The sequence below is a fragment of the Erythrolamprus reginae genome, chromosome 2 (genome assembly GCF_031021105.1).
Source record: "Erythrolamprus reginae isolate rEryReg1 chromosome 2, rEryReg1.hap1, whole genome shotgun sequence".
In the NCBI taxonomy this organism is placed as follows: Eukaryota; Metazoa; Chordata; class Lepidosauria; order Squamata; family Dipsadidae; genus Erythrolamprus; species Erythrolamprus reginae.
In genome coordinates this window covers 125,870,530-125,994,136 of record NC_091951.1, presented here as the reverse complement: position 1 = coordinate 125,994,136, position 123,607 = coordinate 125,870,530, and the positions used below count along the sequence as shown (strand labels likewise).

Sequence of the window (123,607 nt, the reverse complement as noted above, 5' to 3'; positions counted from 1 at the left end):
CATAGAAACCTTATTAAATCAGATAAGGTTAAATAAAAATGTTAAAGGATTAACCCTGCTGTTCTGTTCGGGTCGTATGTGACCCGAAACCAAGTTTGAGTCCCTGTAAAACATTTTCCCTGCATATCTGAAACTTGAAATTCCATGAGTTTTCATCATTTCAGGGGTTCTCTCTATGAGAATTTTTTTTTGGGGGGGTGGGGGGTTTCTTTCTTGCTGAAAAAAAAACCTCCCTAATGTTATGTTCCCAGGTCTATTTGACCCGGACTGCAAATTGATCATTTTAGGTACTTATATTTGGTCTTTTTGAAAGCTTTTTTCACCTGGAAACAGGTTTGAACATTTCTGCACACAATGATATGAAAATTGAAATGAAAAAAGTAAATCTTATTGGTTTATTTCGTGGATATAATGCATGCCCCCCCCGTTTTTGTGAATTTTTGTCAATTTTTCCAGTTCAATTTTTTCAATTTTTCCAGTTCAATTTTCATATCATTATGTTCAGAAATGTTCAAGCTACCAATCCCACACCAACTTTAGTAAAATAGAATGGATTTTGCTAGCAAAACTATCCATAAAGTGAAGACTATTTCAAAAAAACGGAGGGGCATGCATTTCATCAACAAAATAAACCAATATGCATCAATTTTTCCAGTTCAATTTTCATATCATTATGTTCAGAAATGTTCAAGCTACCAATCCCACACCAACTTTAATAAAATAGAATGGATTTTGCAAGCGAAACTATCCATAAATTGAAAAAATTCACAAAAATGGGGGGGGCATGCAATATATCCGCAAAATAAACCAATAAGATTTACTTTTTTCATTTCAATTTTCATATCATTGTGTGCAGAAATGTTCAGACTACTTTCCAAGTGAAAAAAGTTTTCAAATTGACCAAACATAAGCACTTCAAATGAAGAGTTTTTGGTCCGGGTCGTATGTGACCCGAACATAACATTAGGAAGTTTTTTCGAACAGAACAGCAGGGTTAAATTTGAAAGGACAAGAATACAAAATTCAGGCATTTGCCGATGATCTAGTATTCAATATAGAAGATCCAATTGAATCAGGGGAAGTTTTATTAAAGGAGATTACTGAATTCGGAAAAGTAGCAGGACTGAAAATTAATAAACAAAAAACCAAAATACTGACAAAAAATTTAACAAATACAGAGAAGAAAATATTAGAAGACAGATTAGGCTTACAAATAGTAAAAACAGTTAAGTATTTGGGAATAAAATTAACAGCAAAAGCGATCACAATAAAGGAAGATAATTACACGGTTTTGATGAAAGAAATAAAAAAGAAATTAGAAAAATGGAACAAATTGCCTATTTCGCTCATAGGTAGAATCTCAACAATAAAAATGTCTATCTTACCCAAGATTCTATATCTATTTAGGACGATTCCAATTATATTAGGAAAAGACTTTTTTCAAAAACTAAATAGAATGATTACAAAATTCGTCTGGGCCGGAAAAAAACCTAGAATTAGAATACAATATCTACAAGATAATATCAAACAAGGAGGATTTGCACTACCAGATTTCGAATTATATTATACTGCAGCAATTATGGATTGGTTGAAAGACTGGTTTAAATTGGAAAATAAGAGACTTCTAATACTGGAAGGACACGATATGAGAATAGGGTGGCATGCTATCCTGTGGGAAAATAAAGAACAAACACATAGTTACTTCAAACAACATATAATAAGAAACTCGTTATACACAACTTGGAAAAAAATCAAAAAAATGTACTATCACCAAACTCCCAAATGGTACTCAAGCTTAGAGGCGACGATATATCCAAACTCAAGAGAACTAAACAAAATGTTAAATTATTATCAAACATTAGAAAAAAATGGGGAATTAAAAACTAGGGAACAATTAGAAGAAATTGGAATCAAAATCGACTGGTGGGCGTATAACGTAATTAAATCAAAATATCAAGAAGGGAAAAGGAAGGAAATACAAATAAAAGAGATAGAATTAGATAAGATAATTTTAGGCCAAGAAAAAAAAATGATTTCCAAAATATATAAATACATGCTACACTATAAAATGGAGGAACATATCGTTAAAAATAGTATACATAGTTGGGGCAAAAATTTTGGTTATAGCATAAATTTAGATAAGTGGGAATCAATTTGGACCAAGAACTATAAATTAACAAAATCTACAGCTTATAAGGAAAACATAGACAAAATGTATTATAGGTGGCACCTTCCACCCGCAACATTAGCCAAAATGTACAAAGGAACAAGCCCAAAATGTTGGAGGTGCAAAAAAATGGGGACATATTACCACATTTGGTGGACCTGCTCAAAAATAAAAAAATTCTGGAACAAAATGCAGAATTGGATAGAAGAGATCTTACAAATGAAGATAAATAAAAAACCTGAAGCCTTTCTCCTGGGAATTATAGATCAAAAAATTGAAAAAAACAAACACTACTTATTAATTCATATATTAACAGCAATTAGAATAACGATAGCTCAAAATTGGAAGCAACCCGAACCACCTGAAGACGATTTGATAATTAAAAAAATATTAGATTGTGCTGAATTTGACGCACTAACAATTAAATTAAAAAACAAAGAGGATTCCGAACACGATAAAACCTGGATACATCTTTATAACTGGTTTAAGAAAAGAAATAAAATTCAAAAGAAAAAATCAAATTAACAATACTTTATATCCTTTTCATTACATAGAAAAAAAATATATACAAAAGACATATATACAAAAAACCTTTTTATAAAAAAAGATCTGTATGACATTAAAGAAATTGAATATGAATAAAAGAAGGCGGATAAGAAAGAATTAAATGATTTAAAAAACAGTGACAACCTACAAGAGAAAATGGTATACGCTGAGGACACAACATGCTTCACCAGAAAATAATTTAAAATCAAAAATCATTCAAAACTGACCTCCTGAAGGGAATACAAGTACAAATATTATAAAATATGCTAAGTGAATAGTTATTGTTATTAATGTACTTAAATAAGCAATTAGATCTTTTTTTAAAGAATATTTTTTTTGTTTGTTTGTCATGTTTGTATGTTCGTGTATTTGTTACGCGTTGATTTAGCCTTGTATTAATATAAAACATATATTGTATGTAAATGTGTATATATTTGTAATAAAAATTTAATAAAAAATAAAAAAAAAAAAAAATGAAATGACAGAACTGAAATGAGTGAGCATTTGTTTTGTTCTCTTTTTTACAGATATCACGTAGAGATGAAGGTAGAGAACAAATAAAACATTAGAACAGCCTTGCTTCTGAAATCTAGACAGGGAGCAGTAATATGTTTTCTTTTCCCGCAAAAGTATTGTATATACTATATATAAGTTTACATATCCTGGCAGAATTTATGATTTCCTGGCCATGTTTCAGAGAATATGAATGATAACACGAAAACCTTCCTTTCACTAACTCATGATTAGTGTTTGGCTGAAGCCATTTTATTATCAATCAACTGTGTCACTTGTTTTCAATTGTAATGACAACAGAAACTACAGAAACAAGTCCATGAAATAATAACTCAATTCTGAGTAAACAGATGGTTGTCAAAATGCCTAAAAGTAATTTGCAGGAAAAATGCCAAGAGAGAGAACGAGAGCCAATCAGACATTTCTGGGGTTAAAACATGAAGGAATATGAATGATGTTGCTTCCTGCAAATTCGCTTCTTCGTCATCCCTTAAATAGGCTAGGGGAGTGGACAATTAGTCTAAGGTGATCAGACGTCCCGATTTTGGCAGGACAGTTCTGATTTTAAGCTATTTGTCCCACGTCCTGCGGCGTTCTAAAAAAGAAATGCCAGTCGGTAGTTTGAACACCAGCTGGAGATTACATTGGACCCAGAAGGACTGGCTCTTCCTCCTTTGATGCCGGGCAATCATGTGGCTTGAAGGAATCGCCCAGCAGGCAACTCTACGGAGAGGGGCGGCATACAAATCTAATAAACAAACAAACAAACAAATAAACAAATAAATAAAAAAAATAAATAATAAATAAACAAACAAACAAACAAACAAACTCAGCTTCTGCACTGCCTAAAATCGGCCGATGCGGAGCTGAATTCCTTCGTGGCTTCCAGGTTTTTCCCCTGGTAGATTCTAGTCACCAGTGCCAGGGCAAATACTTGGAAGCTGCAAAGAAGGGCAAACCGAGCTGCAGCACATGAAGCAAAATTTCATTCAGCCCGGGCAGCAATGTGAGGAGGGGGAGGGGGGAAAACAGAGTTGCAAATAGCTGCAGAGCACAACGGGATCTGATGGAAATGCTGACGTAAATGTCTGTAGAGATTTTTCAGTCATCCGTCCACCACCACCACCCAATCAATGGTGTCCCACTTTACCGAAGTAAAAATCTGATCACGTTAAATTGGCCCCAAGCCTTGCTACGAGGAGACATCCTCCTTCTGCTGCATGAATCCCAGCGACAAGTTAGGTCCTACAGAGTGGGCCTTCTCCGGGTCCCGTCAACTAAACAATCTCGTTTGGCGGGACCCACGAGAAGAGCCTTCTCTGTGGTGGCCCCGGCCCTTTGGAACCAACTCCCCCCAGGGATTAGAATTGCCCCCACCCTCCTTGCCTTTCGTAAGCTTCTTAAAACCCACCTCTGTCGTGAGGCATGGGGGAACTGAGATATTCTTCCCCCCTAGGCCTTACAATTTACATATGGTATGTTTGTATGTATGTTTGGTTTTATAATAAGGGTTTCTTTTAGTTGTTTAGTATTGGATTGTTACATGCTGTTTTTTATCACTGTTGTTAGCCGCCCCGAGTCTGCGGAGAGGGGCGGCATACAAGTCCAATAAATAATAATAATAATAATAATAATAATAATAATAATAATAATAATAATAGCCATTCCTGCCTTTTGGCAGCTCTGTGTTCCCGTGCATTGAGAATAGTTTCCTCTTCTACTTCCTCATCACTGATGGGAGCTTCTGGAGGTTCTGAAGGCGCTGGCTGAATCTCCGTCTCTGGCATTGAGTCCTCTCCAACATCCTCACTGTTCAACTTGGGTGCCAGCTGCACAGGCCACTGGTGCATCACCACATCAGCCTCTTGGCTGTCAGAATCAGCTATCAGCTGCATGGGCTGCTGGTGGGCCACAACAGGAGCGTGCATAAGCACACCAGCATGCCTACTATCCCCATTTATTTGTACTTACATCTGTTATTCGTGCATGCTTGACAAATAAAATAAAAATAAATAAAAGTAGGAACTTAATTTGTCACAACAGCCAAATATGATCAGCTGTTGTGTAGAATTCTTTTATCAGCATAAAAATGAGGATGTTTCTTGGATTTTTTCCCCCCTCCAATTTCCAACTGTCAGGTCTCTGCATCTTTTAAACTTTATTCTGTTTTTCAGACAGTCCCTGTTCTGTTAAATATTGAGATCAGAAAGTGTCTCGTGTTGACTTCTCTTTATTATATTTCCTGGTGCGCAGACACAGTGATTTTGTTTGTCCCAAGTTTGCAGGGAATAAAAAGATTTGGCGTAAGTAACTGCTGCCATCTACTGACTGTAGAAACATTGGGGATTTTTTAAAATTTCACCCATCTCCTTTGTACATATGGTTTTGTGCCAGCCAAGAAGAAGGAAGGCAAAAATAAATAATAACTTTTACTAAGTCAAGATTATATTACAGTAGCTTACTGAATGTCTTACTTTTAATACCACTATCACTCATTTTGTACAATTTTGCATGCCAGTTTTTCTCTCTGAAAGCTGGGTTTACATCCATGGATTTGATCATTCACATGATCACTCCTGATTTTATGGGCACTGATTTTCCAGTGGAAGGGAAACAATAACAATTATGAATGAAGTGTTAGCCATACAACTTAAGATTACCATGGAAATAAACTGTTTATTATTCATTTCAGCTGCCGCATGATACAAATAGATGTTCTGTGTCACTAAAGACCTTGAATGTGTTCTGTCGGGCTCTCTGGTAGAATCCTCCCAAAATTTCACAGGTACAAATTTCAGACAAACGCATGTTTGAAAATTCAAAACAATGTTCTTTATAAGGAAAATTCACTTAAACTAAGCCCTCTTTTGGTATAGCAAAGAGCACTCGTCTCCAAGCAAACTGGTAATTTATACAAGTCCCTTATCAGTTCTGTGATACTTAGCTTGTAGCTGTGAGGCAATTCACAGTCCTTCTTTCACAAAGTGAAAGACACTTTGCTCTGGTTTAGTTTCAAAGCGGGGAAAAATCAGCACACAAAAAGTCAAAGTCAGTAAAGCAGTCACGAAACACAACGATCAGATAATCCTCCACAATGGCCAAACTCACAGGCTGCTATTTATAGCAGCCTCACTAATTACCACAGCCCCACCCAACCACAGGTGGCCTCATTTTCTTTGATAATAATCTCTCAGTTGTTGTTGCCTATGCATCGCTCTCCGCATGCGTGGCTGTATCAGTAACTCTTGTTCTGAATCCAAGGAGGAGCTAGATAAATGATCTCCTTCTGAGCTGTCTGCCACACTCTCCTCCTCCCTGTCACTCCTGTCTTCTTGGACAGAGGAGCCTTCATCAGCAGATTCCACCGGGGGGTGGGGGCAAAACAGGCCTCCAGCATGTGGATGTCTCCCCCACATCCACAGTCCTTTGGGCAGGAGCTGGGCCAGAGTTAACCACAACAGAATGTATGTTTCTAAATCAAGTGATTTAGCCAGTGTCCTTCTTGCTCTAAAATCTGGCCTCACTGTTTGTTTGTTTGTTTGTTTGTTTGTTTGTTTGTTTGTTTGTTCGTTTATTTATTTATTTATTTGTCATACAAATATAGTACAGTATTGTATTGTAGTAAGTTTAACATAACATAAGTATAAGGTAGAGATGGAAAAGATAAAAAGACATTAAGACAGGAACGGTAGGCATGAAGGTGCACTTATGCACACCCCTTACAGACCTCTTAGAAAAGGGGAGAGGTCTATTGTAGATAATATAAGGTTGAAGATTTTGGGATTGGGGGAAGAAACAACAGAGTCCGGTAGTGAATTCCAGGCATTGACCACTCTATTGCTGAAATCGTATTTTCTGCAGTCTAGTTTGGAGCGATTGACAGTCGCAGTCTAGTTTGGAGCGATTGACCGTGTGACAATCTTGTATTTTAGATGATAGATATCAAATGGTGCTGTAGAACTTTAGCCCAGGTTTGTATCTTGAAATAACAAGCTTTGGGACATAGGCTGATATTTTTGTAGCAAACTAAATTGCCAGGAATTCAGGCAACACATCTGTGATAGTTTTTCAATCAGAACATTTCAAGATAAAAAGTTTCTTCCCAACTTCCACATTATTTATTGCATGTTTATAGTCATGATCCTTGTTGTCTTTGTTCTAAAGGAAATGATGTGCTGAAGGCAAGGCTGCACTGAACTTCCTGTCACTCAGAAAAGAAGAAGCAAGGCAAATAATAATTGCTTTATTAGCACTCTCCCCACAACCGTTTGCAGAGAACTTTGACTATTTAAAAAAAAAATTTGTAAACCTTTTCAAATGATTGTAACAATAATTTCATCGAACTATATCTTAGAAATGGCAGCTGAGAACACCAAATGTTCTTTGAAATGCCTTGTTCGTTCTTTGCCAAAAATTGAGAAGTGAAATTGAAAGTGTTTTTCTCTTCTTGCTCATTTGCTGGGCAAAGAAGAAAACAACAAGTGGCCAAGGATCTTTAGCTTGTGCTTCTCTAAGTTTCCCAGAGCTGCCCCCACTTCCAAGTTGTGTTATCTCGCCTATTGTGTTACAATGGGCCTTTTGAGTGCTTGCCAACAGGTCTCAGAAAGGAGACTGCAATGACAGATTATTAAGTGATTTTAATGAGCTCTGCTTTATCAGAATTCCTGTTGAGGTTTCTGAAGGGAGGAGTTGCCAGTATCTAGATAAAAAATTTGTAAACCAATTGGTTTCCTGAATTTAATAGACATTTACAATCTGCTTATTTTATTTTTCTTTTAGTGCTGAGAAGAATTAGGGGTTTTTTTCTCTACATTGTAAGCACCAGGATGCAGTATACTGAGTAGATCCTCAATAGTTTAGGCTATTTTTTCCAATGTATGAGAGATAACTTTTTCCAATACATGAGAGATAACTTTTAAACTTGAAAGCAATAAAGAACTCTTGAAAAACTCAATTAGTTGTACGGACAGATAAACCTCCTATTGGATATAAATGCAAGGCACCGCTTCAAGTAAGTAAAAGAAGACTACCTTTAAGAATATATCTTTTCAAACATTAATGCGCATTTGATATAATTCCCTTTATTCTTTATGTTATTGCACTTTTATGTTGTTATTATTCCCTTTTTCTTACTTTATGTTAGCGATAATGTTAAAGCTAGATGCTGTGTCTTAGCTGTTTCCAAGACTAATTGAAAGAGACAAGAATATGGGAGTTTAAGATTTTTCTTCATAAACAGAAGTTCTTCAGATATTAAAATAACTAAAGGTAGCTCTTATATGTAGATCTCAAAAAATGAGAATCTAGATTTTGTTAAGCAATATGTTTCTCAAATTATGAAAAATTTAAGACATAAATGCCTATTGATTTTATTCAAACTTTTGTTTTGTTTCCCACTTTGATTTTTACAGATGTTAGATGGAACTAACATCTTAGAAGCATGCTGTTTAAGTAAATGGGTTTTTTTTCCTAGAGGGTCTCTTTTGCCTTCTTTGCAATCTCTGCCATAACCTACCTAAGCTTGTAAACCCAGAGTCTGTATACTTTTTCATGTAAAGGACATACTTCAGCTTTGAACAGATTAGGATAAAAATTAAATCTGTTTCATTTAATTCATATTTAAATGTAATCAATTGTTGTTGCTAGCAGAACTGTAGTCTGAAACTGCAAAAGTTAGGGATATGGCTTATGCAGCAGAGGGGTACAAATGAAAGCTTGCCACTTCTCGGATCTTTATTCTCCCATTCTTCTGCCCTAGTTACAGTGTAACCATTCCACAATATAAAAGTATGTATGCATGTGTGTGTATGTGTGTGTGTGTGTGTATTTAGTTAGTTAGTTAGTTAGTTAGTTGGTTGGTTGGTTGGTTGGTTGGTTGGTTGGTTGGTTAGTTATACTTCTATGCCTCCCAATCCCAAGAGACTCATATTATGAAGTTCTTCAGATATGGGCATCTCTTCTCAAAATTTTCTTAAGATGTCTCTTTCCCAGAACAAAGCATTTAAATTAATCTCCCATTTTCTCTCTCCATAGAATATAAACAAGTCTGGAGTAACAGGGACTAAAGAATTTGAAAAAATACAAGAAAGTAAATACTTGTAGAATAAGATAGCTGTAGAGAACCAATTTGGTGTAGGCTAGAAACTGGGAGCCTGTGAATTCTAATCCCATCTAAGATACAAAGCCAGCCAATGACATGGGCCAGTCACTTTCTCTCAACCCTAAAAGCAGGCAATAGCAAACTACTTCTCAAAAAACTTGCAGGCAGTCACCAGGAGTCGAAACTGAATTGAAGGCATAAATGTATGTGTGCATGCACACATACTGCTGAATTATCTTAAAGGAAGCCTAGAACCATGATGGCTAATCTATGGCAGGCGTTCCACAGGTGGCACATGGAGCCATATCTGCTGGCACATGAGTTGTTCCCCTAGTCAGCTCCAGCACCAGCCAGATGATTTTCGGCTCACACAGAGGCTCTGGGAGGTATTTTTGGCCTCGAAATGGGCAAGGGAGGGCATTTTCACTCTCCCCAGGTTCCAAGAAAGCCTCAGGAGTCTGGGGAAGGTGAAAAAAAGGCCTACCAGGCCCATTGGAAGTCAGGAAATGGGCATTTCCGGCCTCCAGAGGGCCTCCGGAGAGTGGGAGATGTTCGCCCTCCCCAGACTCCAGGGAATCCTCTGGAGCCTGGCAAGGGCAAAAAATTATGGGTGTGGGCATCTGTGTGTGTACACAATAGATGGCGTGTGCACACTTTCAGCAGCCGAGGAGAAAAAGTTTCACCATCCCTGGACTAGACCTTCATAATACAGTATATGGTACATATTAATTGAGGTTACATCAAAGTTCTGTTTTGGACCAGTGCTTTTCAACATCCTCCTAAATGATCTAGATTCATGAAATTCATGTCAGGTTTGGGGGAGTTGATAACACTTTGGAGGCCAGGTTCAAGATACAGAAGGATTTTGATAGAGTTGAGCATTGAGCTCTAGCTAACAAGAAGCATCTCAGTGATGTCAAAATTAAGATCCTGCACCTGGGCAGAAAAAATAAATACACAAGTATAGAATAGGCAGAATGTAGCTCAACAGTAGTAACTGTGAACGGGAAGTCTGATAATTATTTTCATCTCAAGCAAGAATGTGTTGTAGAGGTCATCAGTAGAGTTGCAGTTAAGAAAAGCCTGTGACATCTTCCTATGCAGGTTGATGCTTGCACTCTACCTGCATTCAACGGCCATTGATTATCCTGCATTATTTATGGACTTCAAGATACAGTACTTAGCACTATCGAAGATGCAAGATAGCAGATATTTCTAGCAAGGCTTAAGAGCAAAACAAAATAGCCCAAGAGTGAAAATAAGCAACTACAAGGTGAAGAACAAATGAAGGTGAACCCAACTGACCACCACTGGGTAGATGCCATCTGAGCAAGGAGAAATCAACCTGTCAGAAACAGTTTCTTGTCTTCCAGGTGCCCTTTCTTGAACACCTGGTTCTTATCTAGAAAAGTTTGTAAATACTGTAGAGGCGTTTGTAGGTAGAGGTACCACTGTACATCTTTTTTGATTGGGGGAAAAAAGTAAGTTCAAGTAACAGAAACATGCAGGAAGATGATGCCACCTTGAACACCATAATATTCCATGAATATGGCAGGGCAATTCAAAAAGACAAACTTTGCTTGGAAGCATTCTGCCCACTTAATAGAGAAGGACCAGTAGTAATTCTGTTGGTTCTACCATGAGTTGAAGGATCCAGGGCAAAAGGTCCTTCAAAGAGTCCAGAGTGGCTCTTCCTAATGCTCCTCCTGCTCTTTATTTCTCTCTCCCTTATTTTCTCTCTCTGACAACTCTCTTTCTCTCTCCTGACCCTTACCCTCTCTCTGCCAGAATTATGACCAACTTTCTCTCTCTACCTCCTTCCCTCCCTCCCCCTCTCTCTCCTTTACATCTCTAATGAGTCTTTGGAGAAAGAACAGATAATAGGAGAGGCAGAAACACTGCTTATGCAGGATTGTATTTATGGGGCCCTTCAGTTGCAAAGCACCAGTAGGCTAATCTTTGCTGAGCCTCTTTTAGTCTGTTTCCCCAGGGGATTTGACAATATTTAAGTTTGCATGTATATTTTAATATAATTTTATTTAAAGATTTAAAAGGAAAAGAGCAGAATCAATCCTACTCTTAAGGACAAATTGGGAAGACGAGGGTGGCAAATATAATTGTCTAATTTTGTATGCATGCTCCTGGAAGAAAGGGTAGGATTATGTGTGCTTGCACTTAACAGCAGCTTCACAAGCAAACATAATTCTCTCTCTCTCTGCACACACACACAAACACACACACAAACACAGACCAGTATTGTAATAGTCAATGAAGCAAATTGTGCGCAGGTCAAATAAGTTGGGATATGGATTTACACAATGTATGCATGAAGGCTTTAAGTATCCCAGCAATCTTAACCAAGTTCAGCAAGATGCCTTCTCCTCAAAAACACCACACTTTCTTGTGTCCTGGCTTCCTAAGGAAATCCCTTTCCTCTTTTAAACAATCAAGGAATAATTTTCCTATTTCCTCTCCCCGCCCTCTCCCCGGGTCACTTTTCTGAACAGCCAAAATACCAAGTTACTGACAGCTACTGGACAGGCCCACCGATGCCTTTGCTGCTGCATTCTTTGCATTCCGCTTGTAAGTGTTATCTGCCAAAGGTCAAAATAGTAGGTGAGCCATAGACAAACACCTAGGGCTTGCTGCAGTTCTACTGCCATTATATTATTGTACAGACTTTCTGGAAAGTAGAAAACTGCTCTGGGCTGCCCATATTGCTTAACACCTGAAGATTTCTAATGGTGGGACTATTTCACTTATAAAGTAAGTATTGCTTCTAACCCTGTATATATAAGATGTAAAGGAGAGACAAATAGGACAGGGGATGGAAGGCATGCTGGTGCACTTATGCCTGGCCCTTACTGACCTCTAAGAAATCTGGAGAGGTCAACCATGGATAGTCTCAGGGTAAAATGCTGTGGGTTAGGGGATGACACTACAGAGTCAGGTAATGAGTTCCACGCTTCGACAACTCGATTACTAAAGTCATATTTTTTACAGTCAAGTTTGGAGCGGTTAATATTAAGTTTGAATCTGTTGTGTGCTCTTGTGTTGTTGTGGTTGAAGCTGAAGTAATCGTTGACTGGGAGAACGTTGCAACGTATGATCTTGTGGGCGATGCTTAGATCATGTTTGAGGCGTCATAGTTCTAAGCTTTCAAGATTCAGGGTTGTAAGTCTAGTTTCGTAGGGTATTCTGTTTCTAGTGGTGGAGTGAAGGGCTCTTCTTGTGAAGTATCTTTGGACATTTTTGAGGGGGTTGATGTCCGAGATGTGGTATGGGTTCCAAACAGATGAGCTGTATTCGAGGATGGGTCTAGCGAAAGTTATGTAAACTCTGGTAAGAAGTGTGAGATTATCGGAGCAGAAGCTACGTAGGATTAGGTTAATATTTGAAAGGAATTTGGATGCTCTGCAATTATAACAATTAGATTCACAGTATTCATAAAAGAGGTTTTAGAGTAAAAGAAGAGGGGACCAAATCAGAGGGAATCATGTTGTTTAAGATGATATTGTCTTATCCCAGAAGATAAGATGAGTCAAATCTATTTAACGCTTGGGCTGGAACTCTACAGGAAATTCCATACCTGGAAAGTTGGGGTGAGGAATGTAGATTTTTTTAAAAAATCCTATCAGAGTGGCGCAGTGATTAGAGTGCAGCACTGCATGCTACTTCAGCTAACTGCTAGCTGTAGTTCAGCAGTTCAAATCTCACCACCCATTCAAGGTTGACTCAGCTTTCCATCATTCCGAGGTGGGTAAAATGAGGACCCAGATGGTTGGGCACTGATTCTGTATTCTGATTCTGTAAACTGCTTAGAGAGGGTTATAAAAGCAGAAAATAAGTCTAAATGCTATTGCTATTGCTGTTACCATTTTGGCAAATTTGTCATGGAGGAGAACATATCTAATACGTCTTCCTCCTATTTTGTTCCCACAACAACCATGAGTCACCCAGATGGCTATTATGCCTAGGGCAAGGCTAGAACTTATTATTTATTTATTTAGTTCAATTTGTATACTGCCCAACTCACTAAGGACTCTCTCACAGACTTCTGGTTTTTTAGTCTGGTGTTTTAACCACTATACCAAAGCTGCTGAAAAATAAATGCCCCTAAAGAAACGGTGTACCATACCTGCCACTCTTTGAGCCTGACAAGGCTATTGTGAAGGCCAAAAAAAGAAATAGCAGTAAAGGTTTTTGTAAAGCAGTAAATATCGTTTCAAAATGCCCAATATGTATCTCTTTGTCTAAGTGTAGTTTATACCAAGGCTCTCCAACCTTGGCAACTTTAAGACTTGTGGACTCTGTTCACTCTTGGTCAACTGTGATTGGACACACAAGGAATTTGTCTTGGTGCATATGCTCTCAGTGTACATAAAGGAAAAGATACATTTGTCAAGAATCATGAGGCACAACACTTAATTATTGTTATAGGGGTCAAATAAGCAATGAAGAAACAATGTTAATAAAAATCTTAAGGATATAAGCAATAAGTGACATAAGATGGGAGGAAATGGGCGATAGGAATGATGAGAAAAAAACTAGTAGTAATAGTAATGCAGAGTTAGTAAATAGTTTGACATTGTTGAAGGAATTTGTTTAGCAGAGTGATGGCGTTTGGAGAAAAAAATGTGTCTAGTTGTCTTGTTGTGCAGTACTCTATAGCAACGTTTTGAGGGTAGGAGTTGAAACAGTTTATGTCCAGGATGCGAGGGGTCAGTAAATATTTTCACAGCTCTCTTTTTGACTCGTGCAATATACAGGTCCTCAATGGAAGGCAGGTTGGCAGCAATTGTTTTTTTCTGCATTTCTGATTATACCTGTACTCTGAAGTCCTATGAAAGCTTTGCTTTGTTGGTTGAGGAATTTTGTGAGTTACAGTCCACAAGTCTTAAAGTTGCCAAGGTTGGAGACCCCTGGTTTACAGCATCAATGTCACTACATTTAGCAAGTGAGGAGGCAATTTCAAAAATGCTTGTATATGCAAAGGCCTATTCTTTAAGCTGCAACACTGTTTTAAACTCTCGACTCTCTGTGTATGCATCTCTATCTGTCTGTATCAAGGTTAACTCATCCTTCCATCCTTCCCAGGTGCGCAAAATGTGGACCCAGATTGTTAGGGGTGATGTGCTGATTCTGTAAACTGCTTAGAGAGGGCTGTGAAGCGGTAGATAATTCGAAATGCTATTGCTAATGCTCTCTCTCTCTCTCTCTCACAAACACACACACATACACACCCAAAAGACAGGTCCTCCCCCCCTTTCTTCCTAACTCAATGCCAGCTCTGCCGTTTCGGTTGATGTTTAACTAGGGGCGAAACTTTTCGCTTTCAAGGGCAGAGAAGGATACTGGAAAAGGTCGGCTGGCGCAGGTGGCCAGACCAGAAGAGCTAGTTTTAGCAAAAGCCAGCCGGCCCCGCTCTTGATCCAGCCGCTGGCAGCCCGACGGGTAAACAAACCGAGGGCCCTTTTCTCCGGCGGCCTCTTGCCAAGCTTCCCCCTGGCATCCCACCGCAGGGGAGCGGAACCGCGCGGCAGAGAGGGCGCGAGGCGCGCCGGCTGCGCCAAAGCTCCGGTTGGAAGCGAGCTTCGCCTCCGGGAGACGTTTACCGTTTGGCTCCCGGAGAAACTCTGACCTCAGCACGCAAAGGTGCTGCTGGGAAACGGAGCTCCTTGACCAGATAAGCCCCGGAGAGGGACAGTCAGTCCGCTTTTTGCGGCCGAGCCAGCCAAGGTAGGCAGGGAAAGGAAGGAGGAGCGGAGAAAGGTGCGCCCGCCTCTTTTTTCCCCTTTTCGCCGCCGCCGCTGCTGTTTTGCGCGGGGAAGGTTGTCCGGGAATCTCTGAAAGTTTTTTGAGTTCCTCCTTCTTCTCCGGAATCCCTTTGAACCCTCGCGACTCAGGCGTCGGAGGAAGAGGCGAAGAGGTCGCGGAGGGTCGGAGTCCGAAGTGAATGTCTCCAGATGAAAGGCCAGGTCAGTGAAATCTGGTTCTCCCGGCTGTTTGGCGAGTCCCTTCCTGATCTTGGGGCTGTCGATCCAAGTCCGCCTTCTGAGGCAGCCTTCTCTGCCATCGTAGCGGCGGTAATTCCGGGCTCAGTCCCTTCTTACGTCCCGGCCTCAACTAACCCCGATAGAGCTCCCAACCCCTAGACGTGGGCGCCGGACTTCCAGTTGCACACATCCAGTTGCGTTTGTTTTATTTATTTGTTAGACTTCTATGCCGCCCTTCTCCTGAGACTCGTTGCAAAGGCTCCGCAACTGGGCTGGGCTGGCAGAAGTTGGGGTGGAAGTCCACAGGGGCAGGGATGTCAGATTCAGGAGGTCTGCTGAGAGCACCCAGTACTGTTTCTACTGAATCCCAGGAAAGGAAGGAAGGAAGGAAGGAGGGAGGGAGGAAGGAAGGAAGGAAGGAAGGAAGGAAGGAAGGAAGGAAGGAAGGAAGGAAGGAAGGAAGGGAAAGCTGTGAATGACTTCTCATTGGAAAGTTTTCATAAGATGACTATAAAGCTGTAAATACAAAGCTGTAAATAGCATTTAGCAATAGCATTTAGGCTTATATACCACTTCACAGTGCTTTTACAGCCTTCTCTAAGCCGTTTACAGAATCAGCATATCTGGGTCCTCATTTTACCCACCTCTGAAGAATGGAGTGCTGAGTCAACCTTGATCAGGTGGTGAGATTTGAACTGCTGAACTACAGCTAGCACTTAGCTGAAGTAGCCTGCAGTGCTGCACTCTAACCACTGAGCCACCCTGGCCTTTGGATATACAGGTATAATCTCGAGTCTATCCAGTCTATCCAATACAGTGTAATTTTACAGCTTTGTAGTCATTTTGTTTTCAATCTGAAATGATGGAAGAAGCCATGAAAAGAGATGTTGGGCATCTGTATACTTGCTGTACAATGAAAAAAAAACTTATCTGGAAGAACTTCTGTTAGTGGCACAGGCTGCTGGAATGTTGCATTTTTTAAAAACTTGCAATGTTCTACATTGGGCAGCTACAGTATTTCCAAGCTCCTTTGGGAAATGCTCCTTTGAACCTGTACAAATCCTCACCAAATGCTATTTCTTTTTGCCTGAACTCATTGCATAACCAATTATTAACAATGAATTAATTGAATTACTGAGCTAGATTTACTTACTGATTTATATTTAAATTAATAATTTATTTGTTGACCTATATACATATATGCTGATGTGTTTATCTATTAATACAAATACCATAACTTGCTAAACAACTGTAATTAACTATTATAACTATTAACTATTATATATTAATTGAAAGTTACTTTTCATCACTTATTACTTGCTTAATTATTCTATCCTTAACTTATTCCAACTTACTTGAATATTTGAATACTCATATCTAGAACATTAATAATAATAATGAAATATTGATATAGAATTGTATATTGACATTTTTGACTCTTAAGAATTGGATTATATAGTTTATTATAAGTTATCTTACTAAGATTAATATAAATCAACAACATTGAACATTTTTGAGTACAAGCTAAAACTAATATTTCCGTATCTTTTACTATACTCTATCTGACTTTCCCATAAAATATTCAAAATGTCATCTACTAATACAAACACAATTACTAAAGCCTGGAGGAAGGCAACACCTCAACCCTGACCATTCAGCGTAACTTAGAAAACCCTTCTACTGGCAAAACATCAGTTGTACAACCAGACCAAGCTGCACCTATCACCTCAGCCTCCTTACAAGAGATAATGATTAATATGCAGAAATCAATGGATCGGAATTATGAATTAATAATGGGAAATATGGGGGCTTTTTTTTTCTTTTCAAACAACCACCCAAAGCAGGCAGGTGAGAGAAAGAGGGATTACTAAATTATCTTTAAGGCCACCCACCTGGCGTTTTGTAGTTAGTCAGTCTCTCCAATCCTTGCCTAGCCCTTCAGATTATTCAACACATTGGCCTTAGTAGCTAAACAGAGAAATCAGAGCCAGCCTGGAGCTGTTAATTACCAACAGGCCTATCAATGGAGAGCCTTTGCAAAGCAGTGTAGAAGAGACATCTCAGGAAAACTGGTATGGCTCAATTCTGCATGTCTGTTCAGAAGTTACGAGGGTTTTTATCCAGAAAGTAAGGTTACAAGATACTTAGCCCTCAAGGGGGAATGTTCGCGGGGGAAGTTGGTATTACTATTGTGTAGCAGGAAGCCAGTGGAAGCAAACAAGCAGTGCCAGTGGTCAGTAGATCATCGACTTGCATTGTGGTGAATGTTAGAGATGAGCATCTCATTCTGCTTCCCTCCAAATATGAAGTGCATGCTGTAATACCTGAATGCTAAAGAGCCGGGTTGGCACAGCAGGTAGAGTGCTGTACTGCAGGCCACTGAAGCTGACTGTAGATCTGTAGGTCAGCGGTTCAAATCGGCTCAAGGTTGACTCAGCCTTCCATCGTTCCGAGGTGGGTAAAATGAGGACCCGGATTATGGTTTCTGCATCCACTGTAGTGTCATGCGTAGTCCGATTCTAAGGCAATCTTACAGATTCTGCTCTCTGTGGCACTTCTAAAGAGTTTTCGGAGAGGGGCGGCATATAAATCCAATTAATAATAATAATAATAATAATAATAAAGACATCCCTCTGTTCTCTTTGATCCCATCCATTACCTTTTTCTATTTTCCTCCATCAGCCTGCAGCTTTGAATAAATACCTTAGCTATGGTTACTGCCACACTTGACTTAATCTCTAGGGCAAATACGTACAGAATGATTATTTTTCACTCTCCTTTGTCAAATAGCTTAGTTGTGGTTTCCCCTATCTTGAGTAGGTCAACAAGCAAATATTTTTATTTCAATTTTTGATAACAAATGGGTTCTCAATTCATTGTCCTAGTTATGAGGTTCTCTCTTTTTTTGATCAAGGTTACATCGCTACCCCCTGCCCCTCTGAGTAAGATCTTCAAATCACAGTTGCAGTGATGATAGAAACATAGAAACATAGAAGTCTGACGGCAGAAAAAGACTTCCTGGTCCATCTAGTCTGCCCTTATACTATTTTCTGTATTTTATCTTAGGATGGATATATGTTTATCCCAGGCATGTTTAAATTCAGTTACTGTGGATTTATCTACCACGTCTGCTGGAAGTTTGTTCCAAGGATCTACTACTCTTTCAGTAAAATAATATTTTCTCATGTTGCTTTTGATCTTTCCCCCAACTAACTTCAGATTGTGTCCCCTTGTTCTTGTGTTCACTTTCCTTTTAAAAACACTTCCCTCCTGGACCTTATTTAACCCTTTAATATATTTAAATGTTTCGATCATGTCCCCCCTTTTCCTTCTGTCCTCCAGACTATACAGATTGAGTTCATTAAGTCTTTCCTGATACGTTTTATGCCTACGACCTTCCACCATTCTTGTAGCCCGTCTTTGGACCCGTTCAATTTTGTCAATATCTTTTTGTAGGTGAGGTCTCCAGAACTGAACACAGTATTCCAAATGTGGTCTCACCAGCATTCTATATAGCGGGATCATAATCTCCCTCTTCCTGCTTGTTATACCTCTAGCTATGCAGCCAAGCATCCTACTTGCTTTCCCTACCGCCTGACTGCACTGTTCACCCATTTTGAGACTGTCAGAAATCACTACCCCTAAATCCTTTTCTTCTGTAATATTTGCTAACACAGAACTGCCAATACAATACTCAGATTGAGGATTCCTTTTCCCCAAGTGCATTATTTTACATCTGGAAACATTAAACTGCAGTTTCCATTGCTTTGACCATTTAGCTAGTAAAGCTAAATCATTTACCATATTACCGACGCCTCCAGGAATATCAACCCTATTGCACACTTTAGAGTCATCGGCAAATAGGCAAACCTTCCCTACCAAACCTTCCCCTATGTCACTCACAAACATCTTAAAAAGAATAGGACCCAGAACAGACCCTTGTGGCACACCGCTTGTAACCTGACTCTGCTCAGAATACTCGCCGTTAACAATAACTCTCTGATGTCTACGCTTCAGCCAGCTGCAAATCCATTGAACTATCCAGGGATTGAGTCCAATCTTCATTAATTTATCTATCAGCTCTTTATGTGGATCAGAATCATATTTTGATGGTTAGTGAAGAGCAGTAGGTTACATTCTATGAATGGGGTGCGTTCATAAATCTGAATGTACGTTGCCCAATTTCAGACATGTACAAAGCACCTAAAATAAATCTAACCTGGTAGGAGGTTAGGTTTATCCCGATCTTTGGAATTATAAGATCGTTAATCTAGCCAGCAGGGTGCTGCGTGGTGGCTTACATTAAGTTGCTCTGCTTTTAGAAGACAGAATATAAAAAGCTTTCCTGGCACAGCATAAAAGAGAAGAATATCTCTTTAATTATGAAAAAAACTAGACATTGCGCTGTATCTTTTCATTGTTTCCAATTAAACAGCCAGAAGTTGGCACCGGACCAGATTATCTCAGGGACTGCCTTCTGCTGCACAAATCCCAGCGACCAGTTAAGTCCCACAGAGTGGGTCTTCTCCGGGTCCTGTCAACTAAACAATGTTGTTTGGCGGGGCCCGGGGAAGAGCCTTCTCTGTGGCAGCCCTGGCCCTCTGGAACCAACTCCCCCCGGAGATTAGAATTGCCCCCACCCTCCTCACCTTTCGTAAGCTCCTTAAAACCCACCTCTGCCATCAGGCATTGGGGAACTGAGATACTCATTCCCCCTAGGCCTTTGCAATTTATGCATGGTATGTTTGTTTGTATGTACGATTAGTTTTACAATAAGGGTTTTTTAGTTGTTTTAGTATTGGATTTACATGTTGTTTTTGTTATTGTTCTTAGCTGCCCCAAGTCTACGGAGAGGGGCAGCATACATACATTCATACATACAAACAAACAAACAAACAAACAAACAAACAAATAAATAAATAAGCAAACCGTTAGAGAGCTGGTTGCGAAGGAAGCACAAGGCTCCACCCACTCTCCCGGATGCCCACCCACCTGGCACATGTACAGAGGGTAAAAGAACCCAAAAGGCGGTTTATGGGCAGGTGGGCGGAACCTCATGCTTCACACTCCATGACCAGCCCTCCGACGACTGTCAGGCATGAGTGAACCACCAGGAGCATTTCCACCAGAATGAGTGAACCACCAGGAGCCGAGGTGGCGCAGTGGGTAGAGTACAGTACTGCAGGCCACTAAGGCTGACTGCTAGATCTGCAGGTCAGTGGTTCAAATCTTACCACCGGCTCAAGGTTGACTCAGCCTTCCATCCTTCCGAGGTGGGTAAAATGAGGACCCGGATTGTGGGGGTAATATGCTGGCTCTGTTAAGAAGTGCTATTGCTAACATGTTGTAAGTCGCCCTGAGTCTAAGGAGAAGGGCAGCATTAAAAAAAAATTGAATAAATAAAAAAAGAAATAAATTTCACCCCTGATTTGCATAAACAGCAGTTCTCATTTCCCCGATTTGCAATGTACGCTAACTCAAAAGTTAGGAGATTTCCAAAGGGGGAATCCAAAAAGCTTTTGAGTTTTTCACCACCACCCACCAAAGCTGAGAATGCTGAGAATGTGTTGCCTGGCATTTGAAACACAATCAGAAAAGACGTGTGTGTGTGTTTGTTTGCAGTACTGGGAGGAATGAACCACTGAAGTGAACCAGTTACTCTGAGCTTTCCCTGCCTATTGGCAGCCTGGCCCAGCCATGCCTCCCACCTTGCAATGGCCATCAACAGATGCATTGTGTTCTGAGAGGCTGATTTGCCATAGCTAACTGAGCCCGCTGAAAGAGCTGAGACTGAGCTCTGCCTGGGTCTTGTTTTGGATCTGTTAGAGGGGAGACGACGGATTTGTGGGGGGCCAGATGGGCTGGTGCACACATGGGCTGCTGCTTTGGTTTCCCTTTACAGAGGAAATGTTCAATGTGGTCAACAGGTGAGCTGCCTACAACCCCACTCTTAGCAGAGCATTGTGACTTTCTGCCTCTTCTGTTTGCTTTTAAGCCTATTTGGTGACAGCTCTTCATGAATAGCTGGCAATGCTGCACAAAAATCTAACCCGCTCTCTGTTCTCCATTGTTTCCTGCCTTGCTATCAGCAATTAATGGTTGAGGGGCCCCAAAACACACCATTAAACAGGAAATGCAATTTTGTAATTCAGGACTGTGAAGCCAGAGGCTTATGGCTTCCCCCATGGAAAATACATAGCATTTCTCACTTCTGTCTTTCCTGCTTTCAGGCTTCAAAGGGGGTTCTTGATAATTTTACAGTAGGTATATTTAAAACCTATGTGACTAAGGAATGGCAAGTGGAAGAACCTGGATTTATTGAAATGTATCAAAGAAGTGCCCCATAGCCAATGTATATGCAATTGCTTTTCTCTCTTTTTATGACTCTTTGGTAAATCTCTTACTATTGCTTCCCTTTTCATTCATGCTCAATATGCTTTTCTCTTGGTTTTCTATATTTCCTCTCTAGTTTTATAGTATCTCTTTCAAAATTAGACATTCCAGCTTCACACAGAATGTCGGGGTCTCACATTATGGATTCATACAATAGCAGCTAATTTCTCTATGTTTATAGCTGCAGCACAATAACACTGCTGTTTTTCTGCTGACAGAGTAAACCCCAAATCCCTTTACATCATTTCTTTTCAACTTTCTGCAGAACTGGCTAGAGTAAAATGTTACAACAATAGTGATGCATTGGACTTTCTCTGTCAGCAGAGTAACTTTTCAAAATCAGAATAAAATAGGGCCAAATTTGATGAGGGAGAGGGAGGGAGGGAGGGAGGAAGGAAGGAGGGAGGGAGGGAGGGAAGATAATTGGGGAAGAACATGTCCCCAATGCCCATCAATAAAAAAAGCAATTAATGACCCTGAATGTTACTAATTAGTTAATGCTAAGTCTCTTCCCTACTCACTCCCAGTCATGTTATCCAATGTGAAGCTGTTACAAGGGTTTGGAAAGACTTCAAGAAGTTTTATTCTTCAAGTTCCCCTCCCTTGTTTTCCCCCGTAAAGCCAGTCTTGATAGCCTGAGAAAATCTTGAGTGGTGATTTTTACTCTAGCTTTAATAGTAATTGTAGTAGTAAGAATATTTTTTAAAAAAATAAAAGTTATTCATTAACCATTCATATGAAATTATAATAAAACATTTGGCTTTGGTAAGCTTATCTAATCATTTCTACATTGAGAGGACCATGAAACGTGAAATAAGAGATATTAATCTGTGAGTTTAAATAAGTACAATTATGTTACTTCTTTCTTTTATTTTATTCAAGGCAATGGAAAAGGATTGGATTATGTAAATATGGAAAGCTCACGAATGCATGGTCATTATTAATAATGCTGCCTTTTCATTGTGTGGTCTAGTCTGCAGCAGTTTGATTGCAACATCTGAATTTCTGAGAAATGTAGCTAAATACTCTGACAGTGTTCTTTGCCATGCTTGCAACGCTGTAGTTTTCAGCAGTGGTTTGAAATTAAGCTACTATCTGACCAATGCAGTCAGGAGCCACAAACTGTAGCTTCTGAACTTAAAAGGATGTTTTGTTCAGAGGTGGGTTTCAGCATGTACTGACCAGTTCTGGAGTAGTGGAAATTTTGAATAGTTCGGAGAACCGGTTAATGCCACTGGTAAATACACTCCACCCTATCTATTCTCTGCCTCCCAAATCCCAGCTGATCGGGAGGAAATGAAGATTTTACAGTATCCTTCTCCTCCCATGCCCAGCAAGCCATGCCATGTCCACTAAATTATGCCCACAGAGTCGGTAGTACAAAAAAAAAAAAGAATCTCACCACTGTTTTTGTCAGGCATACAAAGTGATTTGTACCTAACAAGACCAATTTTTTCAAACACACATAAATTCTGTATTACTTTGAATGCTATTCCCCTTCATGATACATTAGATCATGGATTGTCTATTCTGTTATTTTCCTAATCTTTTGGGGTGCAATTTTTATAAACTGCAGACAATGTGACCAGAGATGAATGATTAATGGAATACAATTGGCAGCATCTAACTGACTTTCATGATTGCATAAATGAAGTGGACAAAAATGTCCACTACAAAAAGGGTGGAAGGTCTTAAAGCATAAAACTTATCAGGAAAGACTTAATGAACTCAATCTGTATAGTCTGGAGGACAGAAGGAAAAGGGGGGACATGATCGAAACATTTAAATATGTTAAAGGGTTAAATAATGTTCAGGAGGGAAGTGTTTTTAATAGGAAAGTGAACACAAGAACAAGGGGGCACAATCTGAGGTTAGTTGGGGGAAAGATCAGAAGCAACGTGAGAAATATTATTTTACTGAAAGAGTAGTAGATGCTTGGAATCAACATGCCTGGGATAAATATATATCCATCCTAAGATAAAATACAGGAAATAGTATAAGGGCAGACTAGATGGACCATGGGGTCTTTTTCTGCTGTCAGTCTTCTATGTTTCTAAGTAAAGTTAGTACTTAGATTAGGGATTACCTGGATAGTCCAGAGATATTGACTGGCTGAAATAGCTGCATTCTCAGAAATAGCTGGAAGAAGGCAGTAGGAAATTAGTTTTATCATGTTAAGGGGAAAAACTGCTTCGGTATAATTATAAGTATCAAGCTTAATACATGGACATTTGTGCCAAAGGTGAAATGCTACTGATTTGGCCCGGATCGGCTACAACAGTAGTGGCAGGTGGTGGTGGTGGTTTGGAGAACTGGTAGCGATGGCAGTGTGAGGTTCTGCCCACCCACTTGGACATCATCATTGTCCTCTTTCTAACCCTCTACACATGCAAATGGAAAAGCATACACTTCCGAACTGGTAGGATAAGTAAGTAGATTTCACCACTGATCTGTACATACAATGGAAATAATCTGGAGGGTCAGTTTGACCACTTACACCTATTTCTGATTTACTCCAGATCAAGTGTAAAGTAACCCAGTATGTGAGAAATGAGAACCATCCATTAGGCTGATATCAGTGCAAAAATGTAGCATGCCCTGTTTGCTCCCCAAATTTCTGTCACTGTATTGATGTTCAAAGAGTAAGTCAGGCTGTCCCATAATCCTGATCTAATGGAAATATCATAAAACCAGGGGTGGGCTGCAGCCTGGATGGGTGGGGGGAAGCAGTGGGGTAGCAAAAATGGAGCTCCACCCCAGAGCATCCAATTTGCACTGACAGATGTTGAAAGAAAATGCAGGGTGTCCTGTATAAGCCACGCCCACAGTGTGGCAGTAAAAATTTTGGTAGCCCTTCACTGCATAAGACGCTGTTATTTTAAAAGAAGATGCCAAAACATTAACATAATTTATGCAAACAGGGGAGCTAGTTTCAGTTCACTTATTTAAACATTTAGTTCCCCATTTCTAGACAGTTTGAACGAAAGTAAATAAGTAACTATAGTTGACAGAGATGTATTTCTCTGAGCATAATTGCCAAAGAGGCAAATCAGATTCATTGTAAAAAAGACCTGATGTCTTTGTTTCTGGACTAGCGAAATACACCAGTTAGCATTAACAATATTGGTTTAATTTGTTTCTCATTTGCTCCATGCATTTTCAAGGTGCAGAGTCAAAATCATCTTCTATCCAATCTGTGCTCCTGTCCACTTGGTCAAGTCTGCAGCATTGTCAAGCTGAAACCCCAGAAAGATGCTTCCCAGAGAAGAAGATGGCATCAGGTGCATTTTTTAATTTTTTTAAAAAATCCACAATCTTATTTTCAGTTTTGAAACTGTGGGAATGGCTGTGTGGGTGACTATGATGGACTATCAAGTACAGCTTGACCTGTAAAGCTGAGCCTTATAGGGAGAGCTTGCACTGTAAAATGAACTTCAGGCTTTATTTCAAAGATAATCGAGTATTGAAAGAAAAGACAGCCTTTAGAAAAGATCAAAGTATTTATTTACATACTGGTAGTCCTCAATTTACAACCATAATTGAGTTTGTAATCATAGTTGTCATTTGTATCACTTGTTAAGTGGGCTATGACATACCCAATTTTACAGCATTTTATGTGGCAGTTATTAATCAATCATGGAGATAGCAAAGCAAACACGTTAAGCAAACTCATTGTTCAGCAAAAACACTGTAAATTGTGGGTCATGTGATCACAGGATGCTGCAAACAGCTGTAAATAAGGGCTGGTTGCTGAATGTCCAAAATGCAGACATGTGATTAGAGCGGGATGTGGCTGTGAGAAGTTCAAATCTGGATGAGTAACTTTTTCAGAGTTCATTGTAATTTCAAACCATCGCTAAGGGGTGGTCATAAGTTGAGGACGACCTGTACACATTAGCCCTCAATCTAAGTAGTTTATCTGTTTTAATTATTTGTATGGAAAAGAGGCAAGAACCCCCAAGATTCTTAATTTTTTCTCTCAGAGAATAGGTAGAAGGGAGAAACATTTTTTTCTCTCTCAGAGCAACCCATTGAAGGTGCCACGTGGAGGTTTTTCAGGCCTTTAATTTCTCCTCAGGGAGAAGGAGAGATAAATGCAACTGCCTCTAAAGGTGCTTGAAATGCTTTGAAGAGACGGTTCCTGAAGGAGCAGGTCCTTTTTCATAGCAGGGGTAAGGAGAGAACTGTCTGGTGGTATATACCATATTTTTGGAGTATAAGATGCATCCTTTTCCTCCCTAAATGAGTCTGAAAATTCAGGTCCGTCTTATACTCTGAATGTAGCTTTTTAAAAGCTTTTTCGCCCAGCCTTAACTAGATGCTAATGATCTTCCCAGCTCTTACCTTGCAGGTTCTTTCATTGTTATCCTTTGCAAAGAATGTTTTCCAAGCCCTAAGTCTGCAGGGTTTTTGTCATTGCTCTAACTTGCTCCAAACTTTCTTTCTTTCTTTCTTTCTTTCTTTCTTTCTTTCTTTCTTTCTTTCTTTCTTTATTTTTATTTATTTATTTATTTATTATTTATTTATTCATTCATTCATTCATTTATTTATTTATTAGATTTGTATGCTGCCCCTCTCCGCAGACTCGGGGCGGCTCACAACAACAATAAAACAATGTACAACAAATCCAATAATTTAAAAATCACTAAAAAAACCCTTATCAAAAGCAAACATACACACAAACATACCATGCATAAACTGTATAGGCCCGGGGGAGATGTCTCAATTCCCCCATGCCTGATGGCAGAGATGGATTTTAAAGAGTTTACGAAAGGCAAGAAGGGTGGGGGCAGTTCTAATCTCCGGGGGGAGCTGGTTCCAGAGGGTCAGGGCCGCCACAGAGAAGGCTCTTCCCCTGGGTCCCGCCAAACGACATTGTTTAGTCAACGGGACCCGGAGAAGGCCAACTCTGTGGGACCTAACCGGTCGCTGGGATTTGTGTGGCAGAAGGCGGTCCTGGAGATAACCAGGTATTAATGATTTTCCCAGCTATTACTGGCTTTCATTGTTACTCTCTCTGAATAAGGTTTTTTAAAGCCCTAACCAGGGGATAAAATAAGGTGCTGAAGCTGACCAGACTAAGGATGCTAGCCAGATGAATATCTAGTAAGCAGATTCTTTCCCTTATTTTCCTCCCACAAAACTAAGGTGCATCTTATACCCTGGTGCGTCTTATACTCCGAAAAATATAGTAATATGAATGGGGCAGGTATAGATGTATGTAAGAGGAAAGGTTATACCAGTAGACTTTGAATCTTGAACCAGGTCATTTTTACCATAAGCTCACAATGTACTCCTAGGCGTTCCTAGCTCTGATGGCAAAGAAAGATTCCATTATCCCTGAGTTAAGCAAAGTTCAATGGCAATATTTACATTCTAGCAACCATCATTTCTCACAGTCCTTTAGTGCAGCATGGCTTCAGTTAGCAAAGTGCTTGCACCTATCATAAGGATGAGATCAGTGTGATAAATGCTAGGGTTATTTGGACTTACAGTAACTCTGAAAAATTATGGTTACCATATAAAATCTGGCTTGTCACTTCCCTTTCTCAGAGAAAAAAAATTCTTTCATTATAACAAATAAAAGTAAAGGGCATGGCTATGGCATCCCTGTTGCAAGATCTGCCTTTGTGTTACTTGAAGTGCTTGTTGGTGTCTTAAAATTCAACGCTACATAGAGAAACTACAAGAAAAAGCAAAATGCAGTAGGAGACTTCTTTTTGTTAAAAAAACCCCCAACAACAACATGCTTAATAACTTCAAAGAAACCATTATTTTTCACTTGGAACTCCATTAGAGTTTATACTTCAGTGTAAATCAAATCACATCTTATGTTTATAGATGGATTAGCAAAGCTGACAATAAAGAGGGGAAAATTTAATTGAACCCACCATTGTTTACAACCCTTATACTGTATCTTGGCAGTTTTGAAGCCTTTGTCGGTTATTGATGTGTTCCAGACTTTTAAAACTTATTAGACTGCTAGAAGAGGTGGTTTAAAAGGAGGGAGGGGAGGATAACTCTTCAATAATATAATTACTGCTTACATTTTCTCATTCTAGGAACTTTATGACTATGTTTGATATATAAACCTGACTGGGTTTTTCAGTTTATTGCCATTACAGTTTATCTCAGCCTCCCTGCAAAATTAAGCATACAATTGTGTATAAAATAGTAGCTTTCCTTCAAGAACAGCAGCATTCTCATACTCCTTTTCTCCAAGGTGGCTTCTGTATACACTAATTGAGAGGCTCCAAAATGATTAGTGTTATTCTAGAGCAGTGGTGTGACACTTAAGGCCTGGGAGGCAGATCCTACCCATGTGGGCTTAGATCTGGCCCGCAGAGCTGTCCTGGAAAAAGAAAAGGACTAGCCTGCAGTGCCTTTGCCAGCAAAAAGGGAGCTTGGGAGGGCTATTCACAGCCCTCTCAAGCTCCGTTTTCTCTGGCAGTGGTTGCAGGAAGCCGTTTCAGGAAGGCATTTGGTGGCAGAATGCTTGGGACACCATGGAGCCCCTGACACGAGTATCATCAAGCTGGCTATCCCCCCTGAGGTCAAACACAACCCTGATGCAGCCCTCAATGAAATTGAATTTGACACCCCGGTTCTAAAGACTTTTTAGTGGTACCTGTTATTATATAGTGAAATTATCTCAAGGATCTCTCATTCAATCAGGGCTTTTTTAAAAGTAACGTGCTCTACTTTTCGTTTTATCAATAACATTTTTAGTTCGCTTCCAAGATTAGAGGCAGGTTAGAATAAAACTGTCATAAAACATCAAAAAAACTTCTGCTACTTCATACCTTTACTATAAATTTTATTGCAAAATTGATTGATACATTTATCAAGGAATGAATGTCCCAGATGTTTTATCTAGGAAAAAATATCCTGGGCACTATATAACTCCTTCAATTGAACTGGCAAGGGGCAAAGGATATGTAAATGTGTTTAGAGTTACATTTCTTCCATAAGTTTTTACCCACATTCTAGTTTGCAATAAATCTGGGGATAATCTCAAAATGTATACTTAAGCATGAGTTTTCATCTGCACTAAATAATACACAAATATATAACTATTCCCAGACTCTCTATCACCATATATATTTTGATTTATGTAATCTTTCAGGAGCAATATATAACCAGATAAATGGGAAATTGACATCTCAGATAAAATGGTGTAGTGGTGAAGGTGCTGGCTTAAAAACCAGGAGGCTGTGAGTTCTAGTCCCTCCTTAAAAAACAGCTGAGTGACTTTGGGTCACTTTCTCTTTCTCAGTCCAGCTCTTTAAAGATTAACCAATTTTATTACTCATAAAATTTCATGGATCTCATCCACTTCATGAGATAAAATACTCATGAATGAGGTATTTTTAGTTGGGAGGGAAGCAGGTAAAAATTAGTCATGAAAATAGGTAACATTGTTTTAGAGCTCTGAAAAGATAGAATCAACATTCCTTAGACCAGTGTTTCCCAACCTTGGCAACTTGAAGATATCTGGACTTCAACTCCCAGAATTCCCCAGCCAGCATTCGCATTCGCTGGCTGGGGAATTCTGGGAGTTGAAGTCCAAATATCTTCAAGTTGCCAAGGTTGGGAGACACTGCCTTAGATCATGATAATAAACAAAGTGGTGATATTACACTAACATTTTGTCTTTAAATCCTTAAAACAATCCTGAAGCAATCCATTCTCACAATTCCATTATCTCTTGCACCTCATTTTCTGTATTTGTTCTATTCATCTGATGAAATGTATAGAGTACCAAAGAGAATTGTCAAAATAATAAATGTAGACAAATATAAAATATGGGAATTGATGAGGAAAGCAAAGTTAAAAGTGGCCATCTGGGACATGGGGTGAGAGTTGGAATACTTGTAGTTTCTCTGCTTCGGTAGAGGTCATACCAATGCTATCCCAAGAGTATAATAGATTTATTTTGGGAATATAAGGTTCAATGTTCAGCCCTAGCTTAGAATGTAAATCTGGAAAAGATTTCTGAGTCACCAGGGAGCTTCGTTAATCAGTCAACATCCTTGGACTTGATTGTTCATTCATTTGTCAGTGTTTAGAAGCTCCCTTTATACTCTTGTGTCCCCTTCAATACCGTACTTTACTTCCTCTAAAAAAGTTGACAGTAGTCCTTCTGCCTGCATGGTGACTTATCAGGTAACCCCAAAGAACTGGATCCAGGAAGTCATCCTGCACAGATAGGAGAGGGCACTCTGGAAACTGAGTCCGTGTCACTGGCAGTAGGGGAAGGGTTCCCAAATGGTAAGTTTTTGTCTAATTGCTATTTTATGTTGGGAAAAAAGGAAGGAAGGAAGGAAGGGAAGGAAGGAAGGAAGGAAGGGAAGGAAGGAAGGGAAGGAAGGAAGGAAGGAAGGAAGGAAGGGTCATTGAATTTCATTTCTTCAAAATTAGCACTAGTGTTTTTTACATCATATTGCTATTAGCAGCGTCAAAGATTAAGCTATGAAAATGGAAGGAGTGAAGAAGAATAAAATTTATGACAGCTAATCTGTAATTCCAGGTGTCAGTGCAAAAGGCATCAAGATTGATCAAATGATGTGCCAATTTCTTATATCAGCTGACACCTTGCCAGCGGTTAAACAGTATTCAAAGAGTTTGCATGTTTGTGTGTAGAACCTATTCAGATTTAATTACAAGTATAGGGTTTATAACCAAAACGAATGAGCTCCCGTACTGAAACATTCTCAGATAACTACTGATTTCCCTGCAATAATTTGTTATTAAGTCAGCCATAGAGAAAAGATACAGGCTAAAATAAATCCGCGATGATGGAAAAATTTGGGTGAAATGAAGTGCTCTGACTTAAATCTTGAGGATGAAACAATTGATTTTAGAATTATATTAATCCCCTTTAATAGATTGCAGTAACAGTAAATGGTGGAGAAAACAAGAAGTCTGGATGGAAAAGGGATTACTGAGTTTATTTGGGAAGATTTAGCAAAAGACTTTGCTATATAAGGCAGAACTTGGCAAGCATATTATTTTATAAGTTCCTCTTAGACTTGCTAGGCTTTTCAACAATGCCACCTTCCGCCTGTTGAGACCTTTTATGCAATATTTTCTTTTTGTATGTGAATCTTCTCAAAAATGGAAGACCAACAGAAAGAGATGTAACCCAGACATTCTTAGCATCCCTTCCCAGAGCCATCATGAAGCCCAGTTGCTATTTCATCTGCTGTGCCTCAGTTGCTGATTACAGATGTTTACTGCTTTCCAACTGTAATTATGAAATCTAGTGCAAGGATAGCAATGTGATAGCTTCCAAATGTCTTAAATGGTAACTTTCATAATCTTCAGAAATGGTCTTTTAGCTGGATGCCAACCAAACCTTTTCTTGTTAAGCATCTCTAGAGTAGGATAGTTCACCTGCTTCTGTTCTCTTGCATCATTTAAAACTAATGTGGTGGAGTTTATTGTTATACAGCTATAGCTAGTTATAGTTTTTAAGTGAGGGAAGTAAGAAAAGTTTAAATGTATCATTTTCTCCCATATAATTTCCTCCCTTTCTCTTTTTCTTGAAGCAATTTCCCTCTCGTTTTCTGTCAAGAGTCGCTCTGCACAGGATCTCAATCCACAGCTACAAGAGGTAGCAAGAAAGAAATTATGGGCCCTGGAAAATGATGATAAAGATGTTTGTGCTGTTTTCAAGGTAAAGTGGTTATTACTACTGTGTTTTCCCGAAAATAAGACACTGTCTTATATTAATTTTTGCTCCAAAAGTTGTGCTACATCTTATTTTCAGGGGGTGCCTTATATTTCTCAAATAAGACAAATTCACAGGGAGAAAAACTGACACCCCCAAAGAAAGTGTACCGTGCGGTACACTGATTACGGTACGGTACCTGCCAGTATGGCACCCCCACACACAAATGACGGCACTTATATGGTATAACAGGAAAGTCCCGCTATTGCAGCTTCCGGCCACCAGAGGAACTAGTCTATGCACTGTAGTGGAGACTGTAATGGCGGTGAGACAGCAGCAGACTCTGTCTGCTGTACTGCTCGGTACAAAGCGATGGAAGTGGCCAACAGGGGACGCTACATTATTACGGTACCGCTGTGAACAGCTTTGAATGGCACCATATGTTTTTCCACTGTACCGTATGTAAACTTGACTATGCCTTATTTTCGGGGGGTGCCTTATATTGGCAAATTCTGCAAAACCTCTGACATGCCTTACTTTCGGGGTATGTCTTATTTTCGGGGAAACAGGGTATTGTTTTCAAAGGAAACTATTTATTTTTGAAAAACAAAACAAAACAAAACTGTGAATCAGACCTCGGGTCATCTTGCCAGTAATGAAATAACAGTTCCTCAGAATCTTAAGTGCAATCTTTTGTTGATATACTACCTAGAATACCTTTAATTGGAAATACTGAAGATTGAACTACATGCAAAGCATATGTTGTTGTACAGCTGTGTGGCATCTGCTCATATTGCTTCGCATGGCTGCATAACCCCACCAGAGGCTGGAATATTACCATCTCCATTTATTATTTATTGCTAAGTGGCATTGTGAGTGCGGTAAAATGTGGAAATCAAACTATCAACAAGCCTCTGACCTATAAAATCAAATGCTATGTGTAAACACACATGTGCGCATGTGGGTGCATTTGCATGTACGCATCCCTACACACACATACACATCCTTTTTTCTCCCTGCCTCAAAATAATTTAAACATGCTGTGTGACAGCTAGGCAAAAACTGCATTAGGCCCAAATTATAGAGGTGTATTTTATGCCCATGCAAATTTTAATTTAGATATTTGGGCACAATTTAAATCCTGAAAAAATATTTTAGGGTGATTTTATCAACATGCATTAACATCTTAAGTATGCTTAGCCCACTCATTCCTATAGTACTGATCTGTAATTGTAGTATGCCGCCCCGAGTCTACGGAGAGGGGCGGCATACAAATCTAATAAATAAAATAAATAAATAAATAAATAAAATCCCTTGGAAGACACTCAGGGTTTTGAATGCAGGAGAGAACTAAAGAAAATATAAACTGCTTGAGTAAAAAACCAACCAAGGGTTCATACTCAATGGACTGATTACAAAATGCTATGTTTTGGGAACAGAGATGATGGACAAATAGAAGAATAGAATGCCATATTTTGAAGAAGAAGCTGATTAGCACATGGATTGATCAAGTTTCACTATGTACCTTATTTTATACCCCATATTTAAGAATGAATCCTTAATTCTTCATTAAATTTCATTCACATTGTTCAGGGTAACTCACACTTTGTTTAAACTTCCAGGTTCCAAATGTCATGCCTGTAATTTGCAAAAACATATGATAAGATACATGCTAATCTTTTATGATAGTTAAATCTTCTCGTTTTCTGTCTTTTTGCAGGAGCTATCAGCCAGGCTGGCATGTATCCAGGCACAGGAGAATCGCTTTCTGCTTTCCTTCAGAACTGTTGAAGAAATCTGGAAGTTTTCCACTTATTTGGCACTTGGTAAATCACATTCCATTGATAAATGACTGGCATTCCATCCGAAGGGCAGTTGTAGGAACATAAAATATATTGGCCCTAGTGCTAAGACGGAACTACAGTGAAAAACATGAACCACTTCTAATTTTCTTTTCAAAAAGCAGTTTAATTTTAATTTTTATTTATTTATTTTATTTATTTGTTTTGTTAATTACGTATTGGTGGTATACAAAAATATAATAATTATATGCATGATACTAGTAAAAGAGAAACATTAGGACAGAGGACAGAAGACACTCTGGTGCCCCTTACTGACCTCTTAGGAATCGTGAGAGATCAAGGGTGGGCTACTGCCCAGACGGGGGGGGGACGCAGTGGGGTAGCGAAAATGGAGCTCCACCCCAGAGCACCCAATTTGCACTGAAAGATGTTGAAAGAAAATGCTGGGTGTCCTGCATAAGCCACGCCAACAGTGTAGTAGTAAATATTTTGGTAGCCCTTCACTGGGAGAGATCAAGAGTGGATAGTCTAAGGGTAAAGTTTTGGGGGTTGGGTGATGATACTACAGAGTCTGGTAGTGAGTTCCAAGCATCAACTACTCAGTTACTAAAGTCGTATTTCCTGCAGTCAAGTTTAGAGCGGTTTACTTTAAGTTTGCATCTGTTGTGTGCTCGTTTTTTGTTGTGGTTGAAGCTGAAGTAGTCGTTGACAGCATATAATTTTATGGGCTATGCTTAGGTCATGTTTAAGGTGACGTATTTCTAATATGCTGTGAATGTCTCTGTAATTCAGGCATTGGAAAAACATGCTCTGTTGTTAATGTGACTCTATAGAATAGCTGACAATTTGAGTTAAACGTTGGTCTGTAATAATAAATAAATACTGCTTTGATCTTTGGAGAACGCTCATTGCAAGTTTTCATTCTTCCTTTGGTATGATGAAAATAGGATATGTGGGTTGCTGCCTGGAACACCTTCTCTTCACTCCTGAGTACTGGTTGAACTGTGCTCAAGTAGATGACACTGAGATCACTGTCACTGTGGATGAGGACTGCATGACCACCATGTATCTGGGTCTTCTCCTGCAGGAAGGTAAGAACCCTGAGTCAGAATCCCCAAACCCACCTATGGTGTTTCACTCTAAAGTAAGTCTCCTTTATGATGAGGAAGAAGGATGTGGGAGAAAGATAGGCCAGAAAATATTGGATTGGAGCAGGGGTGGGTTCCACTTTGCCTGGCATTGTGATATTTTGCACGCCTGTGCACTCTCCATACACACACACATACACAAACACACACATGTTCCCTCGTGTCTTCCATACATGCTCAGTAGCTGGAATCGGCCCAAAACACAGCTGAAGAGCTGATCAACTGTGCTTCAGGCAAAGGAATAAAGGTCAGTTTAAACCTAGGGGCGGGCAAGAGGGACCTTTTATAAGCAGCAGTGGAGGAAACAAAATCAAAATAGTAAAAAAAAAAAAAAAGTGAAAAATTTCTCCCAAAAAGATGGCAGCTCCCACAGACAGGCGTCGATCGAACCAGGTCCATGATGCCATCCTGATGCCACCAGTGGATCACTAGCAGTTCAGGCGATCTGGTCCAAACTGTGGGGAACCCACTTCTGGATTGGAGGATAAATCTATGCACGTTCAAATATCTCTAAAACATTTTCTGGTAACAGATAGTATCTACACATTTACTTCAGGGAACTATCATGGGACTCTACCAGCAGCAGAGAACTGTCTAGTACTAATCCTGAGCTATGGCTAGACAAAGGGTGGAGGAATTAATTTTCTTCATCTGAAACAAAGTGATTCTGATCCTTCCTCACTGCAGATATCTTCTGTATGTAATTTTCTTTTCTACCTCTTTTTTCCCTTTCTTTCTTTGTTTGCATGTAAAATAGCATAAACTATTGGGAAACATTGAACTGTCTCCATGTTAAACTACAATGAGAAAAAATAATTTGAACCATTCAATAATTGTGTTTAAAATGGCATTGAACTATATGAGATATTCTTGCAAAGAAGAAAACCTCTGAAATCTTTTTGAAGGGAATCTTATGCTAGCAGATAGTTTCATGGTGGCAGCACCATTACAGAAAAAAATTGTTTCTGTTAGACTGTCAGCATAATCCTGGTATTACATGGAAATTGAAATTATCTGGAATAGAACTTTTAGAGATCTAAAAATGTGCAAGTGTTCTAGGAATGTAGATACTGCCACACTATTTGCAGAAGTTATGTTGTTTCTTTCTCTTCTCCTTCTGTCCATAGGCAATTTTTTTGCCAGAGCAACACTCACCATCCCTGCAGAGGAGGAAGAAGAAGAAGATTTAAAGCTCCTCAAGAATGAGTTAGTCCATGTGAAAGACATTGGACATGAAACTAAGTGGGAAGGGACATCATTGTCAACGGATCAGAGGGGAATGATACATGTCACAACTATAGAGCCATTGCCCCATCCCTTTTACCAGTAAGTAGTTTGTCTGTTGCCATGTTTACATCCAGTTGTTGTTCTGTGAGCAGAGAATAAAGGGCCAGCGGAGCTTTGAAAATGTAGTTAGTAAAACAGTTCTTCCCTAGCTTTTCCCTGACTATATCTGTAGTTAAGCAAATAGTTGTTTTACTCTGGCAAGTTTCTGTCTGTAGATGAAGAACAATGAAGGAAATTGCTCTTAAGTAATTCCATGTGTCATTCTTGGCGAAAGCCCTCCATGGCATAGAGCTGGGTTATTTGAAGGACCACTTCTTTCTGATTTCATCTCCCCTTCCCACCAGATCCAACAAAATGGGCATGTTCTTGTGCTGTGAATATGCTGACTTCACTTGTACTACTTCAAGCAAAATATCATTTTCTGACTTTGAGATTAAAATCGGCTGCTGTTTGTCATTTGTACTTAAAATCTTATTTCCAACTTCTAATTCACTTATAACTTTTGCAATCATGTTCTCATTAGAACGGTTTGCAAATTTGATTTGTATACAAAGATGTATTCTTGTTTAATGGGAACTTTTTTTCGCTCTTCAGTTACACATTGTCATATTGGCCAAATGGGGATGTAGTGTGCCAGATTTAAGAGTGCTGACAAGCTTTTTTTAAAAAAATCATGTCTGTCAAAATGTATGTGCAAGCTACTGTATATTGAAAGGTCAAATCAATATTCTTTCTATAGAACATTACCTTATGCACCGACAATCTTCTCTAGATTTGCTTTGGCTTCTCTGTCTGACAATATCTCTGACAATTATTGCTGCCTGCCTTTTTTAAAGTGCAGGATTTGGAGATGTAATTTTGTCTGAAAAGCATTTACCCTAGTACCAATCTGAACATCAAGATCAACCGTCTCCATCTCCAATAGCATCCGATATTTTCAAAACACTCATGAGTAATCCCGATATTTGGGTCTATAGCTCCAGAATCTTGATTTGTGTTATATTTGTGTAATACTCTTTTAAGACAGGGATCTAGGTTATTGCTATCACTATCATCATATCTTTGGGCCAGGGATTCCATGAATGAATTATAAAAGAGAAGGCATACAAAGAATCTGATGTCATAGAGCAGATCTAGTAACTAATTGGTCTTACCTTGGACACCAGCTATATATTTCCCTCAGTGAAGCAGTTTGTTCATAGCTGTTTGCATTTGCAGGTGGTTTTTGAAGAACTATCCAATCAGTTGTGGCATATCCAAAGAAATCAATGGGGCTGGCTCTTCGCAGATTGGTGAGTGTAATAAAACTCAAGATCAGTTTACTTAAAAATCATCAATTGATCACCTCCCTTTTTATTTCTCTTGCGGTTTGTGTACCATATTCATAGGACTTTCAAGCAGCCATTTGTCCTCAGTGTGCATGCTTGTATGTGTGTGTGTGTGTGTGTGTACTGTATGTTTCTAAGGTTACAACATCATATTATTATTTCCATAGTTATCTTTTTCTAATCATTAAAGCTATAAATCACAAGTTCATTTTTTCTTCTTTTCTCAGCCAAAAGTCCATAAGGGATTACAATATAATCGTTGTCCTTTGTCTAATCAAACAAGTTAATTTTGCTATCTCTGCCAATTCTGTTATCTTCACCAGCCATTCTTCCCTTAAGGGTATTTCATAACCTTTTTGTGTATATAATAATAATAATAATAATAATAATAATAATAATAATAATAATAATAATAATAATATTCAAGCAGTCACCACACATAAAAGTAATAGTTCACAATTATTTTCTAATTGTCTGTCTATTAGTCCCCCCAGAATAGTTTCTCTTTTCAATTATTAATCATTAAAATTGATTGTATCATTGTGTGTATTTGAACCTCAATTTTTTTGGCTTCCATTTGTTCTTTGTAGGAGTGCTGCTTTTAAACAGAATGAAAAAGTGATTATAACCCTGCAGGCAGGCAAGGTAAACAAAGAAAGCAAGAGAAAGAAAGAAAGAAAGCGAGAGAGAGAGAGAGAAAGAAAGAAAGAAAGAAAGAGAATGAAAGAGAAAGAAAAAGAGAAAGAAGAAAAAGAAAAATAGATGAGAGACAAGAGAGAAAGAGAGAGGGGAGAGAGAAAGAAATAGAGAAAGAGAGAGAATGGTGTGCTTATAAAGAAATAGTTGGTAGTGGATTCAGAGGAAGCCTATCTCACTGCATGTACAATCTCTGTTCCTAACTTATCTAACCCAGCATGATTATGGTGGTTAGCTATTTTTTGTGTAGTTTGATTCATAAAAAGGCAGAAAAAAAAATACTGCCAAGCATGACATTTGTCTTATTTTAACTAACAAATGAAATCATTGGAATTTTCCTTTCTATTTAGTTATCTTTAGAACATGTTAGTTCGGAGTCTTAAAATGTTGAGAATAATTCCCCTCCATTTTCAAAGATTAGATTTTCAGAGGATATCTGTGTTGATTTGGATTTTTAGAATGACCATCCCTAGTGCTTCTATTATTTTTATAGCTTGCTGAGACAGTGGGGAATTTCATGAATACTCGGCCAACATTTAAAGTACTTTATTTCTTTTAAGGGATTATTCCAGCAATCTGAAAAAGGGGTTTATTTGTTCAGGATGTCACCTTGAATAGTCTTTACTTGCCTTCCTGTTTGTGAAGAAACATCTGTGTGACTAATTTTGATTGAGTTGCTCTCAGTGTTAATTAATTTGCCTTCAGTTGCATCTGGAAAAAGTCACTACCCGTATTAGACCAAGATACCATCCCAAGAGGATATGCTGTGATGGAATTCGTATTTGTATAAAGCAGAGAGGAAATAAAGGCAGTAGATGAACTGAAAAAGTAGCAAAAAATTGCATGATGCAGGGCAAATATTTTTCTATCAATGGCTGTTCCTCCTCTTATTCACAACCCCCCCCCCCCTGTAACAAATTGAAATGTCTTCAGAGCTTCTTATATGTCTGTGGAATAAATAACTGCCTGATGTTACGTAGCTTCTGCTCTGGCAATCTCACACTACTTACCAGAGCTTACAAAACTTTTGCCAGACCCATCCTCGAATACAGCTCATCTGTTTGGAACCCATATCGCATCTCAGACATTAACACCCTTGAAAATGTCCAAAGATACTTCACCAGAAGAGCCCTTCACTCATCCACTCGAAATAGAATACCCTATGAGACTAGACTTTCAATTCTGGGCCTAGAAAGTTTAGAACTAAGACGCCTTAAACAAGATCTAAGTATTGCCCACAAGATCATATGCTGCAATGTCCTGCCTGTCGATGACTACTTCAGCTTCAACCACAACAACACAAGAGCACACAACAGATTTAAACTTAATATTAACCGCTCCAAACTTGACTGTAAAAAATATGACTTCAGTAACCGAGTTGTCGAAGCATGGAACTCATTACCGGACTCCATAGTGTCATCCCCAAACCCCCAACACTTTACCCTTAGATTATCTACGGTTGACCTATCCAGATTCCTAAGAGGTCAGTAAGCGGCGAGTACAAGTGCACTAGAGTGCCTTTCGTTCCCTGTCCTATTGCTCTTCTATATCTCCCATACCTTTCTTCTATTCCTATATCTCTTCTTCTATTCTTTCATTGATATGTTCTATTACTATACCTTATTTACTATTATTTCTTAGATATATTTTACTCTGAGTATCTCCTCTATAACCTTCATCATGTATTTTACTATGTGTATATAGATATATACCCACTAAAATCCTTATTGTGTATTGGACAAAATAAATAAATAAACAAACAAACAAACAAATAAATAAATAAATAAATGTGTGTGTGTGTGTTTATGTGTTTGTGTGTTTAAAAAGCCATAATAGGCTTGTCTGTGAAGTCTAAGCTACTGAAGAAAACAAAAATGTCATGGAACATAAAGAGTTTTTGTTACCACAAAGCTTTGTTTGCATGCACACTCTCCACTGCCTCTAGCCGTGGTGCTGTTGTGAGAGAATGATACCATTGTTCAGCCTTCTGATGTGAGAATGGTTTTGTTCTCTTTTTCAGGCCAAGGGAGGTGCACAGCCGTTGAAGATCACAGAGGAAAAAGCTGGGATGAATTGAGTTACTGCAAAGGGGATAGCCTAGAAGTGATTGGTTTTCTCATTCCGGGTCTCCATTGGTTTATAGGGAAATCCACAACTAGCGGGATAATTGGCTTTGTTCAAACCAAATCAGTGCAGCTTGAGAGTTATGAATCAATGTAAGTATGATGTACACATGAGTGTTTATATAAAAATAAAAAAAGTCTGCGGAGAGGGGCGGCATACAAATCCAATAAATAATAATAATAATAATAATAATAATAATAATAATAGTAGTAGTAGTAGTAGTAGTAGTAGTAGTAGTAGTAGTAGTAGTAGTAAAAAACATAAGGAGAAACCAAGGAAAAACTCAATGATCTTCAAATCATCTAGTTGAATCAGGAACATGCATGGAATTCCTGGTAAAAAAATAAATATTTACTTGTTCAAACCATGATAAGATTTTTTTTTTAAAAAAAAATTACCCTAAGCAGGGGGGTGGGGTGGACTAGAAGACCTCCAAGGTCCCTTCCAACACTGTTGTTGTTGTTGTTGTTGTTGTTGTTGTTGTATAATGGAGAAGCTTTCATCTGCCCTCCATTTTTTCTTGACTATTTGTGGCCTAAGTAATCAGAGGAACACTGAGTTCTCTTTCTCTGTGGATTGTAAGTTTTCTCTGTTCCCAAAGTGGTATGGTACCAAGCAATCAGGATTTTTCATTATTAGAGTTTTTGTGGGCTTTTTTATTTTTACTGTATCTATTTATTGACTTGAAATTGACTCCAACCTTCCAAGGTTGGTAAAATGAGGACTCAGATTTTGGGGAGCAATATGCTGACTCTGTAAAACACTTAGAGGGCCTGTAAAGCTCTATGGAGTGGGATCTTAAACATTATAGCCATTTCCACCAAACATTAAACTCTCCTTTAGAATATTCAGCATTTTATTAAAACATATGCCCTTTTTCTCCCAGTTGTTCTTACATCAGCTACAAATAAGCTTGTCTGAGGTTGTGATAAATGTTACCTGTGATATAATAAGCATAAACATTCTGGTAAACCTTATCACAATATTAGAAGAGGTTTCAGTTTTCACATACAGGAAATGCACACTATGTTTATTTTATCATTCTTTGTTGAAGAAGTCCCAGGTGGCTGGATTTATATCTTGAGATATTATCCAAACACTGTTTTACAGACAAATATAGCTAAGTGAACATGTGCTAAGCCAGAATTAACAATGTGTAAATCCAACAGAATCTTTATTTTAGGAAGCCTCAAGTAATAGATTTAAAAAACCCATCTAGTATGCAAAAAATGTGCCATTTAATTGCAATAGCCTCTGAGCATGACTTACATAAACTGATAAACCTGAAGATTCACCAGGAAAAACTGACAAAGCAATGTTGTACATTAGAATAGCTTAAGAGTGGAAACCAACTCTTAGGTAATAATAAATACTGTAGCACTTATCTGTATATGTTGCTCAATAGTACTTTAGAGCCCTCTCTAAGCAGTTTACAGAGTCAACATATTGCTCCCAGCAATCTGGATCCTCATTTTACTGACCTTGGAAGGATGGAAGGCTGAGTCAACCTTGAGCTGGTCAGAATCGAAATGCTTCCTACAATGAAGTTTGTTCCATTAATTTTGAGTAGTTTGTCTTTTGCCCAAAGGTTTATAACTTTTTAATAGCTTTTTAATTTTCAGAATGTTGGTATAGATTTCTTTTGGCAGAGCTTTCCATGGAGCTCTGACAGAGATAAATAGTTACTGGTCAAGCCAAGATAGATCAAGGAGTAATTTGGATATTTGGATACAAGATGTAGAATATAGAAATCATTGCATGGAGACTGAAAGAAGTCTGTTGTAGGATGGTGGTTCCAGAGGTGGGTTTCAGCAGGTTCTGCCCAGTTCTGGAGGACTGGGAGCAGAAATTTTGAGTAGTTCATAGAACTGGCCCCACCCCCATCTATTCTCTGCCTCCTGAGTCCCAGCTCATCGGGAAGGAATGGGGATTTTGCAGTAACCATCCCCTGGAGTGGGGAGGGAATGGGGAATTTTGCAGGTTTTGTTTTGTTTTGGTTTGTTTTGGTTTGTTTTGGTTTGGTTTTGTATTTATTTTATTTTATTTTATTTTATTTATTTTATTTTATTTTATTTTATTTTATTTTATTTTATTTTATTTTATTTTATTTTATTTTATTTTATATTTTATTTTATTTTATTTTATTTTATTTTATTTTATTTTATTTTATTTTATTTTATTTTATTTTATTATTTATTTTTTTGACTTCTATGCCACCCAATTCTGAAGGACTCAGGGCAGCTTACAAAAAGATACAAGCAATAATAAGAAGGGGAAGTTTATTAACTAGCTAGGTTAGTAAGTTTACCCTGGAGTGGGGTTTTATTCAGTGGAGTTTATTTCCAGGATGTTGCCTGACCATATATGACATCCCCTTTAAAAACATATTTTTTATTGTTGTGTAAAATTCTAAATAGAATTTAATTTGACCGCAATGGGACACAAAATAAAACTGGCAAGCAAAAGTAAAATACTGTGGATTTTAATAATATAGAGCTCAACTATTAATGACTTCATTAATAGTTCAATACCTCAAAACATTTTATTTAACAATAAATACAAAACTATTTTCCATTGTCTTCTTTAAGTTTCTTTCTTATTTCTTTGTTTACTACTCCAGTTTAGATTACAACCATGGTATTCTGTGGTTGAGCCAGAACTAGAAACTGGAAGTCCATGAGATATAGTCCCCCCTTTAGATGTGAAGCCAGCTTGTTAACCTTGAGTTAGTCATTCTCTCACAGCTTTAGGAAGGCAGCAAAGGCAAACCACTTTAAAAAAAACTTATCAAGAAAACTGCAGGGATTAGTCCAGACAGTCAATAAATAGGAGTCAATAAAGACAGCAAGGCAAAAATAAAATAAATAAACAAAATATTCTACGGAGAGGGGCGGCATATAAATCTAATCTAATAAATGAATGAATGAATGAATGAATAAATAAATAAATTCTGTCTAATTCAAATGCTAAGTCTGCTGTACTTGATTTCAGTTCAGTTTCAGTTGATCATGTTTCCACTAAATAGTTATACTTCCCTATCTTCTGTAAAATTTCAAATATAGTTCTTTGTCCAGGCAATGGAAAACAAGCAAATGGGGGAGAGATTGGATACTTTCATCTAAAGTAACGTAAGGACTCATAAAAAATTCAGAATGCAAACCAGTACTGACGCTAAGCTAAAGAAAGCTGTTCCTCAGTTATTATGCATCAATGTAAAAATAATTTAGATAAATGCAGTTAAATTATTTGCTGTATGGCTCAATTTTACCTGAATTGAGAGGATGTGTCTTTCATGTGACTGTTGTAGAATTCCTGGAGCGTTACCCATAGGGAGTACACACCAAGAATCTTAAGAGATATTTATGAGTAGAATTTGACCACAAGAGCCCTCTTTGTTATAGTATAGGTTTCTCAAATTACACCCTTTCATTTAATAAACTGGGTCTGCTTCCACTTTTGCTCTAACTTATGCAGAGCGCTGGGATATTATGATGTCCACAAGGTGTCGGTATTGTCTTCTATAAGATCGTAACTTTGCTAATGATCTGAGAGTAATCTTACTTTGTGTTACTTCTTTGCCAGTTTTTATGGATTGTAAATGCCCAGATTTATTTATTTTTTTAAATTGTTTTATTTATTGTATTTAATACATAAAGAAAAACATATATTTACAGATCATTTCCCTTTTTTTAGTACAGTTGTAATTTGTCTTTGCTTCAATAAAGATGAACAAAAAAAGAGAAAACAAATGATAAACTTACTTCATTACAAAACAGAAAGGTGTTGCCTGAAAAAAGTTATAAACGTATATTTGTAAATGCCCAGATTTATATATCTTCCAATAGATTTACTTCCAGATACGTAGCCATCGAATTGCATGCTAAATGATTGAAAGCAGAAACTTATATTTTACATAAAATATCTAGGTATAATCAGTGAAGCCTGTCAACAATATTTGAAGAAATATATCCAACATCTTATTTAAAAATTTTCAGTGTTGTAGCATTCACAACCTCTGGAGGCAAGTTGTCCCACTGATTAATTGTTCTAAATGCCAGGAAATTTCTCCTTAGTTCTAAGTTGCTTCTCTCCTTCATTAGTTTCTACCCTTTGTTCTTGTTCTACCCTCGGGTGCTTTGGAGAATACCTCAACTCCCGCTTCTTTGTGGCAACCCCTTGAGATATTGTAACACTGCTATCCTGTCTCTCCTAGTCCTTCTTTTCTTTACATTCATTTTAGTGTCTCATCCAAAAGGAAAATAGTTCTGATAAAAGGTATGATAAAAATGGTTTATTTAGTTGTACGCTCTTTAGATAATTTTTGTGCTGCAATAATACATAAAAGGAGAGTGAACAGACATGACACGATTGTACAAAGGCTACTACTCGGGATTTGGGTCACATCACCTGATACAAGTATATAAACTGTGTCATGGTTGCCACCTCCAAACATTTGGAGAATTGTATGAAATGGCACCTAATTGTATGAAATTGACACCTGTATGTGTTGATAGAATTGTATGAAATTGGCACCTATTATATCAGTAATATCAATCATCAATTATTCAGCCCTATTGGTTGAAGACATGAAGAATTCACCAATCAGTGTTCCATAAAATTCCATGATCCCTTTATTAGTTTATTGTTTGTATTGTCCTGGTATATACATTAATATAATATAAGAAATGAATTCAATTACTGTTGTTATTGCAGAAATCTGGAAAACTAAAAAAAAAATGTTAAAAACCCTAGAATGTGATTTTATAGGTTCTGTGGTTTTTAAAAACACAAAAAAATCTCTGAAAAAGTGACACAACAGCAAACATCTTGGCATTCGGAACAGCTAAGTTGAATAATATGGTAGATACAATATTTGTCTCTCTCCCTGTATATTTCCAATATATCTTTCTTTGGTTGCTTTTGTTAAAACTTCATTGCAAGCAGCCCTACCAGAGAAGGTTTTGAATGATTTTAGTGTGTGTGTGTTTATATCCATCCTATACTTAACTGTTAACTGCACACCAAGACAACTAGACACAAGAACAGGTTTTTTCCTGAAAGCCATCATTCTACTAAATAAATAATTCGCTCAACTCTGTCAAACTTTTTACTAAGTCTGCACTTCTATTTCTACTAGTTTTTTCTCATCATTCCTATTACCCATTTCCTCCCACTTAAGACTGTATGACTGTAACTTGTTGCTTGTATCCTTATGGTTTTTATTGATATTGATTGTTTCTTCATTGTTTATTTGACCCCTATGACAATCATTAAGTGTTATACCACATAATTCTTGACAGTTGGTATCTTATTCTTTTATATATACTGAGAGCATATGCACCAAAGATAAATTCCTTGTGTGTCCAATCACACTTGGCCAATAAAGAATTCTATTCTATTCTATTCTATTCTATTCTATTCTATTCTATTCTATTTGACATCTCCTTGCCATAAAGTTAAAGGTAAAGATTCTCCTTGCACAAATATGCTAGGTTGGTGGGAGTGTGGGGGAGGGTCTTCTCTGTGGCTGCCCCGGCTCTATGGAACCAATTCCCCCTCCCAATGTCCATACTGTTCCCACCCTACTGGCCTTCCGAAAGGCTGCAAAGACTTGGCTTTGCTGGCAGGCCTGGGATATTATCATCTGTCATGGCTAAAATATGTTGATTGGTATGGGTGTCATTTGATAGGATAATATGATGGGTTTTATAATGGTGTTTTATAATGGTTTTGTAATGAGGTTTTTATAATTTGATATTTATTTGACTTTTTACTATTGTTATTGTATTGTATTTTATTTTGTTATAAGCCACCCCGAGTACCATGTTATTGATGCCTTTGAGTCCTCGGAGAGGGGCAGCATATAAATCCAATAAATAAATAAGTAATTAATTAATTAATATTGGGGTGCATAGAAGTCTAATTAAACAAAGTAAATAAATAAGAGAAACCACCCCTGGTTGAAATGTTCAGAAACCAACCCACAAGCTCGGAGAACGAACCTCTACCCTCATCCTCCACCCAAGCTACAAATCTTTGCCACCATTGCAAAAGTGAAGTGGGCTCTGGCAACGTAGAAGAAATTCAGGGCTGACTGACCATTCTCTGTCTTTTCATTACCAACACAGGCAAAAGAGCCCAGTGTTTTTTAGTGAAGAAGAAATGTCTGACTTCCTCCAGGCTCCAAGTAATGGCAATGAGGTATATTACAGTAATCTTCTTAATGAATGGGCACAGACAGACATCACCTCTGTATATAGACTCGGTATGTCTCCATATCTCTGGATATTGTCTCTTTCTAATGTCTCTTTCTCGTTCCCAAATTTTCTGCTGCTGCCTATCTTTACACTACAGTATTCATCTTTTGATAGAATATTAATTTCAAAAAATATTCAGGAGATAGTTTGATGTCATAATATTTCAAATGTTTTCATTATTGTCACTTTAGCAAGAAAGTAAGTTTTTAATTAAGGTATGTACATTTTAGACCTAATGCTATTGCACACTTAATAGGCTACATATAGTGTAAAATGTAACTTTTATATTATGCAATGGGAAAGCAAAACAATTGCGTGATTATTGCAATATTGATTTTATTGATTTGATCTGGAACTGACCTTGAAGTATATCCAAAGTAGCTCTGTGCTTGGTCACATGACTTGAACAATAGGATTGAACAGAGTTTTATATTGTATTTAATGACATTTCCAATGTAGAAAATGAACACATTGATCTAATTCAGAATTTGCAGTATGCTCTCCCTTCATTGTAGTACAGTCATATAGCTTTATAATCCTTATATAGCTCATTGTTATTTTTCCCCAAACTAAAATTGGACTTTATTTTTTCTTGTGTATGATTTGAGTGAAGCAACTTAAGCTTTTTTTATTATTATAATGTCAAGTTTGACCTTTGACCTGAGTGGGTTCCTTTGCACATTTCTCTCATTTTTTTTAATTACACAGATGGCTTTGAACCTATTGCGATGTACCCACAAAGACAATCAGGTGAGTATGGTTGAAAGGGAAAATGCCCCCCCCTCCAATATATATAAAACATGTGATACATACATACATACATACATACATATATATATAGCTCACATGTTTTTGCTGAATTTTTAAAATTAAGGGAGACTAGGATAGCACTATTTCGGCCTTATTCTGGGGAAAAAATATAGAATATACATATATACAGTGATCCCTCGATTTTCGCGATCTCGATCTTCGTGAAACGCTATATCGCGATTTTTCCCACCCGATGACATCACTCTCTTCCTTCCTTTCTCATCTTTCTTTCTCTCTCTCTTTCTCTATCTTGCTTCTTCCTCTCTCACACTCTCTTCCTCCCTCTCTCATCTCTTTCTTTTCTTCTCTCTCTTTCTCTATCTCTCCCCCTCTTGCTGGCGGGCGGCGGGCGGGCGGGCGAGCGGGGGCATCAGCGAGGAGCCGGGGTTTCCCCTTTGCGTGGGCGGCGGGGAAACCCCGATCTTCGTCTGCTCGGTGCTGCTGCGCTGCCGAGCAGATAAGCTACTGGGCGGCCGCAGCAGCAGCGAGCAGACGAAGATCGGGGTTTCCCCGCCGTCCACGCAAACTCCACCATCTGCACATGCGCGGCCATGGAAAAAGGGCACGCATGCGCAGATGGTGTTTTTACTTCCGCAACCCTACATCGCGAAAAATCGATTATCGCGAGGGGTCTTGGAACGGAACCCTCGCGATAATCGAGGGATCACTGTATATATATATATACACACCCCAATATATATAAAACTTGTGATACATATATATATATAGCTGGAGGGATCAAGGTCTGGTGGCTCAACTGCTAACTCTCTGCCTTACAAGGCAAAGGCTGCCAGATCGAATCCCAGTAAGGAAGGGTGTGGCTAGCTGATGAGGCCAAAACAAGGCCGAAATGGTTCCATCCTAGTCTCCCTTAATTTTAAAATTTCAGCTAAAAATATTTGATACATACAGAATATAGTTGTCGGCTATGAATAAATTAACTGCCTTGAAATGGTCCTGGGTTGGGCCTAGAGGCAAAAAGGAACTGTGATGTTCCTTCAAGGGTGATCCGACATAAAAAAACATATAGCCCCTCCCTGGTACAGAGCTGGAGGGATCAAGGTCTGGTGGTTCAACTGCTAACTCTCTGCCTTACAAGGCAAAGGCTGCCAGATCGAATCCCAGTAAGGAAGGATGAGGCTAGCTGATGAGGCCAAAACAAGGCCGAAATGGTTCCATCCTAGTCTCCCTTAATTTTAAAATTTCAGCTAAAAAAATTTGATATACAGTGATCCCCCGGGTATCGCGATCCCGATCATTGCGAATGGGCTAAATCGCGATTTTTCAACCCGGAAGTAAAAACACCATCTGCGCATGCGCACCCTTTTTTTTATGGCAACGCATGCGTAGATGGCGCCGGGCAGATCAGCTGCTGGGCGGCTTCCCTGGGTCTTCCCCCTCTTGCTGGCGGGAGGGTGAGAAGCCCCCCCAGCACCCGCTCGCCCACCGTTCGCCGCTCGCCCGCCCTTTGCCCGGCCACCCACCGTTCGCTTGCTGCTCGCCCGGCCACCCGGGTTCGGGGGGGTGCTGGCAAGCCCCCCATGCCGGCGGCGACGTTTTAAAACAGCCGCACGGCTTCCCAACTGAGTCCCGAAGCCAAACGCGGAAGTTTGCTTCAGGACTCAGCTGGGAAGCGGCGCGAGCGAACGGCGTGGGCGGGCGAAGGGCGGGCGCGCGGGCAGGCAGGTGGCGGACAAGCGGCGGGCGGACAAGCAGCGGGCGCTGCAGCAGCGAGGAATTTGCGTGGGCGGCGGGGAAACCCCAATCTTCGGCTCCTCGTTGCTGCGGCGGAAGTAAAAACACCATCTGCGCATGCGCAGATGGTGTTTTTACTTCCGCACCGCTACTTCGCGAAAAACCGATCATTGCGAGGGGTCCTGGAACGGAACCCTCGCAATAATCGGGGGACCACTGTATATATACACACACACACACACACACACACACATCACCATGAAGGGAATCATATCTTTGTGCTTTATTGATCATTTTCAGATGCTGCTGCACATGGACATAAGAATGGTTGGATGTTTGAAAATTGGGGGAAGCAATCTTATAACAGTTTACTTACACATACTGATTCCGAGAAGTCAACTCCAGTTATTGAATCCTCACCTTCTATCCTTGAACACTTACTTCTGCCAGAACCAGATGATCTTGATGACCCCAAGTTTTTTATTGATCTAAATGCTGGGCATATGGAAGACTGTGATGTGTTTGATCCTATGCTGACTTTCCTCAATCAGGATAGCTACGTGCCTCATTTCCAAAGTCTGTATGATCTCTCTTTTTCCTTCCTCAGTTCTACCTTCTACGGTTTCACCAATGAAGAGGAGTTAGTCATATATCTGGAGACATCCAGGAACTGGGCTAAGAGAGGCCAGCTTGCTTGGGCTCACATCCGGATATGCTATCTTTTGGGCCGCCTCTGTGTCAGGAAGGCCAAGTTCTCCCAAGCACGAGTTTACTTCGAGGAAGCCATGAATGCTATGGACAAGGGGTTTGAAGATCTACCTCTGCTTTCATCATTGCATGCAAACCTTGCTGCCATTTATTTAAAGCAAAAGATGAAGCATAAGTTCTTGTCAGTGATTGGGAAAGGGATGACACTTCTGACCTGCTTGTCTGGACACTGCTTCAGTTCTGAGACTGAACTAGAGGTTGTGATGTATATCCTGAGAGAGGCCATTGCTGTAGGCAACACAACAATGGAGATTAGGTCCTGCTTCCTCATTGTCAGGCTCTTTTTGCAGCTTGGCAAATATGATGAGGTTCTTCCTTTTGCAGAACGCTTGCAGTTTCTGAATGCACAGCTCTCCAGCCAGGTTACCAGTGAAGATCCTTTAGTTACAATGCCTTTTCTTGCCTATCTGTATGAAAAAAAGTATGTGCCCCATGTAGCTTTGGCAGCTGCCAGGATGTTCTCCCCTAGCAATGTAAAAGGTGGCTTTACACCCATTTGGAGAGCTGGATTCATCCTTACAAACACCTCTAAACTCTTGAAAGTCCAAGAGAAAAGCCACAATGGTATTTCAGCATTGGCTTGCTTCTATCTGCATTGTGGGTTGTCCTTTTCCCACGAAACTGGGATTGTATCAACTGAAAAGGCCTTGTGTGCACTTTTATCCAAATTGTACCTCAAATATGGCATGTTAGGAAAGGCTGTGCATTACGCCAACCAAGCTGTTGCCCTGGGTAAAACGATGAGTGAAGAAGAAGCATTTGAAGCATCCCTTTCTTTAGGGTGGCTGTTTACTTTGAATAGTCAGCCAGACAAGACCTCGGAGATCATGCAATACCTCTTGTGTTCTCTGCGGCAGACGGACAGTGTCACACAAGACGGGGCAGTTCACAATCTTTTAGCCATTGCCCTTAAGAGACAAGGGTGGGTGCAAAAGGCAGCAGAGAACTACTTCTGGGCCTTGAAGAAAGCCCAGGAAAATGGAAATCAGCGGAACCAAGCCATTGCCTTAGCCAACTTTGGTTGCCTAATCACATATTTGGGGGCTTACTATTTAGGAGAATACTATTTTCTCCAAGCCATTCAGTTGTACTTTGAACTACAGGATGGTGATGATACACAAATGGAACTGGTGCACATTTTGTTATGGTTGGCTCAGTCCAAATTAGAGAGATATAAGACAGAAGAAGGCATCATCTTTTATGAGCTGGCCTTGGCCATTGCCTTGAAGAGTCAAAATGTGATAAGTGAGTACTTATTCTCTGGGGAAGTTTTATTTATTGATTTACTAGAGTTGGAAGGGACCTTGCAGGTCATCTAGCTTCCCCCCCCCCCCCACTCAAGCAGGAATTCTTACACCATTTGAGCGGGATGGCAGTCCAATTTCCCCTTGAAGGTCGCAACTGTTGAGGTTTCACAACCTTTGCTGACAAGCTGGTTGATCATTCTCACCATCAGGAAGTTTCTGCTCACTTCAAGGCTGAATCTTTCCTTGGTTAGCTTCCAAACTTGTTTGACTTTCTGGTGCCATAGAGAACAGCCTGACCCCCTCCTCTCCATGGCATCCCCTCAAGTATTGAAGCACTGCTATCATGTCCCCTCTGGTCCTTCTCTTCGCCAGACTGGCCAAACTCAGTTCCTGCAGCCGCTCTTCGTATGTTTTATTTTCCAGACCCTTTATCATCCTGGTTGCTCTCTTCTGCACTTTCTTTAGAGTCTCAATGTCTTTTTTGTAGTGGGGTACCAAAACTGGATGCAGTACTCTAGGTGTGGTCTGATGAAGGCTTTATAGAATGGTACTAGTACCACTCTGGTCCTTAATTCTATCCCTCTATTATGCAGCTCAGGACTGAGTTGGCCTTTTTGGCTGCTTCTGCTGTACACTGCTTGCTCATATTTAGTTGGTTGTCTACCAAGACTCCGAGGTCCCTCTCACAGTCACTGCTATTGAGTGTGGTTTTGACCAGTTTGTATGTGTATTTTTGATTCTTCTTACCTAGGTATAGGATTTTACTTTTCTCCATGTTGAATTTCATTTTATTGGTTTGGGCCTAGTGTTCGAGTCTGTCAAAGTCCCCCTGGATTCTGAGTCTGTCCACTGGGGTGTTTGCTACTCTCGTCAGCTTGGTATCATCTGCAAACAAATAGTTCTGCTATTCCCTCATCTAGGTCATTAATGAAGATATTAAAGAGTACTGGGCCTAAGGATGGAACCTTGTGGTACCCCACTGCTTACTTCTCTCCATGTGGACTTAGAGCCATTGAGGACTACTCGCTGGGCATGATTGGTTAGCCAGTTGTTAATCCATCTGGTTGTGTAGCTGTCTATCCCGCTTTTTTCTAGCTTATGAAGAAGTAGGTTGTGGTATACTTTGTCAAATGCTTTGCTGAAGTCCAGGTATATTATGTCCACTACATTTCACTGGTCTATTAATTTGATCACAATGTTGAAGAATGAAATGAGGTAGGTTTGGTGTGACTTGTTCTTAACAAATCTGTGTTGGCTGTTAGTTATTACTTGGTTTGTTTCTAGATGATGGGAGATCTGCTTTTTAATTATTTTTTCCAGTATTTTCCCAGGTATTGATGTTAGGCTGATTGGTCTGTAGTTTCCCATGTCTGTTTTTTAACCTTTCTTGTAGATGGGGACCACATCAGCTCTTTTCCAGTCCTCAGGTAGTTCCTCTGTGTTCCAGGATTGGTGGAAGATGTGATGCAGTGGTTCTGCAATGACATCTGCTAGCTCTTTTAGGACTCTGTGGTATAATCTATCTGGTCCTGTTGCTTTGAGTTGTTCAAATCAAGTTGTTCAAATCAAGTCAAGTTTGTTATTTATTTGGCAATTTTTAAAAAAACTCTATCTCATCTTATGCTATGTAGGTCAACTTCATGTCACTGAGTCCCTTTGCCATTTCTATAGTAAAGTGCATCCTGATACCAGAGCCTGCATTGTATACCATGAGCACCAAGTTCTCCTAGCTCGGCAACTTCAGGACAGAGAAAAAGAAGGACACCTTTTACAGGACCTCAGCCAACTCTACCAAAGTTTACATACACCCAGGTGAGTCAGCACTCAGGTCCCTATTAAATGTTGAAATAATGACTAGGACTCAAAGTGTCCTAGTCATTGGATTTTGTCATTAAGCAATTCCCTTTTAAAAAACAATAATATTTAAAACATGGAATTTTAAAATAGTGAAGTCTTTATGCCCAAGTAGCATGAATTCCACTGTTTATAATCAATTGGATGCTAGATCAATTCTAGAACCTTCTCAAAGAGATTCATCTGTTTTTTAATGTATTGATTTTAAGTCAGATTAGCTGGTGATGGTCCGTGATGGTCCTTGGACAGCACCATTTTTTTGGTAATTTTTTTTTGGGAGGGGATCAGCTAGCCACACCCTTGCTGGGATTTGATCCAGCAGCTTCTGACTTGTAAGGCAGAGAATTAACCTCTAGGCCACCAGACCTTATCCCTTCAGCTCTGTACCAGGGAGGGGCTATATGTTTTTTTTATGTCGTAAGGGTGTGGCTAGCTGATGAGGCCAGAACAAGGCCGAAATGGTGCCATCCTAGTCTCCCTTAATTTTAAAATTTCAGCAAAAAACATGTGATACATAGAGAATATAGTTGTCAGCTATGAATAAATTAACTGCCTTGAAATGACCCTAGGTTGGGCCTAGAGGTAAAAAGGAGCTGTCGGATACCAGGGTGATCCGACATTAAAAAAAAACCATATAGCCCCTCCCTGGTACAGAGCTGAAGGGATCAGGTGGCCTAGAGGTTAATTCTCTGCCTTACAAGGCAGAAGCTGCCGGATCAAATCCCAGTAAGTGTGTGACTAGCTGATGAGGCCAGAACAAGGCCAAAATGGTGCCATCCTAGTCTCCCTTAATTTTAAAATTTCAGCAGAAAACATGTGATACTGTTAATTCAATGTATAGACCTAGAATCCATATATTATCTTTTAAAAAGTTTAAATCTCTATAAGATGCTGAGATCAATATTGGTAACATTGCTATTTGTCATTGTTCTAAAAATAAATGAACATAATTATATAAAAGAAAGAAAAGAGAAAAGGGGAAAAGAGAAAAGAATCAAAAATATAAAAAGGAATAGAATTAAGTAAAAACAGTATTAAGTTCTAATCTCTCTCCCATTGGTTCTTGATTGGCAATTGCATCAATGTCCTTTATCAGCCCTCCAAGATAGACCAATCTTGGAAACCTGAGTTATATATACTAACATCACTTTTATTATAAATTTATAATAACAGATTCTTGTGAATCTGAATGCATTTTCCCTCTCCTTCAGTTTATCTTCCTGAAAATAATTCAGTCACAATACAGTTTCCTGTAAGGGAAGTTTTATAGAGTGGATTAAAATGGGGCAGCTGGTTTTCACTATGCATGAGTTTCACTGATTTCTTTGTAATAATGAAATACATGTAAATCCAACAGGTCTTTGAAACAGGCATTGGACTGTACCAAGCAAAGCCTCAGAATATTTATTGACCTGGAAGAAATTGTGAAAACATCCCAGGCCTGGTTACAGGCTGGTAAGCTCTATTATCAAATGCAAGAGAATGAACTTGTGGAAATGTATTTACAGGTACATAAAAAAGTTATTTTCTAAGTTGCTATCCTCCTGGCATGGGACTTGGCGTTTTGTTTAGTAGTTGTCACGTTTTACCCAAATTTTTTATAAAAGATTATTGCAAAAGTATGATTTAAATCATTGGATAACATAGATCTCTTATCAATCTTTATAAAATATGAGTTTTCATGTGTGGCACATGAAGATGCTGAGTCAGTGTCTAACAATACAAGGGAACACCAACTATGTCAGTAAATTTCCCTCTAGCTAATATATATAGGTATCATAAATATGTGTGTGGTTCATCCAAAATATAGGATCTTGGCTGTACTACAGATCTTCTGTATTGCACGTATGCATGTTTTGTCCTCAAAGCTTTTTATGAAATGTGCGATTACATATTGCACACTTATCTTAATATTGGGTCATATTAAATATTAATGTTTAATACTGGGTTATCTAATATTTAATACTGAAAATCTATGACTTTCATTTGTGGGTGGAAAATTTAGATTTATAAGCAACATTTGGATTTATAGTGCGGTGATTTCAGATTTGGTAGTAAAAGATAAGTGGGGGTTGAGTAGAAGAACATTAGAGGGATGAACATCAAACTAACAAGAGAGAGAGAGAGAGAGAGAGAGAGAGGCTAGCTGAATGTTAAGAAGTAAAAGAAGAAGGTACATATCACCGAGCCTACCTAATCTAACCTACCCAGGGTTCATGCTCTGGGGAGTCCAGAGCATGCTACCATGGTCTTTCGAGACTGAAGGATGCCAATGCAATGCATCACCGAGCAATGGAAATCTTTCCGCATGGAGAGATTTTTTTATCTTCTGCACCTAATTTCCACTTTTTTCTTTGGAGTTAGAAAGTGTCTGCCATTAAAATTAAAAAAAAATCATGAAGTGTTCTATTTTTTTTATGCATAAGAGCTTTAAAATGTATGCAGCTAAATTGAAGTGTCTTGTATTGTTTTGAGCAAAAAGTCTCCTTTTTTCCATGATGCAATAAGACTCAGCTGTTAACCTCACTGGTTCCCCTTTTCAGGCATCCATAGAGACAGCACTGAAACTCAAAGAGCTGCACCTGGCCATGGGATTATATGAAGAGGCAGGAGATGTCTTCTTCAATGGAATCAGGAACAGGCATCAGGCAGTGGAATATTACAGGGTACCAACTACAAGATATATTTGTTTTGACACCTCTTGAGGTTGCCACTATGGGTGTTACTAACAGTGATGGAAAGAAACTGTGCAGAAGTAGAAAGTGGAAAAATGAGATGTACATCAGACAGAAAATATTAACCCTGCTGTTCTGTTTAAGAAAGGTAACAAATCTTATGTTCCCGGGTCACCCTGACCCGGACCGAAAACTCTTCATTTGCAGTGCTTATGTTTGGTCTTTTTGAAAGCTTTTTTCACTTGGAAAGTAGTCTGAACATTTCTGCACACAATGATATGAAAATTGAAATGAAAAAAGTAAATCTTATTGGTTTATTTTGCGGATATAATGCACGCCCCCCCTGTTTTTGTGAATTTCTTTTCAATTTATGGATAGTTTTGCTTGCAAAATGCATTCTATTTTACTAAAGTTGGTATGGGATTGGTAGCTTGAACATTTCTGAACATAATGATATGAAAATTGAACTGGAAAAATTGATGCATATTGGTTTATTTTGTTGATGAAATGCACGCCCCCCATTTTTTTTAAATAGTCTTCACTTTATGGATAGTTTTGCTAGCAAAATACATTCTATTTTACTAAAGTTGGTGTGGGATTGGTAGCTTGAACATTTCTGAACATAATGATATGAAAATTGAACTGGAAAAATTGATGCATATTGGTTTATTTTGCACATAAAGTATGCCTCAATTATTTCAATTTATATAAAAATTATGCTGTTAATTTCAAACTTACATACTTTTTTTTAGTAAAATGGATTTGTTTCATAAAATTAGTTCTCTGGCTACAATGTGGTTGATTTTCAAAAGGATATTCCAAATATTTCTAGACAAATATGTATAAACAGTGACAATAATGGCACACAGCAAGGCCGAGGGGGGGTGGCCCTTTTGTGGCAAAAATAAACCAATAAGAACCATTTTTTTCAGTTCATTTATATTTTTCTTATATTCAGAAATGTTCAATTTAGTATATCAAACCTTTTGGGGGAAAATTCCTTAGGGATTTGTAGCCTTAAAAAATAGAAATTGACACGAAATTAAAAAAAGGATGGGGGGAGGGGCTTTTTGATCAAAATAAAAATATAAGTCTCAATTTTTCCAGTTCAATTTTCATATCATTATGTTCATAAATGTTCAAACTAGTTTTCCAGTTGAAAAAGTTTTCAAAAAGATCAAATTCAAGTACCTAAAAAAAATCATTTTGGTCCGGGTCTATATGACCCGAACAGACTAAACGTGACTTTTTTTTTTGCCCAGAAAAAAAAATTTCCCCCCACCCCCACAAATATTTTTTTGATGATCAGCATTGTTAAATTGAGTAAATGAATGCCTAAGATTTTAAAGAATATTTCGGATTTGGAGCATAAAAAAATAAAAAGTGAAAATGGTTGCAAGCAGCCAAGGGGGGGGGGAGGCCTTATTTCTGATGTTAAAAAACCAATAAGAATCATTTTTTTCAGTTCCTTTATATTTTTCTTATATTCAGAAATGTTCAAGCTACCAATCCCACACCAACTTTAGTAAAATAGAATGCATTTTTCAAGCAAAACTATCCATAAATTGAAATTTTTTTCACAAAAACGGGGGGGGCGTGCATTATATCCGCAAAATAAACCAATAAGATTTACTTTTTTCATTTCAATTTTCATATCATTGTGTGCAGAAATGTTCAGACTACTTTCCAAGTGAAAAAAGCTTTCAAAAAGACCAAACATAAGCACTGCAAATGAAGAGTTTTCGGTCCGGGTCAGGGTGACCCAGGAACATAAGATTTGTAACTTTTTTTGCCCAGCAAAAAGTAAGCCCCCCACCCCCCAAAAAAATTCTCATAGAGAGAACCCCTGAAATGATGAACCTACATGAAATTTCAAGTTTCAGATATGCAGGGAAAATTTTTTACAGGGACTCAAACTTGGCTTCGGGTCACATACGACCCGAACAGAACAGCAGGGGGGGGGGGAGCGGAGGAGAACCACCAATCTATTCCAGTGATTCCTTCTGTCCCTACGTGCCAATACAGTGTTCCCTCGATTTCCGCGGGGGATGCGTTCCGAGACTGCCCGCGAAAGTCGAATTTCCGCGAAGTAGAGATGCGGAAGTAAATACACTATTTTTGGCTATGAACAGTATCCCAAGCCTTCCCTTAACACTTTAAACCCCTAAATTACAATTTCCCATTCCCTTAGCAATCATTTAGATTATTACTCACCATGTTTATTTATTAAAGTTTATTAAAAAAATGTTTTTTAAAGGCAGACAAAAGTTTGGCAATGACATATGATGTCATCGGGTGGGAAAAACCGTGGTATAGGGGAAAAAACCACAAAGTATTTTTTTAATTAATATTTTTGAAAAACCGTGGTATAGACGTTCCACGAAGTTCGAACCCGCGAAAATCGAGGGAACACTGTATTGCCGACTGAAAATAAACATGCTAGAATCTGGGAGTCTAGTTAGGCATGGCAGTGAAGGTGACAGAACCACTGATTGTGTTGTGGCTATTAATTGTGGAAGTAAGATTGTGGTGAGGATTTTTTTTTTGTTCTTTGTGCATGTATCATCTTTTTATTTTATTCACCCCTTTATGATACAACACACGATTTGACTGCAAAAGGTCACCGGTTCAATCCCTGACACCTTTCAAAAGAAAAGCATTTTAAAAAAAGAAAAAAAAAAGAAACCTGTATTGCTGCTGCTGCTGCTTGCTAGGGTAAAAATGCAGACCAGTGCAACTCGCATTTGACAGTTTGATGGTGGTCCTTGCAAGAAGTATCTCTTCCGTCTGTACTGTACTAACGCACTCTAAAAACTTTATTTAAATATCTTTAACTATAAAATAAACAAGAGTTCTCTTTCTCTTTCTGTGTGTCTGTCCTTTCTCACTTTTTGCTAACGAAGCCTTACCTTCTCTTTTTAAGTGTTTGAAGCATTAATGAAGTTGTTCCCTTTTTAAAAAAAGGGAAAAGAAAAGAGAAAATGTACAGCCCTTTAAATCTTGAAAAATAAGGAATCAACATTTTTAAAAGAAAAAAATACTCACTTCCTGAAAGTCTATAATGGGCTGATTGATCCAACGGTAGCCTTTTCTTTCATATTAAACAATGTGTGCAAACTGTGTTAAATTTATAGTGACAGGCAGCTTTAATTTTGCTGAATTAAATAGACTTAAATCTGTTTCTAGTCCAAAGCCAAATGGGCAGCCACCCAGTGGCCCAAAACAAGGAAACAAAAAGCAAATGATCTCAGGTTCATCTAAAGTTCAAAAGAAGGTTAAATGAGAACCCCTGAAAGTTATGCTTGTGCTTGTTAACTATAAACCTGAAATCTGTGAGATATGTTCATTTCAATTATAAGAAAATGATGCTATGGAAAATGATTATCAGAGACTGAATGGTCAGGTCTTCTTTGCTTTGTGTGACCACTCTGAGAGGCTCTTGGTTGGTTGCAAATGAATAATAGAAACTTATGAAACCACCCTGACAAATTGTTTGATGTTTTTACCAGGGTGGAGCTATACCTTTGGCCAGGAAATTGAGAGACACACAAACGGAGTTGAGAGTGTTCAACAAGCTAGCTGAACTCCAAATTGGGCTCCACAATTATGAAAATGCTTTGGAATTTGCTACCTTGGCAGTCAGACTCAGCGTGGATGTAGGTAGGAAGGAATCAAGGTTTATAATGCAAGAATATTCAACTCATTTTCTGAAAATTGTCAATGATTTGTGAGTAGAAAATTAACAAACACACATCTCACCTAGGTCTCACCTAGGACGTTTAAAATGTGGAAATATTGCAATTTAATTTGGTAGCACCCAAGTCAATTTAAAATACTCAAGTTAGCTGCAGTAAATGTTTTAAAAGGCACAAAACCTGATTACAAATGTAAGTAGACATTTATTGTACTTAACTTCATTTAGAATTTTAAAAAAGGGTTCACCAGAGATTTTATGAATCCACAACCCCTAGGAAAACATTTCCAGATAAATTTATCCTTCCTTCTGATGTTCCAGTCAGAGATTACTCAATTGGCATTTACAAAACATTGCTTACTTTTGGATACAGTATTTAGTCGACAATGATATTGCAAGCAATAGCCTATAAATTCTTAACTGAAAGCAAATGGAATGTGTTTCTATCAAATAGACTATTTCATGTATCCTTATTTTCACTGTCTTCATTTTGTTGTATAACTGCTCAACATGGGACAACATATTTTTGCCCTAGAGTAGAATATTTCTCTATGAGTTTTTGAGGATGGCATACCCAATTTCATCACAGTGAAATTTAATAGTCTTACATCATTATATTTCAAGCAAGGAATCTGTCCTTCAATTTTTTTCAGTTCTGCTATGAATGATTGTGGCTATGAAAACATTATATGTACATTTTTCAAGATTGCAGCAATGGACTGTTTAATGCCTACCACATGAAATTGGCATTTCTTCCCTATCATTGATTTTTAAAAATATGACATTAGGAATGTGCATAAATAGCAATTGTTTGCATTGATTGTTATGGTAGTTTTTGTAAAACTTTTCAGCATGCGGGATTGGCACTGCACATTAACCAAAAGGTGGTGGCAAAGGAACATGTTGTAGTCTTCACAACTGCTGGGAAATGGGCAGGAAACAATTGAAATGTTGCTTCTCAGAGAGCATGGTCTTTTGGGGCTCTAGGAGGAAGGGAAGAGTTACAAATGCTTCAGTTTTTATAATCACCCAATACTCATTTATGCCATTTTGACACTTTTCTTCTTCCAGGAGATCATTTGCAAGAATTGGTTGCCTTTCATCGGCTGGCAACTGTGTATTACCTTCTGCAAATGTATGAGATGGCTGAAGACTGCTACCTGAGGACACTCTCTTTGCATTCACCAGAACTGCAAGGGGTTCAAGAAGCCATATATTACTCCAGGGTTTACTACCGGCTGGGAGATCTCACTCTCCACAAATTAAAGGTGAAAGATAGCACCTGTAATTTAATAATGACCTGTTGCATTTTAGTAAAGATGTTCTGGTTTGATTTACTTTGCATTTAAAAATGAAGGTATTCAGAATCTTGTGAAAATGTTGAATGCTACAATGTCAGCAGTTATTCCATTTTCTGGACCTCCAAGTCACTTTTGTTCAGTTAATACTTTTCTCCAGTTTACAAAAGGAATATACTATTTATTAAAGAGCCAGGGTGGCACAGTGGTTAGATTGCAGCCCTGCAGGCTACTTCAGCTAATTGCTAGCTGTAGTTCAGCAGTTCAAATCTCACCACCGGCTCAAGGTTGACTCAGCATTCCATCCTTCCAAGGTGGGTAAAATGAGGACCCAGATTGTTAGGGGCAATATGAGGATTCTTTTAGAGTGGGCAGTAAAAGCACTATGAAGCGTGCTATATAAGTCTAAATACTATTGCTATTGCTATTATTTCAGGCTAATGTCCAAACTTTGGCCTTTGAATGACAAATCATTCAAAGGGTTAATGCTTCAAAGCTAGGATAAAAGCTAAATTTTACTTTATTCCATTTCAGTTAAGTTGAGCCATTGTGATCTTTACTCATAAATTCAATAAGTCCTCATCTTCTTTCAAATTAAAATAGACATTTGGAGTATAGCAATCAGAGCCAAAATGTAACTATCTCCAAGAAATTACTAAATGTCAGTAAAAGCCTAGAACTCTCTGAATCTTTTCCTGCCCTTTATTATTCATCAGTTTTTTTTCAGTCCAGATATGATATGCTCTAATTTAGAAGAATTGTGGAAGCTTCACATGCTGCTTGGAAGAACTACATATGGCTTGCGTTGCAGGCTGTTAACTAAGATTTATAATATGCTATCCTGTTGTCTTCTACTTTCGATGCTCTCCTTATTTCCTTCTGCAGTTGCCATTCCCTTTCTAAATACCCTTGCTTCGGAGATGATTTTTAGTAGCTCCACCCTGTCCCTTCATACAGTACATATTATATTATTTCATAATTACTAGTTGTATTTAATATCTATGAAATTAATGAATTGTTATTCCAAGCAATCAAATCTACATTCATTTGCTCTGCATAGGTGGTAAACTGGGAGTGTTCTGCTTTATTATAATCCAAACTGGGGAAAAGGCTTGAAGTACAGGGTTATGCTAGTATTAAGGTTTCTCTGTTATAAATATGTTTTTTGAGAGTGGGTTGGAGCTTCATAACCTAGAGCTGGAAAAGCCATTTCAGGTTCCAATCTGTAGCAAAACAATAGCACTCAGACTTATATACAACTTCATAGTGGTTTACAGCCTTCTGTAAGCAGTTTACAGAGTCAGCATATTGCCCCCAACAATCTGGGTCCTCATTTTACCCACCTCGGAAGGATGGAAGGCTGAGTCAACCTTGGGCCAGTGAAATTTGAACTGCCGAACTGCAGTCAGCAGAAATAAGGCTCCTGTAGAGAGTGTTCAAAGATTCTTCTAAATTTATTAGGCAATGGACCATTTTTCATCCTTAGCATGCTTTCAGTCTTGACTGGAAGTGCCTTCCAGCGCCTTTCAGTACTTTATTTTGTTTCTCTTTCCTTTTATTCCCAGGATGAGCAAGATGCAGCCAGTTATTTCTTCTTGGCCTTGGCTGCTGCCACTGAATTTGATGACTATAACTGGCAAGGCAAGATCCAAGCCAGATTGGCTCAAATATTTACTAATTCCCAAACAAATAAGAGCCCAAGAGGGTGGACAGAATATCGGGCCCGATGGTTAAGTGAAGGAAGACATGATGTATGATCCATCTGTTATGGAATTCACAGCTCATGAAGAAAGGACATCATTGTCCCTCTGCCAAGAAAAGAGGAGAATCATTGTGTGGTGCTTCTAGTCCCTTGTGTTTCTGAAAGAATAGAAATCTTGTGGGCTGTTGTGAATAGATATATGCTGGCCATCAGCTAATATGTTCTGAGCAAAACAGCAAGATTGTTTATTTTATTTTATTCCATCAGCAAAATGTAAAGAAGACTTCGTTTACATACATGGCCTTATTTAAAAGATTAGTGGGTGCAAAAGAGTCAATTGAAGCAAGATTAAGAGACAGATTTGTGCAGTGTGTATCAGGTTAGAAACTGTTTGACTGTGAGTTCTATTCGCACCTTAAGCACAAAGAAAGTTGGGTGACCTTGGGCCAGCTGTTTTCATACAAAAGCCAATAACTTCTGAAAAACTTCACCAAGAAAACAACACATTTCTCCAGGCAGTCTCTGAGAATCAATGATTGAGCAGAAGGGGGAGGGCAGGGAAGAGAGCAAGATAATGAATGCACAACATAGGAGCTGAAAAGGTATGTGAAGGCAGATTGTCTACTATAAGAAGTAAATGGGGCTGATCCATGGAGAGGATATTCAACCTGCATCCATTCATCCTCAGTGCCAAAAAGTCCTTTACAAGATAGTGATCAACATAAAGCCTCTGACAACCTGAACAAAAGAGAAAAAGTGTGGGGAAAAAAGGCTCCTGCAGCAAATGTGATTCTTTGCTCCTGTGTATTTCATCAGTTATCTGTGCTTAGACCAGGAAGGGGGTAGAATCCACCCAGCCACACCTCATCTCCAAAAACTAAGCAAAACCTTATGTATGTTTCAGTGGAAAACATCATGATATCCCAGGGCTATAAGTTAGCTATGGAGTAAAAAAAAGAAAAGAAATAAGCATCACACAAATTGCTTCTATATTATTGCCAAGAAAATAATACAAGAACATGCATAAAGTCACCAAGTGCCAAGAATAACTCAAATACTTATCAGTATTCATATTTAGTTTGGTTTCTCATTAATATCTGCCTCACGCTTCAAATAAACTAAATTAAGATCCCAAAATTATCCTTTGGAAAGGATGGAACCCAGAGTACCATATCCAAAGTATTATTAAATGAGCTTTTCAGAGGTATCTCCTTCCTTCTTAATGGTTTGCATTGCCAACTCTCCACTGATCCTGAAGAAGAAAGGAGAATGGCTCCTGTATATCTACAGAAGGAAAGACATGACTGGAAGCCTCTTGGGAAAGCAAACACATCTCCATACTCAGCCAGATGTATTGGACTTCAATACCGCTGAAAGGTGATTACAAAACTTTTAGAGTCTTTGTCTCGGTCAGATACCCACAGGAAAAGCATGCTTACTACCCCACCATAGCTCTATCTGATGTGTAGCTCATCGGATTACTTTGAATCATTTGCTCTCTGCCCAGCCTACCTCACCAGGTTATGAAGGTTTGTTAACAAGCTGCACATGAGATGACCTCTGTGCATGATGACTTGACTTGATCTCTTTAGAAGAAAGTCAGGGAATAAAGACACACACTTCTTTTTGCCTGTAAACTATTGACTGTCCTCATAACCAAGAATCAAACATTTCTTTTCAAGCTGTTTCTCAGAACAGAAATGTGGTTTGTTTATTTTTTTTTAAAGGGAGTTGAAATTCTTAGGAGACTTAATGCTGTGCTAGCTTTGAGATGCTACAGATTTACAGACCATCTTGTAGCCCCACCAAGCATATTTGATTCAAATGAAAAGTCAAAGCCAATTGTCCAGGGTTTCTGCATGTGGAAATAGTTTGATAAGATCAGGGCTAAAAGTGGGAAGCTGAAATTGAGATAGGCCCATTTTTGATGCTGTATAGTTGGGCTGTGCTTCCTTTGAAGTCAGGGTACAAATATTTCAGGAGCCAAAGAGTGTATCTGTCTTCTGAATAGCATGCCAGAAGTAAGATCCATAAAAGTAGTATGAACAGGATATCTGATTTAATTAAATTTTAAATTAAACAAATTAGTTGCAGATACTATAGTAGGATAACTCCCCAATTCCTGAATTTTTCCCTTGAAAATTATAAACAGAATTGGAGCAATTCTGGGACTCAAAGGCTTTGGAGAGCAGCAGGTTTAATTTAAATCAAACCGTTTTACCTCATGAAGCACTCTTGAAACCTCTTGCCTTGCCTCTAAGCCAGAGGTCTTCAAACTTGGCAACTTCAAGACTTGTGGACTTCAACTCCCAGAATTCTACAGCCAGCATAGCTGGCTGTAGAATTCTGGGAGTTGAAGTCCACAAGTCTTAAAGTTGCTAGGTTTGAAGACCTCTGCTCTAAGCTTTTGCTCTTGAAATGAAATGTAACACAGACACACATTCACCTTATTTTGTTATTTCCCCAAGAACATTCTAGAGGAGATTGCCCATCCATTTCCATTTTGAGATGAATAAGATGTCTCAACAATTTAGAGCAGACCTGATTCCCCATGCAATAAATGTTGGTTATGTCAGATTGTGTTTTGAATATTAAGGAAGAGAAACAAACCAGTTGCAAACTTTGTCTCTCTGTGTGTCTGTCTACTGCTGAGACCCCTGGGGGACTTCCCCTGACCTGCTTTATGTTTGAATATTGAGTTTTGCACAAAGGGATGAATCAAAGTGGTGAAGGACATGTCACAACGAAACTGGAGAAGTATTAACAAAACTAACATCATTTGTGAAAATCTTCTCGGGTATACCAGCCAGTATAACTTCAGGAGCAGGATAATGATTATATATTTTTTCAATTCTCTACAAAGCATTGCTACCTCCATTCGCAATGACTTTAGAACAAATGTTGCAGCACCCAAACAACTGAATATGACAGGGTCATATTGTTCTGTCTTGCACGGCAGACAGGATCAAAATTAGTCTACATGTTAGTTATGCTGATGTCTCCAGGCATATTTATTACCTTGGATGAAAAATGCCTCCAACAGAAAATCTGGATTTATCTGACAGACCCACCTAGTACTTTCCAGAAATGAGCTAATGATTTGATTCTGTATGACATGTATCTATGTTTATGTATGATCTTGGGCAATGTTGAAATCCAATTTTTAACTACCGGTTCTGTGGGCGTGGCTTGGTGGATGTAGCTTGGTGGATACTGCAAAATCCCCATTCCCTCCCCACTCCTGGGGGAAGGATACTGCAAATTCCCCATTCCCTCTCTACTTCATCACCAGTCAGAAGTGGTATTTGCCAGTTCTTTGAACTACTAAAAATTTCTGCTACCAGTTCTCCAGAACCTGCTGGATTTCACCCCTAATCCTGGGTGTTATCACTGATTAAAAAGATCTTAGCATTTGCTTTTTACTTGTACCATAGCACACCTCACCATTAGAGGGCAATAAAGGCAGTATTTTCAATTCCTTTACACTTTTCAGTCCTTATTAAGAACAAGAATCTTTCAAGAAATAGATAAGGGCTTCTAGGCAGTCTGAAACTGTAAGACTTATCAGTGGCTGGATATGGTGGGAAACATAATATTTTTTTTCTGGGCATTTCTCTACATCCTATGAAAATCAAATTTCCTAATGTTATAAACAGAAGCTGAGATTTGTCATATTACGCTCTTTTTTTAAAAAGTCTACTGTAATAATAACTTGCTTCTAAAAAAAATATCCTTTATTGTTTAATGGAAAATTTAAAAACAATCCATGTGAGATTGGCAACCTTAAAATGATGTCATGGCACAGTGTGACTTAAGCTGGAATATATTATTGGAATAATACTTGTTCTTTGAAAAAATACTGAAGCAGTTCAAAAGATTTCATGACAGCATGCACAATCTCTTTTTCCTATAAACATGTACATACATCTTCCTTCTTCCTTGTATAGAAACAGATGTACTCTTTCACTAAATTTCTACCTGCTTTGACTTGTCTGGACAATGGCTGGGAGAGTAGGTGGAAATAAAAGGAGGAAAAAGTTTTGTTTTGTTTTTCTGCTCTCTGAGCTGGTTGCTACCTACCTCAGGAAGATGAGTTAAGACATTAACTGAACTTTCCACAGTAATGCCAAGCCAGTCTGCCAATCTGCTAAAGCATAAATCTTTATTTGGACATTCAAGTTTATGGTTATTTATTTTACTTCCTTGGAGTTCTGAGTGAGTTAATGTAAACAATTCATGAGAAAAATCTATGGGGCACTTGAATATACACCTGGAGCATTGTTTGGGTTTTTTCTTGGTTTTAATTGCTCAAGATCTACTCTTGAGACCCTTTCTCACAGTTCTTGAACATTTCAATTTGGCTGTGACAAAAGTACTTTCTTAGGGAGTTGCATTTATTTTTTATTTTTTTTATTTTTTTATTTATTTATTTTTATTTATTCTTTGTCCAATATACAATACATATGAAAGAGAATAGACATTAAGTAATATATATAATGATTGAAAGTAAGAAAGAAGAGAAGTAGGAGGAAAGGAGAGAAAATGTATGATATATGAGATAAGGAAAGAAGATTGGACAGGGGACGATAGGCACATCAGTGCACTTATGTACGCCCCTTACTGGCCTCTTAGGAACCTGGAGAGGTCAATCGTGGAGAGTCTTAGGGAGAAATGTTGGGGGCTGGGGGCTGACACCACTGAGTCTGGCAATGAGTTCCACGCTTCGACAACTCGATTGTTAAAGTTATATTTTTTACAGTCAAGTTTGGAGCGGTTGATGTTGAGTTTGAATCTGTTGCGTGCTCTTGTGTTGTTGCTGTTGAAGCTGAAGTAGTCGTTGACCGGAAGGACGTTGCAGCATATGATCTTGTGGGCAATACTTAAATCATGTTTTAGGCGCCGTAGTTCTAAGCTTTCAAGATCCAGGATAGTTAGTCTATTTTCATTCCAGATACACGAATGTATCTGGAATGAAGGCGACATTGGTCCAAATGAGCCTTTTTCTGGAAAGCTGGTGAAAAGCAGTACTTGGACTTAAAGTAGGGAAATCTATTTTCAAGACACTGCTTGACCAATCAATCTAATTGGGTATTTTTGGACCAATCACTCTGTTTTGGTGAAAACTGTATGCCATGTTAAGATTAAAAAAAAACAACTATATGAATAAAATGAACTTTTCATTAGTTTCAACATGGAGGCCCATTTTGATGGCTTTGAAAATTTTACTGAGAGATTTTGAAATTAGATATTTTTTTAACTAAGATTCACTGCTTTCCTGACTGAAGAGTATTGTTTAAAAAGAGCAATCCTTTGAGTGTTGGTTAACTGGAGTTCTTGATGCTAAGGTACAGCAAATTCAATCCCCAACAGGATTGCTTGAAAATCCAAACCACTGAACACCATGGGGATATCTTTCTAGCAAGGATGCTTTTAACAAATTAGAATGTTAGATTTTGTTCTGCTTAAGTTCACATTGACAGCTGGAAACTCTCACCATCTCCTGTAAAGTAGGTGAATGTGCATGCCAGCTAAGAAAGTGACAAGAACATTAACTTCTATATCTCCTTTAATTCTCCTTCCCACTGCCTGGGAAAATTCAGTAAGAGTATTACTATCCCATTTCAAAATATCACACATGGCACAATTTCTTTTTCCTCCTTGACAGACCTTAGTTTTTTCATAGTGGGAAATGAAACCTTGGTACCCAAAGACAGTCTTTATATTCAAGAGTCACCCCAGCAATTTGAAAATACTGATAGAGAAGCCCTTCATTCAGAAGACATCAACATTGGCCTTGCATGATAAAATCTATTTTTTAAAATAGATTTTTTGATTGGGAGCTATCCAAAGTTGGTTGAAAGATATGTGACAATAGGCGTGTTTTAAATTAAGAAATAAGACTTTCCAATAGTCAATTGTGCACTGTCCCCATCAACACCCCCCACCCCCAAATATTACATTTTCAAAAATACTGTTTTCCTTGGTGTAGGAATTTATCCCTTTCCAAGCACAGTATTTGGCATTAGGATTTATTGTATGAATGACTAATGATGAAACGTGAAGTTTCTGGTAAACACCAAGATGCTGGGTCTATACAAGTGAAGACTGGAAAGCAGTTGAAGGCTGGAAAATCTGGTTGATCTCAGAAGCTGAAGGAAGGTAAATGGAATGAACATAACACTGTCATCTGAAAAACAAAAGAGTTTTGCCATCTGCTGTAGATTTATCCTTTGGAAATGCTATAGTGTCAGCCTGTATTCCTCTTATAATTACAGTTGCTTAGAAGCATTAAAAAACCCACCCCTATAAAATAATAATGCAGGATGAAAGTTAACCCATTAAGGATAGCACTGCAGTTAAAAGTTATGGTGGGAAATAGTTACTGTGGTCATGATCATTGAAATTCATAGCGTAAAAGTTGCTGTAGCAATGAATTGTATATTATGCTGGAGGTGCCCAACATTTGGGCTGAGCTAATGAACACGTTCTAATTTCAGAAAAACAATTCAGTGCTGTGGAACATATATGTGGCCACTCATGAAAGAAACATCCATGCCCCAAGGCATACCATAACTCTGATGGCATCACTCCTGCAATTTTCTTCTCTATGATTTCATCTTACCTTTTCTTCCCCCTACCTCAAACCCCAAGCAGAGAGACAGACTTGGAAAGACTCTTAGATTGTATTGCAGCTATCTGTTTCACATTTTTGAGGATTTGCTTCAACATTCTTGCCAAAAAAAACAACCACTTTATAAATGATGTTTGCCTGATCTCATAAAGCTAAGTAGGTTTAGGCCGAATTAATAGAAACATAGAAACATAGAATATTGACGGCAGAAAAAGACCTCATGGTCCATCTAGTCTGCCCTTATACTATTTCCTGTATTTTATCTTAGGATGGATATATGTTTATCCTAGGCATGTCTAAATTCAGTTACTGGAAGTTTGTTCCAAGGATCTACTACTCTTTCATTAAAATAATATTTTCCCATGTTGCTTTTGATCTTTTCCCCCAACTAACCTCAGATTGTGTCCCCTTGTTCTTGTGTTCGTTTTCCTATTAAAAACACTTCCCTCCTGAACCTTATTTAACCCTTTAACATATTTAAATGTTTCTATCATGTCCCCCCTTTTCCTTCTGTCCTCCAGACTATACAGATTGAGTTCATTAAGTCTTTCCTGATACGTTTTATGCTTAAGACCTTCCACCATTCTTGTAGCCCATCTTTGGACCCATTCAATTTTATCAATATCTTTTTGTAGGTAATACAAGGATTGGAGACTATCAAGATATTTCATAACTGAAGATGGACTGGGAAGCTAAAAAAAACTTTTAAAAACCCCAATAATTATTCTAAACCAGAAAACAATAGGTAAATGTAAACCAATGTTTAGTGTTTCCACAAGAGCTGCATAGATGTATCCATGTTTCCATTAGCTCAACCTGCAGAAAGTTTGGTCATATTACTTTGCAAAGCAACTTCAGAGGACTATGCAGAAAGGGAATCCAAAAAGTCAAGTTGAGGGTATTTTTCATAGACATCTCTGATTGCATAGTCCTGTCTTCTTATCTTTGCTCAAGTAATTGTTAAAAATCCAAGAATGGGATGAGTATGACCAGGCGGGAAATGACTAGAAGAACAGGTGTAACATCTGTTGTCACTTGGGCAAACTACCAGACGATCTATTGCTTTGGAATAGAAATATTGTTACCATCACAGCATTCCAGAAATGCATTTCCTGCCTTGCTTTTATTATAAGATATTTCTTTTTTTCCCATAAACATGACTTACTTCTAAAATGGCAGCCCTGGAAGTTGTTCCAGCAACATAATAGGTACAGCCAGTGGTGAAATCCAATTTTTTTCTACTACCAGTTCTGTGGGCGTGGCTTGGTGAGCGTGGCAAGGGAAGGATACTGCATATTCCCCACTCCAGGGAAAAATATTGGAAAATCTAGTTTCCCACCCCACTCTGGGGCAAGCCAGAGCTGGTATTTGCCAGTTCCCTGAACTACTCAGAATTTCCACTAACAGTTCTCCAAGACCTCCTGGATTTCACCTGGTGATAGAGCAGAGAATTAGATTTCTTAGTTAATAAATTCAGCAGCTGCATATTAAATTCTGCCTGAGGTACTAGAATATAAATAGATAACAAATAGGGGCCATAAGGGATGGTAAAAAATGCTGGCAACAGGATGGTGCAATCAAAACTCTACCTGTTCTTAGGTACATTGCACATTTGAAGCAAATTCAGAATAAACAAAGCTTTCATGGCACCCTCAAGGCTGCCATTTTTACTTTATCTGGACAGATTCCTGCATTCTGATATAGAAAAAGTCCTCAATTGTGCCTAGCATGGAATGAACTGTGTTTGCTATTTTCCCCAAATCCAGCCCATATGGCTCTTGCAATATACAGAAGAAGAATTAGAATGCTTGAACTTTTTTCTCCCCAGTTCCTCAATGGGGATTTAATCTGATCAGTTGGAAAAAAGACCAATGAATTTACAGTGAATAAAGCCCAAGTCATCAGTGTTTTAAAGAAAGGCCCAGAATTGTTATTTGTTTATTATTAAATTTATATGCCACACATTTTCATTATAAGATCACTACGGGTGGGTTACAAACTGTAAAAAGACAGATAGAAAAACAATTAAAATTTTAGAAACTATACAAATCATAGAATCAAGGAGACAGATTGCATGGGGATGAGATTTTCTTACCCTATCAACCATCCCCAGCTGTTACTTCCCCCCTCAGGGCCCCAAACTAATCAGCAAAATAAAATTTTAATATCCTTCTGGAAGGCTAAAAGAGTGGCAGAAGTTCTCACTTTTAGTGGTGGAGTGTTCCACAGGCACAATAGAAAAGATTCTCCTTGATCCTGTCTGCTAGAATTCTTAGCAGACAGGATACAATTTGAACCACTTTGGGGACTACATGAACAATCGAGGGATGGGGTCTGGCATGCTATGGTCTATGGAGTCATTGAGACTTGGACACAATTTAGCAACTGAACAACAACAACAACAAGAAGAGAATGACATGGGTCTCAAAGGCTTAGCTGTCCATCCCAAATCAATGAACCATTTTATTTATTCCTTGCATGTATATACAGTAGCTGCCCATCTCATGAAACGTGCGTCTAGGCCAGAAAAAGGCACAGAACAAACATTAAAAACCCTCTATAATTAAAAAAATCAATTATAAAAAAATACCATCAGGGTTAAAGATAATGCAAACATTTCAACAAATGATCATTTTCTGAGATCCCTAACACTCTTGGCATAGCTATAATAGCTCTACATAACACTACATATATTATGCAGAAGACTGCTACTCACAAATATTTTTACAAGGAATCTTTCTCAACCTAATATCTTAGGTATCTATATATAGGAAATCTTGACAATTACTGTGAATACAGTCAAGAGCTGCAATTCCATTTAATGGTCATACAATCATATGTGAATAAATAATACAGCCAGTTCAGGAAGAACCTAAACAGACTGGAGAGATGAAGGGAAAAAATGTACAAGGAACAAGACAGAATGTTCAAAGATTATGGAATTAGAAAAAATGCATGAAAGACTCATTAGCATGTCAGAAGAATAATGGATTTGCTAATCTAGCCAGAAGTGAAAGGGGTTAGAAGCAATATTTCTGATTTGTGTTGAGTCTGACATTACTTCCATATGTAGAAAACAAGAAGGAATGAATCCATGTCTTTCACGTGACAGATCTTCAAATATTTAAAAGGAAAAAAAATACTTAAAAGAAAAAATATTTAAAAAGAAAAAAAATCTTCCAAGAGCCTTATTAGACAGGGCAATTCTGGATAGTCTTCTGTAGTTTCTTCCATGTTTCAAAGCAGCTTCTGAAGTCTACAAATGACTGCAGAAGAAAGCGCATACTGGAAAGCTTCAATAACACAAGCAACACTCTTCACAAGCATTTGTATTTTACCCGTAGTTAATATTTGGGATAATTTTTTTTCAGCAACAGAATTGGGTCATCTCCAAAGAGTCTGGCATATGGTTCAAAAGTGGTACATGGGCTGCTTGAAAGGGGAGAAGACTTTCTGACACAAGTGAGGGTTTGGCCTGGAGGCCCATTTTTCTCCCAATGCTATTGTTGGCCTGAATTCATCCTATCCTGCTCTTTTATGCTCCCTGGAGTTCCTTGGGGATCCTCCTTGTCACAAAGCAGGAAGCAAGGGCCGGAAACTTGGCAACAAGATTCTTCTTTTACAGAAGTGATAGGAAACAGCCTAAGTGCCAACAATTCTTGCAACACTGCTTAATAATGTTAAACAGTGGACAGAGGAGAATGCAACTTCTAAACATGAAGCCTGCCATGAGACAATCCAGGAATGGAAATAAAAATACTGAAATTAGCATCCAAACTCTAGAAGCAAAACATGGTGCTTTGGCCAAAAGTCCATCTCCAGAGAGCTCTCCCTTTGTTTTAATTCAGCAAGAAATCTGCAAGATTATCAGACTGTTTCTGATGAAGAAGAGTGTCTGTCTTCCGATTGGCGTCATTACTGACCTTTCTGGAAATAAATCTTTGCTTGTTCTTGTGAATGGTTTTGGTTAGATTGAACGAGTGGTGTAAATTAGAAAATGGTAGCCTTTGGATCATTGCATTACCCCAAATGGCTAACCACATCAGAGAGAGGGAACAATAATTCAGATGATGGGACAAGCTTGATGTGAGAGCATTTTCATCTGCAATACTATCTGTGGCTAACTGGTGAAGCTGTGCCGTCTCAATTCTAGGATGTTGGTTTGATTGTTTTCACAAAGTGAAAGATCAAACAGAGGAGAATGGTTAAAATAAAATCTTGAGTGATTCTCCTAATTCAATCATACTTAAGAACTTTTCTAGATAAGAACCGGGTGTTCAAGATTTTTTTGCCTCCTCTTAAGGCTTGAAAAATTTCCCAGGAAATTTGAGAGTGGCATGAAGGCTCGGCCAGTTTCCTGCCATTTCCCCTTTAATCCTGGCCACCTTGGGCTTTTCTGGGCTGCCAGAGGAGCCTTTCGGTGGCGCTTAAGAAGGCTTTGGCAGTGTAGAGCGAACAAAGCATTTCCCTTTCTCAGGGCATTTGGAGAGGGAATAAATCTCTGCCAGTGCCCAGAAAAAAGAAACGCTCCCTTTGCTCTGGGCAGCCTGAGCTTTATTTCTTTCCTAATGGGTTTACACGCATTATTTGCTTTTACATTGATTCCTATGGGAAAACTTGCTTCTACTTACAAACTTTTCTACTTAAGAACCTAGTCACAGAATGAATTAAGTTCTTAAGGAGAGGTACCACTGTACTTTAATTTAAAAGTATATTTTGAAAATTAACTATTGTATTTTTCAGAGCATAAGATGCACCTTCCCCCCCAAAAAGAGGCTGAAAATTTAGGTGTGTCTTATACTCTGAATATAGCTTTTTCAAAGCTTTTTTTCTCACCCCTAACGAGGTGTTAACTATCTTTCCAGCTCTTACCAGCTTGCAGGCTTTTTCATTGCTACTCTCTCCAAAGTTTTTTTCCAGCCATAAGTCTTTGCAGACTTTTTTCACTGCTGCTCGCTTGGAATAATGTTTTTTAAAGCCCTAACCAGAGGATAAAATAATGTGCTGAATCTGACCAGATTAATGACACTAGCCAGATGAATATCTGGTAGGCAGATCCCCCCTCCCATTTTCTTCCCCAAAAACTAAGGTGCGTCTTATACTCTATAAAATACGGTAATTTCATTGTTCTACAATACATTCAATCAGGTTGCATTCTCTATCTATCTGATATAGCTCAATGTTAATGATAATAACACCAGTCTCTTCTATGAACTAATAAATGAAGGAAATTCATTTCACCCATACAATGGACAACTTCTTTGGCAATCATCAATGGTCAAGATCGGCAAGATCATTGAGGAGGTACCAAAGTAGAATGTGGCGACATCAAATTCTTGGCTACTAATTGTCTATTCCTGGTTTACACAATGTGGTAAAGCTACTTGAATTGAATGGCCAGCATGACCTTTGCACTTTGTCAAGCTCGATAATGTTTTCTATTTAATTTTAAAGAGGCCAGTGCCAAGATTAACATTCTTTTGGGGAAAAGTAACATACATCAGTTCCAATTTCCGGATAAGAAATGCCTTCATTCCCACCCCAAAATGTTCTTTTAAGATAAAGAACAACTTAGAGGTTTGTTAGAGGCAATCTATGATTGAAAATTACTTACCGTACTTAAAATTTGCAAAGATCTTTCTACGATTTACATCATCTAGATATATATGGACTATAATTCTCAAGGCTTTGGAGTGACTGGTATGTGTACGTGTCCCGTGTGTGTATTTAATCTAGTTCAGTTTTTCCTGTGGTAAATCTGACACCAGAACTTATTTAGATCTCTTTCCTTAATGAAAAAATGTAAACACTTTTGGCTTTACTTCATTCAGGATGATAAGTTTTCCTCCAGAAAAAAACCTCTTTAAGCAGTTTAGAGTCAGCCTATTGTCCCCGACAATCTGGGTCCTCAATTTATCAACCCCAGAAGGATGGAAAGCTGAGTCAAGCTTGGTAAGAACTGCTAGAAGCTGGCAGTTAGCAGACGTAGCCTTAAGTACTGAATTCTAACCACTGCACCACCATAGCTTCAGATCCATATGAAAAGAAAACAAAAGTGTCTCAAGATCTTAGGCACAGAGAGAAGTAAGAGAGAAATTCATGTTTAGAGGAATGTTATCCTCTTTTCTATCCCCTATAAAACCACATTTCCCAATACAGCACCAAAGATGGGGTCCAAGTTTGTTTACTGATGGTTCTGTGGGTGTGGCTTGGATGTCAGGTGGGTATGGCTTTAAATAGGTGTGTCTTGGTGGTCAGACGACCAGGTGGGCATAGCCAACTTGTAAAATGTGGTGAAACTCACTTAACAATGCTCTTGCTTAGCAACCAAAATTCTGGCCTCAATTGTCATAGGTTTTCTTTCTTTCTTTCTTTCTTTCTTTCTTTCTTCTCCCTTCCTCCCTTTCCTACCCTTCTCTTCCCTTTCTTCTTGCTTTGCTATGCTCTGCGCTGCTCTCCTAAGCTATACTATGCTCTGCTCTGCTCTGCTTTGCTTTCTTTTCCTTTCCTGTCTGTCTTTTTTCTTTATTTCTTGTCTCTCGCCCCCTTTCTCCCTTTCTCTCTCTCTCTATCTCTCTTTCTCTCTGTGGCAGAAGAAGGGAGAAAGTGCTCTGGGACTGGGAGGGTGAGGAGTATGGCACAGCATGGCATGGTAGTGACACATCCCCGTCATGTGCCATCCTAGAGTACCACTGCCACCAAAGCAATTCCTCTCGTCTTTCTGGCTTTGACTCCGAGACCAACAAACTAGTGTGGTTGAGTGGGGCTGGGGCCTTAGCGCGGGAATGAAAAGGAGTTCAGGGCAGGCAGCAGTTTGTCTTTATGCACAGAGGGCAGGTGAAAAGAGGGCTGGGGGTCCCCCAGTGCCTTTCTTCCATGCAACCTGATGCCGATGAGTGGTCTCCTTCCAGCCATCCACTTCGCTCATGCTGGTTTGGTGGAATGGGGCTGGGGCCATTTTCACCCTGCCTGAACATTCATTCATTCATTCGTTCATTCATTCATTCATTCATTCATTGGATGAATGAATGAATGAATCCCAGCGGCCAGTTAGGTCCCACAGAGTTGGCCTTCTCTGGGTCCCGTAGACTAAACAATGTCATCTGTGGTGGCCCCGACCCTCTGGAACCAGCTCCCCCCGGAGATTAGGATTGCACCCACCCTCCTTGCCTTTCGTAAACTCCTTAAAGCCCATGTCTGCTGCCAGGCATGGGGGAATTGCGATATCTCCCCCAGGCCTATATAATTTATGTATGGTATGTTTGTGTGCAAGTCTTGTTTTTAAATAAGGGGTTTTTAGTTATTTTCAAATATTAGATTTGTTATTGTGTATTGTTTTATTATTGCTATGAGCCGCTCCGAGTCTATGGAGAGGGGCGGCATACAAATCTAATAAATGAAATGAAATGAAATGAAATGTATATGCCGCCCCATGGCTTTTCGGTTTTGCCAGCAGTCAAAACCACAGGGAAAAATTGATATTTTTAAAAACTCTTGACTAATAACCACACGGGTAGAGTTACTACATGGGCTGGCAAAAATGATCCCAGGGTTGGACTAAGTGGGGGGGGGGGGAGACACAGCATTGCTCATCCTTGCCTAAAGTTGTTCACATTTGGAGTCCTTTTTGCCCTGCTGCTGCCTCTGCAGCTGTGGTTACCCTGGGTCTCAGCCCACTGATGAACAAATTGGCTCGCAAATCCCTCCCACCCGTTGTCCTCTCGCCTTCCTGGGAAGGAAGCAGGCCATCTTTGGAGTGAAGAGCAATACAACCTAGTACTCCTACAGACCCACACACACATATGTAGGGAGATACTCTTAGCACAAACTACCACAGAGAAACCTCTAGGACAGTGTTGTGGTTGGCTTCAGGCCAGCTCCTATGGCTGCTGATTTTGACTCAGAAGAGTGGGAGCCGTCTGATCACAGAAGACCCGTCTGGCTGGAGGAGGAATCAGACAGTGAACCAGAAGGGGAAAGGGATGAGGAATAATCCTATTCTCAATGTTTGGTCAGGAGGAGGATGGGATGCCATGAGCAGCTGTGAAAATACAGAAACATTCTAGGTCACAGGTGTTAAGAATTAAAGACACTGCCGCAGCCTTGATAAAGGGAAGTGTTTGCAGATACCAGCATCAGTTCAGTTCCCGGAGTGACTTTGACGAATTGTGGTTTCGTGTTTGCTGTGGATACCTTTGGACATTCTGACATTTAAGCCGTGAGTTTTGGCTAACGTAAGCCAGAAAGGCTTCTGTACTGATTTGAGTGAATTAACTCTGACCTGCTAGACTCTTAAACTAACATGCTCTGAAACTCTGTGTCTGACAGCCTTCTGAATATAAAGAACACCACTTTGCTTTATTTTTTTTATTTTAAATTTTTTATTATTTTTTAAAACAAGACACAACACACATACATAAAAATACAAAACAAAACACATAATAAAAAAGGAGCTACAATCGCTCCGTTCTTTGCTTTATTTTTATAAGACTCTGTGTGTGTGTGTGTGTGTGTGTGTGTGTGTGTGTGTGTGTGTGTGTGTGTGTTTGATTACTACTTCATTTCTGGGTGGCCTGAGGCCAGGTAGAACAGACAGGGGGTCTCCAATTACAGCAACTTTAAGACTTGTGGACTTCAAATCCCAGATTTCCCCAGTCAGCATAACCAAATAAATAAACTAATTTTGTGCTGCTGCCTGCCTGCCCACCTTGGTTCTGCTGACAACAAACATTGACCAAATCACTTGGGCTGGGGAACACCCCCCCCTCCAATCCCTTTATCCACTGCAGTAGTCCTGCTTTTCCTAGTTGCCTCCCTGATTCCTCCTGTTGCTCCCCCCTCCCCTTCAGTAAAGGTTTGCTTTGCACAGGCACAAATAACTCACATTAGGAGGAACTGTTGGGTTCTCTTTTGAAATTCAGCAGTGGTGCTTTCCTTCTTTTCCTATTAGGAGAGCCTCCTGTAAAAGGCCAATTGTTCTGATTTTTCAATTTTTTTTGTAGTGCAGGAATCAGGGAAGCAACTGGGGTAAGCAGAAGGACAATTCCAGTAGATAAAGGGATGGGGTGGGGATGGGGTGTTTTCCAGCCCATACAGTCATAGAATCATAGCATTGTAGAAGGGGGCATTTTAGGACATCAGGTTCAATCTAATCCCCTATTCAAGGCAGGAATCCAAACTAAATCATTTCCAGTATTAATCATCCAACTTCTGTTTGAAAACATCACAAAAGGGAAGCCTAGAATATCCCCTTAGTAGCTGGTTCCACAGTCAAACTGTTCATATTGTTCCTTAGCATTCAACTAGAATCTGTCTTCCTGTAAATTAAAGCCAAGATCTCATATCCTGGCTTTTGGGACAGAAGATCTTGTCCTTCTGAATAAGAAACATCTTCTGATACTTGAAATGCATTTGATTCCCACCGTCATTCTGCCAAGTATGACCCTTGAGTCTTTTGTGTGTGTTGGTGTTTATTTGTGTCTTGAATTTGTTAGTGTTTAAACTAAACTTCATTTTGACTAAGGGAATCAAGCAAAACCCTGCCTCATCTTTTCTTTCACATCATGTTGGGAGACCTTGGTTCCTAAGAAAATGCTAAGAATTAACTACAGAACAAAAGCAAGTGGCCAGTGCCAGAAACTACTATAAACATCATTTTCCTTTATCCCTTGGCCTATTGTGTGGAGGCGGTGGTGAAATTAAAAAAAGGAAAGCAACTGTATTGAACTGACTTTGTGGCACACTGTTGTTGTTGTTGTGGCTTTATAAACTATTTACAGCACATTTCCTTGATATAATGTAGTGCACACTATTTCTGTCTTTCCATTGCAAATGCCAGGTTGCCCCCATAGTTATGCACGTCTGCTGGTAAGCTGGAGCTGTGCGTGTATCTCCATTTTCACTACCGGGATGCCGTATTGGATCTTAATGGCTGCAACCCACTACTGGTGTGAATGTGTGTGTGTGTGTGTGTGTGTGTGTACGTATGTATGTATGTATGTATGTATGTATGTATGTATGTATGTATGTATTATCTCTAACTATCTATCCATCCATCCATCTATCTATCTATCTCTATGAAGAGGCAACAGCCATCGCGATCTCTGGAACATTTAAAATTTATTTAAAACTATTAAAATTACTTAGAAAATTTAAAGTGCATGCAAGAGAGCTTGCTGGTAGAGCAAGAGACCGGGGTGGGGGTGGGGGTGTAGAACAATTAACACCCAATACATGATCATGGGCAAAAAAGATGTTAGAGGAGGCAATGTGTGTACCTAAGGAAGGGAGAAATAACAATAAGGGGGAGAAAGTACCTCCAAAATAATAGCCGTACTCTGCCCCCTGGGGAGAGAAAGAGTCAATACGGAAAAGGGAAAGAAGCAACATAATTCTACCTGTTAGCATGACTAAACTAGAAACAACAAGACTAATTACAGGAGGGAAGGAAAGGTGTGGAGCTATGGCACGGGCAATGAGCAAATTGAACAGCATTATATAAGATCAACTCTGTCTTCAATGGAATTTTAATACTCTGATGAAGTTAGTAGAGGACTAACGAAAGCTAAGTAATTTTAGTAGTTTTAAATAAATTTTAAACTTTCCAGAGATCCCAATGGCTGTTGCGTCTTCATTTATAAATTTATAAATATAATTAGCATTTTTATGACAAATGTATGTATGTATGTATGTATGTATGTATGTATGTATGTATGTATGGCATATTCAGGTCTTTTTCCATGTAAAATTGATAGTATCTTGGTGATGTTTCAGTGAGGTCCCACTCATCATCTTCAGGGTGGTGTTTTCTACGTTGTGCTACAGCAAACAAAGTATGGTTGGAGCTGCCATCTTTCTATAAATATTGGGGGGGGGGTGGAGTGGAGTGCTGGCTTAGATGCTGTAAGTGAGTTGATTGGTACATTACATTACAAAACAACCAACTAATCTGCAAACATCAACTCCAACAACTACTCAAGATATCATCCCTAATCTGCAAACATCAGTTCCATCAATTATTCAAGGTGTTACCCCATTGACTAATTAAGATGTTACAACACAGCCAACCAACCTGCTTATAGCATCTAAACCAGCACTCCACACCCACCCACCAATATTTATATAAAGATGGCAGCTCTGACCATGCTTTGCTCACCCCTAACATGAAGCCAAAAACACCAGCCTGAACATGACGAGTGGGACCTCGTCGAAATGTTGCCAAGATGCTATCAATCTTACATGAGAAAAGATCTGAATGTGCCAAGACCTACATACTGTAGGAAATAATATTCTTCTGGGTTCAGTTCCAAGTGGGGGGAAAGACACTGGATTGATGGAGGTTGCTTGGAAAGAAGGTTTAATGGTGGACAGGAGCACAAGGCATGATTCTGAACAGAAAAAGTAGATCACATGCTTCCAGGTGTTAGGTCAGGAGGAAAAGAAAAGTTGCTAAGAATCTCTGAGTTTTTAAAATTTTTGTTGGGCCCCACCTCAGAGTTTCTGTTCCTCTATAAGAAATGCATTCAGATTAGTTGTCAGATTCCCATGGTGCCATGCAGAAGCAACTTTGTAGACTATATGTTTTTGAATTCAGGTTTGGCTGACCCTTTGCTGGGCTTTGGGCAATTCCTAATCTGGCTGTTGTTTGTTAGGTAGAACAGATTGGTCCAGCTATTAACAAAGGTGAGCTGGGCCATTCCTAGATGGCACATTGACAAAGGCGGGGGCTACTAAAAGTGAATCTTTTCCCTTGCTTAAAAACGTGTTTCTGGAGATAGAAACATAGAAACATAGAAGACTGGCGGCAGAAAAAGACCTCATGGTCCATCTAGTCTGCCCTTATACTATTTCCTGTATTTTATCTTACAATGGATATATGTTTATCCCAGGCATGTTTAAATTCGGTTACTGTGGATTTACCAACCACGTCTGCTGGAAGTTTGTTCCAAGCATCTACTACTCTTTCAGTAAAATAATATTTTCTCATGTTGCCTTTGATCTTTCCCCCAACTAACTTCAGATTGTGTCCCCTTGTTCTTGTGTTCACTTTCCTATTAAAAACACTTCCCTCCTGAACCCTATTTAACCCTTTAACATATTTAAATGTTTCGATCATGTCCCCCCTTTTCCTTCTGTCCTCCAGACTATACAGATTGAGTTCATTAAGTCTTTCCTGATACGTTTTATGCTTAAGACCTTCCACCATTCTTGTAGCCTGTCTTTGGACCCGTTCAATTTTGTCAATATCTTTTTGTAGGTGAGGTCTCCAGAACTGAACACAGTATTCCAAATAGATATTGTATATATTGTTCTGCCTTTTAAAATATTCCCTAGGTTATTTCATTTTTTTCTAGGAGAAGGGTGTATGCTAACATTCTACAATACTTACCCATAAAAATCTACAAACACACACACACATGTATATGCATATGTATATATGTACTGTATATTATATCACATATCACATATCACACTGGGCATGTACAAATTTATACAAGCTTGAATAATTCCTAGTACTAAAAGAAAGCCGTCCCAATTAGAATTCTGTTTCCTGCCTAATGAAATACATCTGATGGCCTTATTGTTTAGAGTTGCAACATTTGTTTGTGGGATTAAGGGCTGATATGGCAAACTGAAACATTTTGAAGTAGCCAATTTTTCCAAGAATCAGACCTCTGGGTTTGCCATCTGCTCATATCAACCATATCCAAAATCTTCGTCAGTCCTTCAAAAGCAAGCATTTAGTCCATACAAAATAGCTTTGGCTTGCCAAAAATAGCTTTGGCTTGCCACAAATAAATAAAAGTGGGGCAAGAGAGAAACTTAAGAGCTCATTAAGGTGCCTGAACATCTCCAAAGGAAATTGGGAAGACCTCTGGCTCTCTACTCTTCAACAACATGTTCACCTCGCCATGTCATTAGAGGAAGGGTAAGGATGGGAACCAACTGCATTTTTAATGACTAGGACTTAGAGAGAGCTGAGGTGTTAATCAACGTGGCATTTATTACTATTTACAATAGATTACAATCAACAGCTGGCAAAGTTTGTTTTCATTTACAGCATTCCATTCATATTCTAAAGCAACTCATACGTCCATATCTACTAACTGAAACAAAATCTCCAATATGTTATTTATCGAAGGATTTACAAACATTTCAAAAATATGTCAGAAACACACAGCTTTCATCTATCCTTTCTCCCACAGTTGTTGTTCTTATTGCAGGCATAGGAATGCAGACTCTCTACTTAGCAAACTCTGTTTCCCTCTTCAAAGAATAAAAGTTGGTTATTACCTAAAATGGGGATGGTGGGGGGAAGTGGGGGAGGGGAGAGAAGAGAATACACACTTGCCTTTTAATCAACTCACTTGTCAGCACCTGAATCCACCTCCTTTCTTTTATGGCTCTGCACCAATCCAGGGCTACATTGTTTTATGGTTTTCGTTTCCAGCACTGATTTGATTCCTTTCCAGGTAGCCTGACTGCCAGGTATTTTTCACTAAAGCCTCATCAGTTGATTACAGTTGTCCTCTGATCTTCTGCTATGTAGCTCTGGATCTTCTCATTCCTGTGCTGACTTAGATGCTCCTTTTACTATCAGTATCAGCTTTGAAAGAACACTCATCTTTCCTCCATCTCCTCACTGCCTATCTCTTTTGGTTTTACACTCTTTGCCTCATACATGCATGAATAGATAGATTATATAGATTTTATAGAGATAGATAGATAGATAGATAGATAGATAGATAGATAGATAGATAGATAGATAGATAGATAGTGTTGTGGTTAGCTCTGGCCCAGCTCCTGCCCCAAGGACTGTGGATGTGGGGGAGACATCGACATGCTGCAGGTCTGTTTTGCCCCCGGTGGAATCTGATGATGAAGGCTCCTCTGACCAAGAAGACAGGAGTGACAGGGAGGAGGAGAGTGTGGCAGACAGCTCAGAAGGAGATCAATTCTCTAGCTCCTCCTTGGATTCAGAACAAGAGTTAATGATACAGCAACGCATGCGGAGAGCGATGCATAGGCAACAAAAACTGAGAGATTATTATCAAAGAAAATGAGGCCACCTGTGGTTGGATGGGGCTGTGTTAAGTAGTGAGGCTGCTATAAATAGCAGCCTGTGGGTTTGGCTATTGTGGAGGATTATCTGACCGTTGTGTTTCGTGACTGCTTTACTGACTTTGACCTTTTGTGTGCTGATTTTTCCCCACTTTGAAACTAAACCAGAGCAAAGTGTGTTTCACTTTGTGAAAGAAGAAGGACTGTGAATTACCTCACAGCTGCAAACTGATAAGGGACTTGTACAAATTACCAGTTTATTTGGAGACAAGTGCTCTTTGCTATACCAAAAGAGGGCTTAGTTTAAGTGACTTTTCATTGTAAAGAACACTGTTTTGAATTTTCAAATGTGTGTGTGTCTGAAATTTGTACCTGTGAATTTTTGGGAGAAGTCTACCAGAGAGCCCGACAGAACAGATAGATAGATAGATAGATAGATAGATAGATAGATAGATAGATAGATAGATAGATAGATAGATAGACAGACAGACAGACAGACAGACAGACAGACAGACATAGGTGGGTGTGGCCATGGTGGGCGTGGCCTAGTCTGCCTCCTGCAGCACAGTGAGGAGGCATTTTTGGCCTTCCTGGGCTCTGGAGGTTTTCCTCGAGCCTCTGGGAGGGCGAAAATGGCCTCCTCAGGCTCTGGAGACCATCTAGAGGCTGGCCTTTCTGAGTTTCCAGTAGACTCATTTTTCACCCTCTCTGAGCCTTTGCATGTGCCCTGCATTTACCTGCATCCAAAATGGACTGCGTGGAGACTCCTGGGAGGGGCAGGGCAGGATGGGTGGGGCAGCCAGGAGTGAGATTTGGGGGTTCTTCGAACTGCACAGAATCTTAGCTACTAGTTCTCCCAAACCCCTGCAAACCCCCAGCAGTCCACATCTGAACCTAGAAGGAAGGAGAAACTTCCTAACAGCAAGAACAATTAACCAGTGGAACAGCCTGCCGTTCATTGGAGAGTTTTAGGAAGAGACTGGATAGCCACCTGTTTGAAATGGTATAGAGTCTCTTGCTTCAGCAGAAGGACTGGACTAGAAGACCTCTAAGGTGCTTCCCAATATTGCTTTTCTGTGTTCTGCAACTTGGCATTTACAATGCTGAGCCTGAGGAAGGGAAAGGGGAAGAGGTAGTTATATCATGGCAGCTCATCTTGCCATAATCCTATTCCAATTTAATAACCCAGCAGCATTAGATTCATGGCTGCTTAAGTAGCTTCTCAGACACTCTCAGTTTCCCAGCCGCCAATCACACTTCCTAGTTTCTGCTGTCATATTTGATTTCTTGAACAAACACCAAAAGCCGCAAAAGCTAGGTCTTAGTAGAAATTATTACAGTCAATCAAACAATTTCCCCTAACTTTGTATCCTTCACATGCATAAGAAACAGAAATCACAACCAGCCTAAGCATCTGAGTATTTATGGGGCATGTGGACCAAACGTGCTTCTAGGAAAAACCCATTTTTCCATCTTCCATTCACTTTGATGACCCTTTTCCATTGGCAGCCCAACTTCTAAATTGTCAAACAAGCAGTCTTCCATCTGGGTGTTTTGTTTGCAAGGAATCTAGGCAAATGCTTCTATAATCCTCTCTCCTTTACTTTGTTTTGTTCGTTTTATTTAAAGCATGTTTACATCATTTGACTCTCTTTTCCAATGTTAGGGAGGTCTGCAGTAGAAAATATGGACAGCATGATTTACACCCTTATTAATCTCAAGGTAAGCAATTGTATCACTCTGAGGCTCAAGCAGACTGGTGGCTACAGCTGAAATTATCTTGCCATTTCATCTCATTTCTGGCATTAATCATACCTTAGCAATTAGCTGCAGAGTGTCCGCTTTACCTTTAAAATGGATAAATTAGGATGACATTTGTTAATAAAGCACTGCACGTAGGGGCTTTGGAGCCTATAATTTAAATATCCTTTCTCTGTCATCACTTGCCCACACAACAAGGGATGGGACTCTCTAAGGCAGGGCTGTCAAATTCGATTTCAGTGAGGGCCGCATCAGGGTTGTGCTTGACCTTCGGGGGGCAGGTGGGCAGGGTGGGCATGATTGGGGTGAGCATGGCCGGTTTGACATCATTCATGTCGGGGGCACCTGTGGTGGCCCAGTTTTTTCTGCTGTGATGGCCACCTGCAGCTCTCTGCTAGTGAAAATGGGTGCACATGGCCCTCCCGAGCTCTGTTTTTGCTGGCAGAGCCACTGTGGGCTTGGTACTTCATTGTTTCCAGGGGAACCCCACAGGCCAGATCTAATCACCCCACAGGCCAGATCTGGCCTAGCGGCAGTGGCAGTCTACCATTCCCGGGAGCACGGAGTGTGTGCACGCCTGGCGAATGCATACACCCGGCACAGGATTTGGCTTCTGCACATGTGCAGAAGCCAAATCACGCGCAATGATGCTCACGTGCATGATTTACTGGGATTTTTGCTTCCGTGCATGTGCAGAAGTAAGAAGGACTGGAAACGGGCAAGTAAAACAGCTGCTCCTCTTGCTCCCCCCACCGCTTGCCCAGGCACGGCCCTCGCCTCTGCTCCCCCCCACCACTCACCCTGCCGAAGCCCTCACCCCTGCTCCCCCCACCGGTTGCCCTGTCGCACCCCTCACCCTTGCTTACCTCTCTCCGGTGCTCACCTCCTGCAGGGGCCATGGCACAGGGAGCAGGCCCGGATGGCCCGAACTCTGGCTGCACGGCTTGCTCTCTGCTCTCCCACACCACAGGCATCTCTCCTGTGGCCCGGGAGATCAAAGAGCAAACCATGCAGCTGGAGCTAGGGCAGGTTGCTTTTGCTGCCGGCCCCAGCTGCTGCCCTAGGTATGGCAGCAGCAAGATTCAGCTGCTGCACATGTGAAGCAGCTGAAATCTCTTTCCCACAGCAAAAAATGCTGGTTTGTTTCCCTCCATGCATGCGTGGAAGCAAAAACCTGGTAATTTTTATCAGAATCACATCAGTTGTGCATGCACGGTGTGTACACGCCAGACGGAAATGTCACTGGAATGGTATTCCCGGCATTCCAGTTTGAGGCCCACCCCTAACTTTATATCTTTCACATGTATTGGCCTTAAGAAACAGAAATCACAACCAGCATGTGAGTATTTATGGGGCTTCCAGAATCAGCCAAGGATTCCGCAATTTTACAACAGGTTCTCATTCCAGCTCCTTGGATCCTAAATCTCCATTAAAGACTTATTGGTAGTATGCCATCCAGAAGATACTAACTTGCACACCCATCTTTCTTTTTTTCTTTTTTTCTTTCTTTCTTTCTTTCTTTCTTTCTTTCTTTCTTTCCCTCCTTCCTTCCTTCCTTTATTAAACAATTTTCTCATTAAAAAACAACATAGCAAACAACCACAAATACAAAAATAATAAAATATAACAAAACATAACATCACAATACATACTACTTAAGAATATTTTACAGCTTTCCATATTAACTTACATAGTTTACATTTATATCTCTCTTAGTATAATAACATTATATTAATATATATTTTAATAATTCTATGAATATTATTTTTTTATACATTTTATTTCCATTTCTTTTACATCTTTAGACTTAATGCTTCTTAATTGCTCCAGTTCACATTCTTTCTATTACTATTTCTGTCATTTCAAAGATGATTGACAGGTGGGGAAATAATTGCAATAAAAAATTAGATAGCCCCTCCAAATTAATTTTAATTATACAGACTTAGCTGTATGTAGCCCTAAATAGGGTGTAAACATTGGAATGGCATGCACTGCTTGGATCAATGGAACACAATCCAGACTCTTGATACAGATGGTGGATTAAGTCAATGTTTTCCCTTGTAGTTTGTGGAAGAGTCCATATAATTAGCAGTTTACGATTCAATTATACTTGTGACAGTGGAATGTAACTTAGCAGGATCTCTTGTAAATTACATGAAAAGATGTGCCAAAATTGCATGGCTATAAAATCGAGAATTTGAACTATCCTCCTGTTTTTCATTATTTCACAGAAATACCTAATAAAATCTGCCTGGCTAGGGATCAGTGCAGCAGCAGAACAAGAAATAAAACAAGCTTACTTGGCTTGGTTAGGGAAAGTCATAACTTCTGAGATTACTGCTTTTTACAAGAGGTCAATTGTCCAGTGTACACAGTATTTTGACCCAACTATTCCACATGATAAATTACAACGAAGAAGTGAAAAAATATAGATGTTTTGCAGCTTAATGCTCTGGTTATTTCATGTCTATTAGAAAAAATATTAATAACCTTTCATCCTTCTTTCTGGCCTACCAGAGTTTTTATCATTATACAGATAGTCCTCAACTTATAGCCACAATTGAGCCCAAAATTTCTATTGCTAAGTGAGACTTTTTAAAAGTGAATCTTATCCCATTTTATGACCCTTCCTGCCACAGTTGTTAAGCAAGGCACTACAGTTGCTAAGTTAATAACACAGTTGTTAAGTAAATCTGGCTTCCCTATTGACTTTGCTTGTCAGACAGTCACAAAAGGGGTCTCACATGACCCCAGGACACTATCCGTCAAAAATCTAAGTTAGTTGCCAAGCATCTGAATTTTGATCATGTGGCTATGGGTTTGCTGCAATGTCGTAAATGTGAAGCATGGTCCTAAGTCACTTTTTAATTTTAACATTGAATGTTCACTCTTGTACGTTGAAGAGTTCCTGTATATCTCTAATGGCATATGTCAAATTGATGACAGTGTTGCCTATAAGCTAACTACCAAACACTTTTTGTGAGCCATTGCTTATTACAACCTATGATGACATATGCTTCAGGGACTAAAAATATTTGACCAGCTAGACAGAGGAAATGTTTTTTTAAAAAAATAACAAAGACATAATGTGGGAACGTGAACTGGGCTGGCGCAGCAGGTAGAGTGCTGTACTGCAGGCCACTGAAGCTGACTGTAGATCTGTAGGTCAGCAGTTCAAATCTCATCACTGGCTCAAAGTTGACTCAGCCTTCCATCCTTCCGAGGTGGGTAAAATGAGGACCCAGATTGTGGGGGCAATATGCTGGCTGTGTTAAAAAGTGCTATTGCTAACATGTTGTAAGCTGCCCTAAGGAGAAGGGCGGCATAAAAATTGAACGAATGAACGAATGAACGAATGAACGAATGAACGAATGAACGAATGAACGAATGAACGAATGAACGAATGAACGAATGAACGAATGAACGAATGAACGAATGAACAAACGAACGAACGAACAAACAAACAAACAAACAAACGTAGGAAGATATGGAACTAAATTTAAGATCACACCAGGATGGTTTCCTCCTGGTTCAAACCAGATCATCCAAACTGTTAGCGACCTGCTGTTGCTGTCATGCATCCAGTTCTGTCTGTGCAGGTCCAAGCTTGCCACCATCTTTTCCCCCCTGAATTTTCTGACAATTTTCCTGTGTTTTGATGGCTTCTCCTCATTCTGTGCTTTGAAAAAAGCCCTCCCGCCCTCCCCCGGGGTTAATACTGATCTTCATTTCTTTGCCCGAAGCACAGCTGATCATCTATTCAGCTGTGTTTGGGCTGAATCCACCTTCTGAGCATGGCAGAAGTGAAACTGCATGAGGGACACACGCTAAATGTCGCAATGTGAACCAGTGGAGAAGGTAAGTGGAATCCACCCCTGGATCACACTTATGCAAGCACCCAAAGCCTGGGTTATATTTCTCAGCATTCTCAGCAATGGCCACCTTGGCTATGAAATTATGGAAGCTGAAATTATAGAAGCTGAAGTCTGTGGAGTCTTCAATAAGGAAGATTATTCTAACTACAACAGCCATTGATTTTCTCTGGTACATGGATGAACCTATTGAAATGTTCATCAGTATCACAGGCCTGAATTCATTTTCAGTGGTCATCTCCAAAGGGTGATCCAAGATTTATTTTCAAGTGTTGCTACACAAAGAGCATCACATCACATTTATCGGTGTCTGGTCAGTGCATCCTAGAAGAGAAACCCAAAAGAATTCATCCTCCATAAAAGGCTACTTTTACTCAGACAGTACGGGTTCACATACACATTCCTGCCTTATCTATCTTTTACTTTTGCAGGATGAGCCCAGACATGACTGTGTTTGTGCAAAGTTATATCTCATTCTCCCTTTAAAACTGGAGGGCATAAATTTGCTGTAATTACAAACATTGGCCAAATTGCAATAGCCATATATGAATGTAACCGTGGAAAAATGGTATAACTGCAGTCACCTGTTTGGACAGCTTTAAAAACAAGATTGGATAAATTCACAGAGAGTGTGGCACTCTGGGCCTGCATGCTCAAGTGGAATGTTATTAACACCAATATTCATTTAGTATCAGATGCAATATTAGTTGATGCGGACCCAGAGGTTATCACATTTACAGATACTATTACACTTGTACTCTGCTCCAGGTAATAATTACAAGAAATAAACTCTTGGCCTGCTTATGAATTTATAGGGGGAGATTCTTGGTTGATTATGAATAACACTTAAAGCCTTGTCTCTGACTCAACAAGACATGTTCTGAAATTACTCTCTTCCAAACAATTAAAATAACACTGTCACTGAGCCCTGGCAGCAGAGGTTGAGGTTGGCTCAACCTTTCATCCTTCTGAGGTTGGGAAAACAAGGACCCAGATTGTTGGTGGCAATATGCTGGCATTTAACCACCCTGTAAAAGCTCTATGGAGTGGTATATAAGTCTAAGCGCTATTGCTCTATTTATTTATTATATTTAAATAAGAACATATTGTGTATGTTATTGTTACATGAAAACTTGTCCTTGATATTGTTTAGCAAAAGGTTAATCAGAATAATTAATTTGGGAAAAAATATAGCATGTATATATTTATTTTTCACCTGGTGACTGTAATTATACCTGTTTTGGGAATATGCCTAAATGCAGGACATAAGTGGAAAGAGAAAGTGAAGATAACGACTGCAGAAAAGACAAAGAATCAATGACAAAGAATCAATGAGAGGTTTCTCAGAACTTCTCTGAACAAGGAGAGGATGGGAAATGACCCTGTGGGGTCTAAATGGTCACTCCTTATAAAGAGGTCAGCAGGTTTGGGCACTGAGATCTAGAGATTAGCTATAAGGCTTGCAACCATGGCAGAGCCTTTTGAAGACTTACTTTTTACTGGATGTACTGTCAGGTCATCTCCTACATACACCCCCCCAGGCCCCCACACCAAAAAAATAGCAGAAATTTTTAAAAATGAAAGAGAAAATAGAAGCGACAAACAAAAGAATGCTATGCCTTTTTACTACATTTATAAGAAGACTAAGCAATGAAATAAAGAAGAATTGAAGAGAAATAAAATCCTACAACAATATCTGAATGAATTAAAATCAATTACTATCAGAAGTAAAATGGGAGAATGGAAAATTGGTTTATTGGATCAAGGATAAAATAAGGCATGCATTTGAAAAGTTCTGAAAACCATTTATAGGCTTTTTTTTTTTTGCTGACACCAGGATAGAAAAGTTGAAGGGTGGTGGTTTTACTTCTAGATAAGAGATAGCAATTGGATGAAAAAAATATTTGTATTCCTATAGGGGGATGAATAGTTATCAAATTTGTTTATATTTGTGATGAACATTAAAAGTCACTCCTTTATTTCTTTTTTTCTTTTTCTTTCTCATGCTGCTTCCTTCCTTTTCTTTCTTTTTTTCTTTTTGTTGCCATTTGTGCTCTCTATTTTCCTCTGTTTCTAAGTTTAGTTCTGTTAGTATTTATTACTGTAATCAAATTCTTTAAAATTATATCTTTTTTAAAAATCCATATTACTATGAGTAGCAATTTCTCACTGAATCGGGAAGCATTTGAGTTTTTCCAGAGTGTTAGCACTGGCAGGAAACGAGAAGAATGTAAGGAAAGAGGAAAAACCCTTATGGTTAATATCATAGGAAAATGTATGCCAACTCCGACATTCATATGTTAGGAAACCACAAGAGAAGCTTCAGAAATACTAATTTCTGAACAGGAAAGGAACACAGAGATTGCTTTGGAAAATATTTAATTGGAGTCATCAAAACAATTCATACTTCACTTTCATGTCTACTTTGCATCCTGAGATCATGACATGCTAAAGGTTAAGAAAAGATTTTGCATGTCTCCAAAAGAAGAGTAGGAGTTTTTTTACAGTAGGAAAGAAGAAAAAAATTCATCTGCCTGTTTTTAAGAAGTGCTTTAAGCTTATTGACTGTTTCCATCAGCCACGGCTCCTCAAAAACATGCTGACTGTATCATTTCCTTCAGCAATTTAGATAAAAGCAAGGCTAAAATAATTATTTTCTACTGAATGGATAAAGCTCCCCTCAAGAGAGAAAGTCAAGTTTGCCATGGAGAAGATGAATAAACTGCATATTCAATGCTTGTTGATTTTATCACCTTCTCCTGTTGGAACGGAATATAATACTTTTTACTATGTTCTAATTGACATGAAAATAAAGATGATTATTTATTTATTTATTTTATTTATTTATTAGATTTATTATGCCGCCCCTCTCTGCAGACTCGGGGCGGCTAACAACGGTAAGAAAACAATGTAAACAAATCTAATATTAAAAAATATAAAAACCCCAATTTAAGATATCAGTCATACATACAGTCATACCATACATAAATTTTATAAGCCTAGGGGAAGGGAATATTTCAATTCCCCCATGCCTGACGACAGAGGTGGGTTTTTAAGAGCTTACGAAAGGCAAGTAGGATTAGGGGACTTGAGGCTAAAACATATGAAAAATGGTTGCAGGAACTGGATATATCCAGTTTAATGAAATGAAGAACTAGGAGAGACATGATAGCAGTGTTCCAATATCTCAGGGGTTGCCACAAAGAAGAGGGAATCAAGCTATTCCCCAAGGTAAGACAAGAAGCAGTGGGTGGAAACTAATCAAGGAGAGAAGCAACTTAGAACTAAGGAGAAATTTCCTGATAGTTAGAACAATTGACCAGTGAAACAACTTGCCTCCAAAAGTTGTGAATGCTCCAGCACTGAACGTTTTTAAGATCTTATGGATAACCATTTATCTGAAGTGGTGTAGGGTTTCCAGCCTAAGCAGGGGGTCAGACTAGAAGATCTCCAACATCCCTTCCAACTCTGTTATTTCTGTTTCTATAGATTATAGAGGATGTGGTGACTCAGTGGCTAATACGCTCAGCTTGTCGATCAGAAAGGTCAGGAGTTTGGTGATTCGAATCTCTAGTGACTCATAACAAAATGAGCTCCCGTTACTTGTCCCAGCTTCTGCCAATCTAGCAGTTCAAAACCATGTAAAAATACAAGTAGAAAAATAGGGACCTTGGTGGGAAGGTAACAGCATTCCCTGTGCCTTTGGCATTTAGTCATGCCGGCCACATAATCATGGAATTGCCATCAGAAAGCGCTGACTCTTCAGTTTAGAAAGAGAGATGAGCACTGCCCCCTAGAGCCAGGAATGACTAGTACGTATGTGCAAGGGAAACCTTTACCTTTAATCCTATAGAGCAGAAGCAATCACTGTAGGTCTTAAGATGTAGGAGTTAGGACTGAGAAGATCTAAATTGAATTTTAACTTTGTCAATTGAAAGTTATTGGGTTATCTTGAGCCAATCATTGTTTCTCAGATCAAATTATCCTCAGACTTGTTGCTTCGATGGCTGGAAAAAATAGTAGAAAGGATATAATCTGCCCTGCATTGAATTCTTGGGAAAGATATACACTATAAATCTAACAAATAAAGAAAATTTTAAAAATGGTTGAACATTTTGGTATCCATATCTGTTTAGGTTCAGAAAATTTGCCAGCCCTCAAATAAGAGACTTCTACATTTGAAAGCCTGGGCTTTGGAATGGGTGCAGAATTGCTATGACTAACTTGATCTACAGGAAAAATATTCATAGTCCCATATTCATTGTCAGCCAGAGTTGGCTTTGTGTTTTCCCAAAGAGGCAATAAATTATGTTGGAACAAAGAAGTAGTCTCTCCCTCCCACCCCCAGCTGTTTATTTCTTCAGAAATAGAGAGCCTCATCCTTGGGACTGAAAATACAAAAATAGAGAGCAAAAACAAGATTGTAAGTATGTATGTTTTTTATATTATTGTTATTATTGATTTTTATTATTAGATTTTAACTGTTTTTATTGTTGTTGCATTTATTCCGATGGTTAGCCAACCAGAGTCCTTTTGGAGTGAGCGGCACATAAATACAATAAATAAATAAATAAATAAGATGGTAGCCACATGCACGGCTTCTGAGCATGCTGAGAAGAAAAATAAATAAATAAATAAAAATGGGGGGGGGGAGAGATGGCGGTGCCTACAGACTGGCACTGACCAAACCACTTCTATGATGTCATTGTGACATTACCAGTGGGTCGCTACCGGTTTGGGTGAACTGGTCCCAACCAGGAGGAATCCACCTCGGTTATAGAAGTTCCTTCCTAATCCTACCTCATATTCAGAAGTTTCCAGCTGTGTGTATGTGACTTTATTAATCAGTTTCAAAGGAAGCCATCAAACGGAGAAGAAATTTAGACACTCCAGTGGGTGATTCAATCAGTTCTCAATGTCGGTATCTTGTTTCTACATAGTTTGATTAAGTCTGCCTTACTTGATTTTTAAAATATTATTTGACACTTTTTCCTATGAATGGGACTCCTTTCCTTTAAAACTTATGGTTTTTGTTATTGCTCTCTGTACAACTAAAGGAACTTTCCCTATTTGAAGGATGACATTATTTTACAGACTTCAGCTGTCATGGATTGGATTATACTTCCCATTAGCTGTCCTCAGCAAGAGCAATGGCTTGTCTTGGATGATAGGAGTTATAGTCCAATCCTGTTAGGGCCACTAATTTATTTATTTATCTATCTATCTATCTATCTATCTATCTATCTATCTATCTATCTATCTATCTATCTATCTATCTATTTATTTACTCACTCACTCACTCATTTATTTATTTATTCTATCTTTTATGCCGCCCTTCTCCTTAGACTCGGGGCGGCTTATAACATGTTAGCAATAGCACTTTTTAACAGAGCCAGCATATTGCCCCCACAATCTCATTTTACCAACCTTGGAAGGATGGAAGGCTGAGTCAACCTTGAGCCGGTGATGAGATTTGAACCGCTGACCTGCAGATCTAGCAGTCAACTTTAGTGGCTTGCAGTACAGCACTCTACCTGCTGAGCCACTCCGTCTCATAAATTAGGTGGGGCTAGACTACACAGAGAAATGAGGCAAGAATGATGAACTCAACACATCTGGTGAACAATAACATTTCAAACCTGGGTCTCAAGTCAGGCCCAGGTACAGTTATGACATCACTGGATTACTGTTAGGTGTCAAGAACCAGCTCCACATGTTCAATTAGTTACTTTATTGTTCATGCCTACTTTACAGGAATCTTTCCAGAATGATAGCTTGAACCTGGGCCAGACTATATAAGGTCCGATGGCATTCAAGGGAGTTGGACCTTACCCTCTTGTGCCTGTGTAAGGATTCCAGACTAGTTACTTTCTTGATTCCTCTCCCTCTGACAGTTATAATAGCAAGGTAATGATAACAAATGCTTTTCAGATGCTTTGCTTGCTGCAGATTGATCTAGAATAAAAACTGCTTTAGCATTTTGTTTCTCCTTCAGATCTAATATAACCCTCCTTCTGTGATGTCCCCTTCCATGCCTTGTTCAATTGTTCCCTTTAATTCACATAGTCATTATCTGTTCTCAGATAAGACTTTTTCATTGTCCCCTTTCATATAGCTAAAAGAAGGAAAATGCAGAGAGGAAGAGAAGGAGCACTTTGTTTAAAGAACAAAAAACCCAGAAAGATGCATGTCTTTAGCGAAATAAATGATTTTCTAACCACAGCCATTTATTAAAGGCTGAGCTGATGGGAGACAGAGACCTCTCCCAGCCTTTATTTTTAATAGCCTCAAAATTGGCCATTGATGCTGGGTGCATTTAGGAAAAATAAAGGCAGTCTGAGAATAAGAGCAAGCCTCAAATATATGTTCCACAAAGTGTTTCATTGAGATTTGCAGTTCGGTGTGCCTGCAATCTGATAGATCTTTTTATTAAAAGCCATTGATTACAGTGTTGGTTTTCAGTTTTCATTCTTTTTTTAAAATTGCCCTCATCACACACAATGAGCACTTAAAAGTTTTAAAGCAACCTTTCCTTTTTCTTGTTTTTAGTCGTTCCATTATGTGTCAGTGTATGCGTATGCATGTCCATAGATACATTACAACTAATATTTTACAATTGTCTTTAATAGGTTCAGGTGAAAATGAGTCTTTATCGTTTTTTCCAAAGTTGCATTAATTTATATGTAAGACTTCAGGATAACCAGCCTTCTGAAACCTGGTTCCCTGGACAGCTGTTTTAGGAGCCTTTTTATAAAGAGTAGTGATAGAAGAATAGAGTAATGCTTGTATCTTTCACTTAAATTGGATTATATGTCTCAGTTAGATTTAGATCAGGGCTCAAGGCCCAGGTTGCGGGAAGCTTAGATCTGGCCCACAGGCTCACCCTGAAAACAGGGAGGAACTGGCCTCGACCAGCAAAAATGGAGCTCCGGAGGGCCATGCATGATATGCCGAGACTCCATTTTTTCGCCACAATGGCTTCCTCCAGCCACCTGCCAGCAAAAATGGAGCCCAGGGAGGACGTGTGTGGCCTCCCTGAACGCTGTTTTCTCTGGCAGAGGGTTGCAGGAGGCCATCACAGCCAAAAATGGAGCCTTGATGAGTGACGTTGGGCTGGCCATGCCCACCCTGGCCACGCCCCCCAGCCATGCCCCCTGCCCTCCCAAGGTCAAACACAACTTGGATATGTCCCTCAATGAAATTAAGTTTGATAGCCCTGATTTAGATGCTGGGATTTGTAATCCAGTGGAACTGAAAAATGTTAGGTTGGGAAAGGTTTCTTAATTTTTTTTGGCTAGTTTTTCACAGCCCCATATTTGAAGGCAAGTTCTAAACTCTAGCAATTGTCCTGTGATTGGCCAGTCCCAAGAAGCCTGCAATTAATCCTCTGAAGAGCCATATTTTGCTTTTAAAAATACAAAATTAAAAGGGTTTAGTACAACGTTCCCCAGTTTGATTGGACTACAGTGCCCTTCTACCCTACTAGGAATGATTTGGAAGACTTGGGGTGCTCTACTTTGAGGATTGTTGTTCTGCTATAAAGAGTTGCTTTTCCTTACTTATTTTTATAGTGATCATTGCTTTCTTCCTTCACACAGAGAAGATTTAGAGGTGTGAGATGAACTTCTTTTCCAGTGGCTACATCAATATTCATTCTTATGTAAACAGAAGCTACTGCTGCTTCATTTCAGATTATTCATATTGATTCAGCAGATTCTAATGATTGAATGCAATATTCTTCAAAGGTAACATTTAACAGGAAAACTTGATTTAATTTGTGGTTGCTTTTTTGCCTTACGAAACAGTCTGTCAATTTGTAAATGAGGAATTGCATGATTATCTTTCTAATAATAATTTTTAAAAATCCTGTTACTGAACAATATGTGTCTAACCTGAGAAGAATAACATCAAGCGTGCCTAGTTTCAAGTCTTCAGTTTCTGGAAAAATATTTTGTAAAGGAAAGTAAGGACAAAACACTGTCTTAAAATAAAATGACTGTCAAACTATTTACTAAGTCTGCACTACAATTACTACTAGTTTTTCTCATCATTCCTATCACCCATCTCCTCCTTCTTATGACTATATGACTGTAACTTTTTTCATGTATCCTTAAGATTTTTATGAATATTAATTGTTTCCTCACTGCTTATTTGACCCCTATGATACCTCATTGTACCTCATGATTCTTGACAGATGTATATTTTCTTTTATGTACACTGAGAGTATATGCACCAAAGACAAATTCCTTGTGTGTCCAATCACACTTGGCCAATAAAGAATTCTATTCCTATTGCTATTAATAGCCCTGAATGATTACGTCTTTTGTGAGAAAAAAACACCCTTTATGCTGTAGGATATAGTTGCAAAAATATATCTCAGATGGGGATATAGTTAAGAGGGTATAGATCAAGGGTGTCAAACTCAAGATCTGTGGGCTGGATCCAGCCCATGGGATGCTTAAAGTGTCCTACAGGACTGCCCAGAAACAGCAAAGGACTGGCCCACCACTGCCAGTAAAAATGGAGCTTGGGACAGCCATGCACGGCCCTTCCAAGCTCCATTTTCACCGGCAGACAGTTGCTGGAGGCCATCCCAGCCCAAAATGGAGTTTGTGAGGCAAAGGGTTGTTTTCACTGGCAAAGGACTGTAGGGGGCTGTCCCAATCAAAAACAGAGATTGGGAGCTTTTTCCCCCCTGCTTGCAGAGCGCTTGGGTTGGCCACACCCACCCAAGCCTTCTAATCTATTGGAACGGGCTGGGAGCATGCTCACACTTCCCCTCTTCTGTGCATGTGCGTGCACACATGTGAGCACGATTTCTGGTTTTTTTTCGCTTCTGCGCATGCACAGAAGCAAAAAACCCCCAGAAATGGGCAAACAAGTAAGTGCCTGCTTGCTGCTGCCCACCGCCGTTTGCCCTACCACTACCTCCTTCCCGCACTCACCTCTCGCTCTTGAGGCGAATGGTGGCAGCACGGGCAGTGGGGGGAGCCGGCGTGAGAGGCAAGCAAGGGGCAAACGGTGGGGGAAGGCAATGCTCGTGGTGGGGTAGGGCAGGCGTAGGTCCAGGGAAGCACTGGTGGCGCGTGCACACCCAGCATCACCACCGATGCTAGCCTACACGCTTCATGGCCACCACCGGAACGGCGTTCCCCATCATTGAGGCATGGGCCTCAAACACAACCCTGATGTGGTTCTCAATAAACTCGAGTTTGACATCCCTGGTATAGATGAAGTACCACCCTGCACTCTCAGAATGGGGCTTCTGAGGGCAGCTTTTAAAAATATTTTTAAGAGCATTGGGAGTTCAAGGGACAAAAAAGGCTGAAAATCTTGCTTACTTTTCAATCTCCAGAAACCCCCTCCTTAAATGAGCTCTAGCCCAGGCTGATGTGGGTTGGGACATGTTGTACAAAGGACATGCACACATGGGCCTTGCACATCACTGCTATGGGATAATCACAAAATAACTAAAGTGAGAAATTGGTGCCAGTCCAAAGCAAAGAGACATAATCTTTCTCCTGGGCTAGTGACCAAAACCATGCATACAGCAAAAGAGCCTTTCAAGAAATTAGATCTCAAAATTGTCACATATCATTTTTCTTCAAGTAGAAATATTATTAAGCCCATACCTACTGGCATTCATCCTGTGACTGAATAACCTGGTTTCATCTCTCCTAGGACATTACAAGGGTCGAGACTAAAACAAAATGACTGTTGTTTTGCCTGATTGCAATATATGGTAAGAGCTGGTAATAACTTTAAAACCCTGGGACCTTGGCATGCAATGAGAGAATACTGCAATCTGTGATCCCAGGCTGTAGATTTTTTCAGAGCACATTTCTTTTCACTCATTCTTATCTGAATGTTCCTCAAATTACAAAGGCTCAGTGCTATTTGGGAGAAAGATGAATGCTTCTCCTCTTTCATCTGCAAACCCTATGAAGTGCAGATGCAAAAGTAACTCAGGGTTTATCTATCTATCTATCTATCTATCTATCTATCTATCTATCTATCTATCTATCTATCTATCATCTATCTATCTATCTATCTATCTATCTATCTATCTATCTATCTATCTATCTATCTATTTATTGGATTTGTATGCCACCCCTCTCCGGAGACAAGTCCAAGCAGTGACAAATTCAAAGTGATTAGTTTTAAAGCAATTGCAATCATTGACTTTTTACAAATGAAATGAAGAATAAGCTGTGTTACAGCCAGTCGTGGGCTACTGCCAGGACGGGGGGGGGGGGCGGAAACATAGTGAGGTAGTAAAAATGGAGCACCACCCCAGAGCACCCAATTTGCACTGAAAGATGTTGAAAGAAAATGCAGGGCATCCTGCATAAGCCACGCCCACAGTGTGGTAGTAAAATTTTTGGTAGCTCTTCACTGGTTACAACTGTCCAGAAGCGCGGCCATTGATATGAATGCTGCTTGGATAAATTGATATTAACACACAATAGATACAAACTTAAAGTAAACCGCTCCAAACGTGACTGCAGGAAATACGATTTTAGTAACTGAGTAGTTAATGCATGGAACTCACTACCTGACTCTGTAGTATCATCGCCTAACCCCAGTGATGGGCTGCCAAAATTTTTACTGCCACACTGTGGGTGTGGCTTATTTTGTGGGTGTGGCTTGATGGTCATGTGACTGGATAGGAGTGGCTTGCTGACCATGTGATCACGTGGGAGTGACTTGCACGATCATCATCATTCAAGTGAACTGTTAAGTCCTTGACTTACAACATCACCAGTGTCGTTTGCTTGGGTGACAATTTGCTTTGTGTTTCCCCTGCTCTCTTTCCTGGATTGCCCCCTGCCACAGGTTGGGTAGCTAGGTGAACAGGTGCTAATCAGCTGTTGAGAAAAGATGAGGGAGGAAAAAGGCCCCCTGCAACTCCTGCTGGTGCTGGTCTCCCTGCTGCTTTCCAAGGAGGAGGAGAAGGATGGGAGGAGGGGATTTAAAAATATTGGAAAGCTGAGGGAGAGTTACATGGTTATTATTGCTGCATAATGTCTTTTCATCTCAGCTGTGGGTGGAGTGAGAGCTTTGCAAGGGGAAAAAGACCACAGTCCAGACCACTTTGGTGCAGCTCGGCTTAGCTCTCCTTTTTTTCCCTGCTGCTGCGCGCTTGTCACTTTTTCCTCTTTCCTACTTCCTAGCCTCGGGAGGTGGCCGTGTGAGGCTGGAGGGGAGCTGGGCAGGAGAGAGGGAAGCTCATCCAAGGCCAGGAAGGAGGGGAAAAGCAAGGAGCACAGATGCAGCAGCAGCAGGGCAAAAATGGAGAGCCCATCCGAGACCAGTAATCCCGGAAGTGACTGCTGCCGGTCAGCTAGAGCTGGGCATGCAGCTTCATTTCCGCTGGTGGAACTGCGTTCCACCCTGTCCTGCCTGCTACCCATCCCTGTCTAAACCCCAAAACTTTACCTTTAGACTATTCACTATTGACCTCACCTGATTCCTAAGAGGGCAGTAAGGGGCATGCATAAGTGAACCAGCGTGCCTACCGTCCCTAAAGTTTCTCTTTTACTAGTATCATGCATATAAACATTGTTATATATTTGTATACTACCAATACGTACTTGACTAACTAACTAACTAACTAACTAACTAACTAACTAACTAACTAACTAACTAAATAAATAAATAAATAAATAAATAAATAAATAAATAAATAAATAAATAAATAAATAAATAAATATAACTGGGTGGTACCCAGATTGTTTGTGGGGAGGGGGGAATGTTAGATCGTCCCAAAGATTCTGGTTTTCCAATTGTACTCAGGAAATGCATGCTAAAATCTTGGCCAAATTCTCAGAAATGGCTATCATATCAGCTGGTTCCTCATGATGGTTGCAAGCATTCTTAATGATGGCTTTTGAATCAACTTGTTGCATTTGCAACAACATATCAAAGACCTGGAAGTCCACAGGACCAATAGGTAAAAATGGAGCATTTAAGTGCACTGTCTTTATCACACCTTAACACTCTCCCCACAGCAGTTTTAGTTCTACATTAAAAGTAAATATAAATATATCTGAATAAGATTTACGTTAGATAAATATATACAGAATTGTGACTGTTCGTTCTTATAGTAAAATTTCTATTTGGTTCCTTCCCTCCCCCTTTTTTTTCTGTTGCATTTTAAAGCATTGTTACATGGTTTTTAAAAGATGGCTGTATTTGTGTTATGCTTATTTTTGTGCTTTGTTCTTTTTCTTGTGTGTTATAGTATGCTGTAGCAATGAACGTTACCTGCACAAAAGACTATCAAATATTTGATTGCAGCTCGCCGACTCCCTGGAAAAAAAATTCTGCAAATGTCCATGCTTTCAGCAGTGCTTTTATTGAAATCTCAACTGTGATGGATGTAACAATACAATGACTAGAAGAAATTACAAAATTGATTACAAAACTGAACCCCTCTGGTCCTTTAGAAAACATCGCAGGGCCTATAGACATTCTCCATTTTTTCTATTCTGAATGCAAATAGAAAGATATCTGGCCTTGGAGGAGAAAACTTGGTTTCCCATCCCAATAAGCAGAAATGTAATGGTATCAGCTATCAGACACTATTTTATCTAACAATTTGCCATATTAGTTTGCAAATAACATAAAAGCTTTCAATTGGGCCAATATTGTTGGGTTTTATGACCTGCAGTTTCAGGGGTGTTCATCATGAAAAGTGTCAAGACATTATCAAGTCAAGATCAGCTAAGTGCTGCTTATGTAAGTGTGCAAAAGTCTTAAATAACTATATATACCTTCATAGATACAATGTGTATGTATGTATACATACACATACACACACATATGCACATGTATATATCTCTATATATCTATTGATATATATTAGAGATGTAGATATATACTATAGATTTATACTGTAGATATATAATATAAATATAGATATACCATAGATGTATAAATATAGATACTATATGTATTCTGTTTTCCCCAAAATAAAACATCCCCTGATAATAAGCAATAAGGCCAAGCACTTATTTCAAGATTAAAAAAAGAAAGAAAAGAAAATCAGAGTCATATTTTTGGGGAAACACAGTACACACACACACGCACACACACACGCACACACACACACACAGAGTATATACATACTTGGGTGATCTTAACTGGGCTCAGAAATTAAGCAAGTCTAGAAGGCTGGGTATTATTTGGATGAGATATTTGAAAAGACTTCCAAGATTCTAGGCTAACTTAAGAAGTTTTTTTTTAAATCCCCAAAGACAAACTATTTTCATATCTTGCAGGAAATGATATAGGCATGTCCATGTAGTCACCTTGAGTTGAAATTGAATTGAAAAAGACTTTACCTATCTTCAAACAGATAATGGGATTATTAAAAAGATAGCTGATGGAAATGTGACTAAAGAAGAATAGGAACCAACTAATTATCTACTTGGATGACTATTCTTAAACAGCAAACCTATGCATGTTATAAAGTGAAAGACAAATGAAAGACAAAAGACAATCATTTTCTATCACTATTGTACCTCTTCAAGTTTATGCAGTTCATTTTATGGCAGGCATTCATTTTTATCTACATAACACTAAGAAACTAGTGGTGCTAGACAAAGAATCAGAAGATGAAATTATAGTATCTGCTTTCCAATTTCAGATGGCCCATCAGATGTAAAACACTTCTTTCATAATTCATAATAGGTGGTACTCAACAGTAGTAACTGTGAGACAGATAATAATAATAATAATAATAATAATAATAATAATAATAATAATAATAATAATAATAATAATATTATTATTATTAATTAGATTTGTATGCCACCCCTCTCCAAAGACTCGGGGCGGCTCACAACAATAATAAAAACAATATTATAGCGAAACAAATCTAATATTAAAAAAGAAGCATATAAAACCCTATCATATTTAAAAACCAAACAACGCATACATACCAAACATAAAATATAAAAAGCCTGGGGGAAAAGGTGTCTCAACTCCCCCATGCCTGGCAGTATAGGTGGGTCTTGAGTAGTTTACGAAAGACAAGGAGGGTGGGGGCAGATCTAGGTGTCCTAGTGAACAACCACTTAAATATGCATCAGAAGGGTGCTGCAACTGCCAAAATAGCCAACACAGTTCTAGGCTTCATCAAGAGAAAGATACCATCAAGATTACATGAAGTATTAGTATGGCTTTGTAATGCACTTGTAAGATCATTCTTGGAATACTGCATCCAGTTTTGGTCAACATGATACAAAAATATCTCTTGAGTCTTGAGACTCAAGAGTAAAAAAGATGATTAGGGGACTGCAGTCTAAAGTGTACAATGAATAGAATGGGTATTTCTATTCTAATGAATAGAATAGAATTCTTTATTGGCCAAGTGTGATTAGACACACAAGGAATTTGTCAATGGTGCATATCCTCTCAGTGTACATAAAAGAAAAAATACGTTCGCCAAGAATCATGAGGTACAGTACTTAATGATTGTCATAGGGTATAAATAAGCAATCCAAAAACAATCAATATTAATATAAGTCATAAGAATACAACCAGCAGGTTACAGTCATACAGTCATAAGTGGGAGGAGATGGGTGATAGGAATGATGAGAAGATTAATAGTAATAGTAATGCAGCCTTAGTGAATAGTTTGACAGTGATGAGGGAATTATTTGTTTAGCAGAGTGTTGGCGTTTGAGGAAAAAACTGTTTGTTGGTCTAGTTGTCTTGGTTGTCTTGGTAATGAAAAGAAAGACTAGGGGTGACATCATCATCATCATCATCATCGCCTTTATGTCATTGTATATCATGTATACAGTGAAATTGATTTTAGCCTCACTGGTGCAATCCATGACAAAAAAAATACAAACAACATAAGTATAAAGAATAATCCCTAGGCAAGTAATTACGGGAAAAAAGAAAAAGAAAGAAAAAGAAAAACTATTAATATGTTTCCATTTCGTGGTTCTGTTTAAAAGTCTGACAAGTCAAGGATAGAAGCTATTTTTAAACCTATTCATTCGGCTGGGTTTGTTTCGATGTCTTCTGCCCAATGGTAGAAGTGTGAAGAGACACTGACCAGAGTGTGAATCATCTCTGAGTATCTTTCTTACTCTGCTAAAGCAGTGAGATCTGGCAATGTCATCCAGTGGTGTTAGAGCACTCTTCATGATAGCACTCTTCCAATATTTGAAGGGTTCTCATAGAGAAGTGGGGACAACCTATTCTCCTGAGGACAGGAGAAGAAGTAATGGATGGAAACGTATCAAAGAAAGATCCAATCTAGAATTAGGGAGAGATTCCCTATCACTGAGAACAATTAATCAGTGGAACAGCTTGCCTACTGAAGTTGTGGTTGTTCTATCACTGGAAGTTTTTAAAAAGGGGATTGGACATTTATCCAGAATTGTATATGACAGTTTTTGTGGTTGGCTCTGGCCCAGTTCTTGCCGCAAGGAATGTGGAGGTGGATGTGGGGGAAACATCCACATGCCACAGGCCTGTTTTGCTTCCAATAGAATCTCCCAACAAAGGCTCCTCTGACAAAGGAAGCGTGAGTAGCAGGGAAGAGGGGAGTTTGGCAGACAGCCCAGGAGGAGATCAATCATCCTTATCATCCCTGGATTCTGAACAAGAACTTATGATGGACCCATGCATGCATAGAGTGATGTATAGGAGAGAACAACTGAAGGATTATTATAGGAGATAAGTGAGGCCACCTGTGGTTGGGTGGGGCTGCTGTAATTAGTGCTACAGATAAAAAGAGCAGCGTGCTGGTTTAGCCTTGTGGATGTTTATCTGATTCATAGTTTCGTCAAGATTGTGGTTTTGCTGTTTCCCTGTTCAAGACTGTGTGTGGCCTTTCTGGACTTTGGTATTGGACTCAATTTCCCAGTTACTGGGTGAGAAATTGGACTGCATTTAACCTGTGCCTTGTGTGTACCAGAAAATCCCTTTGACATTTAAAAAGGGAGTTTTTTTCTGCTTTTCTGTTGATAAAGACTTTTGGTTTTCCTTCTATCATGTGGTGTGTGTCTTTTTGGGCTAATTACCCTGTAATTATGGGTGGTTGGGACACGCTGGCAGAACAGCAGTGATGGTAAACCTTTTTTTCCTTGGGTGCCGAAAGAGTGTGCACATGTCCTGTCACACATGTGCAAGTGCCCACACCCATAATTCAATGCCTGGGGAGAACAAAAACAGCTTCCCCCACCCCCTGAAGGACTTGTGGAGGCTGGGAATGCCCTGTTTCCCAACTTCTGGTGGGCCCAGTAGGCTCATGTTTCGCCATCCCCAGGCTCCAAAGACTTCTCTGGAGATGGGGGAGAGTATAAATGCCCTCCCCCATCCCCTGGAGGCTCTCTGAAAGCCAAAAGCACCCTCCCAGAGCCTCTGTACAAGTCATTATTCAGCTGGCCAGCACACACATGCAAGTTGGAGCTGAGTTAGGACAACGGCTTGCATGCCAGCAGATATGGCTCCGCGTGCCACCTGTGGCACCTGTACCATAGGTTTGCCATCATTGGTATAGGGCAACTATGCTTGAACAGACAGTTGGATTAGAAGACCTCCAAGGTCTCTTCTAACTGTTATTCTGAATTCTTGTAGATAGGCTGCAATATCAATTGTTAATTTACTTTGAACTAGTCTTTTTCCCCCTCCCTTATTTCAATGGAATGATCGCTAGCCATGGTCCTGAACCCAAGCCAAAAATGTTAGCCAGGACCAGTTAATGCTCTTAAACAGGAAGAACTGTATCAGGCATCCTTTATAAGTTCTGACTTGTTTTGTTATCTAATTTGGACATCAGTACCTCAAACTGAGCAGGACAGTAAAGAAGAAAGGATTGCATAAACAGGTGCTTCAACTAATGGGAGAAATTCAGTTAAGCCAAGGCAAAATGAATTAGCCTGGCCCTTCCCCTGGGGAAAAGATTTTCTGTTCATTTGCATTTCAAATAGACAGTGAATAAAACAAGGCTGGAGTGTTGCTTGTTGTGAAAGATAACATCCCAGCAGGCAGGTATATACGTCTCTAGATTATATTAAAATTAATTTCGTTTAGCATAAATCCCATCTTTTCCATTGCATTATGTTTCTAAAGGTTTTATAAGAAGTAAACTTTCTTCTTAGAACGTTGTCTGCAGAATTCAGGAAGAAATTGTTGCTCCACGCACATTTAATTGCCATAGAAACAAAGTCATGGCACCAAGCCCAGAAGCAGAGAGGTGACAATATGCAAATAGAAGCTTTGCCCCACCTCCTCCACAAGGGCTGATGTTAGCCTTGTGGAGAGAGTAATAAAACAATATATACCCATAAAAGAGGGGAAATTGATCTAAAATGAGGCTTTTCACATTTGAAGTTAAGCCGGTCTGCCATAAAATTACATTTGCCATAGTGGGAAAAAAATATTTTCTGACACCTTCAAATCAAAATATATTTTCAAATAATGAGTGAGAGCTACCTGCAGGAGTCTTTGGCTGGGTTTATGTAACACACTAAACTCTGAGTAAAGAAAATACATTTGCTATGTTCATGCAACATAGTGCACTCAAGCGCCATGTAATGAGAAAAGAATGCTGGATTCCATAATTAAGATTGCCTAGTCCTCCATGTTAGGATGCTTCCTCTTTTAAACCATTGTGTTCTATCTAATTCTTTATAGCAATAGCACTTAGACAGATATACCGCTTCACAGTGCTTTACAGGCCTCTCTAAGCAGTTTACAAAATCCGCATATTGCTCCCAACAATCTAGGTTCACATTTTACCAACCTCGGAAGGATGGAAGATAGAGTCAACCTTGAGCCTGGTGAATTTCGAACTGCCAAATTGCAGACAGCTGGCAGTCAGCAGAAGCAATCTGCAGTACTGCATTCCTCCTATTCCTTCTTTTCCTAGAAGCAATAAATTCAAGATGGGCTACTCCTACCAATAAAATTGTGTGAAAAGCATTTGAAAATAATTACTGGTCCAATAAACACTTTTCAGTTCAATATTTATTGCAAATGACTGTCCTCTCACTTTTGAATCTGAAAGCAACTGCAGGGCTAAAGGTGTTGATCCCAGATTTAAAATTGGAAAAGAAAAATTGCTCAGAGCTTCTGGAAAGTTTTGATGTGAACAGTAAAAAGTGTGGAAGCAAAGGGATGTGAATAATCATGACAGTTTAAAAAAAAATATCAAACTTCACTAAGTATTGGTTTGCTGCCAATATCCCCTTCCTACCTTGATTGTTTTGACCTTTTTTTGGTTCCAGGGCATCCTATGGCACTCAAAAGGTATGAAGTTAACAATTGCTGGAGTACCAAACAATCAGCTTTTTTCACTGGTTCAGTGGCTACATCTCTGCATTACTGAAACCAGTGAATGAATTGCTATGTATGCTCATTTAAAGTTAATAGTGTCATTTTGGTCCTGATTCTGTCAGGAAAGGGTTAAACATTACCAAAGGAGTATATGGCAGTGCAATATGCTGCATATTGCAGAAGTCAAGTCTTGAAATTAGATAATTGATAGAGAGAGCATGGGATAGAGAGGACTTCAAGAACCAAGTCTGCATCACTGAATGCTCCTGCTGCCTAACCTTGGTAAAAAAAAGACTCAGCACTTGGAATATGGACTGATGGCATCTATGGGCAGATGACCTTCTATCAGGGATGGGTTCCTCCCAGCTTGGATCAGATCACCCGGACCATTAGCAACCTGATGGTGATGTAACATTGGCATCACCAACCCAATTCTGTCAGTGCAGGTCCATGTGCACCACCATCTTTTTTTCAAAATTTTTGCTGAACTTTCCTGTGTTTGGATGACTTCTCTTTGTTCTCTGCTTTGAAAAAAGCCTTCCTGCCCACCCGTTCCTGGGTTAATACTATTATTTCTTCACCTGAAGCACTGTGTTTCAGGATGAATCCACCTTCTAAGCATGCGCAGAAGTGAAATTGCATAAGGGGCATGCACATGCAAAATATTGTGATGTGAACTAGTAGCGAAGGAAAATGGAACCCACCCCTGCCTTCTGTCCAAAGTTTCCTGCTTGAAGGACACACTGCTATTAGGACATTAATAGTACCTGCTTGACTTGAAAGAGAGAGTTTTCTGATGCAGAGAATAAATTCATGCTAATGCTGCATACTTGAAATATGAAAGGATAGCCAATGTCACTTTGCTAAAAGCTGATCCGCTTTGAAGACTCCTTCCACTAAAGCAGAGGTATCAAACTCAATTTCAGACTCAACCCTGACAAGACAGTGCAGCTGGGGGTTCTGCCTCCCAAGGATATTTCCATCCATCCATCACTTGGGGGGGATGACTTTTGACCCCCTCAGAGAGGGTCCGCAACTTGAACATCCTCCTGGATCCACAGCTGATTTTGGAACATCATCTTTTGGCTGTCGCAAAAGGGGCATTTGCCCAGTTTTGCCTGGTGTTCCAGTTGCAGCCTATTTGGACAGGGAGTCTCTACTCACAGTCACTCATGCTCTTATCACCTCAAGGTTCAACTACTGTAATGCTCTCTATCTGGGGCTACCTTTGAAGAGTGTTCAGAAACTATGAATTGTGCAGAATGCAACCGCATGAGCAGTCATGGCCATCCCAAGGTATACCCATGTTTCCCCAGCACTCCGTGGACTTCACTGGCTGCTGATTGGTTTCTGGATGTGATTCAAAGTGTTGGTTATGACCTATAAATCCCTACATGGCATTGGACCAGATTACTTGCAGGACCGCCTTCTGCCACATGACTGGTTAGATCACACAGAGTCAGCCTTCTACAGGTCTCGTCAACTAGACAATGTCGCTTGGCAGGGCCTAGGGAAAGAGCCTTCTCTGTGGGGGGGCCAGCACTCTGGAATCAGTTCCCCTGGAAATTCGTACTGCCCCCCACCCTTCTTGACTTATGTAAGAACTTGAAGACCCACCTTGGAAGGGCCACACTCTGGCACTCTTGAGCTCTGTTTTCACTGGCAGAGGCACAGTAGGCCAGACCCTCACTGTTTCCAGAGTGGCCCAGTGGGTCAGATCTAAGTATTTTGTCTGCCAGAACCAACCCACAGGCCTTGAGTTTGACACTCCTGCACTAAGGGAACTCAAGGCTGTTTTCCAGTAGTTGTAAAAGAGGGCAAAAAGGACTTTCTGACCAGTTACTTTTGGAATTCTCTTCCTATGCAACCTATAACCATTTGTCTCAAGTGGTGTAGGGTTTCCTGCCTAAGCAGGGGGTTGGATTAGAAGACATCCAAGGTCCTTTCCAACTCTCTTATTCTATTCTATTCTATTCTGTTCTATTATATTTTTAACTTCTACATCAATATATTGGTCCAAACAACTTCCAATGATGAGAGAGAAGATCCAACTGCATGCTGATGTTGCAGCCATGTTTCTTCTTTCAATTGTAGGTCTAAGAAGAGCCTCTGAATTTTTGGTTCCTATTGCTCTGGGGTAAAAATAATTTATTCAAAGATCAATGTCTGGATCTTTTCTAAGCATTTAATTAAATACATGTAGCAGATCAATGGACATAAAGTAGAACAAGGTGAAATATTTAGATATCTGGATGTTATTTTCCAGATCTTGTGTTCCTGGATGGGACAGATTATAGATAATACAAACTCTTCCCTAAGGAAGAGTTTACTATTTGCATATCCCTCATTTCATACATTGTTAAAAATAGGTCAAATGAGAGACACCACAAAATGTGGAAGTGTGAAATGTTTCCTTTGTAGAGTAGCAACTCCTTGTTTTCTGTCTGCTTGTAGTTTTCTTAATTTTCTAGTCAATGTTAGATGTTGACTGACCTTACTCAAACCTAATGGTGGGGAAGGGTGTTGAGGAAATTTGTCTCCTTCTCTGAGTTATTTTGTAAAAAAAAATGTGAGAAATTTGCTAAGTGAGTTCTGCCCAATTTTCTTGCCATATTTGTTAAGTGAATCCCTGCAGTTGTTAAATTAATATCACAATTGTTAAATGAATCTGGCTTCCTTGATTAGTTTCTACCCATTGCTTCTTGTCCTACTCTCAGGTGCTTTGAACTGTCAGTAAATGAACTGTTGTAAGTTGAGGATTACATGTATATAGATATTTTTGGACCCCATCAGATGTTCAAATGTAGACATAAGGTTACCTTCTCTGTGGGATATAGAAAATAATAATTATAACTGTTCGTTTTGATTGTAAAACTCATGTATATAGAGGCCCACAGTTTCATCTCTCTCTTTTTTCCATCCACAAACATTGCAATACTGATTGGGGTAGAATGAAAGGAAGGGCATTTAATCCTCTGCCTTTACAATAAAGCCTAAATCTAAATCATGTTCACAGTTTCTATGAGCCATAAAGGCAAATGTGATAATTTAAATGCATGATGTGCTAGTGGGAGTTATTCACACATAGTCTCCTTTTGACTCAGAAAAAAACAGAGCTCAAAACTCAGAAACTGACCTCAGATATCATATGTTGACTCTGTAGGCTGACCATCTTTGTACTGATAATCATTTAAACGAGTATATTTGCTTTATTTTTGTTTATGTGGTAGGAAATAGCATTTACAGTAACAAACCAGCAAGATGTCATGAAAACCAAATGGCATTGCATTTCTTTAGAGTTAAGAGATAAATCCTTTATGTTCATGGTCACTACCAAAGGGTTGGGCAATAGAAAATATTTCTGGCATCAAATATATGCTGTATATACAAATATATACATTTCTTTAAGATCTAGAGTTATTCAAGTATTGGCTCTAGTTTACGTGCTATTTCCCTGAAAAAGCAGTGCTACAACATAAATCAGAAGCAAAGGTGTTAGATAATTTCTTCCAGCAGAAACAAATCAGGGTTCCTCTCTTCTGCTTCCATTTAACAGCTTGCCCAGAGCTGGCTTCAACATGCAACTACTGTACAACCATTTTATCACACATTGATATTGTCTTACTCTTGTTTTCCAGATCTTAATTACTATAATTTTTATTTTTGTTAAACACCCTTTCTTTTCTTGGCCCTTTTCTGCCAGTGTGAAATGTGCAGATGGCACACATCCAGCTGGTTTCTATTTATTTCTCCAACAGGAAATTGAACTAAGTTACTCAACAAAATAGATGAAGGGGAAAAACTTCTTTATAATAGATCGTTTGCTAAGATGCTGCAATTTGTAAAAAGAAGTCTCGGTTTCCATGGGGACAAGATAATGAGTTATGCTATCAAATATATTTAAGTATTTAATTCATTGTGCTTTGACTGTTGGTGAGTCACAGAGTGTTAATAAAAAAGAGAGTGACTATGATGTTGTAAATAATCATTTGAAGCAAAAAGATTTGCTTCCTAGATTTCAAATAGAAAGAAAAATATGAGATTTTCAGTCCTTGTTAAAGTTAACGTTGAAGTTAGCTGAAGTCATCAAATACTTCCAGGTCTCACACTTTGGAATTATGAATTTTAAGAATGTGCTCATGATATATAAGACTGGGCCTTACTACAAAACATTCTGAATCCCTAATCCTTGATTTGACTTTTTACTGATGGAAAGCAGTTTGGCCTTATTTAGATGAAGTTTCCTTTTGTTCACTTTCATTTAATGCATTATTTACAACATATAATGAATTAGAAATTCAATAGCTTTCTTGAATTGATCTGCAAAGGAAAAGGAATGTTGGCTGCCTTTCAGATATGTGGATCAAACACTAAGTAAGAGGTGGAGTAAGTAACGGAGAAAGTTTTTCTGGGTTGGAAGAAGTTCTCAGTCAGGTGAGAACCTCATGTAGAAAAGAAATATTGGGGTTGGAGATGCAGAAGAGAGGTGGAGATGGCTACAAATGGATATGGCGTATGTTGTAGTGCTGATGAAAATGGAAAGATTGGGAAAAGATGGGATGAAATAGATTTCTCCATGAGTTGGGTTGAAGTATGAAGATTGTAGAGAGAAGGTAAAAATAATAAAATAGTGATAAGCAAGAAGAATTAATAATAGAAAGCAGGCCATCCTCAAGGGAAGGAGACTAGAAATCTAATTCAAACCCCGTCTCCTGACTTTTTCCTAGAAGATAGATCATGATAGAGCCTCGATGGTGCAATGGTTAGAGTGAAGTACTGCAAGCAGTTTGGCAGATCAAGGTTGACTCTGCCTTCCATCCTTCCAAGTTCGATAAAATGAGCAAAAACTTCAGAAGAAAAGGATTTAGGGGTAGTGATTTCTGACAGTCTCAAAATGGGTGAACAGTGCAGTCAGGCGGTAGGGAAAGCAAGTAGGATGCTTGGCTGCATAGCTAGAGGTATAACAAGCAGGAAGAGGGAGATTATGATCCCGCTATATAGAGCGCTGGTGAGACCACATTTGGAATACTGTGTTCAGTTCTGGAGACTTCATCTACAAAAAGATATTGACAAAATTGAACGGGTCCAAAGACGGCTTACAAGAATGGTGGAAGGTCTTAAGCATAAAATGTATCAGGAAAGACTTAATGAACTCAATCTGTATAGTCTGGAGGACAGAAGGAAAAGGGGGGACATGATCGAAATATTTAAATATGTTAAAGTATTAAATAAGGTCCAGGAGGGAAGTGTTTTTAATAGGAAAGTGAACACAAGAACAAGGGGACACAATCTGAAGTTAGTTGGCGGAAAGATCAAAAGCAACATGAGAAAATATTATTTTACTGAAAGAGTAGTAGATCCTTGGAACAAACTTCCAGCAGACGTGGTAGATAAATCCACAGTAACTGAATTTAAACATGCCTGGGATAAACATATATCCATCCTAAGATAAAATACAGAAAATAGTATAAGGGCAGACTAGATGGACCATGAGGTCTTTTTCTGTCGTCAGACTTCTATGTTTCTATGTTTCTATGAGAATCCAGATTGCTGGGGCAATATGGTCACTCCCAATTGGCTGAGTTTTGGCGGGGATATCTGTTGCTGGGATTGGCTGCCGCACTGGGATAAAAAAGGTTGAGCCCGCCATTTTGCAGTTCTTCTTGTTTCGTTTGCTTACTGTGTTCTGTGAATAGAGTTACTGTTGATTCCTGCCTGCCTGCTTATTCCTGGTATTTAATATTTACTCTCTGTAAACCACTTAGAGGGGGCTTTAAAGCACTGTATAAAGCAGTATATAAGCCTAAAAGCTATTGCTATTGCTATGAAGCTTTGGTAAATAATGAACTCCATACTACTGAATGCTAGGTCTGCTTGCAATTTCCTCCACAATTTGGATGAGAAATGTGGTCCATTATGCATCACTAAGACCAGGCATAGAAAGTAAGGGGATGCAGGTAGTTCTTGACCTACAACAGTTCATTTAGTGACCATTCATAGTTTTAACAGCAGTAAAGTCCCAGGGGATTGGGCGGCATATAAGTCAAATGTATTAAATTAAATCAAATAAATTAAAAAGTGACTTATGATCATTCTTCACACTTATGACCATTGTAGCATCCCCATGCTCATGTGCTCAAAATTCAGATGTTTAGCAATTGACTCGTATTCATGATGATCGCAGTGTCCTGGGGTCACATTATGTCCTTTTGCAACCTTCTGACAAGCAAAGTCAATGGAGAAACCAGATTCACTTAACAACAGTTTGATTAATTTAACAATTACAGAGATTCACTTAACAACTGTGGCAATAAAGTTCATGAAACAAATATTTCACTTAGCAATATAAAGTTTGGGCTCAGTTGTGGTTGTATGTATGTATGTATGAATGCATATACATACATACATACATACATACATTCATACATACATACATACATACATACATATGTACATACAGTATGTACATACATAATACACACACACACACACACACACACACACATACATACATACTCTAATAGGTAAAGAGAATGGTTAATGACTGGGTTCAGGAGATGTATAATTTATCTCTTTTTAAGACAATCTTTTCTACCATTCAAAAATGATATGCTTGGCATAGATACCATATTTTTCAACAATAAGACTCATAGTTTCTACATTAGATGTTTGTCAGGGTTCCAAATAGCATCTGAAATTAAATCAGAATCCGAGGCATAGCATTCCTCAAAGTTCCAATTTATTAGCAGAGCCATGTTGGTAAATCTGTGAGAAATCCTAATCTAAAATCCCATGGGTTTCTCCACCCAGTTGAAAGTTTGTCCCCTTGTTCTCCACCTACAAGTTCATCACCAGTCTCCTTCATGCCAAAGTGTCTGTTACTCCCATCAACTTCTGGGCAGGTGTCGAATGAAGGATGACCTTGAGAATCTAGAAAGAATTTGTTATGGCTACATCTCTATACCCCACATGTGGAACCCCTTCCAAATTCCCAAGCATGAATACAGTCCAATGCATAATATGTGGCAGGCCAAAAGTCTCCAACTCAGATGATAACTTTGGCCTGACAATGGTTTCATACCCTGTTTCATTTTTAGTATGTACAATATATGATATAGAGAACCAATATGGTGCAGTGGTTTAGGCATGAGGCTGGAAATGGGAGACTGTGAGTTCTAATCCTGCCTCAGGCAGAATGCCAGCTGGGTGTTTTGGGGCCACTCACCCTTGCTCAACCTTAGAAAGCAGACACTGGCAAATCACTTCTAAAAATCTTGCCAAGAATATTACAGGATCTTTCCCATAAAATTTCTGGAAGCTAAGAATGCCTTGAAGGTATTGTACAGTGTATCAGACTGTGTAAACATTTTTTCTTTTACTCTTCCCTTTTGTTTTATATGTTATTGTCAGTTATTTATTGACTGGAGTTTATGGGGGGATGGAGTATTTAGTACATTCTTTAAGTTAATAGTAGCATTTAAATATTTTCATAAATAACTGAGAATATTTGCAACACTCCTATACAAGAAAGGACGATGAAAAGATTCTGAGGGGAAAGAAAGTTGAGAACTGAAGAATCTTTATAGAATTACAGGGTAACAGAGTTGGAAGGGACCTTGGAGGTCTTCTAGTCCAACCCTCTTGGGGAAGGAAAGCAGGAAACCCTTTAACAGGGATCTCCAAAACAATCTCCCCTTCAAAAGAAGACAAGCTGGTTTGGTGAGTTTGGCCCAGTCACCCTCTATCTGTCCAACCCATTTCACAGAAACTCCTGTGGGGAAATAGGAGGGTAGAACACCATGCATGCTTTGAGTTTATAAAAAAAGATGAATTATAAATCATATAAACAGCAAATGGATGCCAAGAAACAGCCCAATAAACTCTTAAATATATTCAGTGTGCTTCTAGTTAACTGTTAGCTTAAAATAAGGAAAAAAACTGTTCAAAGGAAAAATGTAATGAGACTGACTGGTAAAGGCAGGAATAAAAAACATACAGGTAGTTCTCAGCTTATAAAGATTCTTTTGAAGTTACAGTGGCACCATACCATATAATAGTTGTTGTGACCAGTCTTTGGAATTCCCTATACAGCTACAAATCAGGTAGAGAAATAAGTTCAGTGTGCTGGATTGACAATGCCATCCATAGCTAACCACAATGACATTACTACAATAAGAGCTACATGATATCATGATATCAATACAGTGACATACATATATGCAAACTTCTTGCATACATGTATGCAAATATACATATATTGTATATCTATCATAGTATTTGCATGATGACATCATTATCGCCATCTGCCCCCATGTTATACTGAGGACACCTACTGTATATATATTGGTCACTCATGGACTTAAGGAGGACTAAAGGCCTAATGTGGGTTATTGTCAATTATTATCAACAATACCAAATGCCTATCTTGATACCATATTGACTAAACAGTCTGCTCTCTGTTCTATTTAGAGTAAAAGTCCTAAGCTCTTTCTATTGTACTATTTATGGCAAAGGTCACTTACTCAGCTCTTTCGATTGTTCTAGCTAGGAGTAAAGGTTAAATACAATAAGATGCTGATCTGTCTGTGTGCTGTATGTTAACCATTTATCCATTATTATTATTATTATTATTATTATTATTATTATTATTATTATTATTATTATTACTAGTTAGTTATTTTTGGGGTAAATCAATCATTGTAATTGTGTACATGAGAAGTTTGCTATAAGAATAAACTGCAGCTGACCGAAGGGAGAGACTTCTTAGCTCGGAAAAGCTTTGCTCAGAAATCATGTCTACGTGCCCATGATTACTACAACATAATCTAATCCAGAATTTTGTGGTCAAAGAAGTCCAAGCAAGACATCAGTGCAATAGCATTAGTCTTGTTTCCCAGAAACCAGGGGAAGCCATAGCCATATTGAAGGTAAAAGATCAATACTGTAGAAAATAATTGAGGAAAAATCAGTTCAGTACTGACTAATAACTAACTAGTAACTACTGGTTATTTCAGCATCTTTGGGCAATAAAGTTCATAAATTATGTGCCTGGTTCTGGATTCTTCTATTCATAAGAAGAAAGTAGGTAGCAGAGGCGGAATAGCCGCCTGAGATAGAAAGAGGGAAGGGGAAAGAAGAAAGTTGGATACAGATGAAATAATATAAAGTAAATCTCGAATGTCATCTAGTTTTTTTTGTATTTGAATAATGATAGTGTATATCAAGATGTATTCAAGATATATGAAGTTGTTTGTTGAATGTGGAGAAAATTTTTAAAAATGGGGGGGGGGAATGATTACCTTATTGAATGATCCTGAATTAAGGTTTTCTGGGAAAACTTACCAAATTCACTATTTACACTTTCCATAAATTTGTACATAACTATATTATCCTATTTTTTCAGATTGAAAGTAAGAATGACCTAAATCTTATAGTGTTTGTTCACAAATAAGTTACTGTTCATTTACTTCCAATTTTCTACATTTGTCTACCCTTTCATAATATTTTCTAGGGTGGGGGGGAAGCAACAGTACTACATACAGTGTTCCAAAAGTGGGAGTTCAGTAGAAATTCAATGGGTGGCAGTATCATATCTGCTATTTTATTTTCAATCATTTTCCTAATAATACTTAACAGAGAACTCGTTCTTTTTTTTAGTAACATGGAAAATTGCACTTACATTTCCCAGAAACTTCCTGCTGTGATCTAAAGATCTATTTCCTGGAAACAGTATTAGCATATATGTAAAGCTGCTAGGATTCTTTGTTTGCTTTATTTATTTTATTTATTTATTTATTTATTTTGTCCAATACACAATGAGGGTTTTAGTGGGTATATATCTATATACACATAGTAAAATACATGATGAAGGTTATAGAGGAGATACTCATAGTAAAATATATCTAAGAAATAATAGAAAAGAAGATATAGGAATAGAATATATCAATGAAAGAATAGAAGAAGATATAGGAGATATAGGAGAGCAATAGGACAGGGGACGGAAGGCACTCTAGTGCACTTGTACTCGCCCCTTACTGACCTCTTAGGAATCTGGATAGGTCAACCATAGATAATCTAAGGGTAAAGTGTTGGGGGTTTGGGGATGACACTATGGAGTCCGGTAATGAGTTCCACGCTTTGACAACTCGGTTACTGAAGTCATATTTTTTACAGTCAAGTTTGGAGCGGTTAATATTAAGTTTAAATCTGTTGTGTGCTCTTGTGTTGTTGTGGTTGAAGGTGAAGTAGTCGCCGACAGGCAGGACATTGAAGCATATGATCTTGTGGGCAATACTTAGATCTTGTTTAAGGCGTCTTAGTTCTAAACTTTCTAAGCTTTAATTCCAATATTTATCATGTTGTTCTTGGTGATCTGAAAACCCTTAAAAATATTATTCAGGCCAATCATACAATGTGGAAAGTTATTTTTAGAGTGTCTGATAGTATATTTAGGATTTCATCGTTGTCAATAAATGTGTATTATCTGCAAACATCAATGCTACTTCATCACAAGTCCAGACTATTTGGAAATTAGCAAAATGATTTGATCCCTATATAGTTCCATCTGGCAATCCTACCATTAGACAGGATATGGTGGTTAGCTGAAGTGATGGACAATGTTGAGTTGTTCAAAGCGTGAATACAATCTGGCCTGTACCTTCTAAAATTAATCTGCAGTTACATCATTATTGCTGCAGCAAGAGTCATCTGCAAGAGTTTGTCATTGTCATGGGGAAAAGGAATCCTCAAGCTGAGTATTGCATTGGCAGTTCTGGGTTAGCAAAAACTTCAGAAGAGAAGGATTTAGAGGTAGTGATTTCCAACAGTCTCAAAATGGATGAACAGTGCGGTCAGGCAGTGGGGAAAACAAGTAGAATGCTTGGCTGCATAGCTAGAGATATAACAAGCAGGAAAAGGGAGATTGTGATCCCACTGTATAGAGCGCTTGTGAGACCACATTTGGAATACTGTGTTCTGGAGACCTCACCTACAAAAAGATATTGATAAAATTGAACGGGTCCAAAGACGGGCTACAAGAATGGCAGAAGGTCTTAAACATAAAACGTATCAGGAAAGACTTAATGAACTCAATCTGTATAGTCTGGAGGACAGAAGGGAAAGGGGGGGACATGATGGAAACATTTAAAAAGGTTAAAGGGTTAAATAAAGTTCAGGAGGGAAGTATTTTTAATAGGAAAGTGAACACAAGAACAAGGGGGCACAATCTGAGGTTAGTTGGGGGAAAGATCAGAAGCAACGTGAGAAAATATGATTTTACTGAAAGAGTAGTAGATGCTTGGAACAAACTTTCAGCAGATGTGGTTGGTAAATCCACAGTAACTGAATATAAATATGCCTGGGATAAACATATATCCATCCTAAGATAAAATACAGGAAATAGTATAAGGGCAGACTAGATGTACCATATGGTCTTTTTCTGCCATCAATCTTCTATGTTTCTGTGTCATTTTGGGAATGATGGTTATGAAGATGGAGGACCACCAAAATGCCAGTCTTTAGTAATCAAATATTAGAGCCATGTACTTCTACAAATGTTGCTTTAATCGAAGCATTTAACAATGTCAGGCTTCAACTTTCCTATTGCCCCTCTTTTCCCCTCTAAATCTAAGATATCTAGACAAAACAAATTTGGGGGAAGCATCTATTGGCTTCTTCATTTTGCTCTCCTGAATGCTTGGTCAGCAGATTAGTGGTATGATGAGCAATTAGGCCATATTTCATATGAATTTCATGATCAATTCATGTCTAAATGCAGTCCTTCTTAAATCTGAACTCATCCACCCTGCTATTCTATTAACCACCTGTGCATTGTCCCCTTTTCATTCCTTCTTTGTTTCTTTTTTTCCTTTTTGGAAGATCCTTCTAGATACGAAGATGTTTAATTAATAGTATTTAGTATTGGATTATTGTTATATGCTGTTTTATTACTGTTGTTAGCCGCCCCGAGTCTGCGGAGAGGGGCGGCATACAAATCCAAATAATAATAATAATAATAATAATAATAATAATAATAATAATAATAATAATAACAACAACAACAACAACAACAACAGCAACAACTCTGGGATGGATATGGGCATACATAAAGGCAAGGCTTAGAAATGATACTAGTTGTCCTCTTCATTTCTGCCTCTTATGAGAGCTGCAGTGATCCACTTTCCTCCTCTACTTCCTTCTTAAGATAAAACTATCCAACAAACAATTATCAATTTTAAACTCTTCCACATAGCCTAGCAAGCAGCGGGGATTCGTCGCAAATGTGTCCCTTCATAGCGAGATACGTACATCTCTTGTATAGTTACAATAGGTCAATCTTGGTTGCTCAGCCAAAAGTCCTGTTTCTTGTTCTTTTTCCTTTTAATTTCCTTTTAATTTCCTTTTAATTTTAATTTCCTTTTAATATTATATTGATGGTCTTTGACCGTAAATAAAAAATTATATAACTGGATTAAAATAATAAAGTTGCATAACTTGAGTTTAATCTTTTATACTTTTTTTCTCAATCCCAGAAGCAAAAGATCTGCATTACAGATCTGAGCATTCAGTTAAACCCAGCAGCAAGAGGAAAGCAACATAATTTTGTCCAGCATAACAACATTTTCCAGGAGACCCAACATATTTCAAAATTGAAAAAGTCATCTTTAGAAGATGACTGTTCCCTAGACACCCTGAAACAAGTCCTGCAAACTACCATAAATCTTGTCCATGCATTCATTCTTTCATAATAGAAAGCAAGATAAACATATACCCATTTGGCAGCAGCAGTCAAACTTCATATGGGGAAACATACATGAAATAAATGGAATTGCTAATCTAGATTTCCTGAAATTTATAGCAAGTGATATTTAAACTACAAAATGTTTGGCAGTAAAATATCTTGCATATAATGCCATTTGCCTTGGAGGTAGTAGCATGCATGTTTGTTTTGTATTCCGTGTGATGAAAAAGGAAGGGTGTTACTTGTCCATAATATTACTGAAATTTCCTGATCCATCATCCTGTTTATTTTATTACTTTTGCTAGTAGCAACCACTTGTGGACTGGGTGCCGAAAAAAGTAAAGCAGTTTGATACAAAGACCTGAAACAAGCTCTACAAAAGTAAGGGCTGGGAGTGAGCCTTAATAATGAAATTTTGCTCCAACAAAAATCTTTCTTCCTCCACTACATATGAAGTTGGGATTGATTAAAAATTTTGTGAAAGCCATGATGAAGACAAATTCACAAGGGTTCCAGTACACTTCACAGAAATTCTCCAGCACTTCACCAGCAAAACTGAAGAAAGAGGTATTTGTTGGTCCTCACATCCGAGAGCTTATGAGAGATGATGTGTTTGAAGGAACTCTAAGTGATAAGGAATTGAGAGCTTGGAAAAGCTTCAAGTGGATCTGTGAAAACTTCTTAGGAAAAAACAAATCTCCAGAATATGTTAAAGGTGTTGAGGAAGTGCTAAATGCATACCAGTGTCTTGGATTTGCATGTCTCTGAAAATGCACTTTTTGCATTCACATTCAGCCCTATATGGGTTTTATTCACATAAAGCCCTACATGCCATTGGACAAGTTTAAGTTTAAGTTTAATCAGATTTGTATGCCGCCCCTCTCCGCAGACTCGGGACGGCTCACAGCAACAACAATACAATGTAAAACAAGACTACTTATGGGACTGTCTTCTGCCTCATGTGTCCCAACGGCCAGTCAGGTACCACAGAATTGGCCTTCTCCAGGTCCCGTCACCTAAACAATGTCACCTGGCAGGACCTAGAGGAAGAGCCTTCTCTGTGGTGGCCCCGGCCCCTTGGAACCAACTCCCTCCAGTGATTCGCACTACCCCCACCCTCCTCACCTTCTGCAAGACTCTAAAGACCCATTTTTGCTGACAGGCTTGGGGCCACTAAGACCAACATTTAGCCCCAGTTGACGAATGAATTCATGTTTGATTGCCGGAATACGAGTGACTGTTTTTTTAAGAAATTGGGGCTTTGTATGTTTTTTAATTTAGATTTCTACATACTATGTATTACTTTGTTGTGAGCCCAACCTTGAGTCTGAGGAATACGGTAGCATAGAAATCAAATAAATGAATGAATGAATGAATGAATAATATATATAGATAGATTTCTTCCCTCCAAATCTTGGGAATATAAGAGATGAACAATGCAGGTAGTTTCACCAGGATATTCCGTTATTTTATGGAACACAGTTACCAGGGTTTTTGGAATAACTCAATGATGGTAGATTACTGTTGGATGTTATATAGGGAGAACCCTGAAAAATTGTATCAATGATAGTCTAATGTCAAGCACTTTTAATTTTTGCTCATATTTTAGTTTCTATTTTGCATGTGAAATTATTTTGGTTCAATAAAAACTGTGTTGTAAGGTCAACCATTTTTTTATGATATGTAGATTACTGTTTTCTTAATGTCACCAGTATATTTCCTATACCTTATAATAACGATGCTGCTCCGTGGAAACTATACCTGCTACAGAAAAACTACATACATTTTTGAAATCAGAACAAAAAAATGATTCAGAAAAGTACAAGGTCAACTGCACTGATTACAAAACATATTTTTGGGTAGACTTGTGTTATTGAAATCCTAGGAGCAAGGTAGTACATGAAAGCAGCTCAGGCAAATGCCTCCTGCATTCACTGGGTTATAAGAAGGAAGAGGAATGAGTGGTGTGGTGACCTAGTGGTAAAGAAGCTTGCTTCACACTTGGGAGGTTGAGAGTTCAATCCTAGGCAATAATAGGTGTTTCTCTATCAGGCACAAAAAGAAAATATCTGCTGCGGACTCCATGTAGGTGTCATGAAGAGCATTTGGCCAGTAAGTGCTCACTTCATACAGTTGTGCATGCCCAACATAATGGCAGCGCCGGACTTACCCGGCGGCAGGCTTTGCTGGAGGGACCGGGAGACACGGTCCCTCATGGCGGCCGCCATTTTGGATCCCGGGCGAAGTCTCGCGATGCGAGACTTCGCTCGGGAGGTCAGGCCTAATTGGCCAGGCTCCTGATTGGTCCGGGGCGGGGCCTGCTTGCCCTATATAAGGGCGAGCAGGCCCGGGGCTCTCCCTTTTCGCCCGGACTGCAGAGCCTCGAGCAGACATTTGTCAGTCTGCTCGCGGCGGCCATTTTGTGGACGGCCTCGTGCGAGGCGCCATTTTGTGGCCATTTTGTCACAGCGGAGCCAGCATCGGCTGGGCTCCGCTCCGGTTTGGAGCCACATTAGCATCGTTGGTGGTGGGTCTTGGAGCGGCTTGATGACTTGGAGAGGTGGCGGTCGGGTGCAGGCCCGGAGGGGCTTCCCACGACTGCCACCGCAGTATGGGGCACCGACCCTGAAGAGGAGTCAACCCCAGAGGGGCAAGTGGCCCACAACACGCAGACGGCCCACACCGGGCAGACGGCCCACACCGGGCAGACGGCCCACACCGGGCAGACGGCCCACACCGGGCAGATGGCCCAGTCGGGGCAGTGGTCATTGTTCCAGGGCCCAACAAGGATGGGCCCACCGTGGATGGCTTCTACCCCTTACTGGGCAGGTGAGGTCGCACCACATGTAGGCACATCACCGCTCCTTCCTGTGCAGGGTCCCGGGTTTATCCCGCCTGCATTGGGGAGTGGCAACAGCTTCATGGGGGCTGCTGCGGGCACATGCGGGCAGGTCTGGTCTCCGCCTGCCCCGCCAGTGGGGGCGCCAGGGGTATCTTTCCCACCTGGGGCGGGGGTGGGGGGTTGGATCTCTCCTCCGCCGGCCATTATGCCACCGCCCCCTTTTGTGTATCCTTCGGGGCTTGGTGTGCTGGGGTCAGGGGCCACCACGGTGTGGGACCCGTTCGCCAGCATCAAGCCTGGGGCCATCCCTTGTGGGTTGCCCGCAACACCTTTAGGTTATCATCTCCACCCGTCGGTGAAGGAAGCAATATGGCGGGGGGAGTATGTCGACCTTTTCTCCATTCTAAACAGGGAGGTCCCCAAGCAAGACAAGGAGGTGGTGCCTGGGGAGAAGGTTAAGAAAACAAAGGTCACAAAGTGTTTCAGCTCTTGGCTGTACGCTTTTTTGACCTTTGCGTCGGTGGTAATTCAGAGGCAGCTGGGTAGGGCCGCTGCCTTGCTGAAGTACATCGACCTTATAGCGAGGGCCCACTTTGAATATGGGGGCACCATATGGAGGCATTACGATAAGGGGTTCAGGATGCGTATTGCCCATGACCCCTACTTGCCCTGGGATATGGTGGTTCCGGACCTGTGGTTCCAGGCCACGCATATGTCAGGGAAGGAGGGCTGTGATAGGACCGATAGCGGTCACTTTATGGAAGAGGAGCCTGTGACGCCCGCGCCGGCCAAGGCCGTGGCGGGTGCCGTCGGGAAAGGGGCCTCTTTGGTGTGTCACGAGTTCGCTGCAAAGGGGGCGTGTTTTCATCCCATTTGCAGGTTTCGTCACACCTGCGGGAGTTGTGGGGGGAACCATTCCGCAGCCGTGTGCCCCCGCCCCAAGAAGGGGGCTGAAAAGAAGGGCTTGGGTCCCCCAAAGCCTCCCCCGCCTGCTGGGGGAAAAGGGGCCCAGCCCAATTAATTTACGAGTGCTTGAGGGTTGGTTGGGTGACTACCACCCTCGCTCGAGAGCGGCCGCTCTCTTGCTAGGTTTTTCGGAGGGATTTAGGATCCCTTACATGGGTGTTAGGAGGGCCTTCATGTCTGACAACCTTAGGTCAGTTGTTGGTCATGAAGACATTGTTAGGGAGAAGATTCGGAAGGAGGTGGCTGAGGGCAGGGTCCTCGGGCCCTTCCCGGAACCGCCCTTCCCGAATCTTTGTGTGTCTCCCTTAGGTGTGGTCCCCAAAAAGGCGAGTGGTGAATTTAGGTTGATTCACCATTTGTCTTTTCCAAAAGGGGAGTCAGTGAATGATTTCATTCCTGACGAGCTGTGTTCAGTCCGGTATGCGTCCTTTGACGCGGCCGTGACTATGGTTAGGAAGTGTGGGGTGGGAGCCCTTATGGGTAAATGCGACATTAAGTCGGCATTCCGGCTCCTCCCCATACACCCAGACGACTTTGAGCTGTTGGGCTTCCATTTCGAGGGGGGTTATTACGTGGACAGAGCCTTGCCCATGGGTTGCTCTGTCTCGTGCTCGCTTTTCGAGAGTTTTAGCACCTTTTTGGAATGGGCGCTCAGGAGG

General features: G+C 39.3%; 1 protein-coding gene across 5 annotated transcripts; it reads left to right on the top strand.

The window, feature by feature from the left end:
* The first annotated feature begins 8,161 nt into the window (after positions 1-8,161).
* SH3TC2 (SH3 domain and tetratricopeptide repeats 2) lies at positions 8,162-65,811 on the top strand. 5 transcript variants are annotated; one of them, XM_070739424.1, is made up of 18 exons: positions 8,162-8,237; positions 24,880-24,996; positions 29,882-29,986; positions 31,267-31,394; positions 33,109-33,214; positions 34,138-34,281; positions 35,466-35,664; positions 36,844-36,917; positions 39,670-39,865; positions 45,902-46,038; positions 46,739-46,780; positions 48,836-50,548; positions 52,182-52,362; positions 53,762-53,912; positions 54,948-55,070; positions 58,589-58,739; positions 59,845-60,041; positions 61,637-65,811. In XM_070739424.1, exons 1-18 carry the CDS (start codon positions 8,219-8,221, stop codon positions 61,826-61,828), a joined length of 3,975 nt encoding a protein of 1,324 aa, XP_070595525.1. In that variant the 5' UTR covers positions 8,162-8,218; the 3' UTR covers positions 61,829-65,811. The 5 variants fall into 5 exon arrangements, 4 of the variants coding, with proteins under 4 accessions (XP_070595525.1, XP_070595527.1, XP_070595524.1 ...); XM_070739426.1 differs by lacking the exon at positions 8,162-8,237 and adding an exon at positions 12,020-12,092; XR_011558042.1 differs by lacking the exon at positions 8,162-8,237 and adding an exon at positions 14,862-15,304 and having other exon boundaries at positions 58,589-58,735.
* The last annotated feature ends 57,796 nt before the right edge of the window (positions 65,812-123,607 follow it).

Coding starts and splice junctions, on each gene's coding strand:
- SH3TC2 (XM_070739423.1), top strand. CDS start 15,283: ATGTCTCCAGATGAAAGGCCAG. Junction 24,997..29,881: donor AGAGAAGAAGATGGCATCAG/GTGCATTTTTTA, acceptor GTGACTTATCAG/GTAACCCCAAAGAACTGGAT. Junction 46,039..46,738: donor CACCTCTGTATATAGACTCG/GTATGTCTCCAT, acceptor TTAATTACACAG/ATGGCTTTGAACCTATTGCG.